Source organism: Megalops cyprinoides, chromosome 3 (genome assembly GCF_013368585.1).
Source record: "Megalops cyprinoides isolate fMegCyp1 chromosome 3, fMegCyp1.pri, whole genome shotgun sequence".
NCBI lineage: Eukaryota > Metazoa > Chordata > Actinopteri > Elopiformes > Megalopidae > Megalops > Megalops cyprinoides.
Window position 1 is genome coordinate 47565486 of NC_050585.1, and position 110449 is coordinate 47675934.

General features: G+C 43.0%; 3 protein-coding genes across 5 annotated transcripts; 1 reads left to right on the top strand and 2 right to left on the bottom strand.

Moving 5' to 3' along the window:
* Window positions 1-14820: 14820 nt before the first annotated feature.
* Window positions 14821-32165, bottom strand: kif4 (kinesin family member 4). The gene is made up of 30 exons (XM_036523904.1): window positions 32043-32165; window positions 31775-31889; window positions 31076-31266; window positions 30204-30293; window positions 29478-29644; window positions 29041-29135; window positions 28842-28961; window positions 28183-28358; window positions 27132-27193; window positions 26360-26492; window positions 25770-25828; window positions 25324-25429; window positions 24867-24992; window positions 24585-24770; window positions 24034-24137; window positions 23080-23224; window positions 22637-22747; window positions 21545-21628; window positions 20531-20644; window positions 20201-20356; window positions 19876-19973; window positions 19658-19787; window positions 19291-19461; window positions 18834-18953; window positions 18032-18109; window positions 17709-17810; window positions 17442-17609; window positions 16794-16919; window positions 16231-16350; window positions 14821-15021 (listed from the first exon to the last, which is right to left on the bottom strand). Exons 1-30 carry the CDS (start codon window positions 32163-32165, stop codon window positions 14821-14823), a joined length of 3777 nt encoding a protein of 1258 aa, XP_036379797.1.
* Window positions 32166-51243: 19078 nt separating this feature from the next.
* LOC118774796 (serine/threonine-protein kinase PAK 3) lies at window positions 51244-86603 on the top strand. 2 transcript variants are annotated; one of them, XM_036524306.1, is made up of 16 exons: window positions 51244-51430; window positions 67699-67892; window positions 68452-68552; window positions 69866-70019; window positions 70354-70391; window positions 73922-73984; window positions 77094-77237; window positions 77530-77701; window positions 78611-78674; window positions 81503-81551; window positions 82263-82375; window positions 82845-82962; window positions 84001-84100; window positions 84280-84476; window positions 85276-85413; window positions 85939-86603. In XM_036524306.1, the coding sequence occupies exons 2-16, from the start codon at window positions 67721-67723 to the stop codon at window positions 86026-86028; spliced, it is 1713 nt and encodes a 570-aa protein (XP_036380199.1). In that variant the 5' UTR covers window positions 51244-51430; window positions 67699-67720; the 3' UTR covers window positions 86029-86603. The 2 variants fall into 2 exon arrangements, with proteins under 2 accessions (XP_036380199.1, XP_036380200.1); XM_036524307.1 differs by lacking the exon at window positions 73922-73984.
* A 3322-nt stretch (window positions 86604-89925) lies between these two features.
* LOC118774781 (calpain-5-like) lies at window positions 89926-104923 on the bottom strand. Of its 2 annotated transcripts, none has more exons than XM_036524274.1 (13): window positions 104581-104923; window positions 101165-101350; window positions 98353-98484; window positions 96444-96652; window positions 95887-96079; window positions 94566-94756; window positions 94332-94409; window positions 94006-94201; window positions 93108-93230; window positions 92322-92524; window positions 91661-91782; window positions 90952-91088; window positions 89926-90595 (listed from the first exon to the last, which is right to left on the bottom strand). In XM_036524274.1, the coding sequence occupies exons 2-13, from the start codon at window positions 101327-101329 to the stop codon at window positions 90413-90415; spliced, it is 1932 nt and encodes a 643-aa protein (XP_036380167.1). In that variant the 5' UTR covers window positions 101330-101350; window positions 104581-104923; the 3' UTR covers window positions 89926-90412. The 2 variants fall into 2 exon arrangements, with proteins under 2 accessions (XP_036380167.1, XP_036380168.1); XM_036524275.1 differs by lacking the exon at window positions 104581-104923 and adding an exon at window positions 102646-102721.
* Between the last annotated feature and the right edge of the window lie 5526 nt (window positions 104924-110449).

The window sequence follows — 110449 nt, forward strand, 5'->3', positions numbered from 1 at the left end:
CAGCAAAGCTGGACTGACTGCAGGGCACAGGTGCATATGGACGGCGGCCATGACCCGGCCGCCAGGCGGAAAGTCACTTCCCTGGCACGTTGCTCCATAGCGCAGGCTTACACTGACAGATGTGGACTGCACGAAAAGGCAGATGCTTTTTACAAAATGTATCATTTTACACGTCCCGTTTAAGCTCCGGCTGCCAATACGAATGTGCTGAAGTTATGGCATTCTGAGGGTCCAGTGGCAGCACAGTGATAAAAGAGACTGCATCCCTTAAGAGCTGGTCCAGATCAAATTTCAGTGCTTTACACCTTCACAGCGATTCTCCAAATTAGTCACGGGTCAGCCTCCTACCTCACTAACAGCTGTGCATGTAGCTGTCTGCACAGAGGCCCCAAAAAGGGCCCTGTTCCCATGGAACACATGGGGGCACCGATCTTACAAATATGTACCACATAGTCTAAGGTACCATAGGATTGAATTAGAATGAGCTAATTCATGAGCTGAGTGTAATTTTGCCCATACCCCAACAGCATATTTCTAACAGGACATCTCAGACATCTGATGTCAGGACTCGGAATGCCATAGCAGGAAACAGAGTGTCGGAGTTCTGCTGAGGGAAGGTCAAATGAGCAGCCTGTTCGTAAAGCCTCCAAGGCAGACTTCTATTCATCAAGCGGAGACTAAACTCAGTATTCTGTGTGCGCAAGGATACTGGGCACCAGACTGAACCTTGTGTGAGGCCACTGCAAAGCATGACAGAGCCTTGCTGACTTTATCTACATTCATATTCTGTTGATTTATTCCATTGCCGCTCCTCCATTATGTGAGGATGCCATTGTTGAAATAGCTTTTCAAGGAAATATGCTTTGTTCTGGGGGAATCTCTATGGTTACCAGCTCCTTTCCCTTATTGTTCTTGTTCAAAGAAGGTGCTCCATGACATAGAGGTCTGCATCCTGTGGCAGAGGCTCATTTCTCTACAGCGCACATCATTCCCATCAGATTACTAGGTGTGTGCCAGGAAACAGGAGAAATAAATGCTTTAGTGTTCCCTTGTGAGCACCAAATCACGGATAATAGCTTTGTCCTTGCAAGAAGGTACAGAGTTAAGTGTAGCCATCGTTCACACATTACGTCGTATAGGATAACAACGACAAAATCTAATGACAAGATCAACCACTAACGGGGGCAATAGAAAGCGGTGGTACTTTGCACCGATACCTCAGTCTGGAAACTAACGCTAACTAGTGCAGAGCACCTTGGCATACTCCTACCTAATAGAGTTCTCCTCTTACTGAGGCTTGCTCTCGAGAGAAAAGGAAATAGGGAGGACAACTGGATAAATCTGAGATGTTATTTTAAAAATGTAATTGTTTCTTTACATCAAATTAAAATTTTCTCCAAAACACAGGAGTAGCGATATTTATCTGTTAACAGAGAGAAACACTTATATATTGAATTGAATTACCAGGCTAGAAATTGCTCCTCTGCATGAGAAAACGTTTCAGCACTTATTGTATTGTCAAGTTAACCTCCCATGTGTGGCATTACTAATGTACTTTTGCCAAAATCCTGGTAATATAGTGTTTTTCTAAGACTGTACAGTTGTTGTGATGTTACAGCAATGCTGCAGCAATAGCATTGCAACATTACTGGTGCTCTGTTAGCTGGGGCAATTTTCATGCACAAGGCAAAGACCTATTATAATATACATAAGATACAAAATAAAAAAACATACATATTCACATTTAGTCTTAAAGGATCACAGCCACATGGTTAGGGAACAAACTAGTAACAAGCTTGAAGTATGGTCAAGACAGTGTCTGTGTTTCTTAGCTAGGCAACTCGCTCACAGTGCTTCACTGTACATTTTTTTATACATATATAAAACATGCAGGCTATGTAAAGCGAGTCATCCTCTATAAAGGTGTCTGCTGAGAAAATAATGTGCTATAGCAGGGGAGAGCTGAAGGATGTGAAAGTGCTAATGGATCCTAAATAACACTACAGGCGATTCAGAGGAGCCCTGCCTGCTTTGAAATCAGGGGTAACACACAAACAGAAAAGCATTAAACACGCCAAATGACTGTTCCTGAGATGTTTACTCTGCAAACACAAAACACGGCAGAGATTTGCTTCTTAAGGCAGAAAAAAAATGTACTACATGTAATGATGGGGCACTTATGGCAAATCCATTTGAAATCACATTGTGAAATCGACAGAGCTTAAGTACCTGGGGGGGGCTGGGGGGTGGGGGTGGAGATGAGGTCCGTTTTTTCAATTAACGACCTCCACACTGCAAAAAATAGCCCTTCAAAAATAAGAAATAAAATAATTAATACAAGGTGTTTTTTGCTAGTAATAAGTGAAAAAATCTGCCAATGGAACTAGTGGAAATACACAGATATTCAAGATGCACCGTCTAAAAACAAGTCCTTGTAGCTCAAGGAAATTTTGCTTGTTTGGTGACTGTGTCTTTTAAGTATAAAGAGATATTTTGACTTGAAAAGAGACAAATATGCTTGGTGAGATTTGGATTTTTTGCAGTGCGTATCTCATAGCGAAAGGGTTTATTTTTCGTGGGAAATCACATGCTGCTCCTTGGGAAGTTCTGCACACGGCTCAGCGGAAGCATGAAGCTGTGATCCCAACAACACACACAGCGACCCAAAGCATCCCAGAGAAGCTCTACTGGACACGTTTTGGGTTACGAAAGCGGACTACATGTAGCTCTGTGTTATCATGCGTAAACGTGAGGCCGTTATTTAGTGCGAAGTAAGGTGCAACGTATGGGAAAAGAATATTGTCTTTATAGTACTGCACAGTCGAGGAGACCTCAATAACCTCTAACTGTGACATCTGCACCGGGCGCAGCACAACGTGGATAGTGAGCTCTCCATCCTATCATCAAGCTGAAACAGACTCAACAGTGAGTTGAATTTTTTTTTTTGGAATGTCTGCGTGTTCAGGCATGACATGCTGCCCCAAGCCGGTCATTCGGCTCCAAGGTGACATGTACAGCAGACTCTGACGGCTTCATCCTGGAGCTGCTGTCTAACCGTATGGTAGCCAATCCGGTCACAGCTATTCCCAGGTGTTTCTGTGGCACTCTGGGCAGCAGGATGTTGTCGCAGCTTGATGGAGATCTGCAATCGCAATCGGTTTGACCAATCAGGGCTGGTGATGCACAGCTGCTCTGGCAGTTGACGGACAGCAGTTAAACCTGTCTGAGCGCATCATGTCTATAGACGTGACATTGCGGGCCGTCACACTCCAAAGAGTTCGGCAACCCTGGACACTGACATACCTGCCATCAGTATCTAAATCACCTCCTTACATGTACTTTGTGCCAGCCATGGAAATTTCTCTCCATCATATCACAAATTTGCCTTGGCTTTTGGTTATGTGACACGTGACAACTGGCACCATCACATCCACGTATGCACATCTAAAAACCATTCTTGTGTATATAGTGTGTTGCAAATACAAAAGTGACCACAATGAGTTCTTCAATCAACTGTTAGGCAATGAAGTGAATGAAAATATTTTTGAATGAAACATGCTATAATAATTTGTGAATGGGGAACTTGATGGGGAAATACTGAAGCCAAAATCATCCTGTTTTTAGTACCTCTCCCTATATGTTCCTGTGCCGTAATGATAAACAAACCTGTATTTTGCTTCACTTTAACAATCATCTCAAAGAAAATTTTCTATTACAACCTTCAGTCACTATATGTGCATTTTATTTATTTTTTTTATTTTAAGAGAAATTTGTCATTATGTCCAGGCTTGGTATGTTTCAGTTGTGCTTTTCATATTTGGCACTTTCCACTCAGTTCTTTCAAGAGTCACAGGCAATACATTTGAAGGGATACAGAATCCAATTCTGATTTGCCTCCTCAGGACAGTGCCATGGGGTCACACCCTCATTTCAACTTGAAGGTTAATTTAAGCACTTAAACCTAGAATGCCAGTTCTAACACGGTCATTATTAGTCCCCACTATTATATATTTTTTCGAGAGTTAAACATTTTTACTAATAAATGCCGAACCTGCAGAGTCAGATGCATTTGAAATGGGCTGCTCTCTCCCACTTGTCATACTCCATATTCTCTCCATTTGTGATTTATAGTGTCTGTGTCTGAAAGTGCCCTTCGGCTGTCCAGCGCGGTCATGGAAACTGTCATTCTGCATCCTGCTGCTCCAAGGGAGGGCGCTATGGCTTTATCGAGCGTCAAGAGTCAGTCACTGTGGCCACAATTTATTATTCATTTGATTTGCAGACACCCATATTAAGGCCCACTTCCACAGCCTAGATTTGAAATTTGATTAATTTAAACAGCTAACTATTAATTAGTAAGTATGTCACAGTGAGCACCCTGCTAAAAGGAACAACTGCAGTGGGCCACCTGGGAATGACACTTGGAACCTACTGGTTACATACCCAGCACCTTAACCACTATATGTGATGTGACCTGCAACCTGGGACTTTGTATTATTTTCTGGTTTACTACAGCCTACGCATGGCCTTGCAGCAGGTTAAGGTCTAAACTGAGTGGGGTAACTGCTAACTTCCTCCTCTACTGATTCCTGCAGACGTTGTCCTGGCCGGGTTGGGGGCTCGAGTCACGTATGTAGGACATCTGCTCATGAGAGGTTGAGAGACGCTTACCGAAACAGAGCCCTGGTGCTGTGCTATGCGCATGCTAGAGGAAGCCGCTGGGCCCACTCCAACATGCCTCACTGAAGCCCTGGCCGCGCTGCAGGGCTGGCAGGAGCAGCACGTGGTCCCGGGCGCGAGCGTCTACTTTTACTTGACCTCATTGTCACTCATGCACTGCAGCACAGCCCAGGCCCTCCCGGGCACCTGGTGGGCTCGAAAGCAGCGAAATTCTGCCCTTGGACTCGACGGAGGGAAACCTCATTATATAGCTGGTGTGAAGGCAAGACTCCGAGCACAGTTCAAACCACTCCCTGAAACGCCCATGTGAGAAAGATGTGGGGAGGGAGCAGGGCTCACTGAACGTGTCTGGAGATTTTTATATCAGGCCCTGTTGAAGGTCCATTACATCAAGCCAAATAGTGTACACTCGGGCAGTTTGTTGGGGCAAATCAGTATTTTGGTAACATATAAGACATATCGCATCTACCTGCACAGTCCTAATGAGTCCTCCTGCAAAATGAATACTCTATAACAGCAGGATTGATTTTTAAATTAGTTCATGGTTGCTCCATTTTGATTTCTGAATAGCAGACAACAGCAAATTCAGTATTGTTCAGTATCTCACCAAGCACTGGACTTTGGAATTATGTTAGAATAAGGATTTGTTTGCATCACGCTGTTTAACGGTGGGCTTTATTCCATCAGATCCAGAAACTGCTCTGCCTTATCATCCATTTGCCTTTTTTATTTTACTAAGCAAGCATTTATTTCAAATGGCAGAATTTGATTATAAGGGTTCTACTGACTTAGCCTCCTTCAAACATGACATACACAAGGTCTGGCAGATTTCATGCACACTTGTAATTCAAGCTCTCTTTTACACACAAACACACAACAGTCGCTCTTGTACTATTGAAAAAAATGTATTATTACTGTATTATATTCTACATGTAATGTTATCACGTTTTTCTGGAGATCCATCTTAGGCATCACATATTCTTGAGCTGTCTCCGAGTCACAGATTCCTCTAAAAGTGACACTATGTCCTGTACAATACATCCTTCTCAGCTCCTGGAATAAATCCAGGATTTTTTATGAATCAGGCCAGCATCCAAACATCCATCACCAACATAAAACATATGCATCTCAAGCGCACAATGTCAACAACATTCTCATGGTGTAGTGTTTGCATCTGGTCAGAGTATTTACCCAGTCTGCAAGAACCAGAGCTCAATAATTGCCCAGCTCACTGCTCTGACTCACCTTGCTGAAGCTACCGAATTTTGTACTCTCCCACTGCTTTGAAAATGTGTCTTATCAGCAGACTTTCCACTTGGCAGCTCCAGTTTACACACGGGCTGCTGCGCTCAAATGTTCAGAGAGGACAAATAAGCCGGAGGTAATTTCCTTTGTATGCCATCATCATGAAGTCAGAAGTCCTGCAGATGGAGCACAGATTCTGGCTTTCGGGATGACAGAAAATATGAAATGGAATCTCCCAGACTTGATTTTTTTTTGAACGTTCATGAGTTGTTCATCCCTGTAAATTACTGTTCTAGTTTCTCTGGCAGCTGTCCTGGGCATGTTATTACAGTAGCAGTAAGAAAAAGCAGTACAAACGCTAGTGTCTGGTAAATGGCCGGTAAATTCTATGCCATACCTGTCTGTAATACACATTTACCCATCATTCTCTAAAGTGTCTTATGCTATATTAGCCTGACCAAATGAAATCCTGTAAACATGACTTAGGTGCTTAGGAATGGAAACCACAAAATGACACAAGGAGGTTTTTTTTTTTCAGGAAAAAGGTGAAAGACAGATTCTCAGTTACCACAAGAATCTCAATGTATTGTGTTTCAGCATTCTGCTAGTTATTTTTGGTCCCAGTTAAATCCATTAGGGTCTTCAGTTATAACCCAAACCAAAACAAATACCGTGCCACATACTCAGCAAGGTCAGGAACTCTGAGAGGCAGAAACTGGCCAAACAGCAGCAGAACAAAGGCATTTACATTTCCAAACTCTTTATGCTTTCTACCCAATGACATCATCTGGCCTCTCAAAGACCCGGCCAAGCGGTCACGAATATGACACGCTAAACGCTTGAGATGATTGAGATGATTTATGGCATCATGTGCCATAAGCAGTGTCCATAATTATCCACGGGGTGGCGCTGTGATTTGTTGATGTGTTTACACTTGAAATGTCATGACTGGAGACGTGTATTCAAGTGGGCCAATCTCAGGCCCATCCCATAACAGCGTTTTGAGTTTCAGCTTCCCTGTACATCCACTCTATCACGGGACACAGAATGATGACATCATGGAGTGCATCTGGTTCAATATGTCTCATGTCAGTATTAACCTGAACGTGGGACAGCTATCTGATAACAGAGCCGTTCGGATAAACAAAGAGAACAAATAAATAGCATGGCGATGCGAACTCGCATACAGCAACATCAAGGAAAGACTCTGAGATCAAGACAGGAGTCTTAACACCTACATCAGTAATAATGTCATTTGACAAGTCTCCAGAGACATTCCACATCAAACTGGCTTTCTCCACCAGACAGGGCGCCTCCACAAATATGAGTCACTTCTAGTATCGTCAACAACAGAGCAGTCTGGGGCTCACTGACATTACCGAGAACAGGCAGACTGTCGGCTGGGATTTATTATGAAAGGGGAAAATCATGTCTAAAATAAAAACCGCTCTTTGGACAGAGCAACAGGTGTCCCAGAATGCAGCTGCCCGAAAACAGAGGCCCCTCCGCTAACCTTCTTAACAGCTTTCAGATGCAGATTTTACATAGCAGTGGACTCATCAAGCCAAAATAATTTTGCTAATTCATACAAAGAATGTGTCAAAATGTGATTCAGTGTATTATTTGTTTGTGTAACTATCTAGAAGCATAATTAATGAAGAACATTAATGTAAAACGCACAGGGGAGAAGATCAAAGCCTTGCTATCTACTTAAATATTTAGATTGGTATTCATGTGTGCAATAACTAAATAAAAGTATAGATAAACATATAACATTTCTGATTCTGATGTCTGATTCTAAATGGTACCAAAGGACAGTAAGCCATATGGTCAAACACATAAAGCACTAACAACTGCAAAATAAGTATAAGCCATTTTAACTAAAACAGGAACAAGAAAAAAAAACGATGTTCCCCTTCACTAATGTACTGCTCATTACAGAGTGCACTGGCCACGAAACTCAAGTATCTCAGTAAAAGCCACATTACACGCCAGTGATGAGTATTTCCTCAATGACATCAATAAGCATACTGAGCTTACTGTGTGGAAATAACCACTGCCATAAAACCAATAACACACATGAATAATTAAAATGTTTGAACAACAGAACCTTCCATTCCCTGCTTTCTGACAGCAGCCATATATCATTTAGATTAGAGTCAGACCTTTTTTCACTTCAGTAAAAGAATGACAATATGATTAATAATAATGAATATAAGAAGACTAAACGACAAAGAGTTGCCTAATCACCTAATATTTGTGCGATTTTGTTTTGGTGAGACTAAACTTACAACATAAGTCTTAAACATGTCTTTCCTGTTTCTTTCCCTTTTTTGAATGAACGAAGCCAAAATGCAATAGAGATGCATTTTCTAATCCTGGTTTCAGAGGTAAAGAACAGAATAAATGGTGCCATCGCAATTCAATACTTTTTATTACCTTTGTATGATGAATCCAGGGTGCCTAAAACCCACAATGCAAACTAAAAAATAAAAATGTCTTTTTGGGTATTAACTAATAAGATTTTTTCCATATTCACTAATGTACTGTGTCGACTCCATTCATAAGATAAAGGCATCTAAAACCTTAAATATAAATGCAAACAAAGGCTTGGAGAGGGAGTTTCCATACCGGTGTGTGTATGTGTGTGTGTGATACCAAATATACTTATACATATTTGTCCTCATGCACATGTAAGTCTTTTTAAATAGGTGGCATCATTATCATATCTAACAGTCAGGCTAATTACAACTAAAACTGGAGGTATGCATACTCTGAAACATCAAGAATACTTGTATGTTACTGCCCGCTGCCAATACACAAAGCTTTGACACCAGCTCCAAGCTTTTGTCTCTCTTCTGCTAGCTAATCAGACATTTGCAATGGATTGTGCTCTTATTCCAGGTTATAGGTTTGAAGCAGGTGCACAAAGCACAATAACCAGTAATTTCAGTAACTACATTCATTTTCTGGGCTGTTGAGTGAATTCAACAAATTAGCTAACTATGCTTAGGAGAAAAAGAAATACTACAATTTCAAGACTAGGGCAATCACAAATTAGTAACCCTCCTCCTCCTCCTTGATTTACTTGGTCCCTTGTGGATAGAAGGACAGAATGTTTTCCATAAGACCTCTAAAATTTGCTTTGTTTGACATTATTGACTGACCGACCGGCTGTGTAACAGAATGCAGCCAACACTCTCAGTGCAACGATAACAAACAAAACGCTGTCTAATAGATTCAGTGGTCATTTCTGACACACATCAGAGCATTGACTACCAATTGATTTCATTCGGTGTGCATCAGTCTTAGGCCTTTGGAAACATTAATACATTTCATTAATGTAACGGATGTAATGGGCCTACTGTTGAGTTGTTTTCACGCATTAGTTTTTGGATGCATACAATCTGAAATTAAGCATTGTGCGAACCTGTTTTATGCCAGTAATTTCTTTTTTTTTCCATTTTAAATTTTATTTTAGAGCATTAAATCCATGAGGATTTAATGGGAATGTAATCAATGTAAAGAAATATAGAAACATTTCAGAAGCACTAGTAAGGGGTTTTATCAGGAGATACAAGATGAAGACAAGGCGGAGGTTCCCCAGGAGTTTACCAGTAATTTCAGTTACTTACAATAAATGCAAGTAATTATTATTATTGTTGTTGTTGTTGTAAATGGAAGCATACATTGTCTTCCACTGATGATATGCTAGTGTGCTATTGAGCTTCTCAATCAAATGCAATAAATTGGTGTTTTAATGAATTTTGTTTTTATTTCACTTTATTCTAAATATGCTTAGCAGTAGTGTCCTAGTAAAATAAATACATAAATAATTCAGTCAATGAAAGTGTAATTTCCCCCTCCATCTAGAGTAATAAAACCATGGGAAATACCTTTTTATTAATGGTATTTTTTAATACCATTAATATCTTTAATATCCTTTTCCCTTTAATCTCCTCAAATTATAGTCCTCAAACTATAGTCTTAAATACATGCTGGAGGCTTTATTTCCAGCCCCTTGGCAACTAATATAACAATAACTAAAAAGGGACTGTTATATATGATATCGCTGGCTTGCAACATTTGTCGTCATCGGAAAGATAACTGTACTCACTTATATTAATGGTTACTCAAAAGAAGCAGCTGACTGACTTCCGGTGCATCTGGCCACTGCCTTTTCACGCAATCATAACTTCAGCTGTTGTGATGTGAGAACATGATGTTGAGATGCGTGACATCATGCTCACGTTGTAGGTATCCAAACCCTTGCTGAACTGTACTTTGACAAACTGTACTTTGTCTACAGTTGCAACCCAAAATGCAATATAGGGATAAACACGTTTAATTGTGTCTATGTATAATTTTAAATGACAGCGACAAAGCTGAGACGTTAAGGGAACAGTACACGATGAAATTTGTTAGCATTACTCAGAATTAAGTTTCTTCTTTATACAATGCCAAAGTTTTTTTTTTTATTGACTGAGCTATCAGGGCCTCAAGGCTTTATTTAACAACAATACTAAGATAATATTAGTAATAGTAATCATAATTAATGATAATTGACCGATCAGAGGCTACTGAAACCAAATTCAAGTCAAAGCGGTCACTAAAACATACAGAACGGCCTATAGATATTACATATGTATGCGTGTAGCTACATTATTCATGGCAAGGGACTCTGATTTTCACCAGGAGACAAACTGTAAATATAGCTAGCATCTACAACTTTCATACAGAAACTAATTCGATGACCAAACACTACTGGGAGCAATTTCGAATCTAATGTCATTAACAAATCTAGGTGTCACTGATGAACCGAAAGCGGATGCTTCGCACGCAATTGCAATTTCTCGCAGTATGCGCCGTTAACGTGCAGTTTATCCCAACTCATGCGTTTCAGTTGAATGTATAGTGCAAATATATGACGCTCGAGTCTGGCACGGGTAAACGTGTTACCATTACAAGATTAGCACATTACGCTGGGGAACGACAAGCACAGCAAAAGGGGAAAAAATGTAAAGCTGAGACAGCATATTCTGCCATTAGCGTTCTCCCACGGAGCAGATGTGCACGTACAGTAAATATTAACATATTCAGCAAAGCGCAGGCGATCCCTTTCCCACTGAGGCTCCGGTGCCCATGTCCTTACCGTGTTACGGCTAGCAGTCTCCGCATTTGCACACCGTCTTCGGTCCACAGTGCAAGTGGGCACAACGGCCTTTTGAAGTACGACCGGGGCTTCGAAAACAAACCGAGAAAGACAAAATACACGGGGGGGGGGGGGGGGGTGGGGGGGAGATTTAATCAAGAAAGATGCGGCTTTTCTTTATTTAACATTCCCCCTGCGTACTGCCTCTGCAACAGAGGAGGAATGTTCTCAAAAATAGCCCAGGCTGGCGATGCACCGGCTCGCTGAAACCTGAGAAAGAAACGCCGAATTTAAAGATGTGGGTCGCTGCGGTGCGTAATGAAAAGTGGGGAATAACTGGCGTGAGCCACGGGCTGAGAGAAACCACGTGCCTCACAGCGGTTCGCAAAGTGCCGTGACCTCTACCGGCCGGGCTTAACTCCTAAATCGCACTCAGAAACAGAGGTATACACAATTTCAACGGCACTTTTTTGATAATACAAGAGCCGTATTTGTAGTCGATTCTAAATTCAAAATTTTGCTGGATAATTGACGGGGATGAAGCGCTAACGGTGTAGGTGGAGCCGGTAAACAACAATTTATGCTCTGGTGACGTGGCCCTTTTCTCATTATGTCTTGTCATAATGTCTTGGTGGAATTGGGCTTGTCTGTCATTGGGGTTCATTGCGCACTACACCACACCCTCTGGAATGTACTGAAATTTAGACAGGATACCTTGCGACAGTTCCACTGCATTCAAATTATGTCACAAGGCAGACACACTTACCCTACAAAGCAAGGGTACAAAAGCACATCCAACAAAGTCCCAACCCGATTCCTGTAGCCTCCAACACATCGGCCAGTGATGCAGAAGTTACGAGCCATACCCCCTGTGGGACGTTTACCATCCATAAAGTGTCACCTACATGTTTGGAGCCAAAAACCAAGAGAAAGTAATTTGTCACTTCACAGTAAGCATTACCATGACAGAAACTGTCACCTAAGGGACTGTGGTGTCAGCATATGAAATAAGATTAACCAATCACCCGGCAACTGCAAGCGCAATTCCACTAAGTCTTCGAACATTTGGTCAGAGCCCACTTAGCATTTTAATTGTGTGGAGAATATTGCTTACAGCATAAAATCAGAGAGAGGGGGACTTACTCCGATAAGGGAAGAGGCGCTTGCAACACCTCATCTGAAAATATCTCTACCTGCCAGACACAGCTGCTGCTCAAATTGGGGAGGGGTGCAGGCATAGGGCCAGAATGGAGGAGCAGGGATTATAAGGCAGGCACTGAGAGAGTGATTGCATGGTCAACTACAATAAATCGTCCCCTGAAAGCAAAGGATGCATAAACCCAGGGTTTCATTAATTCAGATGCCAGACCATGCACGAAGCCGAACAAGGCTGAAAAACACACATCCAGGGGAAAGAGAGCCATGCAATTATCCCTTCCTTTGTCCTTATTAACAGGCAAAGTTCCTGGAGACTGACTACATCGTGTAGCTCCATTTCTGCTGACTCATCTCCCATTTTCTCCCAGACGTAAAGCCATGTGGTTAATGAAACTGAAAACTGAAATCACAGAAAGGAAATTCACCCGACTGACAGGAAGCCTTCGCACACAATTTATTGCTTGAATGGTTTAGCTTCAACATTATGGCATGATTGGAATAGCAGGTATGTCATCTGCCAAGTTAGGAGTTGGTGGTGCATACCCCATGCCTGGATAGCATAGATACTTAGGCCATTTTAAGTCCAGCTCAAGGCACCTTCTAATACATCTTAAGGCATAATGTATTCTAATATTCACATGTGAGCATGATTTTTTGCAAGGATTTTGTCATCCTTATCATCTAAAAAAATTAACCTGAAAAGTAGTTTTATTTGGTGGCATTTTTGTCACCATTTAGATGAAGGCAAAGGGAAAGTGTAAGGATTTCTGTTGTCCTGATTCACTTGAGTTTTATATTGTAGATTTATAAAGAATTGTAGCCTTTCATCATCCAGACACAAAAGACCGTTCACGTCTTGTGAAAGCGTTTTGACTCAGATAGGCTTTTTGAAAAGTCAGCATTTGAATCTTCTTCCCAATACTCCGCTTGTTTTATGTTTGTAATTTAGTTTCCATTACATAGATCACCTTGAGATAATTACTTTGCATATGGTAGGCAGAGCAGAGGCAGCCTAAAAATCGATCTCAGAATTGATGCTTTCCACCCATTCAATGATCCGAAACCAATGACTGGTTAGAGAGCTCATTTTTATTCATTTATGCAGGAGTGAAATGTAATCCCACCTGGACTCAGAAGTGGTGTGCACTTGCAGGCATGTGCTGCATTCCAAACCTCTCCCTCACCGAGGGCTACGAGGGATGGTTTCAATCCTAAAGAGCAGGGTTATGGTGGTGCCACTTTTCAAACAAGTGATGTGGCCCCTTTTTCAAACAGAGAGATGTGCTTGGAATGGATTGGTTTTTTTTTTTTTTTTTTTTAACCTGGAAATCAGTGCTTGTCATGAAAAAAACAAAAAACAACTGTGATCCAGGTGGCTGCTGTAGGTCACACAAAGTTCATCAGCACAAAAAATGTGTACTCCCATAATGAATTTATGAAATTTAAACGTGAACAATTAATTCAGCTGTAGAAAACAGTACATAGCTGTAGATCCCGGAAGAATATCCAAAATGAATAACTAATATGATTGAGCTGTCCATCCGTGTTCATTCCTCTCCATGTGAAGCACAAATAGGTCGGCTAGAATTTTCGACTAATTGGACCTGGATTATTCCACACAATGAGGAATTTAATTTCTAAATTGCCTATATACTCTCCTTGAGCCTTTTTTGTGAGGACAACATACCAATTTTTTGTTCCTGCCAGACCTCTACTGCATTATCCTACTGCAATATATGCTTTTTCCCTGCATTTCTGCATCCATTAGTATAATGATCTACAGTCCCAGACAGTATTCAAATTTCCTGCCATGAATGCTAGAAGGAGCCCTGTGCCATGAGAAAGTATACTTTAATTTTGTCAATGGATCAACCTTGGTTGCTGTGTTGCATTTCACTTAAGTGGGGGAAAAAAAACAGCAGCAGCAAAGAGCAGGGGTTTGGGCACCGAGTATCTAGACCATTGGTTGGAGAGACTGAATTTTCTTGAGATGCAGTTCTACAATTCAGTTATGTACAGGACCTGGAAAGAGCTATTTAGGCTCTTATGTTGTGGATCCAAACCACTGTATATAATAAGGTAGTGCTTTACGTGAATTGCAAACAATGCAGAAAAATATTTGAGGCAAGCATTGGCTTTTATTGAAACTATCTTTATTAATTCCATATTTGCACCGATATGAAAGTGTGCTTCATCAAAAAAGATGATATAGATTTGATCTTAAATAAAAATGAAGTGAGAATGAAAAGTAAGATTAAATGTTAAAGAACAAGGTATGTACAGATTGCTGAGTGAACCTAAACTGACTGATGTGTTAGTTTGAGTAGGCACCATAATCATTCCATTTAATTTAAAACAAAACATTTAAAAAGGCGTCAGAGGTCAAACATTGTGGTTCACAATACAATGGTGCTCTTGTGTAAAACTTTATAAAAGAAGTAAAAAGATCAAAGTTTAGAAATCGACAGAGCTATGTTCTATTCACGAGACATGTAGACGTTTAAAAAGACGAGATCGTGAAAAGACGAAGAAATGACAACACTAACAGGCCACATTGACTGGACAGTGCTGGGCCGGGGCTTCCCTCAGACCTCCTCCCGTATGGGCGTGCACCCCGAGAAGAAGCTGTTCTGGCTGTTGGTCAGAATGCGCTTCTTCTTTTTCAAGAAGCTGATCCTGCTCACATCCCCCTCGTCCCCCTCCTCATCGTCCTCCGCCGCGCCCGGCTTCCTCTCCAGCTTCAGGTCGGGAGGAAGCTGCGCCGTTTCCCCGCTCTCCATCAGCACCTGGGAACGTTCGATTTTACAGTCCGACATGTAGAAACCGTCTGTGTTCACTCCTGCTAAACACTGCCTCCTCGTCCTCGCACCCCACTTCACTGAACGCCATCTGCCCCTTCAGACGTATATATATCACATCCATCAGAGTATAAACTCACATGCATATCTCACTATTGATTGGCCCTACACTAAGCGATGCCTGACTTGCCATCTTTCTGATGTGCAGCGCCCCCTATAGGCTGTTGACCGTAGTCTGTATTGTACTCAATACAGAATAAAATGACAGGTTATTGTGAAAACATGCTGGAGGGGGGGAAAACTGCAAACTGTCAGCAGGTTGTCACCAGCTTGAGGTCTGCTGGCCACCCACGTCCAAATTCAAAAATGCTAGTTAAAGCCTCATGCAATTCCCATGGGTGTTTTCACTATGTCTGGCTGTTGCTGTTCACTCCTTTCCCTCCCTACCGCTGTTCTGACAGATGTGCCATTCAGAACTGAAGTGGGCAGACAAACACACAAAAGGTTTCTAACAGTTAAATCGAGTAAGTTAGAAAATGTAATCATTCTAACGACAACGTACAACAGTTTTGAGTTTTGTGCCACGTCACAGATCAACCGCATTATTTCCAAATGCCGAGTGATCACTACAATGTGTACTGCCGTGAGAAGATGCAAGACAGAGGCCTTGCTGTAGTGTTTTTCCTAATGCAGGGCTAACAGGGGCACTGCATGGGCCGGGGCCCTGTTCTGATAGTATCATTAAATAAAGTTATCTTTCACAGAGGGAAGGAAGATATTCAAAATTAAGCGTTCTGAAAACATCTGCATGTATCCAAGAAGAGATCCATCAGAACACCAACAATGGGAGGGAAGAAAATCAAAGCCCTGATGTTTAATATGGAGTGAGTCAGCAGCCTGTTGCATATAATATTGTACTACGGTGATCCTGGATAAAATGGAAAGAACAATATACTGATGAAAGAAACCGCAAGATTGCTCAGAGTTTGTATTTTATGCAAAAACTGTCTCTAAATACATAGCTATTGAGTACTATGCAGTTTAAGACATTTTACCATAATTATTATTTGTGATGTGATTCCTGAAATTAAATTATTGAATTTATTATATTGAAACTGAATAGGGTAAAAGAACTGAACATGGCTGATGAAGTTACCTGAACACGTGCTAGTCGGAGTGCACTTAAGAGTCACCTACCTTCAAGGTGGGTGTGACGCAGGGGGGTTTGAAGAAGGTGCAGTCCGTGGGACTCACCGCAGTGGGGTCCTGAGGGGTGAACACCGAATCTTTCGACCTATCCTCCATCTCACTCGAGTCCTGAATTTGTCAGCAAAGAGGGACACATTTCACAGCTGCTCTGTGGTTGTGGTAAACTGTGTCCACAGTGTGTGTAAGACGTTAAAGTGGCCCAGCGGTATAACATGCTGGATTAAGGCTGCAATCTTCATGGAGATCAAGGTTCGAGTCCCCCCCGTTGCAGCTTTTGATCAATAAAGTTCATTCATGTATTTGGCAGCAGTGTAGGATTGTGGTTAAGGAGCAGGACTTGTAACCGAAAAGGCTACCGGTTCAATTCCCTGCTGGGGCACTGCTGCTGTACCCTTGGGCAAGGTACTTAACCCCCAATTGCCTCAGTAAATATCCAGCTGTATAAATGGATAACATTGTAAAAAAAAAAAAAACTAACTGATGTAAGTTGCATCTGCTAAATGCCAATAATGTAACGTAATGTGTGTGCGGCCTGGCCTAGCCTCTCTTACCACGCTGGACAGCAGGTGCTCCAAGTTGCGGCACTTCTCGTGGTCGCAGTGGCAGTTCTCCCCGCAGGCCACCTTCCCCTTGCGGCAGCGGCACATTTTGTTGCCACAGCGCCCCTTGCAGGCACACTGCAGAAGCGGCAAAAGCGCGCACACACACACGCGCACACATACGCGTACACACACACAGACACACGCGCACACACACACACAGACACACGCACACAGACACACGCACACACAGACACACGCACACACAGACACACGCACACACAGACACACGCACACACACAGACACAGACACAGAGAGAGACAGACACACGCACACACACGTTGTAAAAGAGCTAGCTAGCACTGTTAGCACGGTCAAATTGTAGTCATAAAATTCTGTCAGCCTGCTTGCTAATAAGCCAGAAATATAACACATACACTGAGATAAATCAATTGTAACACTGTACTCCATTTCCTGAACAGCACAATTAGAATATAGATAGCTAGGATAAACGTTATTGGCTTTTAATTTATGAAGGTAAATAAAGTCAATCAGTTATGCATCTGGCTTCACACAAACCTCTTTACATGGGGCTAGGTATAAAAGACGCTTCTGTGTGGAAGCATAACCTCATGCTGATTCTCTCAGTGTCCACTTACCCCCGTTGCTTTACTTTTCCTGGTGTTTTTGCGCCCTTTGTTCTTCTCAGGGACCCACTCTTCGATCTTGTCCTCATCCTCAGACTCCGAGGGGGACACCAGCTCATCGACGTCGATGGTGGAGGTGAATCTGTTCGCTTTGGCCGTGGTGAATCGACGACCCTTTGGCTTTGGGGGGGGGGGGACAAGGTGATGACGGACCATCAGGACAGCGGCAGAAACCTACAACTTCATCTGCAACCCGCGGGACTCGCACACCGGGCTTACCTTCGGCGGGATGTACTCGAAGGATGTGTCCGGGGACTGACTTGACGCTGGTAACAGAACTGACATTTTCTTTGCGCTGGCCACCTGAAGCAATGCAAATTTCTGCGGACAAACATGGAAACAGCATGAGAGGGCCAGCGCAAAAACACGCAGAAATGAACCAGCTCTGCGGTCTGTCATCTCAACCAAACTCATGGCACACAACCTGGTGTGGCTTTAGAAAGCCAAGTAAAATATCATGCGAACTCAGGCAGGATATTAGTAAAGCTGTCTCATCCCCTCACACACTGTTGATGATAAGCTCCTTGTCCCCTCGCATCTACCTGCTTGTGCTGCTCATTCTCCTCCATCAGCCTCTGATTCTGCTCACTCAGCTCCTTCATCTTCTCAATCTCTTCCTCCTGTTGGCAGAATCACCCAGCACTTGTCACTAACGCAGCCAGCAAGTTCGTCCGCCTCTACAAAGGTGGTTTAGCCCAAGGCAGCACCACTCAGGTTAAGGATCGTTAACAAAGGTACACTCAGGTCACAGAGTGCTAATGAAGGCACTCCCTGGTCAGCATTTGTCTAGGTCTGTCAACCCGCATATTGGAATATGTCAAATATCAAACGTTTAGCATTCATATGTCATGTCCAGTAAGACAATCATGGCTAGACAGTATGGTACTTTCCTTTAATTATTTGATTTGTGAATATATTGTTATGCACTGGAATTGGAACAGTTCTGCTGACTGGACAACCCAAGCTCCTTAGGAGGGAGATTATTCATCTAGGATGCCAATGCAGTAATCATTTCATCTTTTTGTAATGTTGTATTAACTTTACCTAGCCTGTTATCACTAATTTTTCCTGTGCTTTTTCAGGGTTACCGATAGACTGGGCTGTCCCGACTTCGCTGACTGTGGAAACCGCTCAGGTTATAGAGAACTAATGAAGTCACTCCCATATTACCAAACGCTAAGAGAGACACTTTTAGGCCAGGAAGTGCCAGTGGCGTATCTACCGAGTTACGGAGCTTCAGTGAAGCCACTCCCAGGTCACGGTGTGGGAGGGCCTGCTTCGGTATGCCAGCCAGGACAGTGGCAGGCAGGCAGACAGAGGGCTGTCAGGCTGGACTGGACTCACCTGGAACTTCAGACGCTGCAGCAGCTCCCTCTCTCGCTTCGACGTCTCCCCCTCCTTCTCGCTCTCCTCGGCCTCCGCTGTCACAGGCTTATTCTGTAGCTGGCTCAGAAGGTACAGAACCTGGGGAGACGGCGGCAGGGTTAACAATCGCAGTGCCAGACCACGAAAGGGACTTTTCACTAAGCACATGCCACAGGCAGCTTCTCACAGAACACAGCTGCATCTGAAAAGCACAGGGGCTCACTGATACAGTGCGCTTGCTACAGACCGCCATTTGTTACCATTCAGTCAGGTTCAGGCAGCAGGCAGGCAACTACCCTACACCAAGGAGCTGGGTTTTTTGGCACACTAGTTTGAGCACGCCTTAAAAGTAGCTGTTTAGTTTATAAAGTGGCCATTTCGAGTGACACATACCACCCCCCGTCACATGACAAGGGCCCGGGGACCCGCAGCTCACCTTCTCCTGGTGTCTCTGCTCCAGTTCCACCAGGTGGCTCTGGTGCTCCATGTCCATGGTGGACATGAGCTTCCTCTCATCACTCAACACCTTCTGCAGGTCGCTGTAGTTCGCCTGCTCCTGCCTCAGGTCGTTCTCCAGCTTGGCTGTCATCACCTTCGCCGACACCAGCTGCAGAGGTGAGAAAAGCCACAGCGAGGGAGATAAGAGTCAAGTGCTTTATGTGGATACTGGAGACTGGAGGGAAAGTACCAATCAACACGCATGCATAACACTCCAATTCAACACCAAACTATTCCCTGTAATGTGACAAAATGAGTTTTTCCCGTAGCGGGGCCACGCTCCGTTCCCTCAATCCCGTTCTGACCTCCGACATGAGGAACTTGAGGGCGCACTTGGCCTCCACGATGGTGGCGATGTTGTCCCAGCGCTGCTTCACCCGCCCCTCGTTGTCCGCGTCCAGCACCTTCTGCTGCAGGTCGGCGATCTGGGCGCTCCTGGACGGAGTGTAACAGACGGCCGTGAGCGTAATGGCGCTGCACCACTCGACGCTGAGCCAACCCTCTACCCGTTCGGAAAGCTCACCTCAATCCCATCTCCGTCTCCAGGTTCTCCACCTGCTTCCCCAGGGAGGCCTCCAGCTCCCCCTGGTTTTCCAACTCTGAGATGGTAAATGTGCGTCGCTAGGGGGAAAGGGGTGGTAAAACAATAGGTCACACGGCAGACTCACACACAAGCAGAACAACTAGTGTGTAGGCTGGCCTGCAAAATTACAGCTAAGCGCAGGAATTAGAAATTTTCAGAAAACCAAAACCTTCTTAAAAAGAGAAGAAAGCAAGCGTTCCCACACTGGTTAGACGTCTGCCTTTTTGCTGAAAGAGCGGCACGCAGCGGGTCTTGGCACACTCACCCGGACTTTGGCAGAGGAGCGCTCGCCCGCCTCGATGCGCTCTTTGAGGTGGGAGATCTCCTCGGCCAGGATCTTCCTGTCCTCCAGCAGGTCCTGCAGGTGGCGCCGCGCCTCCTCCGTGCTCACCAGCACCTCCACCTCGCTCTGCAGCCAGCTCTGTGGGCCACCGCGAACAGCGCTCACAGTCCGACAACTCACACTTCACATTCACGCATTTATTCACTCCAAAAGACACAAGCTGGCCAGATGAGAACGCGCGAGGACAGGCTAACCCTGCCGTTCCTGTAAGCACGTGTCCGGCCTGGCCGGAGTCTGACGGAGCGTCGGTACCTTCACTCTGCTAGCAGCGCCCTCCATCCCCCGGTTCTGAGTCTCTTTGCGCTTTTCGGCTGCCTCGTTCCTCTTCATCAGGGCATCCTTCAGACGCTTGTTCGCCGCCGCCGCCTGACATCACAACAGCGGTTGTTAAACACGGACTGACATCAAACTTCCACAAGCCTCCTGTTCAACCAACCAATCAGATGTGCTGACCTCCCATAGCCTAACATCACTGCCAATACAGTTTATCATACTGTAATAGGTCTGCTCAATACTCCTTTCATTTCATTCTGTCCAATATTACAATGTCATCCTGTCCAATGCTGCTGTCCCTCCCTGTCCAATAGAACCATGCCATCCTGTCCAATATCCCACTCCGACCCTGTCAGATACTGCCAAGTCAGCCTGTCCAATACTACTGTCCCATCCTTTCCCATACTCCCTCCCAACCCATAGTCATCTCATTCCATCTTCTGAAAGAATCCCATCCTGGACCTACATGTTATTTTTTATTCTCAGCTCATCAAATCCTGTGATTCATTTAGACAGAAGTGAGAATCCTTTCACACACATAATTACAGCAGGCCAATGAAATACAAATATTTCATGATCACATTTGCAGAAACATGAAAAAGATGGTGATACATTAATTACTGAGTCTTAAAATAATCTGAAAACAATAATTAACAATAGTTAAATACCAGTAAAATATGTAAGAAAATAATTCAGGCCTTTTTATCTTGAATCAGCCTTGGAGATACTGTACATCTGGGTGGCAGTGTAGCATAGTGGTAAGGAGCAGGATTCAGAAACAAAAGGCTGCTGGCTCGATTCCCCACTGGGGCACTCCCTTGGCACTCCCACTCCCTTGCTTAACCCAGAATTGCCTCAGCAAAACATCCATGTAAAAATCGTAACCTATGTAAGATGCTCCGGATAAGAGCATCTGCTGAATGGCAATAATGCAATGTGATGTAACATCAATGAAAATGACTGACAGAGATTAGAGATGAAAGGTGCCCTCACCTCTTCCGTTTTACGCCGTAGGACGTTGGCCTGTTTCTCAAAGTCTCTCTCCAGCTTTACCATCTCATACTGACGCTTGCGGTCCTGTGGTTGTTTGGAAACAGCAACAAAAAAATGTTCACCCACCTTATAATGAAGACGCACAGAGAAAGTATTACCAGCTACGTTGACCTGTGGGTGGTCAGCCCCAGTGGGCACAGGCCTGTCTGAAAAATGAACTGCATTTCCTTAAATTACTATGTGGTGCATTTAGCTATGTAAGGGCATTAGATCTCTACCACTTTTTAGAAGTTTAGCTAGTTAGAAAGCCAAGTGGCGAAACAATCCAACCTGACAGATCTCAATATCGCCCTTCAACGTTTGGCCTGTAAATTTAGATATTCAGCGGGTCTCTTATTCCCCACGATTTGCCATTTTCATTCACTGAGTTAAGAAGAGACGCTGGGGGGAATGACACAACTTCACACTCAATTCTCTGATGCAGGGAGAGCTGCCTTTGTCTGGTTGGAAACGTTCCATGCCTACTTTGAAAATCATTTGTGTTTGTGGGAGATCCACAACAGTTTACTTGCTTTTGTGCCAAGCTACTCCCTCCTTCATTGGCCCCATAAATACACCTAATTCTGCCAAACGCAGTGAATGTGGCAAACAGAAACTAGCTGTTACAGTTAAGATCCGTTGCAGGTTTAACTCACATCACAAAAAAAAAAAAAAAAATTATATATATATATATATATATATATATATATATATATATATATATATATATATATATATATATATATATATCATCTGAAGCCAGGTAATGAAGGCCTGCTGATGACCATTATCGGATCTGACATGGCTGTAACAGCTTCAGAACAAGAACTGACAATCAAGGCCTGCCAATGACTGTTATAGGAAGCAGACACGGCTGTAATGGTTTCAAGAACTGACAATCAGAGACTGATGATGACAATTACAGGAAACAGGAGTGGATCTAAACATTCAGAGCAAAGACATGACAACCTGGGTCTACTGCTGACCATTATAGGAAACAGACATGGCTCTAACAGTTTCAGAACAAGACAGGTTTAGCACACATTGCCACACCTTCTCCTTGAGCTGTAACACCTCCTTGTCCTTTTTCTGTTTCCACTGGCGGAACTTCTCCGAGTCCTCCTTCATCTGCTTCATCAGCTGCACACGCTGTGACTTCATAGCCTGCACAACACAAAAGCATTCGAAACCCTTTCAACACACTGCAACACATGCTCTTACATACCAGCAAAAACAAGAATATACACCAGGCACTAAACGTCTAAGGCGTTGGCTTAGCACTTACTTTAATTATTGGCCCATGTAGCTGTGATATACAGCACTATTAATTCTAAATTTGTGGTACAAGCATAATGATCTGTGTGCACAGAGCACTTTCACCTTGGCAACATCCCCAACAACACATAACTCAACACGTAAATGCAGGAATTCACATTCGGGGCCTTAACGGCGACTGTCTGTCGCAGGGGCGGCTGTGTTGGTGCAGGTGTGCGCACCTGGATCTCCTGGTTGAGCTTGGCCACGTTGCGCACGGACGTCTCCTTGAGCTTGAGCAGCTTGGCCTGCTCCTGCAGCTTCTTCTTCAGCTCGGTGATCTGGCCCTCCAGCTCCTGCAGCCTCTTCCTGCGCTGTTCGCTCAGCCTGCGGGGAACGGAGACGTCCGTCATCCAAACCCCACCCCCCTCGCAAGCCAGCACACAATTTCACACAGCTTCAACTAACAGGTAGAAGGTAAAACTGACATTTATAGTAAAAATACTAATATATTACGACACTGATTTTCACTCAACTGGCAAATGGTATTCTGTAATAACTGCAATTTCAAGGAAGAATGGATTTTAAATTTCTGGACTGAGTGCATGTTGTTGCCGAAACAGGGGTTAAACCAGCTGGCCTTGAAAATACACAAATGAATATCACTATACAATCACTGTCTGTTCAATGCCATTTCAGCAAATTAAACCGCGTTTCTGCGTGTGAGTTCTGACATCACAAATTAAGAGGCAGCCGAGAACACGTTGATTACAAAACTGAAGTCAAAACGGCAAAAAATACGAAGAAAACATTTAAGAGGACCCCCATTCAGTGTTAGAAAGTCAACTGAATACTCGTGGAAGCTTCGTTAAAAAAATGCACCCTCATGACCCCACGGTCTGTCCCATCTTATCACAGACTTCCAGACAAGAATTCAGAAACATCCTCTTTTATCTGTTTTAATAGACAGTCCCATTAATCTTCTGTTCCGGCTCAGCCAATTAGAAACCTACAGTAGAGGCACTGTGCAGCCGCTCTGAAACCCACAGGAGACAAGGGGGGAGAAAGAGAAAAGGAAATTTTAAATTGCTAGCAGGAAATGGATAACCCCCTGCTCCTGATCAAAGAGTGCACTGGGACTGCACTGCCCGTGGATGTGTGGAGCGGGGGTCACCGAAGGGGAGAGGAGCTCTTACTTGGCCTGATTGGTGTCTTTCTTTGCTGAGTGGAGAGCCAGGATGAGGTCCTCCTTTTCCTTCTGGAGAGATGAGACGGCGCCCTGCAGGCTCTTGATGTTCTCCTGTGGAAAAAGGTTGGGGGGGGTGCAGGTTACACATTAGGCTTCACCCCGCGGCCCCAAAGATGATGCGGGAGCCAAACTAGCAACACTGAAACCGTAAAGCAACGGAAGCCATCCATTTTCAACAACAGGAAAGACAAAAGGCCCGGTTTCACGATGAAGGTCTGCTCAGAACAAAAAAGTCACTTAGGTACATTAGCTACGTGACTGAAGCTAGCTTAGCTTCAATCACACATTGAATAGTGTCCAATTTCGCAGTCCGCAGTCCAATGCCGTGCTTCCTTTGGAGTGACCCGAGGGATAACATCCAGGATGAAGCAGCGTGCACTGCACTTTGCTCTGTCAGCCCTGAGGAGAATTCCAGGAAAACAACACGACTCGCATTCCTTGCCCGCTTGGCTCCTTTCGGGCACCTTGCGGTCACCTTGGCGACCGGCCATCTCTTACCTGGTGCTCGGTCTGCATGGGCTCCAGATGGCTGTCGTTCTGGCACATTTTCTTGACAAAGGCCTCCTTCAGAGCCAGGACTTTGTTGAGCTCGATCAGCTCCTTAGACATCTGCGCCTGCCGCAGGGCATGCTGGGTAGCGAAGGCCTCCGGGGAGCATTTGCCCGCCGCCGCGCCGCTGTCGCCCTGCCGGGAGGGAGGAGAGAGGGGCTGGCGTCAGAGCCCGAATTTACGGACCGCGCCGGTACCGAACCCGGCCACCGTGAATGCGGATGAACTCACCGAATCCTCCGTGGGGGTCCCGTTTCCTGTCTCTGTGGAGACACCGCGCTCTCTGTGCGAGCCTGGAGTGTGGCACTCCTGCACGGCCATCGCCTCTATAGAGGCCGCTATCCCGGCACTCTCGTCCTGAAGAAACGGGGGACAGACAGTCAGAGAAGGTCCGCGAGGAGGAGAACTCTCCCTCAAGTTCAAACAGATACTTAACATCTCCGCTTATTCCCAGCACCCTTCATTTCGAGAGGTAAAATATAATCAAGAACCGAATGTCACTGTCCCACTTTCTGGTCATTTAACATGCAGAATTTTGAGACTGAAATTACAGACAAATTCATGAGAAATATAACTGGCAATGAATATTATTCTGCCATCCAAATACATAAAGCATGACATTACATTCAGTGAATATGGCAGCAGATGCACCGTGTGACCCCTAGCTGCTCCATCGTTCGCCCCGTACCTGCAGGTGCACGATGACTTGCTGCAGATTGCGGATCACCTCCACATTTTCTTTCAGCTCCTGGTCCTCCAGGGTCTCTACCACCCTCTGCAGGTCAACCTTACAACTGCAGCAAGAACACATCATTATATATTTGTTCTTAACTTGCCGGCATGCTGTCTTAGGCCAACTAAAAAGCTGTCTATGCTTACACTGTGATACTATATATAGTATCACAGTGTAAGTGTAAGTGTATATATATATATATACACACACTTCTGTAGTGCAAGATTTCATTATTGAGACAACAGATAAAAGTGTCCCACCCAGGGAACTTACCGATGACCCATAACCCACAGGAACGCTGTACTAACTACAACGCGGTCCTGTTGACTCAGGCTGACATTTGAAGGGACGAGGAGAGGGGATTGAAGCTAAATGTCAGGTTGGCAAACATTCACACTTACGCCGCGTGCTGCTTCAGTTCCTCCAGTTTACTTTGAAGCTTCTCATTGGCTTGTTCGGTCTGTTAAAGCAAAAAAAAAAAAAAAAAAATGTCAAGTGAGTTTCTTTGAGAATCCATCTCATCAAAAGGAAATGTGCTGACAATACACAGAACTCGAGGAGGTCCGGTGCACTCAACACGCCTCTTTTAAAACAGTCAAGCAGCCAGAGGCACATTTAAAGGCACTGTGTTCATCTGCAGCATTTTCTTACAGCTAAATTGCAATACAGTGTGGGCGCTACAAAAGGAGTCACCCCTATAACAAAGTGATTAGAGTTTATCATTAACATTAAAGGGAAATGATGTGTCTTCTCTACTGCATTGGAGAGCACATTTATTTTATCTTTACACTGGGAAAACAGGGCTTTGGATAGCCACAGTGGTTTATAATCTATATTACTGCTATATGATTAGGTAATTAGCAGAATAATGAGGTAAATAGTAGAAGGTGGTGTGTTTTTCTCTGTGGAAGTATTCAGTGATCAGTGCAGTGGTGCATGGTGAGGTGTAATGCCCAAGCAGCACAGCAGGGGGCACCATGCAGGTTCTCACCATGAGCACCCTCTCGAACATCTGGGCAGTCTGGCCCACAGCCTCACTCAGCTCCCGGCTCAGCTTGTTGTTCTCGTCCTGCAGACAGCGGTTCCTCTCCAAGATCTTCGACACATTTTCAGCAGGCTCAGATCTGGAGGACGGGAATATGCAACATGTAAGGTCCCATCCAAAAATAATTAAATCGCAAAGGCTTGTCAGAATGCATCTTGTGTCGTGTTTGAGCCAAACAGTAACTTATTCAGTATCCTGTAAAACCAAAACAGAGCCCACAGTTACTGAAACTGTGAGGATGGAGGTTCCTCTTATAGCCTTAAAATGTTTGTGCCACTAACTTCGTAAACCACTAAATGTTTATAATGTACTCTCAATACACTAAAATATCATTTAATATTCTTTCTTGTGTATCAAGCATGTTTTATCTTGAAATGCTTGGTACAATTTTATACATTCATATGAAACCCCTCAAACTAATTACAGTTACAATGAGTAACTTCTAGTATAAGCTACAGGAAACACCCACAATTGTCCTACAAGCAACTTAGTTTAGCAACTAATCCTGTCTCTACAGAACCCTGGTGATTGTATGTTGGAGATTCTACTGTAATATATGAAGCATTGTCAGAAGGATAAGCACTTTTCACATAATTCTCAGCATCATGTGATAAGCACGTTATTATTATTGTATTAAAATACAGAGACTGTAACTCAACCAGATTTCTGTTTTAGGACACCACGGATGTCCGAGCTACGAGAGCAAACCTGTCCTTACCCAGAGAGCACCGGAGCCACGCCCCCCCTTGCGTGTAGCAGCAACACCTGAAGCTCCTGGACCTACAAGACCAACCAGACATCAAATAATGCCATCAGTGCTGCTGACTGACATCTCAACACAGAGTCAGAACACAGTTCAAACAGAAAGGGGTCACCATCTCCTACTTTAGAGGCTGTGGTATTTTAATCACCAACAAGTAAATACTGTTCTACAAATACATGAAATGAATGCGATATAAAATTCTGCTTCATGGTTACATGAAAGAGGGTTATGTTACAATGTTCGTTAAACTACGAGGATCATTTTTCTTCAGAGGAGGCGTAGAGGGGTGCTCTAATGAAGGAAAGTGTTCTGTCACACCTCAGCATTTCCTTCTTGAGATTTTAAATCTTTGGTATTCTGTGGATGGGCCGACGCTGTTATTGGCATTACTTCACAACTTTATCCGCATCTAAAAAGACAGCTGTGCTCTTCTTGTAGATATTATAAGGGATTAGTGCCACACCATGGAGTATGTTTTCTCAAATGAAATTATCCCCACCCTCAGAGGAAAATTAACTGCTACATTCATTTATTTTAAATGCCTTTACATAAGTTAAATGCCAGTGTTTAGGCAGGGTCAAACTAACCCCAAGAAAAAATCCACACAAGAGTCACTTCTTGCAAAAAATAAAAATAAATAAATAAAATTCTGTACTGCATTTCAGCTCATTTTTATGTAATATATCCAGCTCAAGCAAGAAAAGTTTTGAAAGGAATTTTAATCCAGGATCTCTAATACCATTCAACACTGCTCCTGGAGTGCAAGTGTGTGCACATTTTCATCCCACCCAAGCAATTAAACTCTGAATGCAACTAATCGTGCGTCAGCTAATGTTGACTCAGCCAGTTTATCGTCCGCTTGTCTCCTCTGTTCTATTAGTATTAGCAGGAGACCTGGGAAGACAGGCTGAACTGCAGCGCTCCAGGGCCAGGGCGGAGTAAACTTGCTCATGACTCATGACTAGAGCATTACTTCAAGCCAGTGCTGCTTCAATCACTCGCATACCTGCTGCTTCAAGCGCTTCATCTCAGCCGAACGTGGGTCCACGTTGACGATGGGCTTGTTTTTGATTTTGCGGGCCCGGTCCGCGTAGCGCAGCGTGTTGATGGTCTCCTCGATGTTGGAGTCCGCCGGGCTGACGCAGGCGATCATTAAGGTGTGGCTGTTTCCTCCCAGAGAATCTGACCATCATTTACAAGGCATGAGAAAACGAGCAAGAGCCAAGCGCGAATTCTCAATGCAGCAGCGAAATGTATCATTATTATTATTACATGACTGGCGTTTAGCAGACACTCTTATCCAGAGTGAGTTACATCAGTTAAATTTTTTTTTACAATGTTATCCATTTATACAGCTGGATATTTACTGAGGCAATTGTGGGTTAAGTACCTTGCCCAAGGGTACAGCAGCACAGCCTCCATGGGGAATCAAACCGGCAACCTTCCAGTTACAAGTCCTGCTCCTTAACCACCATGCTACAGTGCTGCCCTCATTTACATGACGAAGAATTTCATAGATATGTCGACTTGCTGAACTCAAGGTGACTTTCTACACTTTATGTATAACTTTGTTCTATTGTGATGGAAGTTGCTCTGGATAAGAGCATCTGCTAAATGCATGTAATGTAATTAAAAAAGTATCAGCCAATCAGTGCAGTCCCTCACCCTGCAGTAGGCGGGTCAGCTTCGAGTCCCTGTACGGCACAAAGGTCCCCTTCTTGCTTTCGTCACCCAGGGCGCTGATCACATTGCCCAGTGACAGCAGACCTCGGTTGATGCTGATCCCTGAAACAGAGGAGACATCAGAGCCGTGGCTGCCAGGTCTACAGAAACACCACACTGTCCGCTCGCGCAGTCAGCTCACCTTCTTTCAGCCGTTCTCCCTCCGCCTTCGTTTTCTTCTGTCTCTCAGAGCCAGCCAGGTCCACCAGGTGGAGTTTGGAGACCATGGAGTCGCCCCTACGCAACGACAGGTCAGCACCAAAATGAGAGAGCAGGATGCTTTGGTTACCCTTTTAAAGGGCAACACCCCACATTTCTCACAATTGTGCTTTTCCTGGCCTCAGGAAATCATACCCCAGCTTCCCCCCAACTGAATTTCTGTTTTCATATCCTGCTTTGTGGTAAAGCTACTGTGAAAATGGTCTATAAAAAAAAACAACATTTTTTTCATTAAGGGTCTGCTGCCAATTGGCTGACAGGACTTTCGCATTTTGGAAACAATCGACAACAGGCAAGATTTGATTAGTCCCTAAGTGTGCCGCTCCTGTCAGCCAATCAGCAGCAAGGGGTGTGGCTCACTTGTCTCCGCCGGCCCGCTGCTCAAAGGTGATGGTGAAGATGGCGTGGGAGCGGGACGACGCGGCGTTCATGGCGGTTGAGCCCACCGTGCGGGCGGTGTTCCCCACCTCCAGGCACCCCACCATCTGCTGGGCACTAAACACCTCCTTCTCCATCAGGCCAACGATCTGGAGGGACATGCCAGGCACACATTCAAAAAAAACAAACAAAACAAAAAACAAACAGGGATCTTTTTTGGGAAGGGGCATGGCTTGCCCTCATTGTTTCTTTGTTAAAGGAAGCCATGGCTCTGTCCCTTAAGCTTGAGAATTGTGCTCAGGGTTCCCAAACTTATTTCCCTTAATTATTACACTACATTATTGGTATTTAGTAGACACTCTTATTGCTCTTACCCAGAGCAACTGACATCTTACGATTTTTACAGTGTCATCCATTTATACAGCTGGATATTTACTCAGGCAGTTGTGGGTTAGGTACCTTGCCCAAGGGTAGAGCAGCAGTGCCCAAGCGGGGAATTGAACCGGCAACCTTTCGGTTACGAATCCTGCTCCTTAACCACTAAATACTAAATTTCACTAATGCTAAGTTATACATTCTTTTCCAATGCATTATTACAATTAAATGACCTCCAGTCAGTTTTCTGTGATGAATATTAAGTGACAGTTGGAGCCATTCACAGCACATTTCCCCAGCATAGTTTGGTAACCTCAGCGGTAAGCTGCTCACCTTAATGCCCTCCTTAGGATCCTCTCGAATGCTGATGGCTGGCTTGTCCTTGGAGCTGCACAGCAGGTCCAGGATTTCCTCATTATATATCTGGAGTAAAAAACAACAACATTCAACAATAACCACGCAATAAGAGAAGCGGTCTGTTTCTAAATGCCAGATTGTAATGAGCAGACTAACTGAACTCAGCACTAGGGCCTCTCTTGGTACACTGGTTTTCTTTCAACCTGAAAATGAAATTCCCTACGTATAATGAGCTGTTCACTCACCACTAGTCTGAATTAGCCATTTACATCAAGCTGCTCTCTAATGCCAATATTTATTTCAAGAATGGCTTATCAAATAGGTTTTCACATAACTGATGCGTTTATTTTCTGTGATGTGCCCTCTGGAGATTAGACATGTCTTACATTTGCTAAATCAATTCATCCATTGACTGACTGACAGATTCACAGCAGAAATCCCAATGGAGTCCTACATGCTCAGAGTGTAGAATTCCAGTTACTAAGACTAAACATCTGCCAACAGAATTCAGAGCTCAGCACCAAAGACAAATGGTAGCAAACCAAACCAATATTCTTAAAATCAGTTTCAATATCACTGAAGCGCCTATTAAGAGACTCACTAAGCCTGCATACACATGAAGGCCGCAGGATCATAAGGGCGACCCTGCTTTAGCCCCAATAACAGTGTTTAATTAACAAGGGACACACAAGTTCACCTCCACTAAATCTCCCCTTGAAGCCATCCGATCCGGACAAAAGGTTAAATAACCTATTGTTGTGTGTGATTAAAAACTCAGGATGTAACTCAGTAGAAAACAAGCTGCTACAATTAGGTGAAAAGAATAAGCAGCTCCCAGGTGTCCTTACCTCCAGGTACGACACAGCCAAAGCACACTGACAGTCTGTTCTCTTGTCTTTCTCCTGGAAGATTCTCTTGATAACTCTAGGAATGACCCCGACGGTTGGGTCGTTCTCCTGGGCAGACGTGTAGGTCCCTCCCATTGAAAAGGTCTTTCCCGAGCCGGTCTGTCCATAAGCCAGCACAGTGGCATTGTAACCTTCGGCGGGAAGCACAGACAAGCACGAGAATATCAATCATTAATCTAAACATTTCAAAGACAACAGACTGCAGCAAAGGATGGTGAACTGCTCTGAAGATCCTAGAAAGCTTTTTGAGCAGACATAAAGATATGACGGCAACTGAGGCCTTCCTCAGGTCAAAGAGACATGCAAACAGACCTGTATAAATGCACATAGGTTGACAGTATATGGAGATTTTCACTTAAAATTGTGCCAGGTAGATAACTGGTGAATGGGTCCAGTATTCCATGTAGTTGTAAGCTTAAGTTTACCTTGCAGAAAATGCGTGCACACATGCATGCACATATGCACAAATATGTATACTTCAAAAGGGCTCAAAAAGTAAATGAATGATGATGATGATGATGACGAATTTACACATCCTTAGTAACGCCTGCAAGGTCATACCTCCCCTGCATGTTTCTGCACTGGCTCTGTGAGTAAATCATCAGGATCCAGGGAAAGCAGTAAAACATGTCTGCCTACCTTTCAGCAGCCCAGACAATAACGGTGAAACAGCCGTGTTGAAGACCTCTTCTTGTTCAGTCATTGGGTCGAAAACATAATCGTATGTGAATGCCTTATCATTGCCAACAACGACCTGTAAGAAAAACGGATGTCAAAGAGAGAAGAAAGCAGACTTATCAGCAATATGCAGACAGAAACTGTGTTCACGAACTGTGAGGGCTTCAGAATTTGTCGCATCTCCTCACAGCCCAAAAACCTGTCATGAATGACGGGGACGTTGGTCCACCTGAGGCTCTCCCGGGACGAACGTGAGGCAACTCTGGCAGCCTTCGTTGATTTCCTTGGGCACCAGGGGTCGGCACCGTAGGGCAACACGTACGGGAATGACCTTCTCATCTTCCTTTGACATGCTGGTGCTTCTGCCGGTCAAGAAGACGGGACTGATTCAAGCCACAGAACAACACTTTCTAACTATAAAAATGATCAGCGGGCAGGACAGACAGGAAACAATGGTATCAACTGGCTAGCTTAGTAACGTTAGTTATCGAGTCAAAGGGTAAGGGGTCGTTACACAACGTTAAACAAGCAGCGAGCTCTCTGTCAAGCAGTTGCTATCTGGGAAACATTACATGGCATATCCAACCCTGTAAACTTCAAGGTGGGAAGGTAAACCATGCGACAAAAAGATCTAGTCTTGGTAAGTCGGATGTCTCATTCAGCCAGCTTGCTTAGCCACAACAATTTAAATGCTGGCTAACGGGATGAACAGCTAACAATACGAGAAAGTTTACGTTAACTATCGAGCTACTTATGTTAAAAATTAGTCAGCTATTCCCCCTTTTGCCCACCATTCTATTCTATTCGTCATTATTTGCTAACTAGGTAACCAGCCACAATTATTTTCAAATTTACACTTTGTAAGATAGGCCGTATGTAGAGCGAACTATGGAGCCGCTAGCGTTACCTTCTGGGCTTTGCACTCCAATTCTGTGCAAAGGCAAATCCTTAATTAAGTAGTGCAAACTCCACGATTCCCTTTTAACTGCACTCCCCGGTTAACGGAACCAAGGACTACAGGTATCCCTTATCGTTAGTTAGCTAAAAATGCTAACTTTGTGTATATTTTTTACATATGCCGTTAATCGCTACCTATCTTGAGGACACATATCCCGCCCGCCACTTTCAAATCTTCCGCTCCTCCTCGTTTACGTCATCACGTTTGCTTACGCCAGACGTAAATTGCGTGCCATCCCAGCTGGTAGCGTCGTAAGAGGCTTGTGTAAGATGCAGGGTCAATATATTGCGGAAAGACGTGGGATTTTAATTTCTCTTATCTTTAAGTGAATATTTAATGTAGAGTCAACCTTGCATTTACATATTGTTCAAAACAGTTTGACAGTAACAATAAGTGAACGTAACGTCAGCTATAAAAAAATCAAGTCAGTAGAGAAATGTACATGAAATTACATGACATGCATGTGACTATGTTGAGCGAAGGCTTTTTATTTTGCCAGAATTTTTAAAATATATTTTTAATTCTGAAATATTCGGAATTCTACAGCATGAGACAACTATGAGCGTTTGTGCGTTTAAAGCTGTGCCTGCTAATGTAAGCAGAATATTTTGTGGTTTAGAAAATCAAAAATCAGTATCTCAGTATGTAATTACAAAACAACTTTTTTGCAGATTTCTAATTACAATGATTTTGAATGTAATATTTAAATACTAAATTTTTGTAGGATGTGATGCAAACATGACACTAGCTAAGTATACTTTAGAAATATTGTGTCCTATTTATAAGGGATCCAGTTTACTGGGTCCATGTACTTTGTTCAACCAGGATGGTGTGCAAACTTCCCCAGAAAAAAGGCATTCAAACTTCAGTGAGTTCCATATAGAGAAATCCTAAAATGTGATTTTATTGTACAATATGGTTAGATTATAAAAACAATAAAATCTCCACACAAGTTAATGGAAAATATCAGCCTCGCATATTATGCGTATGTCTCACCCTCTTGAATTATTCAAAAAGAACACCAGGATACAAACAAAAAATCATCAAAGAAACTCATACTAATGAGGACAGTAAGGAGATCCAGGCTCACCACTGCCCCCTATGGTTCACCCAGCTGCACGTAAATCCACCTTTGTCCTGAGGTACAGTATCTTACGGTTTTTCCACAATTGTTTACACACTAAAATTGGAACTTGAAATGCAATCACTGAAATCTGAAACTCATGTACCAAATCCCTAAACCAAGTCTGCCAAATTGCAAGCACAATTTATGCTTTACACTCAGTTTTCAATTCTAAATCACGCTTTTTGCAAAACACTACACACGGGTCTCTACATTAGGCATAACATTCAAAATTAAAATCTCTTGTGTTCCTTTGGAAAGCAATGACAATCAAAATGCCAAGCTTTATTTACCAATTGGCAGCACCCACTCCTCATAGGTGTAAACACTAGTTCCTTAATTGTTCACTGAGAAATCAGAGCTTCAACACTATAAAAAGGCCACATATGAGCTCTCCTGCTTTGGAGGAAAATGGAGCTCAATGGTGAAGCAAGAGCTAGACGTCAAGGAGGAAGAGGACGAGGAGGAAGAGGACGAGGACGGACAGTTGTCTCAGATGGGATCAGGGCCACATTGGTTGACCATGTGCTCAACCATTCATTGAGTATGGGGAGGCTGGGCAGAGAGTTCAGCCCAACCTGAGCCGCTACACAGTCTACAGGGTGCCTTTTGAGAGGGTTAAAGAACAGCGCTATGAATATGTGCAAGTAAGTACTATACTGTGAATTTACTGTCATATCAGCACTGTATAGACACATTACAGAACTCTTATCCAGTGTATTGTGCTTCACATATTGACTGTTCTAGATCTATTTCTCACTGTCTTGTCTTTTTCAGAGAGTCTTGGAACTGGATGCTGCTGCTACCCCAGCAACTCATACTGATGGAAAATTTCTGACTTTAATGATTCAAGGTACGGTGTAAACACATCCTTATTAACATCATCACAGTGTATGTTGTCTCCATTAGGTTCTACTTTGTGGAACGGACAGTCTGATGAATGGACATGAGACCAGTCTTGCAGAGGCTAGGTTTATTCCCCGGGAGCCAAAGTTACACATGCAAACAGCACCTGAACTAAGATTGCCTAGGCTCAGATGAGCACTCACAGAAATACCTAGGTGTGATTAGGCCACACCTCAACAGTTGTTGATTGTGTTCAGACAGACTGGCGGAGACAGTGGGCTGCAGGCATTGATATGTTGATGACCCTTTCTGTGGGCAGTTGAGTGTGATCTGCAGTTCCCGCAGATGATTTGGTGTGATGTGCATTGGTATGGTGGTGACACTGCTCTAGGACAGTTCCTATGGGCAATTAGATAAATGCATAATATAATGCAGATCCTAGCATCTCCCATTTCATAATTATGCCCACAACTGTTCATGTGCAGTGAGCAGTGTATCTCAGCAATGTTGGAAAAGCATTGCCCTTTCGTAGGCTAATAGTGATCAAATTTTTTGACATGTTTTGAGGAAATGTTTTCAAATGTACCATGTAGCAGAAAAGACATAAAAAATTATGTGTAATATGTGTAAGTATAATAAAAGATGTGAAGAAACTTATGCATTTATGGAGTTAAACAACAGCAAGATATCTGTTTGTTTTAAAATGATGGTTCTCAACATTATGTTATTATGCAGCTGAAATATTTTCTCTTCAAAAATAAATTTGTGTTCACTGGGGCACTTGCAGGTGAAACTGACAAGCAACCCAGTGAAAATGATCGAAGTTAACATGGTAGTTAATTTCAAGGCAAAATATATGGAATAAATGAGTTATTGTCAAATAGACTGACAGCTGGAATGTTGATGCTGTATAAAATTCTGTATCAGTTGCATTTTCCTATATCTATGAAATTCAGTAGTCCATTAAAAAAAAAACATTGTATAAAAAACATACTGTAGATTTAAACAATTTTTATTACTATTTAGTAATGAAATTTGCTCAAATGTACTAGTTGTTACCTCTAACAGCCTGAGGGTGGCAGCCTCAGTCACTGTGATGGTTGTTTACAGGCTACACTTAGTCCACTCTGTTTTTTAGTTAGAGCTGAAAGAAACAGCACTGTTAGCAGCTCCCTCAGTATAATTACATTTCCTAATTTCACCAGCAGATGGCAAAAAAGGCAACTAAAATGATCAGTGTCCCTGAACAGCAACTGTTCAAACATATTTCCCTTTTTTCTTTTCTCTTTTTCTTTCTTTCTTTCTTTCTCACTTACGTTTTTGATTGTGTTGTAGTATTCTAGCTGTCACCTGTGCTCATCAGAAAACACCATGATTACATAACAGACAATACCTTGATAACAAAACGCAAGAAGACAGTTATAAAATTTTCACAAATGTTTGGTCTATGTGGTAATACAGAATTTCTTAATAAGTCACAGTGAGGGTTCACATCGATACACCATGCCCTCTTTGGTCCTGGGTGGTTATGCTCACAATGTGAATTAAAGTTGCCCGTTTTTCATAATTAGCTGTTTATTTCTGTAATGGCAAAAACTTGTGAACATGGTCACCATCCTGTCACATCATGGAAGCCATCACTCTCTGCAGGTATTGTTACACCCACAGCCAGATAAAAATAATAAGATGTGCCTTCAATAACCAATGAATGTGTATTTTTCTTAAAACGTGAGGTTGTAGTAAACCTGTATTTTTTTATACCTGATATGGTCATTTGAGGAAAGGTTTGTTGTCCATGCCTTGATGTTAATTCCATGTTCTGACAATGGCTATGGGAATATATCCATTATGGTTCATGGTCATCATTTGTTTATGTACATCATTTTTTATGTTTTTTTTTAAACAACACTTACTGTGAAAGTCTCTGTGATAAGGTTTGGGCAGGAGAATTGGGAGCAGACACTGCACAGACATAACAGTGTTTCCATTTTTACGCTTGAATGCGTTCATTAAGTAATTGCTGAGTTTTGCAAACACAATTTCTTCGCTTGCCATACTGTAGATTCGCAGGGGGGTGGGGGTGGGGGGGGGTTGATGGGCTCGTCATCCTCTGTTGCCTTTTATTTTTTAACGAACCGTTAGCATTGTACACGTGTCGGCGGGCTGACACTGTGTCACTCATTGTGGTTCAATTTACTGCAGACAACTGATTCTCTTGTGCGGAGAGAGGGTCTCATTTGGTGGTGGTGGTGGTGGGGGGGGGGGAGTCGATAATATAATTGGGGGCAAAGTACGCTCATATTCAACCTGAGTCGTCCCCAGCCCCCTATTCTTATGCTAATGCCTACCCACCCTCTTGGCACCATCTGCCTTCCCAGAGGCCCGGGCCTCTGACTCTCCAGACGGTCCCCCTTTGTTGGTGTCAGCCCAGGCAGAACAGAGAGGCCCGCACAGCTTCCTGTGGGCCAGCAACCTGGGTCTTCAATTAACGGCACGAGGCTATAGATAATTGGCGCTCGTGATTGTATGTGGCTCAGACACACAAGCGCTGTTAACCCAGCTGTAATCTTTGTCCACCGTTGCAAATATAATTGAGTCTATGTTTCAAAGCGTGATCTTTTTTTTTATCTGCTGTCTGTTCTTCAGTCACAGTTTGTTTACGAAGCTGTACCGAGGTACACTTATAGTCAGCCATGTGTGGGAGATATGGTTGCTCTGTGGGAGTAAGAGAAACTGCTGTATATTATAATCCAGTGTATTTCAGTGTCGTAGAGTGACCACTCGACATGGATTTAAAACACCACTGCTTATTACCTACGTATGAATTCCATTTTATATTAAGAAGTATTAAGCTTCATTTTTGGATGTTATTCTGCCCCAAGTGTGATTTTATGTTCTTCTGTATTGATATTTAAATTACTTACAATGTACATTTTTCCACAGATTTTTCAATTTGAAATACAGTTTTTTGTGTTGTAGTGGAAAATAACTATCATTGATAAGTATCATACTGCTTACAAAGTCTTGCCATACTCAACACGACTGTGACCATGTCTGATACAAATTATTTTACATATTATACACAGTTATAGCATTAGTACATAAATACACATATTCATTACTTTTTAATTACATTACAACATTGTTTTTATTCTGAAAATATGTCTGTTTTATAACAGGAACAAAATCTCAATTGCTTATGTCTTCATCATTGGTACAATACTGTATGTGTGGATCTTCACTTTTGTGGGAATCTCCAGAATCTCTCACAAACCACAAACGGCAAAAGTGTCCTGTATATCGCAAAGCTGGAATCTGGAGCCGGTCTGTCAGAACTGTTGCAGATTTACATGACCAGTAACAGAGATGCAGGTTGTTGATGATGATCGGTTTACACTAGTAGCACTTACTCAGTAGCCAAACTGGTATGGGAGTAAAAATTGTCGTTGTTTTGGTAATTGTTGCCGTTGGGGGTTTTCAGTTGTGCTGTGTCTATACAACACACCACACTCATCCATATTTGCATGGTGATGACAGAAGTAAAATATGTGTTCTAAGCTAAACAAATCTTGTGTTGTTCATGAGTAGTAACTACACATTTGTCAAAAACCATTAATCTGTCTGCAAAAAGAGACGGAGGGAACCATTTTCAGCAGTTTTCTTTTTCAGGGCTCAGTCTGGGGCTGGAAAGCAGCTGTTAAAGTCAGTTTCAGATCATTACTCATGCTGGATGGAAATTCAGTTGTTCCGTGAGTAATACCCCTTCTTGTAATGCAAAACCTTACCGGTTGGTGTAATTTTGAAAAACATGGTTTTTGTAATCAATGATTTGCCAATTTGACAATGGACAACATGTTCTGCTTTTTGTTACGATTCTCATATATCTCCCAAATTGCAGGCATGACCTCTGTGAGAGAAAACAGAGGCTCTGGGGTGTAGACAAAAAGACGCAGGGATGAACAGTTTGGCCAAGATCACAGAAAGCATGACTCAACCTCTGCCTGTCCACAAATTTATTTGATTGCATACGGCGAAAGTGCATAATTGATTCTATCATATCACTGATCATTCTAAAAAAATATTTCTAATCCTTCTAATGATTTATCTTGCTTATGTAATTCAGATAAACATTATTATTGACATTTGACCACATACTGTAATTATAATTCCCGGTACAATTGTTTTATTACAAACTGAAGCAGTGTTGGCAAAATATTTCAATATATTTTTGCCTCTTGCTTACACAATTTTAAGGAGTGTTAAAAGTGATACAATGTAACATCTTCTTGTTTTTTTGATTACCTGCCTAATTACTGCATTGGAAAAAAAGCTTTGCCTAAAAGATATCTTTTTATTATTATTATTTTTATTTCAAAATATATTAAGGCAGCTGCTGTTGTTGAACTTGCTGTAGAGAATTTCTCTTGCCATGAGCGGAGATTAGAAGTCTAAAGCTGAGCCTTGAAAAAAGGGCCTTCTGTTTGTTTCACAGTGGCTGCCATAGCCTCTGCTAGTTGAATTGAGATTAGTTATTGAACCAGTTTGGTGAAGTAAATAAGGCGTCTGTGTGGCCCACCACAATAGGGCAGCTGTCAGGGGTGGAGCCTGCACGGGCCAGATCAGCCAGAGGATAGGCCCTTTGTTTCATCTCCCGCCTGCTGATTGGTGCCTCCTTTGAATTTATGAGCTTTTATGCCGTCAGACATAACAGGCAGTGATTAATATTGACACAGAGCCTGATTGAGGGGATGCCGGGGAGGAGCGATGGGGGGAGGGGTGCCAGAGGGCACCCCAAAGTCATAACAATGGAGTGGAAAGGGGGGAGGTACAGTCGGACTTCTGTTTGCGCTGTATAATGACCTCTACTTTACAGGCCAAAGAAGGCAGAATCAAAGTAGCGATCCTTCTCCTCGATTCACTCAGTGTCTTAAGTTTCAGTTTGAGTGAAGAGGAGTGAAATTGCTGAAGTTGGAGCAAACAGTCTGAAACAATTTTAATCTCAGTAGTAGAAAAATAATGTGTTCATAATATCTGACAGTTTGGCTTTCATCACTCTCCATGCCAAGACTCCAATGTCATCAGGAGCTCATTAATCACTGAATTACTAATGGTCCTGAAGCAATGACAGTGACGGGCACCCCATGCCGCAGTAACAGAAAAAACCATGCGCTGAGACTTTGTCACAACGTCCATCTTAGACTCCAATAGCGGGATGTAACATTGGAATAGAGGGGAAAGCAATTGTGCGTCTTTATAAATCTATTGTGGAATATATTGTGAACATAAATATATCGTGAACCACCTGAAGCTCTCATGTTTTTTGATGATATGTCTATTTGATCTACATTTGTCTTTCAAATTTCCTTCGCTGCCCCTTGTTTCAGTAACCTCACATGGGAAGTATTCAAACCTCGCCTAAGCTTGAGTTGATGAGGGAAATCCTCTCAAAGAAATGTGTCCGTTATTGATTAATTTGACACACAGATGGCCCATGAGTAGTCCCCAGCGGCGTTGCGTGAATTTCAATCTCTGACCGGGGCATCTGAGTGTTCGCAAGTGTTAACATCGCACTCTCATTTATGTGTGCAGTCACCCTGTCGGTCAGATCTTCCACATCTGTTACAAAGTGGGAAAAAAAGACCATTTAACAGCACACCAGATGAGGATGTTGCCTAATTGAAACAGTGGATGACAACACAAGTGACCAAATTCAACCAATAAATAAAAAAAAAATGTAATTAAAAAATTAACAATAAGATGAACAGTTGATCTTTAGCTTTATTTAAACTGGAGCGATTATGAGAATATGCGTAGAGATGTATCCATGCTTTCTCAATGTACAGCATCCCCTTCATTGATGTAACTGACGTGAACAGGAGGGCATTTGCTTTTAAATCCCTTATCGCCTTGTGAAATCTGATGATCTATCAGTGTAACACGGTCTCTTCCTTTCACACGTTTCCCAGTTCACCACCCCCCCCCCCTTCCCCTCCCCCCATTAGATGCCACTCAAGGCCTGCTCGATTAGCATTCAGGTGAAGCTAGCTCATTCCCCACGCTGCAGTTCTGTTCTGAGAGCCACCAGAGGCCTTAAATAACACACCTGGCAATGTGCTGCACATTTCAACGCCTGAATGAAATTGATCATCAAGGACAGCCCTTGTCTTGCCAAGGAGATGAGCTTTGATTGATGGCGCAAACAAAACTGGCCTGAGCCCCATGTGTGTCCCACACTGAAAGCACGGGTCCCAGCTGCAGAGGCCCACATCACGCCACACATACAGCAGCAGTCAGCACCATTGGATATGAGGATACCTCACCCACCATACGTGGTTCTCATAGTGACCTTCTTGTATCATTTCCTTACGCGATTCCATATATCACAATTTATCAGTAAAATTTCTTCATAGATCTTAGGCGGGGGGGGTTACCTTATCGTTTATGGTTTTTTGTAGGTCCAATATGGCTGTTGTCTGTGCTACTTAAAATGAGCTTGAAATCAAAGCGAAATTGACTTTGACTCGGAAACCAAAGCCAATCAAATGCATTGCAACGAGGGGCAATCAAATGTAATCTGGTGCTTGTGGTCCTTGCTGGCAATGTAGCTTTCTATGCAATTTTTTTGTAGGAAAATAACTTTTTTGTTGTTTATGCATGATGCCAGCGTTATCTTGATATTAGCAGGCAGAGCACCTGCACAGTTCCCTCTCTTGGCTATAGAGACTGTTTCAGCCTGTCGGGCCTCAAGGCTGCAACGTCCGCTTGTTCCTGTTTCAACATTAACCTTTATGCCACCTCCACAAGGCCCTGGATTTGAATGTTAGGTGTACTTTACAGGCCTGTTCATCCTGGAGTTATTTCCTGTGCATGCAGGAAGCATTTCATTCTGTCTCCCAGGTGTATTTTTGTCAGTAGCACTCTCTGTGTAGGCTCTGTGAGGTTTAGCCTGTTTAAAAGACACAACGCTCTTATTATGACAAGCCAGGTATAAGACAAGGCGCTTGCGTTGGCCTTTTGTAATTGTTCTACAAGGATTAATAAATTAGTCCGTTATCATAGAAGACACACTCAATTGCCAAACCTCTGCGTCCAGGACGCAACTGTAATCCTGTTTCTGGCTAATTTTTGAAGACATTTTTTTTCTCCAAAGAGAACGGTGCATTCTTAACGTGTGCAATCCAGTGCTGTATTGACAATTTGGGCTTCAGATATTTTGCCGCTATCAGAATTCTGTCTGGTATGCCCCTGCCCCCCCAGAAGGCCACTAGAACAGTGTATCATTCATCTTCACGGCATCAGGCTCAATGATGGAGCAAATAGACAAGATCCAGAACAGCATATGACCTTACTCTGTGGTAATAGGAATACTGTTGCTCATCTCCACAAGCGGACACATTCAATTTAGGAAATACATTACATGAGGAAAAAAAAGGGGGAATCATAAGGTTTACAGACTGCTGTGTTCTTTACCACACTGTCTTGTCTGTGGAGGGGTTTTCATAGATGACATTGCCCAAGGCATGCCATGATTAATGGACGATTGCTCTCTCATTAACAATCCTTTTGGACCTATTTTCACACCAACCTCTATGGCTGCCTGTTCGATAATACATGTGCCTGGGATTTTGCTGTTTTGTTCATTCACAGCCTGTAATTCCTGTTCTAGACAGACCTGTGTTAAAATTCTCTCTCTTAAGGGTGCCTTCTGAAAGTTATTCAAAGGCCACCCTTAATCAAAGCCAGCTTGATTTAAACAAATTCCCCAGCAGGATCTCCTATTGGGGGGGGGTCAGTGGTCAACACCAATCAGGGCGTCTTTTCTGGTACTCCCGGATAGCCACTTGAAGCAGTCTGATACAGTGGTGCATGATGAATAAAACAGCTATGCCAAGCCAGGGTCTTACCGTGTCTTACTGTGAGTGTATTTCAAATGTTAAATAAATGATCTCAGCGTGGATACAGCTCTCCTGCATCACAGCCCAGGAGTTGAAAACAAGCAACAAATACTGAACATTCAAGCACTGCTGCCAATCACCTCTATCCCATAGGGTAAAATAAAATCTGGTGTTCACGTCTGTTTTCTGGCTATCAGCCAATGCAGCACTATATGTCCAAAAAAGCAGTCTTTTTATTGTTTGTTGTCCTAAAGAAACAAGGCAAGGAGCTTATTTCAGAACTATACCTTCTGTGTTGGAATTTACCACCACGTCTGTTTTTGTTGGTAACTTTGTCATTTGTCATTTGAATGTAAATACGCGATGAGAATACGCTTTCCTCAGAATCTCACTGCTGTGCTGCCGTGCAGTAAACCCCAGCGCTGTGTCAGAAGTGGACATAATGAATGAGGATAGAGATCACTTCTAGCGCTGTAAGTTGAGTAAATCCTCTGCTGAAAACAAAATGGTTATGGAGTGGGAAAGAATGTCTGCTCGCATCGCCTGTACACTCATTGCCTCACCATCGTTTTCAATATTGATTTTACATCTGAAAATAAGAGATTGAAATCACGCTATTTAGATACAGGGCATTTTGTTTATTTCTTAATGGACCTCGAAATGGCTGTTTCCTAGATTGTTAACCATAATGCATTTTTAGGGGTGAAAATTGATCCAGTGATTATATTATACGGGCGAGGGTGTGTGTAGCGTACAATTTGCTTTTAAAACATTATAGTATGTGATGTTGAACAGACCGTAGGTTCTGCCCTGTATGATTTGCATCAATGCTGTTGGCCAGCCACGATAAAGCCTTTGTAAAAATGTCCACTGTTGTTTAGTCCCTGCATATGGTAGATCTGTGGGGAGCAGGAGCTCATTGACTGCTGACTGCTTAAACAAAGCGCAAGACAAAAAAGATAAGACTTAACTACCTAATACGAAATTGTCTCAATGATTGTTAGTGCACAATTGTTACCATGGCATCTGACAAAAGAGTGATTTTTGATGGAAAAAAATTAATAATCTGAAAGTATTGTAGATCCTTATATGGCTTTTTGCTTGTGTTGTACTCAGCCTCACTTGTAAGTCGCTTTGGATAAAAGCGCCTGCCAAATGAATACATGTAAATGTAAATGTATGTTTCATCTTAAATGCTGAAGTTCAGGAAAGAGTATAACATGGACAGTAGTTGAAAAGGCGCTTTGATATCGATGGAGATACAGAGAAGAAAGAAAAGAACTGAGGTAAATTCAAGAATGATAAGCTATACTAAAGTGAACTGAAAAGGTACAACTTTGCCCATTTGGAATAACTCTCAAATGATGAGTCTGGGCCACCTATCCAGTCAATTAGGAAGAGGTGAAGGGTCTGTGTGAATTAAAGTCCAGCTCAATAACTGGCCTGCACAAACAACCAAACAAAGCTTGAGAAAGGAGCTTTGAAAGAACAGAGAAGAAAGAGAAACGGATGAAAAACACAAACATTGCACAAGAATAAACAGAATTCACCTCTAAAGTTGCTCGAGTTGAGAGGGTAATAATCATGAGTAATGAGGGCATTTTTATGCTCATAATCAGGTAGTTATGTACTCAGAAAAGCTGTGTGCTTTTTGGGTGGCACACTTGACAAAAACATTTGTGAGACACAAGATCATGATATTTCTTTCTGGATAACACTGCCTGCTCACAACAGCAAATTGAAAGCAGCAAAGCACGCACGGAGGCAGAAGACAAAATGACACTTTTCATCGCTGTAATCTTTATAAAAACACTAAAGTCACTTCCTGTTAGATAAAAAGAAAAGTCCTGTTAGATAGTAAAGACAAGTGGAAGAGCTTTGCACACTCAGTGCTGCTCAAAAGCTTCAAACATTAAATCAGAAATCCAGGCAAATGAACAATTTACGAACTAAACAATTCTGAGCAACATGACATCTGAGAAGGATAACTGAACGCAGACTTTCAACATTTCAGCAAATCCTCCAAAAAGAGAGGGGAGAAAAAATTCGCCTTTATCTCAACAAATATGATCTCCATTCAAATACCTGTGTCACCCATGAATGCAAATATCTGCTTCCCCCCTTGGGCCATGCAAATGATCCAGGTTTAGCATTTATGAGTTACTCACACAGTTGCCCATCAGACAATGAGCCCTTTCTCTGACCTTTTTCCAGTCCCTGCAGGGGAGGTTGACATGTTACTGCGCCGGCGACCAAAAATAGAACTCACAGCTAAAACATGGTGCGTTTGTGCACTAGCCTGCCCACCAGAGTGGGTAGCTTGTCTAAATGTCTTTAATCCAATTGAATTCATGGCTCCACTCAATATCACCCTATGGAAGGGGGATACCACTGAAAGATTATTTAGCTACACCACCCAAATGAACTTACTGGGTAAACAATGTGTGCATTCGAGTCGTTTCTTTTAAGGCCGTCACTCAGTTGATCTCCCAATCCAAAGTGAACGGAATTTTGCTGCTATTTTTTTGTTTGACAGAGGGCTTTGATCTGAACCAGTGGCCTTGATATGAAAAGAAATGCTGGGTCGGTGTCGCTGGATTTCGTAATCCGATAATGGAATTCATCACTGTGACTCGATTAGTTCTGAATTAGTTCGACTGGCTTTCTGACACAGTCATCACCTCCCTTGGAATGTATTGTTTGACTCACAGGCAGACGCGTGCCATTTTGACCTTGGGCTTCACAGAGAACAAAGGCTCAGGATTGAATTATACTCTTCCCTTCCCCCTTGGAAGCAATCGGTTTTAAGGATATTTATGGTGTATATGACATTACAGGACCAGTACATTGTAAAAGTCTGTATTTTGTGATTGAACTTCATTTATTAAGACTGACTTCTATAAATTGTCCATAATGTTAAGAACAGTTCAGTCCAAATACACATTTTTGGTGGGTTTGCGTTTCAGTTTGTTGGTGTATTTGTGTAATCCCTGAATGTTTATATCCTGCTTGTTTGGAGCAGAATTAAGGCCAGGAACATGAATGATGCTCCATGTTTGAAATAAAGAGTTGGCCCAGCAGATTTACAAAAATCCCTGTAAGATTAAAAATAAGCAGGCTTTGAAATTATGGTTCCTGTTCCTCACAACAGGGGAAAATCAATGAACGTCCAGCAGGGACCTGTAACATTTCCAGATAGGCCCCTCTCCTCTCCTTGGGCAACTAAATATAGGCCTTGGAGGATCTGGTTAAGGCAAGCTTGAGAGCCCGCAGAGGGACTGTGCCACAGCAGTGAGGAGATGTGTGCCGCAGTTATATTGCGCTGGGCAGCCCCCAAGACGCACGCAACGTTCTCACAATGTTGCTGGCGACACTGCGGCAACGTGACGAGACGATGCCATGTTTTTTTTTTTTTTCTTTTTACTTGTGAAGTCTGGAGAGTGGAAAACGAAGTGTTAGCCGGTGGAGGGCCTGCTCTACGCTCAGCGCTGGAACTCCCCGGGGCTCATCTGGCAGCGGAACCGGCGCTAACATGGCGCTCGAGTGGGCGGGAGCCGGGGGGGGGAATAGGGCAGGCCGTTTCCGTGGCAACCGGCAGTGATTCACCGCCGCTCTGAGAGGTTGGTGGTGGTGCAGCTGGTGGGGTGGAGAGCTTGAGGCCGGGGGTGCGCTTCGGCTGGTGCTGCTGACTGCTGCTGCTGCTGGTACTCCAACAGTGCAGTGGCCGTCCAGCCCCTCTGAGACTCATCTCCATGTCACCCTGACATCTAACCCCCACTCTGACCCCCCCCACCCCTCTCCACCCCCCTCCACCCCCTCCATTTTGGTGCCGGGACCCTGCTCCTAAACAGATCGAGGACATCCGTTGGTTGCCACAGCAACCGCGTGTGGTCAGAGGGGTCGGATGCGGAAGCAGGGTGCATCAGAAGAGGCCTCCTTAGAAGGATGCCTCTGTGGGTCTTAAAAAAAAAGCTCTGTGCTTTAAGACATGGTTCATAATCAAGTGTCACCAGACAGTGAGGAGCACAGCATTTCATAAGGGAGGCTAAAGATTCATTAAATAAACCTAATCCCCCCTCTCACCAGTCAATATAATCTAGCAGGCCTTATCGCAGCTGCAGCTGGAAGATGAAGGGGTGGTTGCGTTCGATTCTGACCGCAGCCCTCACCCACTGATTTATATCAGCCCGTGATACTTAATAGCGCAGCATGCATGTATATATGATGGAACTTTAAAAAGAAATAAGGAAGTACAATGTTGCTGTGGGGTACAATGTAGAGTAGTAAGTATGTAAGTACATAATGTAAGTATACAGTATACGTTATATATATACTATATGGACAAAAGTATTCGGACGCCTGACCATTACACCAACAGGGACTGTAATGACATTGTATTCAAATACATATACTTTAATATGGAGTTGGTCCCCCTTTGCAGCTATAACAGCTTCCACTCTTCTTGGAAGGCTTTCCACAAGATTTTGTTTCTGGTGGAATTTGTGCCCATTCATTCTGTAGAGCATTTATGAGGTCAGGCACTGTTGTTGGACGTGAAGGCCTGGCTCGCAATCTTTGTTCCAGTTCATCCCAAAGGTGTTCGATGGGGTTGAGGTCAGGGCTCTGTGCTGGCCAGTCAAGTTCTTCCACACTGAACTCATCAAACCATGTCTTTATAGTCCTTGCTTTGTGCACTGGGGCACAGTCATGTTGGAATAGAAAAGGGCCTTCCCCAAACTGTTGCCACAAAGTTGGAAGCATAGCTTTGTCCAAAATGTCTTGGTATGCTGAAGCATTAAGATTGCCCTTCACTAGAGATAAGGGGCCTAGCCCAAACCCTGAAAAACAGGTGTGGCCAAATACTTTTGTCCATATAGTGTATATGAAAGTATGTGAATACTCCATATTCCATACTGTGTGCAGAATACTCCATCCAAAGGACCTTTTCCCCATAATCCCTTGTTCACTCCTGACACACAAAGCATAAAGTATTTGTTTTATGTTTATCTCTTTTTTACAAAATCATAATTTAAAACCAACTGGAAATCTGGTTTGTTAGTCTTCTTTTCCTACCATCAATAGAAAGCTATGAGGTGACGAATACTGATACTATTCTACACCATTCTCCTGCATTTGTTTTATTGTATATAGAGAAATGACTAATGTACAGGTTGTATGTTTATGAATATGTTTATGCTGAGGTTGAAAACAGCAATACATTCACACTGGCATTTTATGTTCGACAGCCCCCAGATTCCAGCAAACAGCATTTACGGAGACATATGTAACAGAATGTTGAGAAACTCAACGGCTACGGCTTAAATCAGAAGCACAAAGGTGTAGAGGTCAATGACTGGTGCCTGCGGGGGTCTTTTCTTCCTTGTACTGTTTTACAGGAGCCATTAATTGTGGGAAACGTCAGACATGTCTTCATTGGGTCACACAGCCATATTCATGCTTGACTAAGATATAGAGGACCAAAAATTTTATTTTGCATCAGTTTTACAGTGACTGAATTGTGTAAAAACTTAGGTCATTCATTGTGAGGCAGTCTGGCTCTATTTCTCTCTGTTTTTCTTTAGCATGTCAACTGAACATTTATTAAGCTGAATTTTAAAGGTTTGTCATATTTTATGCTGGATTTAAAGAGTATGTATTTGGCAGACTGTCATATGGAGACCTGTATCTAGTAAGACAAATATAAGAAATTTCATTTCATGCCCCTGGGAGATAAAACAGGCATTTCGTGTGCCTTTTCTTTCTATTACTTTAGTTAATTTCAGAGCCCTTATCCAAGCTCACTGACAATTTTCCTAATATTAAACATTCTGTAAACAGTTTGCGCAATTGGATTTGTACTGGAGCATTTTAGCTCAAGCATTCAGTTCAAGGTTAACACCATTGTGCAAACAAGGATTCAGCTTTACCTCTCCGCACATCCACACTGCAGGGCAGTGTGGCACTCAACTACTGCAGATAAAAAGCTGATAAGAACCAGCAAACAGATGAAAAATAGGCCTCATCTGGTCACCTGTGTATAACACACACACACACACACACACACACACACACACACACACACACACACGCTTTATCTGTGTCCGCTAGGGATAGTTATGGAGGGTACACTCCCCTGGTCAACTGAGGAGTCTGTCTTGTGTAACTTACAAGGAGACAGGTTAAACCATCTGGTCACCATCTCTGTGCCTCATGCAGACCCCGGAGTAAATGTCTGCACAGCACTGTTAAACACAAACCAAAACAGGTCAGGTCATTCTTTGTGTGGCGACAGCATTAATAATTTTTTGTTTGTTGTTGACTGAATTTCTCATGTGTGCATAATTAACAAATACTCAAGTCTTATATTGACTTCTGAGCACTCTCCCTTGAACCCTAACCTGCATAAAACAGCTGACAAGTTACACCTTGAGAGGGATGCACAGTACATACAGGCATGATGGTCTAACAAACTCGTGTCAAAATTGAATTGGTTCATAAGCTTTTTTTGTTTCCTATTAAAGAGATTTGCTTTTTTGTTGCTGTTGCTTGTGCATCATAATACGTTAAAACAGCAAGCACTCCACACCCATAGAGCTCTCCATAACCCTAAAAGTCACACTCCCATACTGGTGTTTTATCAAAGGCTGCACTTCGCCTTGGGGATTCAAATCAATGAAATATTAATAAACTGGTCTGGCCGTATGTTTGTTTAGAATTGTATTAACTGCAACTAAGAAAATTGGCCGTGAAACGTAACAAAGCAATTGCTTTACTCTACTTAAAGGAAGCCCAGGGCTGTCCTCTGAATGATAATGTGCCAGAATAGTGCCATACCTTACAAATGTCATTTCACTGTGTATCTAATCAAGCCTGAGCCAGAAATGAATGGTCTCATATTTCTGGAAAATGTCTGTAAGTATTTACGAAGGAATCCCTGTGAAAGTGTTTAATTCCACGTGTGAAGACTTCACCAAGGGTTCACACAAGGTCGATTACTAAATGATGTACAGTGCTGTGTGAAAAATCACAGTCAGAGAGTGTGCATTCACATCCAGATAAATATGTTTAGATTTATGTTTGGGTGCAGTAAATAAAATTGGTCAAATTGGTCAAAAATCGGTGCCATAATGTCAGTGAATTCAAATTTCTGTATATAGATAAATCTTGTTTGTAACAGTAAATACATGAGTGTAGGTAAGCAGTGATTAGTGAGAGGCAATTCTGCCCTGAGTGTGAAATAGGTGAGTGGGTGTTACTTCTTGTCTGAACTATTATCTTGACAAAATAATTGTTTGAGATTGTTATCTCTGCTTTTTTCCTTTGCTAATCTAGAGGTTAAAGTCAACACAGGTTGCTAATTAGTTATGCAACCATTCTGCCTGGTTTTCAGAACTGGGCTTTCCCCTTTTCACAGTCATAGAACTAGCAGTATATTGATTTTCAGCGCCTGGGCAGGGGTTACTGAAGGATAGAAATGTTGCTCTGTTTACCGATAAAACCTTATTGTAAGGTGCCAGCTGAAAAGTGCCAATGGTCCAAAAGGTCCAGACCCCCATTTAAGAAAACACCATCGCAGAACACGAATATTATTCTCAAAGAGGAACTGACATTACAAGGGTTGTCACGACAACCAGCCATGATTCAGAGCGACTCTGATAGGTCTACACCTCAGGCAAGAAGCACTAGCCTTGAGATCTGTGCAGATGCTGGGCTAGCCAGCCAATCACAGGTGAGCAGGGGAAAAAGATGACATCATAGGCAAATCAGGGCAAGCAGTGAGAGCTTGGTTTTACATTACCGCCCGCATGCCTCTCAGTGAAGCCTGCTGCAGAGATCACAGTCAGCGCTGACAGTTCCCTCACTGGGAAGGACATGGTGTGAAATGGCTGACCATTAAAATGACAAGACCTATAAAAGAGAAGGACCACCTAAAATATCCTTTATAAATTGAGGGGGTTCTCTTCTGATGATGTAGCTCACTTGCTTGAAAATTCTAATCTTATGTTATACCATACCACCATGACATCATATTATATTATATTATATTATATTATAGTATATTATATTACATTATATTAAATTATATTATTTTATATCACTATTATATTATACCACCATTATATTATGTTATATTAAAATTATATTAAAAATGATTACAATTTGTTGTGGTGAGCAGAACAGTACTGACGTAATTTATGTGGCAAGTTTTAAAAGTCACAGAAATATCAGAACTCAGCTCCTATTGCACAAAGAATATCAAAGATAATTTTACAAGTTCTGACACCTCCGCAGTGTAAAAAATGCACACCCAACATAAGGACACTGCATGAAAAAATTAGAGATGAAAACCATCTTTCGATTGTCCTTTAGGTACAATTATTATTTACGAGAGGGGAGACAGAGGAGAGAGAAGAGAAAGAGAGAGAGACAGAAAAACACAGAAATTTAGTTCAGCCTCCCTCTTCTGTTTGATGCTCAGAAATTCTGGCCCCTTAAACAAAACATCAATTCTGTCTGCTTCTTCCCCCCAGCCCTGCTGGCATTATTATCAGGTTTATTGTCAGCCAATGGGCTGAGCTGACAGGATGACATCATGGGCTAGGGAACAGCGAGCAGCCAGTGAAGCATCCAGGCTGCTGGAGGAGCCAGGGTTTGGGGTCAGGAACCGGTCTGTCAACAGAATGGCAATCCTGGCAGTGCACTGCCACTAGGACTCTACATTTGGGAATGAACCCATCAGAACACTGGATCCAAAGGCTACACACAGAGGGAAAGAATGTCACGCCATATTTCAGGTAATCCCCAGTATCTGTTCGTTGGTAATAAGTTGGATGTGGAAAGGGGGGGAGGTGGGGGTGTGCTTCAGTTGCGTTTTTTTCCTCTCCCTCTCTCTCTCCCTCTCCCTCTCTCTCTCTCTCTCTCTGCATTCTGCCCTCCTAAGAAAAAAAAGGCAGCTGTATTGATGTGTTTTCTGTCTGACACAGCGAGAGGGAAATGTATGTGTGCATCAATGGCTGTTGCTGACTACCATGGTCTTATTTACCTCCCCTGTTCTCTTTTTCTTTTTCCTGTCAGTGCTTTGCATAAAGCATCTTTGTTTATGTGAGTGGCTTGAATTGGTGGCGTGTACCAGGGACTCTCAGTGTGGCAGTCTATACTGGAGCAGCAGCTGCAGCGGCTCCAGCGTAACAAAAAGAGACATTGCTATTTTAGGGACCGAGAGGGCCGAGGCAGGGTTTATTTTCCAAATGGATTTTCCCTCACGATCTGCTGAATGGTCGGACTGATGGATGTTTGTTGTTTGCAAAGACGTGGCTCTTTGTCTTTTTGCGGCTGGCCGTTTAAATGGCTTTGAATGTACTCCTGTGCGAGTGTGTGTTTGTGTGTGTGTGTATTTTCATGCCACAATTCATTTATTTTCCAAGCACACACACGCACCTTCTAGTGCCCCAGCACAATTTGTTGTAATACAGAACGTGCCGCAGCTGCTGTGTCGGTGCTACCGTTGGCTGTGCCGAGGCTGGGATGACGGATGTGTGGGGAGGGGTGGGGTGCCTCTCCAGCCACAAGGCCTTCTGGGTGCTCTGTGATCCAATTCTACAGCAGCCACTGTGCGCGGGGGGTCAGTCAATACGCACCTATTTGCCATAAAGCCGATGAGCGGTGCGCTCATTTTCCATCCGGGCTGTTAGCGGCACTGAGGCATGCGGGCCGTGGCCAGCACCGCCGCCACTCTGGTTGTCTTGTGATGTTCCACCTCTTCCTGGAAGTGGAGTCACCCCCCCCCCCCCCCCGTGTGAGCGTGCGCGTGCGAGCCGAGCCTCACGGATGAGGGGGTATCGGGAAACCGTCCCAGCACCCTGGTGGGAGACGCCACGGGCGCTGTGTCATCAAGCGCTGGGTCTGTGCACTGCGGGCATCTATCCTCTCTCTCCATCGCTCTGCTCCTTCTCCCCCCCCCCCCCCCCCCCCCCAATACTTCTCCTTTCCCTGCTCTGCGCTGACCACAGTTCCCTCTCTTCTCCGCAACAATTGCAAACCGCTGCACATCTCCCTCCTCCATCAGCCAGGCCCGTCAGTTCTGGAGCACAAAAGGAGCCGGGGGTGGGGGGGGTGGATGGTGGAGGAGGGGGTTACTTCCATCTCCGGAGTGTGTGGGATACATGCGACAGGCCTTGGATCATGTGCTTCTTTGAAGATGTATCATTTCTCCTGTCTTCCCTTCTGGCAATGATAGCATGAAATTTGGGAAACATGAGAGGTAACGTAAGTGGACTGACCAAAGATATGCCTGAGATCGGTTGTTCTTTTGGACTGAGTTTTCAAATAGTGAGGTGATAATTATGTTGATGATTCATAGCTGGAGGGGCACATGAAGTAATACCATTATTCGATAAATAGGCGACCTCGGTATTGGCCCTGCAACACCCCCAGGTCATTTGCTCAGTTACGCAACTGGATTATTGGAAAAACCAGAGAATTAGTTTCCAGGTGCTTGTTGATAATTGTTAGGAAACAGAGGCCGGGCATAACAGAGACTACCTTCAAGTTTCCTGCCTTCATGTTTGTGTCACAACCACAGTTGTCTAGGTCAGCTGGGGTGGTGGCATATGTCATTCTTATTGTCTGTGAAAGATCAACTTAAAGCAGGTGGCTCTCTTGTGTTTGGTGTCAAGGGGTGAGGCTTTTGCTGGTATCTGGAGAAAGGGAGTTCCATTATGTGGTTGTTGTTAGGGGGTCTAAGGGAGCAGGAGGGCCGACCTTGGGCAGCAGTGTAGCACAGTGGTTAAGGAGCATAACTCGTGACTGAAAGGTTGCCGGTTCTATTCCCTGCCAGGGCACTGCCGTTGTACCCTTGGGCAAAGTACTTAACCCACAACTCTGGATAAGAGCATCTGTTAAATGCCAATAACATAGAATATATCTCCAGCCTGGACGCTGAGGAGGCTATGAAAGAAGAGAGAGGTGGACGCCTTGGCTGAGGTTCACCACCAGTGCTGGCAGTCTGGTGGATTTCACAGCCAACACCGAGAGGAGGAAGTCCACTGCCACATGTGGTTCACCCACCTTAAGTGTTTTTACATTTGTGTGTTTTTTTTTTTCTGAACATCAGAATAACGCGAGTATGTAGATACGGACGAGTTTTGTCACAGGGATGGATCACTCTATCAGGCAAGGGGAAAGCGTAGCCAGGGAGAGGACAGGTAAACCCCTTGTGGAGGTGTAATGAATGGCCATTTACATCAGTCAGCCGGCCTCATTTTTCACTCTAATTGACATTTTAAACGTGGAGGGTTGAGCAACCACATATTACAGCTGCTTCTCATCTGACCTTGGATAGCATTAATTCAGCTGTCTCTCTGCACCTCCAGATAAAATGCTAAACTGGTCAGAGGGGGGGTGATCTGGAAATAGATTAGACCTATGATCATCTGAAGCAGAGACCAGAGAAAAACAGAATACCTCTGCTTCTGTTTCTGTAAAATAAATGAAATTTTCCACCAAAATAACGACAAACTTGGCACTTTTTTTATGGCATGGCTAAAATCCAGACCAAATCCTCTCAGCACATGTCTCGGGATACAAGTTGATTCAGAGAGATCTAAACTTACATTGCAGCCTGTTGCTCACACCCTTTGCACTCAGGTTTATTGGCGCAACCCAACACCGCTGGGTTATTTTACATCGTTTCAGCCAATAGTTAACAATAGCTGAGCAACAGCACCTTAAATAGCCAATGCTCACAGTCCCTAGACAGAAATGTGATATTACATACAAATAACCACCTGCCATATTTATGAATAACACAAGACGCTATTGTTGCTGTGGCACCCCCATTCCCGGCTGTCACCGTGTGAGTATAATGTAGACAGTCGGTATAGTATCCCAGTCAGGTGCAATGGGGGGCATGGTCTGCTTGCTGGATAAGCATGGGGGATTGGGAGCCATCTGGCCATTTCGCCAGTGTGAAAGAGAGAGAGAGAGAGAGAGAGAGAAAGAGAGAGAGAGAGAACTTCCACACACGGTCAAACCTAATCTGTTCCTCACTGTCTGCTGTTGGGGGGAGGTGTCCCCTCAATGCCTCATTCATTTATTCAGTGCGAGAGACATGAGCTGCGCACACACACACACACACACACACACACACACACACACACCAGCACACACCAGCACAACAGCAGCAGGCTATAAAGAAATCTGTATGGAGCCACGCAGGGTCAAACACACACCTCAAACAATCGTTACCTTCTGCGAGCACCTCAGGTCAGTGGTTTGAGATCAGGAGTAAATGAGGACAAGGTCTGACCTTCATTTGTGGTTTATTGGGCTGGGTCTCCACGAAGGGGTTTAGAGGCGCTTGAAACTAAAAGGATCACATTTTATGTATTGACACAGAAAGTGGTAATATACCTGCTTTCCCAGGTAAAATCCTATGTTACATTCAATTACAATGTTATGTTGTCCAACAGTTTTTAGCAACGTGTTTCAATTCCAGTGTATTTAATTTTTTAACTAGCTTTTTAAGACATTGCATTTGTTTAGTGGCAAATCTTTCAGCTTGTGTCATTGTAGCGAAAGACGGTGGCATTGGGATGTCTATGGCGAAGCACAGTGCTGGGCAATGACAGTATGGGGTTAATGAAGGATCAAAATCCATCTGTTACTTGCGCACTGTGTGTCTTTCACTGGAGACTAATATCAGTGGTTTCCACCGGTAAATAGAGGAGCTTACTCTGTCCTAAGGCCTCTTATTACAGCAATACTAATACTGCTACTGCTATTACTAGTACTACTACTCATTACAGGCAAAATAATAAATGATCAGAAAACAATCGTGACAACACAGGTTATTCAATAATCATTTAAAATGAATAAATGTAAATGCATTTAAATAATGTATTTTAATTGATGTTGATAGATTATAACTATAGCTACTACAACTATAACTATCAGCATATGTCAAGAACCCTCTGCCTCATGCTGCCTAAAAATAACAAACGAAACACTGCAGGCAAGTGTGGCTGGCTATAAATTTATGACATTCTTTCCGATTTCAGGAGCTGTACAATAGTCGTGATTAGTTGCCATTGGACACATGGTTCGAGAAGAGAAAAGCACAGTCAATGCCTCTCATTAAAGTCTTGATTGGAGTTCAAAATGTTCAGCACATTAAAGAGCATAATCTGAAATGAACTTGTTAACACGGAGCAAATTAGACTTTTGATGTTTAGATTCAAAGAGTCCTTACCAGCACGGTGATATCAATGTATTTTCTAATTGGAAAGTCTGAATCAAAGCTAAATAAATGAAAAACTGTGCCAAAGAAACCCTCTGAGGTTTCACCCATGTGGAATGCTTATTGCTCCACTCACCGTGATTTTAAACAACTTTTTCCTATCTACTGTGGCTGAAAATATGTATTAGTAACAATCACAAACACGTCCACTCCTCCAGTTTCAACAACATCCCCTCACAGTTCCAGCTCCTAGACCTTATTACATTCTGCCTCTTTTATCATGTGATGCTTTATCGTACTGATATGAATCTACCTCCTATCCTCAAACCAGATTAGACCCTGTAGTCACAAGACAAATTCCCAAACACCTAATCGACACCGAGTATGTGACTATCATGATGTGTCCTCCATCATGATTTGCTGTGGCCAGAGCCATCTGCAAATAATGGTAGTTTAATACATTTGGTAGTTTAGGAGAGCGATGTCTCATGAACTCAACATTAGGTGGAGCTGTCACGTGGTATAAGTAATTTTCCAAATTGGACCAATGATAGCATTTTGCTGTGGAGAGAAAAGTCTTCTTATTCCTTGTAGGAAGTCAATGATTGACAGCATTTAGTAGCTGTACCCATTTAAAGACTCATGGAAACTCAATCTACCATCCCTGCCCTTTAGCGGTTTGGTCACCAATGGTGTGGGTAGGAGATACAAATTAGTGCAGCATGTTTGCGCCCCCTTACCATGTAACACTGTGGTAGTGTTGTCAGGTTGGTTCCCATTAGTAGTTACAGTAGTTGTTGCTGTAACCTTGACAGACTCTGTGAGGTACAAGACTACCTCAAGGCAAGAAGCTCACATTCCGAAAAATCCGCTCTCAAAAAACAACTGTCCTTGGGTTCAGTTTTATTTCAGTCCGCCGTCACACGGATTTCTGACACAAACTAAAACAAGCAATGCATCAGACAATGAAAAAAATTGCCCAAAAGACATTCAAACGTCCCTTTACCATATTCAGATTTATATCTGGCTTTGATTTAATCATAGTAGAATTTGAGTCCAGTTTAAATGAACCATATTTGATTTTAAGAACAGGTGCTGCCTTGATTTTGTGCCCAGCATCTTTATCCCTTTACACAACGAAATATGATGACCCAGGGAAGAAGGTAAATTGTTCCTGGTGAGTGTATTGGGGGTACTGTCATGATTAATATATTCTAGTTGCTGCAGGTTTGAAGGAAATAACCTTGGTTATTATCATGAGCTGAGAACCACTGAGGGGAGAATAGGTCTGTAAGCCACCCGCATCTTATTCCCAACTACACATACCTGGCCGATGAATCCTGGCTCAGTGTATCTGCATTTTCTGTTGTTATTATCTCTGGGAGCAAACAATTCACCTAATGAGCTGAAAAAAACCTCACAAAACCACAAATCATTTTGTTTCCATATTGCCATCCTACTGCTAGCATCCACCAGATAATATTCAAAGAAAACACAGTATTAGGATACCTAGAGGCTAGGATTGAACCCGGTGAGCTGCAAGATCATTAAACAATGTGAGAGCTCTGTCAAAGATTACACCTCAGCTGAATGCAAATATGAGGAGTCATTAGACTAAATGGAGACCTTCAGGTAAAATCTGATTGAGTCAAAACATCTCATAATTCATCCTAAATGTCCATGTCACTTCAATTCAAACAGCGATGCCCCTTTCACACACATACACAGTGCATACATCAGATTAATAAAGAGAAACAGTTTGTGCAGTGATATCTCTGTCCGGTAAAACACTTACATGCTTGTTCCAATTTGCTTGCAATAACCCTGGTGCTTCTGTTGAAAATAACATCTCATAAGTAATTACTCAAGCAAGGCGCTCAGTTCGATTCTTCCATTTTAGCTCGGCTTTGAAAGACGTTTGAAAAGTAATGCATTTGAAATTTAAGGGCTCCTATTACATTCCGAGAAATTGCCAGCAGTGTTTTGCGCCCCCAAATTAACCTAGCAGAAACCGTGTTTCTGCTGCAGTGGAGTTGGTAATCTTATTTTAGTGCAGTGTTGATTTAACCACACCTCAAAAGGTAAGCCATATATTACCTTCGCTCCCATATAACACATAACATTTGCTGAAAAGTGCAGTTGAATGCCTGTGGCATTCTTCTGTTATAGCAAGATTCCTGTTTGCATCTGTGTTTACAAAATGCACCTAAATGCACCATCAAGATGGAAAACCTTGGATCCATGTTGTAGTCAGCATCTTTATCCAATTCTAATTCCCATTTCAATAAATCACAGGTCACAAAGGGTCTGGTCTAGCTTTGCACATACTTAGCTGAACAGCTCCAACCCACAGCAATATTATTATTATTTGTAATTATTTGTCTTCTTGAAATATATTGTCATATAAGGATCTTTCCCAGGTATTACACTTGTTGAGGATTGATTCTTTGCAGACTGAATGCAATGCTAGCACAAGCAGACATTTGTGTATTATTTTGTGACATTAAATCAGTTGTAAGAAATAATATACAGAAATGTCAAGAACTGACTACAAGTTGTCATAATTTACAAAGCGGTGTGAATAACTGAGTTGATAAATAAGCATTGGCAAAATGCATGTTGGTCAATCCTACATTACAAGAAGGACGCAATATACATTCCAAAATGATGTAGGATTCGTGAATATATTAAAGCGCAAAGGAAAGCGGTACAGAAGATGAATATAGAAAGGTTGGGCATAACTGCTATGCCTTTGGGCTGCGTTTCTTGGTGGGGTCATGTTGACTTGATGATTGTGTTTGTTATTCTCTTGGCTCGTCTTGTGACTTGGCCTTGCCGGGGCACAGTTCTAGTCAAAGGGAGCCCTTGTGAGGTCGATACAGTTTCCTCAGTCTCTCTTTCCGCCGGGGGAATAAAATCATCTTTTCATTACCCCTGACATCTGCGGGCCAACCCTCAGAGGCCTCCTTGTGTCTCTGTGACACCTCGGAAAAAAAAAAAATGCCACCAGTATGGGGTCGTGCTGTTAGGAGGTTAGCGTATGTCCTGTGTTGCCAGGACAGAGGCTTGACTCAGGTTCGACCCGGTCTTGACCCAACTGTGGCAGGATGCCGCGGGTGCCAGTGGGCCGTGTCAGGCACTGTACCGGACTTTCTTCAGAATCATATCCTACCCCCCCCCCCCCCCCCCCCCCACAAAAAATCTGGAAAACGCCACTGCTCTAAAATCCACGATGAGCTGTTTTACTTGGTCGGCTGTGTGTGGGACTGCACCGGGAATGCGTGAGCGGATGGAAGCTGCACCCACAGCAGTGTGACGGGGCAGCTGAGTGAGTCACTGGCGCATGATCCTGGTTTCATCTGTTTTTTTTTTCTTGCAGCTCCTCAGCAGATTCTATACATACATATATGCCATACACCTTCTGCATGTAAAAATAACACAAATGTGCCAGGCTTCATTGTGCATGCTAGTCTAAGAGCTGAATTAATGCAAGCCGTGCATATTTAAAACATGCTGAGACTGTTTGTGGATAAAGTGAATACTGTCGATATCTAAAATATTGTGACGTGACCCTTGTATATTAACAACAAACACACATTATTCTCACCCAGTTCTCCCATGTGGACTGTGATATTAATATGAAAACAGTGTCGATGGCCCTTTTTAAAATGACAGTATAATGGAGCACTACTCCCCTTTTAATGTTTGCAGCAAAAAGGACATCATGAGCATGTGTTCACACTTTTTGCATAATCAGTGAATGAAAAACCACCATGCATCCCATCTTACACAATACTTACATAATCAAAATCTGGACCTTTCCCTCAAACCTGTCACTTCAGTAAATCAGGGCTAGTACAGATGAAAATTCACCTAAACCATATAATTATTTTTGACATATCCGGAAGAGAAAAAACAGTAACAACCGTGATGCACCTGCTATAGTTTTACTAGTGTATTTGAGCCCATCAGGTAGCAACGGCCCCTGTAGCATGTTGATAACCCACACTGACATTATGGAGTAGCAAGCTAACAATCCTCAGAGGCTGAATTGAAAAGAGCAACACGGATTCGAGCGTTCAGTGGATCTGTCGGAGTTTTTGTGCTTTGAGTTTCGGTTACCTCAGCTGATCCCACGCCGCCACACTTCGTGCCCAATTAGAAGTCTGCGAGCGGAGTAAATTGCAACTCGCTCGAGACACATTATCATGCGGAGCTAAAAGGAAAAGAGCAACCCTGTAAATTTCTCAGATAAAATAGTGCCTAAAATATCCTGCCACTTTGGTTATAAAAGCTAACACCTCCTCCATTTTATAGCCTAATGATCATTTTTTTTTTACTGCACTGGATCTGCCAGATGCGGATAAAATACATGACATCTACCTATGACTTAATGTTTATATTAATCTGCTCAGTATTACCGTTTCCCCGTGTAAATGAGTTATGCCAAACCATCTGATTTACCCCCCGCCCCAGCTCATGCATATGGTATTAAAATGCAGACCCTAATGTCTTTTGCCATTTTAGTTATTGGCATTACCATGGCATTTCATAATCCTACACGTACACTAAGTGAAGAGATTTTTCCCATTTGCATATTTCTCGCCTGCATTTTGTAACACTGTGATGAGGCAGAGCGCGCCAAAGCTCTGAAGATGTGGACGGGTTATTTTTAGCCCTGGGAGTGATACTACTGTACAGAGCCCACAGCTAGGCAGCTGCTCCAGAGGTTACCTGATTCACCGAGGGGGAACCCAGTCGTCACTCACTGTTCCCAGTACATGTGAAAGCACCCTGGTACAGCTGTGCTGGCCGCGAATGGCTGATCTGAGGTCCCTTCTCCTGCCACCACGGGGCTTGCATTTCATCAGTGGCTTTGAGCTGCCGTTCCGTCCCAGGTCTGTCAGGGAGATGAGGAACCCAGATTAGAGTCCTTTTTATGTCTCCTCTGGCGTTTGACATTCAGATTCAGCTGGATGTCGCCATTTACCGCTTGATCATCATGAAAGGGGATTTAAATGGCTGCTGTTTGATGCACATAAATGATGTCTAGAAGGAAACCAGAACATCCTTCAAGGGTAACCAATGCACGGCCATTCTGTTCCAGGACGTTGCCTGCATAACGGCTTGCCGGTTTTTGACAAAACGTCGCCATCTCTGTCAGGACATCTTACTCTAATGTGGCAGGGGTTTGGTGTTAGCAAAAAAGAAGCTCAGAGTTCAAGGGGCGGTCGGTGTTAAAAATGTCGTAAAATTGTGTCTGTTTGTCCTTACCTTACCCTTTAGAAGGTGTGCATTTTGAAGAGCAAAGAGCTGGTTACACTGTGGACTCCCCATTTCCCTCCATTTCTTTCCATTTTTCCGTCTCCCCTTCAAAGCTTTTACAGTGGCTGTCCTGAACCTTTTAGGCTGGGAAGTTGTTTTTTTTTTTTTTTACTGTAAGTGGGAATTACGCTTACAACACATTATGCCATTAAATTCCTCTACTGGCAAGAACACCAATGCATATTTAACAATAATATCACACCAAGATACATTTAATAAAAAGCACATGCAACTGAAAAATAAATGACAAAGCTTAACGTAATTAATGACTTTAATATCCCCCTCACTTGAACTGGAAGCAGGGAATATTCCTATAGGGGTAAAAATAAGATGCTCAGCGATGTGTTTTCCGCCAAGAGAGAGGCGGAGAGCTCAGAGCTCAGGCGGCTGTGAGGGGGGGGAGGTGTGGCGTTGAGGGGGGAGATGAGCCTCGGCTGTCCTGCCTGCCTGCCTGCCTGCCTTTCTGTCTGCCCGCGCACTCCGTAAATAGGTCAGTGTTTTATGCTCAGCCTCAGTGAAGGATAAGGAATGCCTGGGCGCCCGGGGAGCGGCCATGTTTAGCCGTCCCCGCGGAAAGCCCGGCCTCTCAGCGTGCTTTCCAGCAGCAATTAATTAAGCGATCATTAGGGTGTGCGCGAAGGTGCGGAGAAAAAGGACGCCTGGTGGATATTATATAACCGACTTGCCGAGGCACCGAAACGCTAGAGAGGAGGCCAGATCTGCAATGGCACATATTAAAGATTGAATTACTGTAAGCCAGGCTCGCGAGGGTGACATGTGCTCAGTCATTACGGTAGCACGCAGGCAGTGGAGCAGTAGGACCACACACCTTAAACCGCCCCACACAGCATGTCCTCTATACATTATGACACTAATTCACCTGGAGCTTAGAGTACACCGAGCCGGCAGTCGGTATATACCCTGCTTGGAGTCTGCCACAGCGGTCTTAAATCTTACATATGAGCAAGACCCTGCAAATCATACAAGCTCTGAGTTCCATTATGCATTAATTCAGTGATCTATTACATATAGTCCCTAAAGAATTGCGCTGCGCTACCGCACACGGATTCTGAAAAGGCCAATATTGGGTCTGTTTTTCATATGTCACAGAGAATCCAGTTAGCATTTTCACAGAGAATTTGAGAGGAAGAGAAATCGCAGCAGTCACAGTGTATTACGAAAATAGCTCTGGGAGATTCTGTAAATTTAAAAATAAAATGCAAAAACAGCATCCGCAGTCTTGTTTCTATGAGCAACCGACTTATGTTTGCTCATTAAGAGCATAAGTATATATGTAGGTATACGAGTGCCTCGAATACATGTTGTCTTGAACTCCACCTCACCTTATGACTGACAGGTATAAAAATGGATTTTCCAAGGTGTACACGTGCACGCATACAGATGCAGTCATTCTGTAAGCAATCTTCAAGCAAGTCCTGTCTGCTGACCACAGACTGACCTGATGCAAAAGCTTCACTTGCACGGAGACCTGCTTCCAGTCGAGGGTCCTAGCTTTGTTTCATAACCCCGTTGGCTCCAATTTTGCGGTCTACCAATTATAGCCAATGCGATTAATGTCCTAAAAATGCTTGTGTGTTGCAAATTTCCTGCGTTTTGACAAGCGAGGTTGCTCAGTTTACTTATCAATTTTTGTATAAATTCAGTCATGCATAACCTCTATTTGTATTGCTGTGTGGATAAGCATTATTTTTTACTGTTTGATGTGATTGTATGTTTATCACTTTAATCGGTTCTTTTTACCAAGTGTTCTTAGCTGAGTGATGACTGATATTATGTTATTTACATTTTCTGACTATGGCTGGACTCAGTCTGCCTGTTGATGTTAACAGTTGAGCCAATAAGGAGCAGGAGCAAGCACACTTTTGTTAATCTGCAACATATGAATTTTTTGGGGCAATTTCAGGACCCTGTTAATCCACAACACATGCATTTTTTGATAATTTCAGAGCCCTATAATTTGTTTATTCCGCGATCCCCTTTTGATCTCCCACAGTTGCTGCTCTCCACATTTCGGTAATATTGCATATACCAGATGTCTTTCAAAAAAGCTAATTAAGTGTAAGCGTGGATGGCTGTCAGTCACAATCTCTCTCTGCTCAGCCTCTCACAGAGCAGGTGCTTTTGGAGATTAAAAATCCAAACACTGAGTTCATCCTCAATTAAAGCAAGGGAGTAAAGGCTCAACCATTCGGACGTTATAGATGAGACAATATGATTGGTTGAGACAGGATGTAGCTGTTATGTTAACTCTTACCTGCTCAGTTGTGAGGGCAGCTGTGTGTGTGGCCTTCATATACAGGGGGATGCTTCATTGTGATATTTAGGATTATGTTGTATATTGTGTTGTAGAGGATATTCTGTGTGATTTTGTGCTATGTGGAGGAGATAATCTGTTGTGATACTGCACTCTGTGCAAAGGATATTGCATAGTGCTACTGTGCCGTATAGAGAGGATTATGTTGCATTATTGTGTTGTACAGGATATTCGGCTGTGATGGTGTATTTGTATGAAGGTCCTATATACCCACATAGAAGACAGACATATATTGTAATACATGTAAGAGTTAAATATTGCAATATGTGTGCATTACTAGTTTAGTGTGCTGTATACTGTATCTTGGCTTGAAAATGTTGAAAATATATATTACACACCATTTGAATTGCATTTAAAAATATCTAAATATATAATATTCCACCATATAATGCAAGCAAGTAAATCATTTTTAGTTTTTGGTCTTAGTCTTTAGTTTTTTTGGTCAGGGAGCTATAAATTTAAAAAGCGATGAAATACAGAAATTGAGCAGGATATCGTTGTATATCATCAAAATGCATTAAGGCAGTCGGTTTGCATGTATTTGCATGCATTTGTTAATTAATGCATGGAAAATATGACTAAATATGTCACTATCTCATGTATCTATCTTTTAACTTGATATTGTACAGCACATTAAATTTCCATATGGATATCAAGGGTGGGTTTGCTCATTTAACCTGAATGGATATACTTGTGTTCTATTGTGCTGGACGTCGCTTTGGATAAGAGCGACTGTTTGCTAAACGCATGTAATGTAATGTCATGGGTAGCCTGTTGTGCAAAGTTAATTTTGTCATTACCGTTTTGTGCGTTCTGTAATGGTACTGTGCTCAAAGCCTCATCATTACTGCGACGCTACTATATTTCCGCAACTTTTGGGTAGGACACAGCATGATGACAGCATAAATATTCTGCTGGATATTTCTTGTATTAATGTGTATTGTGTGATGATATTGTTTTGTATTTGATTTCACTCTGTTGTTGTATCGATCTGTACGGGAGAGTATTATGTAGGGACACTGGGCTTTGAATGTTCCATGATATCATATGAAGCTGAGGGTCTTTATTTAAGATGACTGATGAACCAATACTGAGTCTATGTAGATGCTCTGTGCTTGCTCCATCTTCTCAATAGATGGCTAGACCTGACCCTGAACATTCCCTTCGTGTTCACTGTAATCAACTCAATTCTGAATGCTGCATTTCACAGAGGGAGAGGAAGCATAAGGGAACCACATCTATTAGCTTTCCGCTGATAGCCTCAGATAAGAGTCTTCTCACTGGCAGCTTAGAATAATATTGAACCCCCCACCCATTTCAGTGTGTGCGTGTGTGTGTGCGTGTGTGTGTCTGTGTGTGTGTGTGTGTGTGTGTGCGTGCGTGTGCGTGCCTGCGTGTGCGCGTGCGCGTGCATGTGCGTGTGCGTGTGCGTGCGTGTGTGTGCGTGTGTGTGCGTGTGTGTGTGTGTGCGCGCGCGGGCGCGCGTGTGTGTGTGTGTGTGATAGCGCTGCTATGCTTTCTCTGTGTGCCCCATTAGTGGGGCTGTGCAGGGTTGAGACATGGCAGATGTGTTATGAGACCACTGCAGATTAAAAGCTGACATAAAACAGCCAGCAAATGGGTGAAAAGAAGGAGGTGGTGCTACATTGTGTATGACATACACACACTAACACTGTCTGCGTCTCAGACACACTTCCACACACACACATATGGACACACACACACACACACACACACAAACTCACACCACACAAGCTCTGAAACAAGAACTAAAGAACCAGTAAAACAGCACATTATTTCAAACAGATGCAGAGACTGTAATGAATGGTCAGTCTGAGACATGACTGAAATGAACCATGACAGAAACACACTCTCATTGCAATCACTCTCATTGCTCTCATTGCTTCTTTTCTCAGAAATTACCTGCACACCTCTTCAAAGCACATTGCCACTTGGACTGAACGTTTCTCTTTTTCAAATCTTAGGTTATGGCTCTGTGCTAATATCAGTGTTTTCATATTACATCCTGAAATAACATCATTGGCCATCAGCACTTCCTCTGTATATCCCAGATTTAAGCTTCACTCTCGTTGGGAATTGCCATGGAAATGGACATTTGGCAGATCAAATAAAATTTATTTTCCTTAAGATCTGTGTGGCGCCCTGCACACGTCATCTTTTCCAAAGTGTCCAAGCATTTTGTGCTGTTATATCTGCATTTAGCATTTATGGAAACGTGGAAAATTCTCCGGTGTCCACAATAATTGGACAAAATTGTTGTTTTACCAGGAGATTTAGCGGGAAAAATGGCAGGGTCACAAACAGCTTGTCTTTTACAGTGACCTGCAGTGTTCTTTCAGGGAGGCAAAATACATGCACTTATTTTTCTTCCCTGGCTGAGAAGTTTACTTCAGTACTACCACCTATTCACATAAAACTGTCTATCCACTATAGACAGTCCAAATATAGCAAAGGAACTATCTATTTATTATAACAAGATATAAATTTCCATAATATGCTTGTCCCTTTGTATTGGTATTGCATTTTGCCCTTAAACAAAATTTGCCATATCCTGATTATTAATGTTGAGGCTGCAAGAAAATGTTTTGAAACACAGCAGTGTTTACAGTGAAAAGGTTCACTCAATTTCAGACTCCTTCCCCTAATATTGCTATGGGTGTCAGAGACATACAGAAGACATACAGAAGTTATATCCAGAATTCTATAAGCTAAAGCCTATTTTACTTGCTGACATTCATATTTCAAAGGCACTAGGGAGGCTGTATGAGAAAATAAAACTCACAGAGGTGTTAGGATGTAATTAAGCCTTGTAGGGGCAACGCAACTGAATTAACTCTCGGTACATCCAGCTAAACACTGAAAAAAATTACTGAGGAGACCATTTCTTTTATGCCAGCATGTAAAATTATTTGTGTTACTTTGATATATACAAGTTTGACAAGAAATGTGGGCTTTGACTTTTCAGTCTTATTTTGTCTGATGGATCAGTTTGTGAGCAGATGCCACAAAGACTCCTGTAATTTAAGGAGTGTGTGTGTGTGTGAGTGTGTGTGTGCGTGTGTGTGTGTGTGTGTGTGTGTGCGCATGGGTGCATGTGTGTGTGTGCATATGTGTGTGTCTGTGTGAAATCTAGGAGGAATTCCCTAGCATCAGACCGCAGAGTCTGGGAAATGCTATGCAAAAATAGTGCTAAGCGTGACAAGGCGCTGTGAAGCTAGGGCAAGACTCATCATATCATGGAACACACATTCTGTGTCAAGTGAGGTTTGCAATATATCTGTTGAAAGGTGATGAAAAAAGTCATTCCCTGCATATTGAGCTGGAGTAAATAACCTCATAACAGTTGCCCTAGCTGTATAAAATGTGTGATTGTGCTACATTTCACAAGCTCTCTTCTTGAGTCTAGCACGAGCCGTTCAATTTTTCACATTATTTATTTGCTTGGCAGATTCCCTTATCCAGGCTGTCTTAGCCTTGCATTTCACATATTGTGCATTTATGCAGCTGCATATGTTAAGTACCTTTAGGGCAGTGCCCCAGATTGGGAACTGAACCCACAGTCTTATGGTTACAGGCCCAATCTTGTTTCTTCTGGTCAGTCTTCTGGTCATTTTTTATGAAGAACAGAATTTAACAGAGAGATGACAGGAAATTGAAGATTTAAGCAGAGGATTATGGGATATATTGACCCCTGGGAACAAAGTAGTACAGAACTTCCGTGCCCCTAGAGAATTGGAAAGATTGTCCACTAAGGGTGAAGCAAGAAATGTAATATACTATTGTTCTCAGGGAAAAATAATATCAACACTGTCCCATACCATAACACTGTGTATTGGTCTTTGCAGGAGTAATTCTTAAACAGTCACACTGGGTGACTCCTGAAGATAAGAGTGGCTTGCTGAGTATAGGCTTGAGAGGAGAATGTTCTCTGTCTTGATCTGAAAATGTCTGTCATTAATGGAAGTAATCAATTAAATTTTCCATATTAGTGAATCAGGGGTATTTTGATATGCCCATGTGGAGTACTGAATGGAATGGTTTTGGAATCTTTCCCTCTTTCTGCTCGAAAGAACATGGCCTCTTCAATGCTGTTAATCAAAATCTAACGGCAAACCATATTGCCTCTGCTTCTTATTTTACTCCAGGACATTGTGAGTGCTACTAAAGATGTCCGATAGTGTGGATATTGAAGAGAAACCGCCAGCCCCCCCTTTGAGAATGAACAGTAACAACAGAGACTCTTCCTCAGTGAATCATAGCTCCAAACCTCTACCAATGGCTCCTGAAGAGAAGAACAAGAAGGCTCGTCTGCGCTCCATCTTTCCTGGAGGAGACAAAAGTGAGCATCTCCCCCCCCCCAACAAACCTGCCCACCCTGACTGTCCCCGACCCTACCTCCCTGCTGCCATTACAGTGAGAAAGAAATGTCTTCTCACTGAAAAAAGATCAGTGATTTCAAAATAACTCCTTTGCAGCTAAATGCAAGGAGCTTAAAGAGGCTGCAGTGTGTTATGTCGTTTGAAGAATGGAAGTGGTGTCCGTGTAAATCAGCCTCCGGCAAATAAGATCAAACAAGTCTTGACTAAAATCTACTGTTACTAAATATATCCTGGCTAAATATACTTCTGCTTCTAGCTTCTGCTGTCAATTAAAAGCCTTTGCAAATGCAGACAATGCTGGGTTTGTTTTGCATTTTGTAAATGAAACGAAGCAATATTTTGCTGGTGTTTTGTGTTTGTGTTGAACTATTTCCAGTTGAAATGCTTAATCGGTAGCACAAGTGTCCGATCTATATAATCAGAAACATGAGACTGAAATGTATAACTTGTTTTATAATCCACAATGTGGTACGCACTGAAATTATTTTCCTCACCATCTTATGTTCTTGCGCTCTCCAGCCAATAAGAAGAAGGAGAAGGAACGCCCTGAGATCTCCCTGCCCTCGGACTTTGAGCACACAATACACGTCGGCTTCGACGCCGTTACAGGGGAGTTCACCGTAAGTAAATCCCCTTCAATTGGTGCTCCACCGATGCGGGAGGGATAGATTTGTCTTTGATCAAAACAACAACAGTAGCATCAGTGAAATCCTCTCTCGTCTGCTAAAGTCACCGCAGAACATAATGCCCAGAACAAATCCAAAGGTGCAACTCCCTGGTTCCATTTCACAGTTCATCTGCTGGGTGACTAGGTCAATCATCACTGCCCTCAGATCAGTGGAATAGAGCAGCCTGTGTCTGGCTCTCCCAGTGTGCCGAAGCGTACCTTATTCTTTTAACTGCGACATGGAAAAAGGATGAAATTCACATTATATGAGAAGCAGGGGTCCGGACGCCCCTTCCCATTAAAGTCACATTTTGCACTCTGAGATGAGATGTTAACCATGGAACATGATTTCAGGCAATAAGTCTCCTGTCCTCTTAGTGTTAAATAACAGGCTAGCATGTGAGTGTTGTATTAAGTCTATGGAAATGACCCTTTGTTCACTAAGCTCTCAAATGTCATACTGTGTACTTCTGCAGTAGCAATGGGTGTACTACAGTATGCAGTGGGAGATTCCAAAAATAGGGTTGCATGAAGGGGAATAAGCCTATGAAGGAACGGCACATTGCAGCCTGTAAAGATAACACAACAGGGTTGGTCTGCTGTGAATGCCATGAAGCACTGTGCAGAACGCAGTTATACTGCCATATTCAATTTTTCATGCAGAGCAGGCTGCTGCAAAGACTCCTTTTGCAATATATTGCACACAGATTGAAAAGTTGCAGGGATTAATGCTCTTAATGGAGCCTGATTTCCTAAAACAGACAGAGGTGTGGTGACAGTAGTTGTGTGTTGATTGAGTCGGTTACTAGGGTTGCATATCACTGCGTATTTATGCCAACAGTCTTTTGAATAATTGACATGAGCTAATTGTTTTGGTGCTGACTGATTGCATTAGGTCAATAAATAAATTTGTCTGTTACAAACACTTATGCAATTTCCTTTGAGTTACCAAATCAATATTTTAATACTTTAATTAATAAAATCACAGCACACTTTTGATTGCAACATTAATGTGATCTGCAACAGATCGCCATGTTTGGTCACGAAGCAAAATAGGTCAAGATGAATTATTAATTAACGTTGCGTAGCCAACAGTCATTTGTTAGGACTTCATTTGTGGAGCTGCTTCAGTTAAGGCCATGGAAGTGAAAGCCTGTCATGCGGACTAATATCCTGATTCATCATTTTAATATGCATGTGTTTTCTGTCCACCCCACCACCCCCCCCCCCCCCCCCCACCCCCTCCTCCCTGCCCCTTTCCCCCAGGGAATCCCTGAGCAGTGGGCACGGCTTCTTCAGACCTCCAACATCACCAAGCTGGAGCAGAAGAAGAACCCCCAGGCTGTGCTGGACGTCCTCAAGTTCTACGACTCCAAAGAGACGGTCAACAACCAGAAGTACATGAGCTTTACGTCCGGAGGTGAGGGCCCAATGCAGCCCAGGGGGGCCATCCTTGCAGCTCCTAAAATAAAATACTTGAGAAAGCTTGGACAGACTGAAGCATCAGCTGTAATAAAGTGAAATTTAGGCTAATGCATTTTGTAGAAGTAGTAGTAGAATAAAGAGAATGCACAGGGCCAGGCTACCACTGGAATTAAATTAGATATTTGTGTCAGGAAGTTGGATTCTGTCATTAAAATTATATGAATTATTTTACGCCTCATTTGTGAATGATGAAAAAAGACAAGCCCTCCCTAGGGTATGACAAAAACAAAACCTTGTTTCGAAATTTAATTTTTAATTTCTTTTTGCAGATAAATCAGCGCATGGTTACATAGCAGCTAACACTCTGGTAAGTAATTTATTAAGGTTTTGTTTTCAAAGATCAATGTCAGAATAATCACTTTTCCTGAGATTATATGTGAGAACAGATCTTGCACTATTTTATACCCTATTCTTATCAAGTAGAACGTAGAAAAAAGTGATCATTTTTAAACGCTTGAATATGGCAATACATGCTTCATTAAGAAGCTGTCTTATTAGTTGTAGCCTATTATCATGAATACTAGGCCAAGTTAAGATGACCAAACTTGATACAAGTGGGTAGTTCCCTTTGCTCTTGCTGGTCAGAGCTGTCCATAATAGTTACCTCGGGAGCAGAAGGTGAGCGTACATGCTGTGGGACTTAAAACTGCAAATTGGCATGCCGCCACTGTCGTTAAAGGATTTGGAGGCCTTAGCAAAGAAGTTGACAGCTGTGAGGTTTAGGCCTTTGTGAGTTTACCTTTTGCCTGCGTGTGGTGTAAGAGGCGTAATCAGGTTTCTTTTATATTTTTTGCAATCATAGTTAGCTGTGCCAGTTTCACATGGATTCCTTATGAAAATCACGGAGCGTATTTTTAAGCTATTTCAGACCTCACCTGTGAAAACACTGCGATGGGCTGTTCATTTTGTGTGGTGCCTCGCGTAACGTTTGATTGTGCCATTTCCTGTCACTGTGGTGAATGCAGCTGTGCATGAACGCCTATGCGTGAAATGGTGTTAGGACTTTTTCCATTTGTTTGAGTGTCTCCCTTCACAACCTGTTCAGGTGAGTCCATCCTGCATAAACAGCAGTCACTACTATGGGGGGAAGATCAGCCGTTTCTACTGGACTGACATCCAGGGCTAACAGTATTTTAATAAAATACATTAACCAACAATGACAATAATTCTGACACTGGTTACTGTACCCAGAAGTTTGAGCCCATAAGTCATTCATGCCACATACACAACAAACGTGCTTAATGTGCACACTCTCAGAACGAGGTAAGTAACACGGTCACGCCTCAGTTTTGCAAATTGGAAAATCCTGAGAGATGTTGTGAGTGTCCATCCCCGTGCTGTGAAGGACCAGAGGACGGTGTTCAGACCTGACTCTCACATTCTCCTCATCCTCACAACCCATCTGAGTTTGTGCGTGAGCGACACACTCATCTCCCTATCCTTTGGACTCCAGGGAGAAGCCCTAGGTTCTGGGACACGCAGAGCACTTCTGTCAGGGCTGTAATGGACAGTGGAGACACCATGTGCAGTGTGTGTCCAGCAGTTTGGACACCATGACTCGGTGACTGCTATGGTAGCAGTGCGACTGTGTCGTGATTTCCTCCATATTCCCTGAGAATGCTGTTTTACCAGCTTCTCCGAGATGCTGGCATGTATACACAAGCTCAACTCAAGCCTTATTTTGTGCTGATTTGGTGCTGGTTGTGTAAGCTGGGAGATTTCTCTCATAGCCTTAGCCGGTGAAGGCCAAGGCAAAGCACACGTCCAACACAATGTTTCCCGTCGGCGCTGAACTGGTGTGGTGAAGCGTGGAACATGACAAATCATGAGAAGAATCAGGAAAAAAAAAAATCTCAGAAGAGATGTTCATTTTACACAAACACACCCTGAGCCATGAACTCATTGCCATAGAGGCTCATGTAAAGTGGGACTTGTGGGACAGACACGGTGAATTTCAAAACTTTTGTGGCGAATCCAACAACAGCATTAAGGCAACGGGCACTGTAATGTAATCCCTTGAGGAGAGCAGGGCTGTCAAGGTCTGCTCATCAATGATTAACATGGCCAGAAGAATACCACTACCTCTGTTCATGTGCTCAGGAAAGTATACTTAGACTCAGAAGAAAAGCATCCCAAAAAAAGCAGTCTGGCAAAGCAGGGCTGACACTGAAAAGTGAAAGAAATGTTTTGAATGTGATCATATCTGTCATGAGTCATGGGTTTTCTTCATTAGCGACAGACATCTCCAGATCAGTGCCATATTCATAAAAATGCTCAATTTTTAAAGTAGAATTCTAAGAATAATTGTCGGTTTCTCAAGTTCAGAATCTGACTGAAAAGGATTTTTAATGCCTTTTAAGACACATTAAGCAACTGACATTTAGGAGCCCTCATAAGAGAGGACTATTGGAGCACACATAATCTTGAAAGTGGTGAAAATGGCATGCTATTGGCCAAGTCAAGTTTGCAATTTCTTTGAAAGGAATATTTGAGTGGTACAATAACTCTGAGTTATTGAGACAGTAGATAGGATTTTTATGTGGTATAAGTCCACTGTGGAGAATCCCCTTCATGAATATGGCTTTAGACGTAGAGGTTCCATACTAGAGGCACAGTTAAGTAGTTTCTTTAGCTCTTGGTACAAACAAGTCAAATGAAGCCCACAAAAAAAGTTATAGGTTTTGCTCACATTGTTTGCAGTTTTGGTGTTGAATGTTGTGAAATCAGTGGAACAGTGGAAAATTTAAAATGACAGGGGTGTCACTGGTAAAACCATATGTACCCACCGTGTCTTATAGACTAATTTGTACAGACCATTTTGAATCACGATGCGGTAACTCAATGGAAATATTCAGTGGCTGAATGTTTTCCCTTCAGCATGAGGCTACCATTAGTTGGTGGATGGATATCCACCTGTTTGGAAAGACAAGGATTGTGGAATCTTGACAATATTGTATTGTTTTGTATATCCAATAAATGTATTACTGCTTGCTAGCATTGACATTATGGACAAATGATATGGTCATGTATTATGTAAAAAAGTTAGCAAGCATACTTGACAGGTGAGAATATTGTTGGTTGAGAATTGTACTGTAAAAGTACAAATAATTGGAAACTTTTAATACTATTTTAGGGGCTTCTGTGACCTTAACATTTGACCTGTTAACATGAGGATAAACAGCATTCTAGAGAACAGTGAGGAGAACTGTAAGTGTAAACTGAAAAAAATGCTCTTGGACCTTTGATCTTGACCTTTATCTTGTTAATATTGTTTAGAGAACAATCATGTTTTATTAACACCTGTGCATAATTAGTCAATACTAATTAGTCAATAATTAGTCATAATTAGTCAATAATTAGTCAAGTGGTTATCATTAGAGACTGGCAGTGCAATAGATAGAGGAATAGAAGGACAACAGAAGAACACGATGCCCACTTCATATCAGCATAAACCATGTGTAGTGTTCCTTTCCGGCAAAGTTCCATCCTTAGGATTCCATACTGGTACCATGAACACTTTGTACTTCATCTGTGAGAAACATCAATCACCAGGATATAGCTTCTGTGTTGACAGTGCAAACAGCCTTTGAGGCCAAGATTCCCTCCGCTATCGACAGAGAAACACGGCCGAACTGTAACGGTGAAAGTCTCTTTTTTCAGGGAGCCTCAATTTCAAATGAAATTGAGAGCTCGATAAGTGAATGTGAGTCGTTGATAGTGCACTAGTGCCCCCCCTTCCCCTCCCCCCCTCCCCCCTCCTCACACAGTCCATTTGCTTTTGTGTGTTGTGTCGGTTTGTGTTGTGTAAATCCTCCCATTTTCAACCTCCACATTCAGAACCGACTGCTGTCCTCCGGACCTCCCGTCAGCCTTAGAACCTGCAGCGCATTATTTGACAAGGTAAACCCTCACATGCTTTATATATACATACATATATATATATAAATCTGTGCAGAAATTAAACTGAGAAACCTGACACACCACTTTCTCTGTGCTTCGAAATGCTGGAAAATGAACATTAAGTAAATTCTGGTTGTGGACCACTACTGTGGTAAAGACTACTGTATATCACTCAGTTGTTCAAATGTTTAGTGGTGGTTGAAGAAAAATATGAGCCATATACATTAAAATGCCAAATATTCTTAAACATCTGCCTGAAGGAACTGGGCAAATGACCATAATTTTGATAGACAAATATTGTTATAGATTTAATGGCTACAGTTTTGAAGTAGGTATGATCCGTTTTAAATATTCCCTGTTAAAAGTGCCTTAAAGGGGATAGGCAGACCTAAGTCAATGTACAGGATGAATCTGTTGTCTTTTTGGCGGTGCATTCTACATAGTTAAATAAATGGAAAGAATATGTTTTTGTATGACGCATAACACTTATAACATATCGTTACCAGTAATGGCTGCTAGACTGGTTGCTTGATTTTGCTGGTTGGTTGGCTGATTGAAAGATTGATTAATAGGCCAATTGATTTGCTGCCGCTGCACCTCATCTGCTTAGTCCACTTGTCAGCTCGGCACTTCCCCAGCCGCGCTTAGCTTTGCTTGCCACCTCTGGCTGATTGGCTGAAACCTTCTGATGAGCTCAGCCATGCCCTGCTTCTCCGGCTGCAAGTGCAGACTGGGCCTCTGTGCTCTAACTGAGCTCACTGGAGTGAAGCCGCATACCCAGTTCTGTCACCCTAGCTCTGTGGCCCTTTTCACAGATCACACCTTGCATTTGCACTTTGCTAACTTGCTCCACCGGTATAAGTATGGAATCGGGACCGGCACAGCTGATTTTACGACGTGTATGTAACTGTTTCCTCATGTGTCGTTCCGCTCTGTAACAGACCTCGGCATGAACCCATGACATCACCTCACAACGTAACGGAGCTTACTCATGAACCCATGACATCATCGCACTATGTAACAGAGCTTACTCATTAACCCATTACATCATCACACTGTGTAACAAACCATACTCATGAACCCGTGACGAGTGAAACTGTCTCTTCAATGGAAAAGAACAGCAGGTAGGGGAAGCGCATGCAAGCTATTGCAACTGTGTAGTGGGCCCAGGTTAAATTCAGATGTTTTTATTAGATCTTGCATTCAGTCACTGTCTGTCTTAGATAGGGGAGTGATAACAGGTTCCAGTGTTCCAACAGTAGGGGAGGGGAGGGGGGGGGGGCACAAGAGGCATGGGCCAAGCAGCCAATCAGTGTTTCTCAGAACACCATCCACACTGCATGCAGAAGGTGGTTCAATTCATCTGCCATTTGAGGTAGCGGATGTAAGGGAGCCATTCTGACTGTCACATTCCATCAGACTCTGAAGAATGTCCTCAGAGCGGCTCAGGTAACTTATTATGTTTGTGAGGAAGAAAGAAGACCAGGTTCACTTTTGACTACACCAAGTATGCATGCACAACACCCACCCACACACACGCACAAGCATGCAGGCATGTATGTATGCAGGCATGTATACATGCTCCGTCCTTGTCTTTATTTCTCTCTCTCTCTCTCACACACACACCCACACACACCACACACACACTGTCTCTGGAATTGTCTAGATTTCTTGTTCCTAATTCACAGTATTTTGACAGCATTTTTCATAGTTATATTTAATCTCCTTTCAGAGGTTGTGAGCTGTATCCTGAGGAAATTGAAGTTAATATCTATTTCTTCATTTGTCAGTTGACAGAAAGATATTTTAAATTGAATGGCACCGGTGACATCCAAAATATTACTTGAAATACACATTATCTTAAAAAATGTCTTTTGAAAGTCACCATAGCCATTTCTCTATTTGAGCTATTACATTCATTGTCACCCGAACTGAGAGTATTCCTCAAGGTCGCTGTGGTCCTTCTGGACACATCTACTGTACTGAATTATTTGAATTCGTTTAATTTACCCTCATGGCAAAATGAATTGGGGTTTCCATAAATATTTAGCAGCTGTGCCTCTTGTGAAGAAAGTGCGAAGAGAATGAAGGTGATTATTGTCAATATTAGAGTTGAAGTAGCACAGGGAATAAGGAGAATAAAACGGAAGGATACCATTTAATTGCTGCATTATTTTACCTCTTGTCTCCAGCTGTAGAACTGAGTCTGTCTGCTCAGTTGTGTGCTGAATTATACATGGGGAACAGTTAGAGGTGAGGGTTGAGTTTCAGGTGCCCAGGCCTCACCAACGTATCAGGCGCTGTGTTGGTGACGTTTCGGATGACAGTCTGCTGCGCTTCATTTCCAGCTTCACTGCTTCTACTCACAGCTTCACAGTTACGGGCTTACACCAAGCTTGGCATGTCTCCCCCTAGTGGACAAGACGAAATCCTGCTGGAGTTATTATTTTTTTTTAACTTGAGTAACCATTCAAAATCCAGTTCCGCTGGATATGTGATGTTGGGAAAACAATATGTTTTGGCTTGTTCTGTTTTGTGCAGTTGGGCTGAATTTCACCTGAACACATTCTACTACTGGCTGCCCAAACAGTGAGGGAGATAATAGCTGTACATGTCTGCTTTTCACAGACACTGCAATTGTAGGAAATGAATGGGCCAGATTGAGAGAGACTGCTTTTGAAAAGATTTAAGTCTGGTATTATTGCCTCCCCACTCACTTTTTGTCAACAGTGTCTCCAGCTCCCACGCAGTCTGAGAGTAAGACTGGTAGCCAGGTTCTGTACATAGCTGGACTTTTTCACGAAAACACAGTGAATCACCTTGCGTAATCACTGTTACTCAAACCCACAAGCCACATCACACACAGAAACTGTTCTGCTTAATGCATTTGGGTTTGGGGAGCTTTATTTTTTAACTTGACCCAGGGAAATCTCTCTGAAGCCATCAGTGTCTATTTTGTACACCTCTTTTCTTTGCACACAATGTCAAACACTTATACATATATATAATAAAATATAATACACGCTACGATTGGGAACAGTCAAACATAGGAAAGCTAACTGTACAATCCAGAGTAAAACAGTGAATCATCATCACCTGTATCCGACAGGGCACGAAGACGGCGTCTGAGCCCCCGCTGGCCCCCCCGGTGTCAGAAGAGGAAGATGACGTGGATGAGGAAGAGGAGGATGACGACGACGACGACAACGAGCTGCCCCCGGTCATCGCGCCCAGACCGGAGCACACCAAATCTGTGAGAGGGCTTCTATATAAGTCATTAGACTGACCAGGGTCTCATGCGTGTGAATCCTACAGAACACAGCTAATTCCACTACGAAGGGAGATCGATCAGTATTTCTGCATGCAACCTGAAATCATGTATGTTTATTCACAGGTATACTAGCCCGATAGATAAATACAAATAGTTCTTTGGAGGAAAATACCAAGTGCCAAGGAAATCAGAAAGAAAAAAAATCAGACACATTTTCAGAAACAGATGACAAGCGTGTCACCGCAAAGCGGTCTGATGAAGGATGTCCCCGCAGATCTTCACACGCTCCGTCATCGAGCCGGCGGCGCCACCCGCCCCCGTGAAGGAGGTGACCACCCCGCCCGAATCACAGGCCCCCGAAAACACCTCGAGCACCCTGTACAGACACACCGACCGGCAGAGGAAGAAGTCCAAGATGACGGACGAGGAGATACTGGAGCGGCTGAGTATGTCTCTTGCCTTTGAAACAACATCAAGGTTAACTGCTGTGGCAGCATGGTGAAGAGGTTAAGGAGCTGGGCTTGAAACCTAAAGGTTACAGGTAGGATTCAGAGTTGGGTCACTGCTGTTCTACCTGAGCATACCACCTACCAAAGGTAAGCTGTGTAAGTCACTTTGGAGCGTCTGATAAGCAAAGAAATGTTTGCATATATGCATATGTATATGCAACACATACATTACATTACTGTCATTTAGCAGATGCATATTTACATAGGATATAATTTTATCCATTCGCACAGATGGATATTTACTGAGGCAATTCTGGGTTAAGTACTTTACCCAAGGGTATAACAGCAGTGCCCCAGCAAGAAAATACACCAGCAGCCTTTTGCTTACTAGCCCTGCTCCTTACTACACCACACTGCTGATCACATGCATGCACACATTGATACAGCCATATATTCAGCCTGTGATGCTAAAGCATGCTGCAGAAGCAAAGCAATGACTGGAGCACTTTCCAGGTTTACTAGCCATAACCTCCACATTAGTGTGTAATAACCCCCCTGAGCACAGGTCGAGCAGCCAAATACCTCCCAGAAAAACACGCACACACACACACACACACACACACACACACACACACACACACACACCAGTGCATTCGTGCCACTGGGGTTTGGTGCTGCCAGACAAACTGTCAGCTCTCTGTGTTCACGCGCCAAACTCCCAGCATGCCGCGGGGGCTGTGCGAATGAACGCGTCTGACTGCACCATAGAGACTCAATAAAGGGCCCGGGCTTCTGAATGGCGTGGGCACCACTGGCCGCGGCGGCCGCGGGCTCTACGCCCCTCTTCGTTGACATGCACGTCCGTCCCCCCTAACCCAAAGGCGCCGTCTCTTTCTTCTCTTCCAGGAAGCATTGTGAGCGTTGGGGACCCAAAAAAGAAATACACACGCTTCGAGAAAATAGGACAAGGGTAAGCTGACACACACTGAAGACTGGCTGCCCGTCTCTGGTTGGAACAGAGCGGTCGCTCTTAATCACTTCAGCACAAAAACATGGTGCCATTGGCCTTGAGTGTGGTTTTAAGAGCGTGAGGGAGAGAACGCAGGGCGTAGGAAATTAAAGCTCTGCCCGAGTATGATGTTAGACCGGAGGAAAAAGGGCAGTTCTCATAGTAAAAGCATGGTCTCGACTGTCTTTAGTTCTGACATCATATTTACGCTTCGGATCTGATTAGACTGAAAGTTGGAACTGTCAAATCCTCTGCTTAAGTCCCTTTAACGTTCAGATTTACTCTTACAGCATTTATAGGATTATGAAAAAACCAAACAAAACAAAATGCACACAAGGCATTTTTGTGAAATTGTATTATTATTTTGTGAATAATATACTATTATTGAAGACGTTTTTCAGTGCTTCCAGATCAAGGCCTCTTTTGTCTCTTAATATTGACTTCATTTGAAACGTCCTACTATGTCAAAATCAACATGTGCTTAACGTGAACACCACTACTGCATTTGCAAGGATCGTTCCAGCTCCTGGAAAGTGGAGTGCACAAGGACAAGGAAACTTGGAAAGGTGTACTAGGGGTATCAGTGGCGGCATCTCTCCTCCACTGAAGCTGATCTGATCAAAACGCGAAGGCCTGTGGTATTATTTATGGAGACTGCCGCTCTGTGGCATAGCTTCGCAGAGTCTGGCTGCCCTAATCAGAGAGAAAGAGAGGCGGTAGGGTGGGGTGGGGGTGGGGGTGGGGGAGGGATCCATTTCCAAGCCCCGGCCTCTGACGTAAGCGATACTCTGTTTCTGTGTCAACCAACAGTGCAGTGCAGCAGTTACTAACTTAATGCTAATCAGGATCAGGCTAATACTGTTTTAAATTTTTCATTTTAAAAGTGTATTTGTGCCAACATGCATACATTATTGGCAGTTAGCAGATGCCTTTATCTAGAGCGACTTACACTTTTTTATTTGAAAATGTTGCCCATTTATACAGCTGCAGGCTAGGTACCTTGCCCAAGTGTGCAGCAGCAGTGCCCCAGCAGGGAATCGAACTGGCAACCTTTTGGTTACGAGTCCTGCTCCTTAACCACTATGCTACACTGCCGTCCCATTGAACAGAAGCATACAGCCTTCGAAAGTGAAGCTGCTCGTGCTCACTTTAGACTGCAGCTCCCAGAAGAGTAAGAGCAGTGTGAGGGTGCTTGGGGGTGCGTTGCACCCCCAGAAGCACTTCATTGCACCCCCACAAGCACTTCAGTGCACCCCCAGAAGGACTTCATTGCACCCCCAGTTGGCTCCTTACATCCAGACGTCTACATAGTATTTATTAGTTTTTTTTAAGATATGATGTTTTGTGCCCCAGGTGGATTGTAAGTGCACCCCTCTGTATTTTCTCCGGGCCCCCGAGCCTGAGTGTGGGTCTGCAGTGCCGGAGTAGATGGATACCCCCTGCTCCCCTGAGTCTGTCTCTCAGTGTAGAAGCCCAGGGCCTCTGCAGGCACCACCAAGGAGAGAAACCCTATCCCGCCGCAGCTGGGGGAAATTAGACCGGGGTTCACAGGGCAAATTGAACGCCAAGGAACAGGCCTCCTGCCTGCCGTCAGCTCTCTCAGATGAGCTATCTCCAGCCACTTCACACTCAGCTATGAACTCCTTTGCGCTGCCCCAAAGTCACTTACAGGCTTGGGACTGTAGCGAAATACAAAGGCTAAACGGCAAAACATAAACCAGCAGCGGCAAAGTAGAAGTCGGGCACAGCTGTCTGTTCCTCGATTCCAGTTTAGCAGCCGCCCAGTAAAAGTCAGGACTCCCCGACCTGGATTAGCTTGCTAGAGGTGCACGGCAAGAGACAGAAAAAGGAAGAGTCTGCAAGTCACGCCAGCCAGGGGGGGGGGTGTGAAAGAGAAAGCCACTGTAGGATTACTTTAATCTCTGCCTGACGGATAAAAAAAAAGGCTCCTAGAAGAGCTCTGGCTACTTTACACTCTGTTTCAGTGTTTCGGTTTCACTCGCGGTGCCAGTCCAGTTGTCCAGGGATTAGAGGGACCTAGAGCACTGGCCACACAACACAGACTGGGCTTTAGACTGTGCTGAATAGCGGGCTCGGCAGACGCCAGTGAGCCACTAGTTTCCCGTCCTGTTCATCGCATCACTTTACAGTGTTAGGGTTATTCATCAGAGAAACAGAATAGCAACAATGATTCCCCCCCCCCCCCCCCCCCTCTTTTTTTTGAACCCCTGATTGGTAGTGTTGAATCAGCTGCCTCTGAAATTCAGGGCAACGATAGGAATGCTACTATTGTGAGCAACACTGCCACCTGGTGGTCCATAGAGGTTTTTTTTTAAAAAAATCATCAGTAGCAATGTGACCCATAGTGTACGGGCGCATAACCAATGTATCCCAAACCTGGCGCTGCAGTATAGCAGTAAAATTTTTATCAGTGAGCAAAATAAACGAAAATAGTGATAGTAAAAACATATTAAAGTTATAGTACACAGACAATTGTACCCTAATGAACTTTGTTGTTCATCTACCTGCCACATAGCAAAACATGGTCTGTCTGGCCTCACATTCTTCATTTCACAATTCTAAGCATAGAAACAGTGCTTTATCAATAAAAGAAGCTCAAAACAAAATCTCCTCCCATTGCCGCCATAAAACGCATATAACTCCAAAGAGGAAGAACAGGAGGCTAAGTTAAAGTAGCATAAAAGTAGATGACAAAGCCTCATAGCTGGTTCTGTTATGAGCGCTGACACCTGTGACTAATGAATCAAACTCCTGCTCTGTGTCTGCAGGGCGTCTGGGACTGTGTACACAGCCATCGACATTGCCACGGGCCAGGAGGTAAGGAAACCGTGCTCTCGGGATTCACGTCTTCAGAGAAGCGATTTAACGACACACTCAGCAAACAGAACAAGGCTTAGAAAGAATGGCGCCTGTAAAAGGAGTAGCATCTCCGAGTATGGATGGTTTAACATAAAGCGAAACAAAAAAAAAAAAAGATATAACAGTTTACTGCCTCCGGTCAGAGCTGTTAGCCCAGTGCTGGGATAGAATGAGAAACTGTAAGGAGGGACATGCTCCATCAACAGTTGGTTTTTGCAGGCGACAAGGAGTAGTGGGAATTCCCTGTTACCACCATTTTAATTGCACATAGATCACTCTGTCCTAAACCAACAGCAATTTTCATTATATTCCTCACACACATATATTTAATTTAGTAAAAAAAAAAAAGGTGATGCTTTAGGATAGAGTGATTTGTACACCTTTATGCCTTCATCCCCTGTGATGTAAAGTTTCAGACCAGGATGACTCGCAGGAAGCCAGGCCCACAATCTGAATTGCTCTGATTTCTGATTTTTCAGTGCCCTGCATGAGGGCTCGAACCTGAACTCATATCACGTAATGACCTGCATTGACAGCACCATGTAAGAAGAGCTCTCAGTCGGCCCTTCTCCTTTCTTGTGGGGTGACACTGACAGCACTGCCCCTCCTGCCTCCTGCTCCCCTGACTCTCCCCTCTCCCCTCTCCCCTCTCCCCTCTCCCCTCAACAGGTGGCTATCAAGCAGATGACCCTGCAGCAGCAGCCCAAGAAGGAGCTGATCATCAACGAGATCCTGGTGATGAGGGAAAACAAGAACTCCAACATCGTCAACTACCTGGACAGGTGAGCGCTCCCCCACCAACTGCTGACTCACAGAAGCATATGCAAGCACTTAGAGTGTAGGTAATTTTCCATTAGGGTGTGATCTGTCAATTATTCCTTTTAAGGAAGGCAGAAAGCAGGAATTGGATTGGGTCATGGATTACAGTAAAAACAGACTTTATGTTATGCTTCTTACTGTGCATCAGAGGAGGAAACACACATTTTCCCATCTAGCAGAGGTGTGTAGCTGAAGCTTGGATGAAGTACCATTGCTGGTCAGTGTTATCCCAACATGTATCAGTCCAGGTGGACATGTGAGGGATAACAGCTACCAGGATCCATCCCTGAGACATCCTACACTGTATCTGTCCAATCAAGGCAGCTGCTCACTGTCTGCTCCCAGCAAGTATCACTTTTGAAGCCCGGCCAGCGTCCAAATGCCCCGTGGCAGGTGTGTGTGTGACCGGGTGTCCCCTCCCTCTGTCCTCAGTTACCTGGTCGGGGACGAGCTGTGGGTGGTGATGGAATACCTGGCCGGAGGCTCTCTGACCGACGTGGTGACGGAGACCTGCATGGACGAGGGCCAGATCGCTGCCGTCTGCCGTGAGGTAGGATCCCGTTCCTCTCTGAACCTGTGTGAAACTAGCAGGGACGTGGAGGAGCGGGTCCTTACCTGTATTTCACAGTGTGTCCCCGTCAGTTTGACATCCCCGCCCTCTAACACCTGATACCTCTAGAATTGATAGATAGATACTTATTTTACGTGTAGTATTGTGATGTATTTTGGATCATGTGTTCTAGGGCAGCGTTTCTCAAACCTCTCCTGGAGTACCCCCTGCCCTGCAGGTTTTAGATCTCTCCCTGCTCCAACACAGCTGATTCAAATGATCAGTTTGTTATTAAGCAGCTTCAGGAGTTCATAACGAGTGGATCATTTGAATCAGCTGTGTTGGAGCAGGGAGAGATCTAAAACATGCAGGGCAGGGGGTACTCCAGGAGAGGTATGAGAAACGCTGTTCTAGGGTGTTGTATCGTGCTATACTTGGCTTCCGTCAGATTGCACAAGTTAACCTTTGCTAGGGCTTGGATAGTGTCATGCTCACACTCGCTGGTCTGGGAGTGTCGTTAGCCTGGTATAACACTGTTGCTCGTTTAAATTGAATGGACACACTTATGTTGTACTGTGCTGGAAGTCGGTCTGGATAAGAGCGTCTGCTAAATGCACGTAATGTAAAGTAATGTAAAGACGTAGGTACAGGAACCTCTTCCTCCTGCCGGGAAACACCAACCAACCTCCCTTTTTTGGCTCTTTCACTCCTAATTATTTACATTTACATTTATTCACTTGGCAGACGCTTTTATCCAAAGCGACTTACAATTAGCGAATTATTGACAGTATGTTGAAACATTGTCTCTGTATGAGCTCTAACCTTCCAGAAGTCTGTTCCACCATACTCACTCTCTCTGCTTTGTAAGTCACTGTGGATAAGCATGAGGGTAAAATGAATAAATGTAAATATAAGTACTCAGTCTGGATCTATGCCGGATCAGTTTCTCAAGTAAGACTTATTTCAGACTTAGGAGCAGAGGCTTTGATCACGTTGACAGCCTGCATGGCCTAATGAGGCACATTTATCTCTCTGTAGTGTCTGCAGGCTTTGGACTTTCTGCATTCCAACCAGGTGATCCACAGGGACATCAAAAGTGACAACATCCTGCTCGGCATGGATGGCTCTGTGAAGCTCAGTAAGTGACAAGCACATCGCCCGTACACTGGAGACATTGTAACAGAACTCACATACCCAGTGCCTCACTTGATACACCTGGTACAGGAATAAGAGTTTAGCTGAGGCTTCTCGCACCTGCTGTTTAAGGGCACGTCGTTCCTGCTAAGCGGGAGGTGACACTGTTCCTTCTCCTTGCAGCGGATTTCGGCTTCTGCGCCCAGATCACCCCGGAGCAGAACAAGCGCAGCACCATGGTGGGGACCCCTTATTGGATGGCCCCGGAGGTCGTGACCCGGAAGGCCTACGGCCCCAAAGTGGACATCTGGTCCTTAGGCATCATGGCCATCGAAATGGTGGAGGGAGAACCTCCGTATCTCAATGAGAATCCACTCAGGGTAAGGGTACCCCTCAGTAATATGCCCTCAGCTCTGTAAAAGTGTACTTCTGAGGTGGGGAGGTGCGCCTGTTTCAGACCTGAAAAGGCTGCATTAAAGCACACTGAAATACACCATCAAAACAAGTGTGTCCAGCTTTTTTGTCATATAAAATGTATATAATATAAATGTATACGTATATGTGTATATAATATATATCTATATATGTATGTATGTGTACACACACACACACACACACATATATATATATATATATATATATATATATATATATATAATGTATGTATGTGTACACACACACACACACACACATATATATATATATATATATATATATATATATATATATATATATATTCATAATCTCCTGATGTATTATGCATGGATGCAGTGAACATTGCAACACTGAGAAGAGACCTGTAGGATGTGACTAGAACTTCTGTAGCTGTTCTCTCAGATATAAGACTGCAGTATTGGAGCACCATTTTGGTTTGTTTTTTTTTGGGGGGGGGGGGGGGGTTTCTCTTACCTCCATTGAAACTGAACTCCAGCGAGCTAGCCTCATTAGATAACCACACTATGCTACATCAGAACATCACCCTTAAGACTTTGAATTCACCTAAGAAAAGGAGAACAGGCAATTTGACACTGACAAAAAAATATCCCAGCACTTTTGTTCCTGACAGTCATTTTGATGGATGACCCTGGAACACGAATTGCATGCGGTGTCAGAAACAGTTTTGCTGAGAAGTGGTGACACAAAGGCTGACTGTGTGCTCCCTCCCTCTCACCCCTGCAGGCTCTGTACCTGATCGCTACCAATGGAACGCCGGAGCTGCAGAACCCGGAGAGGCTGTCCAGCGTGTTCCGCGACTTCCTAAACCGTTGCCTAGAGATGGATGTGGACAGGAGAGGTTCTGCCAAGCAGCTCCTGCAGGTAGAGTGGCGTTCACTTGGTCTTAGGGTACCAGTCGAAAGCACGGGCACATCTACTCATAGAAGGGTCTTTCTTTGTTTTTTATATTTTACATTTTAGAATAATAGTAAAGACATCAAAACTATGAAATGACATAGAAATGGAATTATGCGGTGGCCAATAAATGGTTAAACAAATCAAAATGATGTTATAGATTCTTCGGTAGCCAAAATTAATTTTTAAGATAAAAAATTTTTTTGGAAAGAAAATCGTACATAGGCATCAACTTCACTGTATTTGTATTTGTCTAAGAAACAAATTTCAAGCATTCAATTTAGATCAAAATGTCTTTGAATGCATGTTTCCCGTTATCTTAATTAAACATTAGCTTAAACAGGTGTGTCAGCTCCATGCCTTGATTCAGCCTATTACATAGGCCTGATAAATTACATTTGCATTCTCATATTGCTTATCTTATCAAGAGGGCAATACTGTTTTAAGCTGATTGAGCTGATTACCGTTGTTTTTTTTTTTCTTTGTCCGCAGCATTCGTTCCTGAAGTTAGCCAAACCTCTCTCCAGTCTGACGCCCCTGATTGTAGCAGCAAAGGAAGCCATAAAGAACAGCAGCCGCTAGGGGGCGTGGCTGTCCTCAGAGAGCCTCCCATCATGCTCGCTGATCAGGGGCGGTGTGTAACTCTGGCAGGACAGTGCGAGGACTGGAACTCCTCCAAAACGAGGGGGCTCGTCTCTCCTTCGGCCCAGATCGCGAGCCTGACTCCTCTTTCGTGCTCTGAAGCACTCTTTCAATGCGGCGTCTGTCCGAAGAGTTTTTGTTCCGTGAAGGGGTCTGACTTTGTGATAAGTCGTCTCCAGAACAATGTACGTCCCATCTCTGGATAAGGAGATTGATCGTGACACAAGTGACTGAAAAAAAAAAAAACAGCACCAGTGTGAAAACTGTTAAGGAGCCTTGATCTCTGTTCTGTCCAGCTATGGTCTTAAGTTCCTTGTCCCCTTCCACTGAGTGGACCATCGAAATTCATCTGTGTTGAACAGTGTCACGAGAGGTGTGTACCACGACAATTCCAGACCCTCAGTTCAACTGCATGACCATGTCTCTGGTGACACATTCTAATGGACCTGCTCATATCTTCCTTGTTGAATGTGGAAGGTCATTTTTGTGTGTGTGTGCGTGTGTGTGTGCGTGTGTGTACATGTGGGTGTGTGTGTGCGTGTGTGTGTATGTGAGTCTGTGTTTGCGCATATGCGTGTATGTCTGCGTGCGTGCGTGCTTGGGTGCATCCATGTATGTATATGTGTGTAAGTGTGCATGTGTTTGTGTGTGAGAGAAAGTGGTATACCTCCATTGAAAAGCTCTGTTACTGTCAAAGGCATTGGAGGATGTAATTTAAGCAGGGCATGGTGCTGCCATGGCCTGGTTCCAGATTTATTGCTTGCTGTTCAGTGGTGTGAAATTTAAAAAATGGATTGGACAGAGCTGCAATACAAAATAATATATATTTCCATGCATTCATGACTAAGATTTAAAACCTTTTTTCCCTCTACAAATAGGTTTTTCATGGATCTTATTAAAAGACAAAGCTATGAACTTCCTAATATGCACATTGCGGGGTAATTTCACAAACTGGTGATACGTTCACTGAAGGAAGAAACAAGCTCACTTGGTTATGTATGATCATATTTGCAAAAGTGTGGCAGCAGCAATCTCCATCATTTAAAAATCCTACATCTAATTACAATTCCATTTAAAGGATTTAGAGGCATCTATTTAGCATCTGACTTCACGAGCCTCGCCATCGAAGAGCTTAGCTGACTGCATGTTATTTTATGTACGGCAGTTGTTAATTGCTTTTTCTTTCCTATTCAGTCCAGACACAACAGGAAATCTTTTACCATTTTATTTAACAGAGGAGCATTCTGCATGTCAACACTCCCACCTCATGTTTTGTATTACTTGGTTTTACCCTCCATTGCTTATTGTATAAAAAGTGAAACTCTACTGTATATTACTTGTAAATTAAATATCCAACACCTAACAGTTTCATTTTGATTCAAGGGAGGCTGCTATAACTTCCTGCTATCCCTGTTCTTGCATTAGCAGAAGCCCTCTGCCCCACCATTCCTCCATTTGTCATTGTTATTTGCTTTTCCATTCGTGTAAGCAAAACAGACCCACTTTAAAATGGATTCTGGGACCCAAATAAGAGAAACTGAGACCTTCAAGAGTTTGACAAATACATCAAACCCTCATAAATTTGTTGACATTTGTTATCTCTTGTGCTGGTGAACATTAGCAAATGGTACTCTAATCCTGAATGACTGTGCTTGTATGCATAAAATGCCTACCTTCCTTTGATGTAATATCTAAGAACATTCCTTTACAATGCCTCTTGTGTTTATGTGGAACCCCTCTGGCCTACAGCAGCAGATACTACAAAAAATAACAAGGTTGCTTACCATTTTCCCTTTACCATTATTGAAATTTCAGTAACTGTAATAATGCATTTTCCTAGTTTTTATTTATTTATTTTTTTTTTTTTTGCATGATAAGCCAGTTATCACCCATTTGTGAATCTACCCCCCCAGGTCTTTATAGGAGATTCCATGTACAATATGACAAGCCATTTGTACAAATTTGTGGAAGTCTTGAGTGGGTCATGGATGTATGTCTACAGTATGTGAACGTCTAACCGTCCATGGAATATGTATATACTTTTTATAAGGGGTGCTATTTTTTAAAGATTTTTTTTTTCTCTCGGCTAAAGTCACCAATTTTTGTTGAGCTTATCTTGTTCCTGCAACCAACACCTTTAAAAGTCCAAGGTGGTGGCGGTGGCGGTGGTGGCTGGGGTGTCTCTGTTTTGGGGGGGTGGGGGGGAGAGACTGTGTATCTCTGGATTTTCTGAATCGTGTGACCATGTGTACCATCGATTGTATTCCATTTATGAGGCCTCAAAAGGGGATTGCTAAAATCAAAACACAGAACAGGAAGAGCAGAAGATCTCCCAGCCTGCTGTCAATCATTCCCTCCACATTCTGCTCCTCTTCCCGCCAGGGAGTGTAAAAGAATGACTCAGACACGAGTGACACCCTCATCAAACGAAACTGCCACAGAAGGTTTCCAACATTGCAGGTGGGCTATGAGACAGCTTCTCCGAAAAAGGAAAGGCCCCATTCGTGTAGATAAAGCTTTAGCGTCCGCTCCCTCTGTTCAGACATCTATCACAGCCTTCCCAGAGTGGCCTTCCTCAACGTTGCCCTAACTGACGCTTACGGGGAGCTGAACTCTCTGTCTGGAGGGGACCTGCCTCTATCTAACCCTGAACACCAGAGTAACTGTCCAACATCACTGTGCCGTGTCAGGGAAGGGTAGCTGCTGGCCAAGAGCCCTCTCCATTGCTGAGAATCAAACAGAAGGCCAGAAAGTAAGGCGAAAAGGATTCACTGCATGGAAAGTTACCTATTTTTAGCCATTGCCCCATAAGATGACATAGTTACTTGTACTGTGTGCGTAGATGGAAAAATCCATATTTTTTTTCTTTTAAACTCAACTCTAGATATTTAATATTTCAATTTCATATTTCAGCTCTAGAAACATCAAGAATAAAAAAGTCTATGCCTTTTCTCACTGACATAGCATAGTTATGCTGAGAGAACAGGCCCACCTTCACCATCTCCTTTACTTTGTTATTGTACATACAGTGCCCATGCAATGGAAGAATTATTTTTGCTTTTGGCTCAAGGGAAAAGATTTGGTCTTGCTGAGTCTCTCCGTGAGATCTGTTAGGGTCAGAGACAATGAGCACAAAAAAAACCATCTCCAGACACGCGGCCATCCTTTCCTCTGTTCAGAATCCTTCTGCATTACTCTTGTACAGTTTTTTTTTTCTGGATGTGTAAATCTGTACATGTGGTGTGAAATTCCTCTATAAATGTGTTTTAAGAGAAAGAAACTAAGAGAAAAAAAGTTTCTTTTTAAATTATTACATTTGTAAAACTGCTTATCCATCTCTTGTACATCAGCAGATTTATCCTATTCTTATCTTTGAAAAGCTTAAAAAAAATAAATAAATAAAAAATAGCGAGACTGAGAGAGAGGGGTGGGGAAATTGGTTTCAATAAGCTATTTTCAGTTGTGGTTGAAGCAATAGAATTTTTTGAATTATGAATTGTGCATGGCTGTGTCTTGAGTGTAAAACAAACAAAAATACTGCAGTTTGGGAACTGGACTGAAATAAATAAGATAAAGATCCTAAACAAAACACTTGTTTTAAACGGGCTTGCTTTTCATTTCAGATTGTTTCAGCTTTATTTTCTTATTTTCAGTCAAAATATTCTGTAAGTGACTGGTTAGATATTGTACCCCCAATATGAAGAAACTTTGTACACTTCTTAAAAAAACATTCATTATATATACGTTCAGATAATGTAGCTGAGATGGTAATTAAGAAAGCATATAAATATTCAGTAACATGACTTGATTCATTTACATTTTAAATATTTTTGGTGGCTTGATATGTTTCAGTAATTCAAATATGGGTACTAACGTGTATAAATAGTACTGAAAGTTAAATTGAATAAATGGGTTGTGATTGTTGAAAAATGTCCTGGATAACTATGTGTACACTATATATTAACACCTTTGTCTCTATGTCCATGTTCAGCATCATCCATGTGGACTATTCTAGTATTGCTGTCACTAATTGGATTTCAAAAGTTATCGGACAGAAAATTATTTATCCAAAAAAAAGGCTAAATGTACTTTTTCTGGATTTCACATTTCAGAATAACAAATCAAAAACAATTCACAAAACACAAAAGAAAAAAGGAAGGAAAGCTCCAGAACATTTCCTGGTCGGTCTTAGCCTGTTATTATTCTCAAAATCTGGAGAATATGTGGACTGTAATCTGTCAGGTTGTGCTTATGGTCGATGTCCAAGCAGTATCTTCACTGTATGCTGTTGGTTGGAGGAGGTGGGAGGAGTTCTGTCACAGTGTCACATATCAGTCAGCTGACTGGTGGTGACCACTCTCAGGCTGATGGTCCCGGGCATCTCGTCCGCCATCTCCTGACCTCTCTTACGTAGCTGTAGGATCTGAGGGTCAGATGAGTCCTTCAAGGAGGCGGCCAGGACCACCTGACCCATGAACTGGTCCTGCACCGCGTTGCTGTTCCACACCTGGGGGATCCACAAATCAGGACGATTTAGACTCTCAGTGCCCCCCCCCCCCCCCCCCCCCCCCGAAACAGAGGCAGAATGTGAGAGCTTTGATTGGCTCTGAGTCAAAATCAGAGTCAAATTATGCTGTGTAGTATTTCAGTGCTAAGCGAATCAATGTTTGCATAAAAATACTGTGTGGAAAAATATTTAAGAATACTGATAGGTACTAGGAGGGGCACAGGTCAGCACATCTGTATCACATTTGCAATGAGGCAGTGCTGTAGTTCAGATTGAAACTGTGGTCTGAATTTTGACTCCTGGTCACGCACGTTCCTCCTGGTGAACAGTGAACAGTCTGAACCGCTCTCACTCGCCTGCACAGTGATGGGTTTCCTGGGCTTCTTTCTGTAGAAGATGGCTCTGGTGTCAAATAGTGGCTCCAGGGTGTCCTTCTGGACCGTGGACTTGACTGTGTGCCCCTCACAGCATATGATCACATAAGGATCAGCTCCTGTGTGACAGACATGAAAGAGCAGCTGTGAGGATACTCTTGTAATATTTACAAGATACAGCATCTGGTGCTACTCTGCAGACATTACATTACATTATCCAGAACAACTTACATAGGTTACAATTTTTTACATGTTACCCATTTATACAGATGGATATTTACTGAGGCAATTGTAGGTTAAGTACCTTGCCCAAAGGTACAACAGGAGTGCAACAGCGGGGAATCAAACCGGCAACCTTTTGGTTACAAGGCCTGCTCCTTACCACCATGCTACACTGCCGTCCCAATCAGGTCTCATATAGAGCTTCACCCACTGCCCCTCCCTCAGGTTTCAAGCACCAAATGAGTAACCTCATTTCTGGAAAAGCTAGAACAGTTCAAAACATGACGATCCTTGTTTAACTTTGTTTGGAATGTCAAGAGAGTAACAATCGCCACGGGACCAAAAACACCAGTCATGATGTCAGAGTTGTCTGTCCAGTTTCCTGTTACCGGTGACCAGGGTTCTGCATTTTCGGTCCAGACTCAACAGCGGCGGAATGCGCTCATGTCAGGGCGGGTCAGGGACTCACCCCCGGTTGAGTCCTGCTTCTCCAGACCCTCGGCTCTGTGCACGTAGATTTGTGTCATGGCTTGGGGGTAGCCCAAGAACCCACTCCAGCACCTCACTCTGGGCTTGTCCAGGGTCAGCTCTCTGAGGAAGACCAGCACATTACAGAGAGGCGAACACCCAAACAGGAAATCCACATACCATTTTTTTTACTCACAGTCCAATTACGAGATACGTGCTCAGTTTTTTCCACGTGGGACTGGAACCTATGACATACTATCCTATGATGACCTAACCACAACTTCACATCGCTGCCAGGCTGAGACATAAGCTGAGAAGGACAACCCCATATTCTTTATTTACATTACATTATTACATTATTGTCATTTAGCAGATGCTCTTATCCAGAGCAACTTACATAGGTTACAGTTTTACTTGTTATCCAATTATACAGCTGGACATGAATTGAATTGCTGAGGCAATTCTGGGCTAAGTACCTTGCCCAAGGGTACAACAGCAGTGCCCCAGTGGGGAATTGAACCAACAACCTTTTGTCTGCAAGCCCTGCACCTTAACTCTACTCCACACTGCCATATTTACATGACTTTGTCTTCATTGTAGACAGCCATGTCATAAGGATCCCTTGTATGTCGACAGCGATCATGGTGGGGAAAGGACTTTACCTGCATCCTGAGTCCACGTCCGTGTAGACCCTAATCATGAAGTCTCCCAGGACCTCCGGCATGAATGTAGTGGGGATGATGATGTAGCGTCCTTTCGGCAGCACCTTCCTCATGAAAACTGTGCGGGCGTTGATGTACGTGGATGTGGCCACATTCTGCTGAGTCACTATATCATGCAGCCGGTACTTCCTGTTCTGTTCCACCTGTGAGAAAATCAAAGGACACAATACGTTCACACAGTCTACTATGCGTAGCTCACCAAAAAAATAAAATGTTTGAATTTATAACTTACTTCAAATAAATAAACAGGTTTAATGAATGATAATGAAGGAAAAATGACTTTATTGGCTTTATTTGTATTTGTGTTGACATGAATAGAAATCAGGGCTTCCTTATCAGTGAGGAGGTCCCTTGTGCTTCTTTATTTCTGAGTGTATGTCAGCAGCCAGACACTCCAATTAATCAGGGCTGAGTGCAGATGTTGTTGAAATGTTCATGCTGGGCCTCTGAGTGAACCGAGGGTCTGCACATTCTAATGGCCATTTTCCATCATCAGTGCAAGTGTTTTGTTTAACTTGCTGCTCATTCAACAAAGAGCAAGGGAAAAAAATACACTTTGGACCATTTCATTTTGCCAAATTCTTCCACAGAAATGGCTCGTGAACGGACATGTTCTAATATGCTCCAGCAGGCTCTGCCTTTTTGGGAAAGCCGAGACCTCTGAGTCTGAGAGGCTTCTGTGATCTTCCCTGTCCCTGGCATCACCTAAGGGTCCGGCTCTCGTACCTTGAGGATGGCGAACCCCATGGTGAGGTTTTCCCCCTGTCCCATTGGTCTGTGAATCTTCATATCTCGCTGCTGCAGGGAAATCAGAACTTCGTCCTCCTCCTTCGTCACGTCAAACAGATACTATCAAGAGCATAGAGAAGGGTTATGATAGGAAGGTACCACCTTTTGCTGACAGTGTTTTTCAGATAAGCAGGCACTCATTAAGTGGGTCGTTTACATGTCTTAGATTCCTTGATGCAACAAAAAGAAATCTTGCACTGCTGTTGAGAGAATATTAAACAAGTGCACATTAGACAAGTGTTACAGCCTGGGGTTGAAGGTTTTTACATATGAACAAAGAACTAGCAGGATGAGTAAAATGGATTCTGACATCCTGTAATATTCCTTGTGTTGGAAAGAACAGGAATTAGATTAGACGATATGCAAATAAAACGGAGGTTAAAGTGTTTTATTGCAGTGAAGTGTTTGTGCAATAAACAGCACCAGCAATTAGAAAACAGATGGGGCCAGACATCAAAATCACTGCTAGGACACTACTGTGATATCATGGAGCAAGGCCCTTTGCCTCTAGTAATACAGGAAGGGTAAGAGGGTGAGTGACCTGTTTATGGCCTGCACTTTTTCATTTTTACTGTTCCAAATTGCATGTGCTACTCTTTTTTTATGATGATACAATCTACATTTCCTGATTGGGATGATAAAATTTTCATTGATATAAGACAATGAAGGTGTTTATTGATTGCTACTTCCCTGGTTCCGAGAGAGGCCCAGAAGCCTCCCGCGGGAATTTAAGCCTCAGCATTTATGAAAGTTACAAGTCCCACACAGCCACATTCCATATGAGCAGGAGCACCCCCCCCCCACCCCAACACCACCACTACCAAGGCCCGCTTACCTGTGGGTTCTGCAGGAAGGTCTGCCGGTGGTTCGCACAGCCCCCGCAGCGGTTGTACAGGGGTTCGGCGTGCTTGGTCCAGCTGCCAAAATACACCGCCTCGTGCCAGGTCTTATCCAGGCTCAGCAGCGAGGTGTTGATAATGCGGCACACGTCCACGTCGGTGAAGTACTTACACCAGTCGTCAAACGGCATCCTGCGGGAGGCCCGAGAGTCACGCAGCTCTGGTAAGTCTGATCTATCTTTCTGTCTTTCAAGGGGAGTTTATTTTATGTAATGGCGAGTACTGCTTAAGGATGCTGTGACTGATGAGTCAAACTCCTTACCAAAACTCCCCGTCATCCTCCACTGTGATGTCCATGGCCTGCCTCTCCATGCTGCCCACTTTCTCCCATTCCTCTGAACTGGAGAGGGATTGGGCGGGGAGAGAGAGAGAGAGAGAGAGAGAGAGAGAGAGAGAGAGAGAGAGAGAGAGAGAGAGAGAGAGAGAGGTGATTAAACAAAAATTTCAAACTCACACCCCTCTGGTTACTGTGGCGCGTGAGAGTGTCAATGCCCACTGGTCACTCCATGCCCCGTTCCACTCCGTCTTCCCCCAGGGGTTCCTCATGCGAATCAGGAAGATCTTCTCCGCTTTGAAGAAGGCCATCAGCCCGTGGCCCAGCCTGGCTTTCCTGACAGCCGTCACAGAGTAGGCGTGGCCTTTGACCAGGCCGCAGGTCATGTGGGCCTCGATCTCTGACGGCGAGGCCTGAGATGGAAATGCACAGAATGATTACTGATCAATCCTTGTGCTGATCAGACTGGAACAGAACAGACTGGAATTCTTTTAACATTCAGGGTCAGGTACAGTACATTATTGGCATTTAGTAGATGCTCTTATTCAGAGAAACGTACATAGGTTACAGTTTTTACATGGTATCCAAGTAGTAAGTATTAAGTATTTTGCCCAAGGGTACAGTAGCAGTGCCCCTGCGGGGAATCGGACCAGCATCCTTTTGGTTATGAGCCCTGCTCCTTACTACTATGCTACACTAGACTACATGATGCAGTACCTGATCTTGGACGGATGATTTAACCTTACAACTGCATCACACACATTCTTCAAGGTATTGACAAATATATATAACTGAATGCAATGCATACATTATCTTTTTGAAATATTGTGGTAAGAAAATGAAGCATTGCACATTCTTTTGAAAAATGTAAATATACTGTAGGTTAAACTGGTATACCAACATGAAAGTTATATTAAAAAATCTGTTTGTTGTAAAGACTTTGTGGTCTTCTGAGCTACATTTGACAGGAATTACCCCTTTGGTACACAAAGTTAAGGCTGAGTTTTTGAATCCAAAAAAAAGTCTGAATATTTTCAGCCAATTAAGTCTGGAATTGTGTTTCTTTTTGCTTCAATGGTAAAACCACTTTACAAAGAACATTCCCGTGGGTCATTTTTTTTTTTCATCTGCTGGCTGGCTTTTTAGCAAAAATATCGCAGTCAAGTTCAGAGATTATCTACAACGAGGGCAGCTGCATGATGAAAAACACACTCAATTTCAATGAATATCAATATTACCCGGTACATTTCACAATGATTTGAGGGGGAAAAACAAATCATTGCCTTTAAAAGTATGCTGTGACCGTATGAAGCCCTCTGCTGAATGTGAAGGAGAGAAAAACAAAGTGATACCCACTACATTTATATTACATTTACATTTATTCATCTGGCAGACGCTTTTATCCAAATTGACTTACATGTGAGGTAGAGTACAACACAACCAAAAAACCATAAGGAGCCAGCAATATTAGAAGCGCTGCATGACCAGGTTTTGATGGTTGGCCCACCACATGCAGAGGGAATTGAGGTTCAGCCAAACAGACCTTGATGGAGCAGCTGATGATGCCTCCTCTCTCGTACACCTTGAGCAGGTCCTCAAACAGCTTTATCTGGGCCGGCAGGTCGGAGGCGTACTTCCCCGCCTCCAGGTCGATGGACTCGGACACGGCGCCGGAGAAGTCCACCACGGCATCCCCCGTGTTGCCCCCGTCCAGGGACTCATAGCATGCAGACAGCCTGCGGACACGGGACACGGGTGGAAACTACATCCCCAGGAGAGAGCTTCCATGGCATAAAATGGAGAAGTGCAACCTCTGCTAAACTTCCCACTTTCCCACAATCCTCAGCACTGCCCCAAAGAGGTCGAAATGTGATGGATGCACCTGAGTGCAGCTATAAGCAAGGTCTGCTGAGTAGATTATGATATTCATCAGTAATCATCAGCTTTTCGGTCAATTAATGTCCACTCTTTCCAGTTCATAGGGCACTCCTTTCTCTTTTATCTGTCTTTTGAGCACCTGATCTGCTTTTCCCCCCTGCATATTACGCTGCATATCTTGAGGATTTCCACAAGTCTGACTCAAATTATTTTCCCCCTTACTTAGCGTAGGCCTTCTCCAGCAGCGCACTCCAGAACTCATTATTCGTCTTGGAGTGGCAATATATCAGCTCCCCATTGACGGTGGGCAGACGGTCGTCCACCACCACGTCCACCCACTCGCCGAAGATCCAGAACTGGAAGTGGAAGATGCCCGCGTAGTTCTCTGGATGTTTGGGATCCCACTCCTGCTCCTTCCAGTCAGGAATGACCTGTCAACACAAAGGGCAGAACTCAAACGCTATCCACATGTTTGCTTTGTGTGAAGTATCCGTCACATCTTCATATCTACACTGCAATAACTCAGCAATAACTCTTATCAAGACCAGAATTAGAGCAGACCAGTATATTCGCAATGGGGATTCTACCATAGTCAAAATGATGTCTGCGCAATATAGACAATATAGCCTGTCTAACTTAATGTGTTTCCGTGTCTCATTCCATTAAGCCATGAGAGGCCTGCAGTCACCTAGTTCCTCCCTCTCACGCTGAACCTCTCAGTGGCTGATGCTGCAGTGGACGTCCTTGAATGACTTTGCTACTGACACTGCTGAACATGCCAGCAGAGGCCCATAAGCAGGCTACCTATTTTGAACAGATGCAAGGAAGAGCGGGCTGCAAATTCAGATCTGTGTCAAGGTCTGTAAGTCATAGATAAAGGCATAAAAAGGAGGACGTGATGCCTGCCGTGATGCCCACTTCAAATGAAATTCCACACTGACCTCAGCTGGAACAACGGTGACAAAGAGCCACGAGTAACAGTGATCTAAAGCGAAATGCTGCCGAAAGTGTGAGAAAAGTGTGAAAACGTGAAAGCCGTTCAGCCTCTGTCTCTATGAGCAGAGCGATACTTTCTCTCAGGGTGAATAAACACGCAACCTGGACAAAACAAAGGATAGGAACTGACATACTAATTGGTTGTGGGGGTTCACAGCCAGGACACCAAACGTAGATACGAAACATCAATCAAACAACTGTTGTTGTATTGTATAGGTCCTGGGTCTGGAAATAACCATTTCACACATACAAAAATGCAACTGCAGGTATAAATTAATTAAGCAGGCATAAATAAATTAATTAAATAAATTAAGCAGACACCAGGGTAAGACTGCTACTACAGCGTTAACTTATTTCAACTCATCAACACATCTCTTTACACAAAAAAATCCCCCAGCCTGTCAGTACTGCGGCATCTTAGCCGGTCTGTTTTTGTTTTCCCTGTCCATGTGCTCTTGTTTTTCCCTGTGTTCCAGCCCTGGCCTGCTCTCCGCACTGTCGCCACCCATCTGATTACCTGATCGTGTCCACCTGCTTGCCCGCGCACCTGCATCCCATCTCCTCATCAGCCTAGCCCTATATCTTCCCTGCTTATTTCTTGTCTTGTTGCCAGTTTGTCTCAGTTTACCTGTTATGCTACCAGCCGCTTTGTCCTATTCTGCCTGTCTGTTTTACCGATCTTGCCTGTTCCTCTTGACCGCGTTTCTTGGCTCTGTTTTTGGTATTATTCGCCATGCTTTCCTGGTTTTTTTTCTCTCGTTGTTTTGACCTCGTTTTTTGGATTCCGATTTGGACCTAATAAATCCTTTGTGCATCCTCCCTCCCTGTCTGTGCCCGAGTCCCTGCCTGAACCCTGACACAACTTTTCTTCTGACATTTGTGCCTCCTTCAACACTTTCATTATCTTGCTTTTAAAACAGAACTGTTCCCAATCATTATCTTGTTGATTGTGATTCAGTTTCCACAAATGCTGGATTTTACTCCAGGCCTTTGGAGTCAGTAGGGGAAAACAAACTCACATTTACATTTGCATTTACAGTTATTCATTTAGCAGACGCTTTTATCCAAAGCGATGTACAAAAGTGCATATAGTGGGCAAACAGGCACAGGCACAAGGGCAAGATGTAGAACTCACCTTCTGCCAGAGAGTAGGTTTGAGTGCCAGACAAGAGCATGCTGCCACAAACCAACAATTTCCCACCACGCCCTGGTTCAGGTCATGGGAACTGATTCCCTCGACAAATAAATGAGGGTCATCACAGATTTCCTGGAGGAGGATCATGGGAGAGAGGGTTACATCTGCATGTAGACTGTAACACTGTAATGTTCAACTAAAAATTCTGATTGAAATGATTGAAAAAACAACTTAAGCTATCGGGTCCATATTAGCCAACGATGTATCTTTCTCTACATTGCAGGACAGCGACAATTTTTGTTCACCTGGGTTTGTTCGTTTAAGTAAAATAATCTATTCCTTCATTATGGCACAGATAATAGTAAAAACAGGACTATCTGACACTATCTGACCTTTATTCAACATTTATTGGACTTGAGCAAACAAAATAGAGCTCAACATATAAATACAGTATCTGGCATATGGCTGACATTTTTTCATCTGGGAGATGTTGAAACACTGAATCAACATTTAGTTAAATGTCATTACTGCTTTAAAAACATTATTCCTTAGAGAACAATTTGCAAGTAATGTTCCTCTGTCATATCCAATAAACAGCTGTGTGTGAGAGCTGAAACAAAAAAGCATGCTATGACACCAAACATCATTATTCATTTCGACAAATCATACGTAATATTTTTGTTGGTCCTAGAGTGAAATCTATCAACACACTGCACGCTACATTTGAAAATAAGCCGTGAAAATGAAAAACAGCTTGCGCCTCAAATGTGAAGGGTCACGTTCAAACAGCTCTGCCCAAGAGCGTTTTATGATTTTTAACATCTCTCAATACACCGCAGTGATGGGTGCCCCCTCCCCACCTTTCAGTTGAAACGAGTCATATCCCACCCATGTCTTGATGAAGCTCCCATACTTGTCATATTTGCATAAATAACACGTCATAAGACCATTGATTGAGGAACTGCACAATTTATGACTTTCAGCTGAAACATCAAGTCATTAAAAACAGATCAGTATGTTTCCTCGGCAGCTCCCAGCACCAGAACTGCCTCCCTCATTCTGCACATAACGGACGTTGCAGGATCCAAGACCTGCGGAATCTGCAAGCATACAGTCCTTATTCCGCTCAACCACGGACACATGGAAGATCCATCTAAACTCTCACATCCAGAGCCAGACACCAATGCCCGGAGCCTTCAGCGTTTGCAGCACCATTTTCCCACCTTGTCACTTGTGGCCTTAAAACGTTTTTTTTTTTTTTAACAAAACACAACACCACCTCAGGAAACTGTTTCTGAGAGATGCCAGATTGGATCCTGTCAAAGAATCCATTCCTGTAAAATATTTTATTAAAATTTGACATAAAGATGTAAATGTATTTTTCATAATAAAGGCCTATCAGAATCGCTTACAATCATATTGGACCCTTGTTCAGTTATCATAGTCGTGTGTTATGCAGTGAAACACTGTATCCTGTGAAAACTGACATGTAAACTCATCTTATCTGGGCAGTAAATCATATAGGTCATCTCTTAAGAGAAAGAGAAATGATCACTAGACGTGTGTGTGAAGGGGAACCTTTGCCTCCCCCTAGAAAGTAAATGTTATTTGTTATTTGTTAATTGTTTGTTAATTGTTTTTAATTTGTTAATTTGTGAATTGTGTGCACATGTTATAATTGGTTTGGGAACCAGCCTATTGGCTAACAAGCCACACCTGACTAATTGAAGGCTGATTAAATAGAGGTGTGGCTGGAGAGCAGGAGAGAGGCACATTTTGTCCCTGCTTGCCTAGGCTGGTTTCCTTTTCTTTGTCTGTTTGGATTTTAAAATAAGTTGTAGCTTTTAACATTCGCTCTTTTGGGCTTGTTTTGTGGGGGAAGTGTCAGCCAGCTTCTCTAAGGTGTGATACACCATTGCTCATTGTCAGATGTATGAATATGCAAGCGGCCACCCAATTGGGCGTCCCATTTGGTGGCTGTGGAATGCCAGTGTTTCGCCCTACAAGTGAAAAGGCATGTCCCATATCCCCAGGGCTGATCACAGATAAATTGAGGTGCTGGACCCTCTGGGGTGGAAAAAAAATTTGAAGTCTCCAGCCTCCAGGGAGGTTCCCATCTCAGACAAATTGAGTTGTTGGCCCCTCTGGAGTAAAATCAGTCCACAGCTGTTTTAACACACTTTTAGGAAGCCATTTTAGACAGGGCTTTTAAAAAACAAGTATGAAATCATGTAAATTTTCAGCAAACCAATAGATCCAAAGCGTGTATGTCTCTAGATCTCTCTGTCAGCTGATTTCTCAATCCTCAAATCTCTCCACTAAATGGATTATTGGCTATAGTTGGCTATAGATTCCTTTCATATAAACTTTATTATTTCAACATGTTCATCATCGGTAACATTACATTATAACCATTATGTACATTATGCAATTATAAATAATATTACACATTACTTATGTAATGTTTGAGAGGGACGTGACCTTTAACACTTTGTGGATCAAAACAATATTTGTTTTCCCAATGCACTCTGCTATATAAATATTGTACTTCACCTGTGACGATCACACTCATTACGAATCCTTAAACACAGAGACTTTTTGTCTGACCATGTGATTGCAGCTTGCAATGATAGGAGTGGCTTTAAAAACCTTTTGTACCACAATACACTAGGGAATAATTAACATTCGTTAACACTGACTACTGTATTGCGAACAAAGTAAGATCAATGAATGGACTTCATCTCTTTTCCTTCCTTCAGTGAAAATGCTGCTGGCTGAATATTGAATAAGGTTGAATAAGTTGAATATTTACCCTTGGCCTTTTCCATTCCACAGTGCCTGGAGGTGGCTTCCGGTAGAACAGAGATGTATGAGTTGCTGGAAATTCAGGATCTTCAAAGAGCTTCTTGGCCTCCTTGCATTCCTGCTTTAGGACCGAGTACCTCTGGTTCTTGTACGGTGTGGCTGAGGAGAACATGCTCAGACTGTCTTCTTTAACCTGTGAATAATGACAACACGAGACAGTTTGGCTTTCTCCATCTTATTTTAGGATCCATTGCATAATAAAAACATCAACTGGCCAATTTGTGATCAGTGCTCTCGCCACTGTTAAGTAAGAAAACAAGGCTGATGCAGAGTTCAACACATACCCTTTTGTATTCATATCTAAATTTAGCCCCCATGATTTCAGTTGAAAATATTCCTGTGAGACATGTGTGAATGTAATGGCTTCTCATTAAAACCCAGAGATTGTTATCCAGGGGCTTGATAGCAAGGAATAAAGGAATAAATCTTCAAGTCCCACTGCTAAGGCCTGCTACCACAATAACAATAATTACTGTGGTATTTACACATAAAATACTCCAAAAAGCAAAAATGACCAAAAAACCAAAACTATAGAGGGATTTAATTTGTCACTTAAGTTGTCTCTTAAATCCCCATTGTCTGTAATATTCCAGAGTTGATCTATGATTCTGAAGTGGCTGGCCGCACAAAAATATTTATCATGAACTCGGAAAATGCTGATACGGCCAAGCTTTCAGCCCACAAATGAAGACGTACAAAGCAGCTGTCTTCCTTTGGGAAAACAAGCCATTAGCATTCCAAGAAAACTTCAGCGTGAATGGAAAGTGATACAGGAATATGAATGACCAGACGCTTTGCTAAATTGAGTTGACACTGCAGGTCGTACGCTTGTAAAACTAGACAGTTTGACAGAATAATTGTACAGTTTCAGAGCTTTTAATTTTTATGGTGTCCAGAAATAACACAGAATGGCTTCACGCCAAATGGAATTTTACCAGCGCTAAAAAAAAGAGTAATCAGGGTTGTAAATTTGCTCTAACTTGCCTGAGTTGGCTGACTTTTGAGAATACCTGTGGAAATCCATGTAATACACAGCAGTACTGTAGAGTCATCTATGCTGTAAATAACATTAATTCAACTTGTTCAATCTAGACTTTATTTGTCTTTGTTTAACCACCGCCATCTCTGTGTACCATAATGATAATAATTACAAAATTATTGAGAAAGAAATATAATTGCATATTATCAGGACAATAATTGAAGATTTAAGGTCCTCTCTCTCTCTCTCTCTCTCTCTCTCTCTCTCTCTCTCTCTCACTCTCTCTCTCTCTCTCTCACACACACACTCACTCTGTGTCACACATGACCACACACATTCACATACTCACACACAGCAAAGCTTTGAGCATAAACAGCACAAAGGTAACAGCTGCTCACCGTGTGAATCAAAACCATCAACAAACAATGAGGAGCAAATATGTAAAGTACCTTGGCTGTGCGACGGTGGCTTTGGGTGACTCCCGGTTTCAGAGGTAAAGAAAGCTATGCTCAAAGTTCCCTGTACCTGTCCCCATGGCTCCTCCCCCCTATCCAAGCTCAGTATCAGTGTGTGGGCTCGGGCCACGCCCGGTGACCCTGGGACTGGCGTGCTGTGGTAGTGAATGAACATGCAGGCTGAGAGTGACTTCCTTATGATGTCATCCTGGAGAGGGGACTTAGAGTCACCTGGCCCGGGCCTGCCTGGTAGAACAGGCTTTGGTTTGGCAATGCAGGTCACTGTGTGAGGAAACCGAAACAACTCGTCCCTTCTGCTGCCTTATCACAGCGGATAACGGCTGAGTGGATACAAAGCTGAACACATTCGACCTGAGAATGTTTTATGGTCTTCAGGAAAAAGTCTTAGCTTATGTTTGATATATTGTATGTAAGGAAATCCTTGACTTTCATGGTGTGCACGGTTAGAATGGCTTGTTAAAGAAGTTACCAATGAAGAAGACTGGGGGGGGGGATCTCATTTTAGCACATTTAAATCATCCAGATATGGACGGAAGGTTCTGGAATTACTCTAATCAATCTGATTTAGGGTCATATCCCTGTCAGGTTTGAAAGTCTGTGCCAAATTCTATATCCTGTCCTGCCTTAAGCACACTCTTTTTGCTGATGGGTTCTTGTTGAGCCCTTTACAAAATGTGCAGGCGGTGTCAGCTACAGCCTGGAACTGTAGACTCTTTGGGGTTAGTGGCCCATCTTTCAGCTGTAATAGGCACAATTCCACAATTTGCTTGATAGTCCTGAAGTGTTAAAAATAGTCTGTGCTTTGCGTCATTCTCACAATGTAACACAATGCAGAGCCTTCTGGAAAACCTTAATTGTCAAGAGTTTTGTCACTTTGAAGTGTTGGATGTAAAATGTATTGCTACACACATACAAACAGAGCCATCTTCGAAATAACCGGCTTACACAGTTATGCCCAATGAAGCATTCCCAAGGACCCCACAGCTGAACGCTGGAGTGACTGCCAAATGTGGGCAAGTATTTTAGATAAAGATCGCTCAAATGCATCCTGCAATAAGTGAGAAACGATGGAGATGGAAGATGGAAAACAAAAATGAAAGCTGAAACTTGAGACTGGTAATATAATTAAATAACAGGCAGTTGCCCTGCTTTTGGTGACTCATTGAATCTGTGAAGTTATCAGAAACCAAGCAGCTGTTGTCTCCCTTTCCCTGAGACAGAACTATGATTGATAGGTTGAAAAAGAGTGCCTTGTCATAGTCCTCCTTAAAGTAATGAGTGGGAGTGTGGGAGTGTTCCATTCATTTTTCCCTCTGTGACACCAGAGATGATATCATTCACTAACACACGGATGCAAAAGCGTGTCATTAAACCTGCACAATGTTACACACATGGCATCTACTGTATGAGCAGCTCTAGCTAGTCTGCGGGCGTGAGAAGAACTCAATCATATGTCTTTATTATTTTAATTAAATCTCGCTTCTAATGTCTCCAAGATATTTCATATTCTCATCAAATCGCACAGCAGGTTAAATATATTTTAGTTTAATTAGTATGAAATTATGTTCATCTTGGAAGTTCGGTATAAGATTTATTATGCTGATAGTACATTACATTGGCAAGGACATCTAGGATTATAATCTTGATTCAAACATGCAAGACATTCCTCTTAAATTTTTACTGTTTAAGCAGTGTTTGATAAATACCCATACAACACTGTACACACCCTCTTCAAAAACTCTTCACAGCATTTTTGTTAGAATGAACAATAATAAACAAATGAATTGACTCCTGGAATTTCAGCATGCATTAATCACAATCCCCATTACAAAAGAGCAACGGTTAATAGATAATTGCAAACTGTTGGAAAATGGAAGGCGTCCTTATAGTTTCAAAGTTAGATCTTACCTCTGCATGTAAAGACCACCTTCTTGAAATCCCTAAAGACTTTCCAGGACGGTGACAATTGGTAAGGTCCTACCCTGGGCCTGGAGACAGTCCTCTGGGTTCCTGTGCACCCTCTTTGAAACGGTCAGTGTCCCCAGGTCTTCCTCTGTGTATCTGTGTGTATCTGTGTGCTCGTGTGTTTTTTCAGTCCCAAACCAGGCTCTTGCTCGGCATTTTCCACTCCCAGAAGCAGAGCCACGCTCCCCCCAGAAACCAGTCTGTCGAGTCCTTCTGCAAGGGGGAAAAAAAATACTATGCAAAGAACCGGCATTCAGGCTCATTCTGGTCCGGTGTATTCCGATAGGAGATAACTCGGGTTCACAGACCCGCGCAATGCAAATAGGTTCTGGACAGCCAGAACTCGGTGAAGACAGACGCAGAGCTGAGAGTGGTGTTTTATGTTAAGTGTTTATGTGAAGTTTGGACGACAGCACTATTTGGAAATGGAGAAACTCCAAAGCAAAGTAGAAGAGGGAAGAAAACTGCCTTCTGGCTGTTGCGGAGAACAAAGCCAGGCAGGTGTGAGCTCATCAGAGGTTTGCCCCATCTTGCCCAGAGGGGGTCAATGCTATACCTCTGCACATTCCTATCTCTCTGTGACAGAGAGAGAGAGAGACAGAGGCCAGGAGAATCATCACAGCGTATGTATGTGTGTGTGTGTGTGTGTTTATGTGTGTGTGTGCGTACATGCAAGTAAGTAGTAATGTGTGAGTATCACACATCGACTGTGTTTCAATTTAGCTCTAATGCAGTATGAAGTGCAATTCTGGGGGGGAAAAAAAATTGTCAAGTGTGTCGGTTTGATAAACTGTACATTTGTGGATTAGCGCATAACAATTGCAACACTACGCTCCCTCAGAGTAATGACAGTTACGAACATATGTAAACCGTAGTGTAAATTACACTCACAGGCCGCATTAAGGATGGTTTACAGTTAAACCTGCGTTTGTTCAGCTGAGTGTGATGTCACATGGAACAGGGTGAATACTGGTCACCTTATTCATTTCCGTGACGTAGACCTGAAGAGATGGAGCAGATATCAGAACATTCTCAGACAGGAGGAGCTGGCCAATGAAGCTGAAAAACTCCTTTGCAAACAGTCAGGAAAGTTATTTTATTGCTGCGCTTTCTGAAATTCTGCAATTAATTATCTGAACGAGCTTTATCTGAGAGGAAAATCTATTAATCTGAAGCAAATAAAGATGAATCCCTGCAAAACCAAAGCAAACAGCTCTAAGTGATTCTCAGCATGAGGGAAGACTTGTTTGCACAAATGTCTCAAACGTGCTCAAACGTTGGCTCAGAAGTTCTCCTGAACTTACCTCCTTTGCTTCAGGCAGCACCATTTCTGTCAGCCACAGTGTTATTCTGCATGTTGTAAAGAAAGAGTTAAATATATTTCCCTGTGAGACCAGCCTCATGGGACTGAGTAACTTACTACATGGTGCCCTCAGTTTCTCTCAGCTTGTTTTTTTGCATGTACTTCAGTCCTCTAACACCAAAAGGTTGACACAGCCCTTTTCAAGACACTTGCTAAGCAACTGCACCTCCCTAATCATAGAAGTTGATTAATTAATCACCAGCAGTTGAGCACAAATGACAGCAATTTTTAGATCCAACATTGTCACATGTTGGATTTAGTTGGACTATTTAGAAACACAGACAGCTTGGACATGTGTGAGATGTTGTGTGGGGGTGTGTTCAGAGGATGTCATTATGTACATTAAACATATTTGTATTGTGGGACACAAATGCAGTCATGATGATAAACTAGCCCTTGACAAACTAGAGCTTTGAAAGTTTTTCATGACACCATCTGCAATTGAGGAGTTCATGGCAGTATGGTACACTCTGTCAGCAAGGATGACTTTAAAATAGTGAGTGATGGATTTTCCTTGCAGAACAAATGAAATATGTGAAATATAATGGTCAGATGGGACCATCTTGGACACATGGGATAGCGTTAGATGTTTTGATCAGTTCTTTAAATATGCTTTTATGCAAGTCAGCTGTCTATGGTAAACAGTTCTGTCAGAGCTGGTTGGCTGATGGAATTGCCCCGCCATTTATTACATGCTGGCCCAAAAATGCACGGAATTTGGCATTATCCCCTTCTTCAAAAGGAATCAGAAGTTCATGCTAGGATACATTTTAATCTTCCGCAATGACAGAGAGAGTTGAAAATTTCCATCGTTATGAAATTTTGTCCATCATAATTTTCACAGATAGCAATGTTGTCAAATAAAGTATTACCAGAAAAAGAGCATGGTACAGTTATACTTCACAACCCTTGGCAATGCTGCCAAATTGACATGCTTTTCTGTAAATATTTCTGTTAGGCTATGGCTGTAATATTCACTGACTTTCGCAATAGGTTCCATGAGCAATAACACGTACCACAGTGCAGCTCTGAAATGCATAAAATAAATACCACCAATAAATAAAGTATTTATTTATTTTTGCTCTTTAACTTACAAAATTCATTTTGAACAACAGTAATTGAATAATAATGGGACATTAAAACAAAACACTGATTTGAAACTTGAAAACATGAAATTACATCATTTGTGCTGTTGTGCATAATATCAGTCATGTTTAATGTATTCAATCTGTCCCAGGCTTTTTGATATCAGATTGTGCAAGGCAGTTGTGATGGTAAACTCATTGTCCTCCATAACCCTGCACAGAACTGTAACCTGTTGGTCGATGTTGTGAACTGTTGATAGGAATGACAGACAGTTTTAACTGTACATAAATGACAAAGTACTGTACATAAATGACAAACTAAAGGGCAACCCTAAATGGAGGACCAATACGAAACTTTTGAGGGGTGGCAAAACGCAGATAACATTCTCTATAAATCACATGCAAAGGGCTTGTTGTTGGTTAACAGAAACAATGGGGAACCCCCAGGCCAAATGATTTTTTTTTTTTTTGTTTAGCAACATCACAACTAGCCACTCGTTGTAGGTAGGCCTAACCGGCAGTTTTTTTAAACTGTACTGATAATTAAGTGCCTACAGTGAGACAAGGGGGAGACGATTGAAATACGAGCTTGAATCCCGTTATGTGCCCTGTGGTTGAGAAAAACTGAGGGCCCAACTTGTTATATGGCATTAATCACACATTAACTAAAACCAACCAATTCAATTGAATATAATGTGCTTGAGAACTACCCAGCGGTCCAAAACTACAAAATTAAATCTCCTTTGAAAAAGAATTCAGATCTTGATTACATTATATCTGTGACTGTCAGATGGCAAGATGGCACCAGCCACTAGATCTACTTGCAGTGGATGGACTGCAGCTAATTGTCCTATTGGATAATGGATGATCATGCACATCGGACCCCATGTAAGGTTTCCATTAGCGTAATATACAATTAACAAGCGTAATTGTAAGCGTAATATACAATATACAATTTGTCCAATAAAAGCCTAATAACTTTTTCTTTAACCTCAGCACTTCCAATTAAGTCTCAATGGATAAAACAGTTTAATATGGTGGTATGATTTAACCGATAAACCCCAGCACACAGTCGCGTTCAGCCTCTTTGTATCTTCAACTTGTCAAGCCCACAGAAAATAGTGCAGCTAAATTTAATTTGGTTGAATTAATTTGGTGACTGAGGTCAACTGGCCTGCCCCAGGATCTGAAGTAAAAAACTGCACTTTAAATTCTACCTTAACTTGCTGCACAGTCTCTCAGCTTACGTGGGAAGTGGAACACTCCAGCAATGACGTTGGAGGTCACACTGGGTTTCTCTGCTCTGTCCTGGAATGGCTCCTGCAATACATGGTTCTCCATACAGCAGAGACTCAGTGCAATATACTCACAGAGAATAGAATGACATTCCCTCTTGCTGCTGTGTAGTCAGTCCTTGGTTTCAGAAGTATACCAACACAGATCTGTGTAAATCTGTAAAATCAATGTATCAATTCTGTATGACTTTTTGTACCCCAGAAGCAACAGGATCAGTTCTAACTAACACACAGTTAGAGAAGGTAGGACACTCTCAGTTGAAATCTCACATAACAGGGATCTGAAATCCAACTATCATGAGCTAACACTGATTGCCATCAAAATGGGTTCAGGGAAAGGACAAATCCAGGGGTTCATTTAAAACGGTTAAGCCTCCGCAGTTACACCAATTAATCAAAAGCGCCAAAATTCACTGACCCCTGTCGCTGAGACAAACCTCGTTCTGTGTGGCGTGCCATTGGCTGTTCCGCCCGCTGACCGGAATTCAAATCGGTCTGGAGCCCTCGGAGGTCTGAGCATTGTCTGCGAGTCGGGCCCCGCGCTCTCCGGCTGCGGCTGTACCTTTTCTGCCAAAATGCACCGGTTATTTATCACCACGTCGCCCGTCCAGCCAGCGAAACACACCGCTCTCCCCTGGCGCCACAAACAATGAAACTGCTGAGTATGCCATTTAGGTGCAGCCCGCATCTCTTGTAACAGCACGCATCAGAGGTTTCCGTGCCGAGCTATGCTTAACAGCAGGGACTGTGGTGTAGTGGTAGGGAGCAGGGCTTGTAACCAAATTGTTGCTGGTTTGAGTCCCCCGCTTGAACACTGCTGTTGTACCCTGGGGCAAGGTACTGCCTATTGCCTTAAATTTACATATACTGTATTCATTTGGCAGACGCTTTTACCCAAAGTGACTTACAAGTGAGGCAGAGTACAACGCAAGCAAAAAAACCATAAGGAGTCAGCAATATTAGAAGGGGATGACCAGGTGCATGACCGGGTTTCAATGGTTGGCCAGACAAAGTAACCAGATGTATTAATGGATAAAACTGTAATTTATTGTGTGTAAGCAGCTGTGGATAACAGCATCTGCTACATGACAATAATGTAATGTAATAGCACTGCAGGATCAATTTTAAAAATTAAAATGAAATGTATTTACTTCAATGGTAGTCTGTAGAAGTAAGAGGTGGTGTGAGCTCTTTTCCTTGATGCACACCTGTATGTATGCAATGATGGGGACCTATAGTCACATTATTTATGTGCTCAGCAACTGTTTTTTTTCCAGGAAAACCTGCAATGGAATATATGTGAAACAGGTAGGTGTTCTGATGGTTTCCGGCCCTCACCCCCTACACTACATTCCTGGAGGCCAAGCTAACGACCATGCTCTCTGCCAAAGGGGACGAATTTGCTCTGGTCCTAGGGGGTTATTTCTGTGGCAGGCAGTCACATGCTCATTCATTCATTATTGGCATTTAGCAGACACTCTTATCCAGGGTGACTTACATAGATTACCATTTTACATGTTATCCATGCATACAGCTGGATATTTACTGAGGCAATTATGGGTTTAGTGCCTTGTCCAACGGTGCAGCAGCAGCACCCCAGAGGGCAATCGAACCGGCAACCTTTTGGTTACGAGTTATGCCCCTCGCCACTATGCTACACTGCCGCCGTCACAGTGTTTGTACTAGAAACCACAACCCTCACCTCAGTGGCCTTACAACAACAGCAGTGTTTGCCTCTGAAGTAGTAAATTCAACAGCTTCTACCATCCCCTACTTCTTCATGACAGTACAGGCCTGGGCTCTCATTCACTGCAAGTGTTTATTATATCATCAGACACACCCCCTCCCAGTATAACCCTGGAAAACAAGTGGGGGGCTGTGCAGTTTCAGGTGGCCATTTAGAAATAAGCAGGATTACTGAAGGAGCACTCAACCAAAATCATTTGTTATGCTTCTTCATATAAGATATTGAGTAACTTTTGACTTATATGGTAACAACCCTGCTTTGCCTGAGCCTAGAAATTCACGTAAAAACTTTAAAAAAAAGTTACAAGAAATGCAAACTGATG

What these genes read in the sequence shown, in the direction of transcription:
- LOC118774796 (XM_036524306.1), top strand. Translation starts at nt 67,721, where the DNA reads ATGTCCGATAGTGTGGATATTGAAGAGAAACCGCCAGCCCCCCCTTTG. An exon ending in CTTTCCTGGAGGAGACAAAA is followed by an intron (nt 67,893 to 68,451) that starts GTGAGCATCTCC and finishes TGCGCTCTCCAG; the next exon opens with CCAATAAGAAGAAGGAGAAG. An exon ending in ACATTGCCACGGGCCAGGAG is followed by an intron (nt 81,552 to 82,262) that starts GTAAGGAAACCG and finishes TCCCCTCAACAG; the next exon opens with GTGGCTATCAAGCAGATGAC.
- LOC118774781 (XM_036524274.1), bottom strand. Translation starts at nt 101,329, where the DNA reads ATGTTCTCCTCAGCCACACCGTACAAGAACCAGAGGTACTCGGTCCTA. An exon ending in CTGGAGAAGGCCTACGCTAA is followed by an intron (nt 96,080 to 96,443) that starts GTAAGGGGGAAA and finishes CCGTGTCCGCAG; the next exon opens with GCTGTCTGCATGCTATGAGT. An exon ending in AACGGGGCATGGAGTGACCA is followed by an intron (nt 94,410 to 94,565) that starts GTGGGCATTGAC and finishes ATCCCTCTCCAG; the next exon opens with TTCAGAGGAATGGGAGAAAG.
- kif4 (XM_036523904.1), bottom strand. Translation starts at nt 32,165, where the DNA reads ATGTCAAAGGAAGATGAGAAGGTCATTCCCGTACGTGTTGCCCTACGG. An exon ending in GAACTGAAGCAGCACGCGGC is followed by an intron (nt 25,430 to 25,769) that starts GTAAGTGTGAAT and finishes TTCTTGCTGCAG; the next exon opens with TTGTAAGGTTGACCTGCAGA. An exon ending in GGAAAAGTAAAGCAACGGGG is followed by an intron (nt 16,920 to 17,441) that starts GTAAGTGGACAC and finishes CCGCTTCTGCAG; the next exon opens with TGTGCCTGCAAGGGGCGCTG.